Source organism: Suncus etruscus, chromosome 7 (assembly GCF_024139225.1).
Source record: "Suncus etruscus isolate mSunEtr1 chromosome 7, mSunEtr1.pri.cur, whole genome shotgun sequence".
Lineage (NCBI taxonomy): Eukaryota > Metazoa > Chordata > Mammalia > Eulipotyphla > Soricidae > Suncus > Suncus etruscus.
This window is the reverse complement of record NC_064854.1, coordinates 118,162,080-118,283,975: the sequence shown is the minus strand read 5'-3', so window position 1 is coordinate 118,283,975 and position 121,896 is coordinate 118,162,080. Positions and strand designations below refer to the sequence as shown.

At 43.4% G+C, this 121,896-nt stretch overlaps 5 protein-coding genes and 1 non-coding gene across 6 annotated transcripts in view; 1 reads left to right on the top strand and 5 right to left on the bottom strand.

Moving 5' to 3' along the window:
- Positions 1-6,068: 6,068 nt before the first annotated feature.
- TMEM42 (transmembrane protein 42) lies at positions 6,069-12,712 on the bottom strand. The gene is made up of 5 exons (XM_049777679.1): positions 12,703-12,712; positions 11,128-11,264; positions 10,820-11,032; positions 6,916-7,062; positions 6,069-6,650 (listed from the first exon to the last, which is right to left on the bottom strand). The coding sequence occupies exons 1-5, from the start codon at positions 12,710-12,712 to the stop codon at positions 6,510-6,512; spliced, it is 648 nt and encodes a 215-aa protein (XP_049633636.1). The 3' UTR covers positions 6,069-6,509.
- Positions 12,713-16,458: 3,746 nt separating this feature from the next.
- KIF15 (kinesin family member 15) lies at positions 16,459-71,293 on the bottom strand. The gene is made up of 35 exons (XM_049777316.1): positions 71,275-71,293; positions 69,191-69,233; positions 67,525-67,702; positions 66,923-66,999; positions 63,701-63,738; positions 62,107-62,204; positions 60,711-60,890; positions 58,279-58,488; positions 55,183-55,308; positions 54,900-55,022; positions 52,873-52,996; positions 51,435-51,511; positions 51,037-51,246; positions 50,528-50,705; positions 48,054-48,204; positions 46,619-46,760; positions 44,253-44,450; positions 42,033-42,140; positions 41,483-41,588; positions 36,851-37,016; positions 35,025-35,175; positions 34,706-34,791; positions 31,378-31,447; positions 30,037-30,123; positions 29,843-29,947; positions 28,440-28,562; positions 26,992-27,138; positions 26,098-26,199; positions 25,662-25,826; positions 22,037-22,146; positions 19,934-20,003; positions 19,273-19,310; positions 17,433-17,598; positions 16,807-16,938; positions 16,459-16,521 (listed from the first exon to the last, which is right to left on the bottom strand). Exons 1-35 carry the CDS (start codon positions 71,291-71,293, stop codon positions 16,459-16,461), a joined length of 4,167 nt encoding a protein of 1,388 aa, XP_049633273.1.
- LOC126014628 (small nucleolar RNA SNORA36 family) lies at positions 38,721-38,853 on the bottom strand. The gene has a single exon (XR_007497639.1). It is a non-coding gene; the product is annotated as a small nucleolar RNA SNORA36 family (small nucleolar RNA).
- A 248-nt stretch (positions 71,294-71,541) lies between the features above and the next one.
- On the top strand, positions 71,542-76,544 carry KIAA1143 (KIAA1143 ortholog). Its single transcript, XM_049777422.1, has 3 exons — positions 71,542-71,656; positions 74,256-74,400; positions 76,067-76,544. Exons 1-3 carry the CDS (start codon positions 71,549-71,551, stop codon positions 76,279-76,281), a joined length of 468 nt encoding a protein of 155 aa, XP_049633379.1. The 5' UTR covers positions 71,542-71,548; the 3' UTR covers positions 76,282-76,544.
- A 5,814-nt stretch (positions 76,545-82,358) lies between these two features.
- On the bottom strand, positions 82,359-83,416 carry LOC126014390 (zinc finger protein 501-like). The gene is given in 3 exon segments (XM_049777678.1): positions 82,359-82,679; positions 82,682-83,311; positions 83,399-83,416. Coding segments are annotated over 3 exon segments (852 nt in total). The 3' UTR covers positions 82,359-82,475.
- Positions 83,417-105,798: 22,382 nt separating this feature from the next.
- ZNF197 (zinc finger protein 197) overlaps positions 105,799-121,896 on the bottom strand; it is a 37,052-nt gene continuing 20,954 nt past the window's right edge. Inside the window, exons 6-7 of the mRNA XM_049777357.1 lie at positions 120,564-121,896; positions 105,799-106,842 (exon numbers count right to left, since the gene is read on the bottom strand). The exon at positions 120,564-121,896 is cut by the window's right edge and continues 643 nt beyond it. Coding sequence (XP_049633314.1) covers positions 105,958-106,842; positions 120,564-121,896 — 2,218 coding nt within the window. The 3' untranslated portion in view covers positions 105,799-105,957. The remainder of the gene's footprint in view (positions 106,843-120,563) is intronic.

Below are 121,896 nucleotides of genomic sequence, written 5' to 3'. Positions count from 1 at the left end.
TGCACCTGTTTGGGCCCAGGTACAACTGCCCTGCCCTGACAGGTTGTGATAGAAATGGTCTTAGGGGGGTTAGGGGGACTTGTTTTCAGTAGCTTGAACTCTGACCATCCCCACCTCCACCAAGAAGTTTAAACTTACTCTGGACTCACTAGAAATCCTGCTCCCTGCCTCTCTGAAAGGATGGGGATGGCCAAGGCAGGCAGTCACACGTGTACAAAAATTCACATAGAGGCCAGAGTGGTGGCACATGTAATAGGGTGTTTGCCTTTCATGCGCTAACCTAGGACAGACGACAGTTCGATCCCCTGGCGTCCCATATGGTCCCCCAAGCCAGGAGCGATTGCTGAGCGCATAACCAGAAGTAACCCCTGAACGTCACCAGGTGTGACCCAAAAAGCAAAAAGAAAAAAAAAATCACATAAAACACACCAAGGCCTACACCAGGAAGATGCTTATAGATACACACATATATATGAGGCTGGAGAGATAGCATGGCCGTAGGACGTCTTGCACGCAGCTGATTCAAACAGATGGTAATTTGAATCCTGGCATCCAGTATGGTCCCCCATACCTGCCAGGAGCAACTTCTGAGCACAAAGCCAGGAGTAACCCCCAAGCGCCACTGGGTGTGACCCCAAAACAAAACCCATATATTTACACACACATCTCATTCTCATTCCTCCAGGAGCAGCCTGGACCCCTGAACCCAGGGTTGTCTGAGACCATGACTGAGGCCTGATTCTGGGTTCTCAGAGTTCTTAAACCCTGTTCAGTGACTGCAGAAGCTGCTCCGTCCACAGTGTCCATCAGGAGAGCTCACACCCCCACATGCTACATTTCTTGGGTCTTGGTCCACGTGAGAGAAGGAGCTTAGCACCGAAGCTCAGCCCTAAGTGCAAACTATTTTGGGCCCCTTATCTATTCCAAGAAGAGAATGATTCATTGCAGGGTCCCCATCACCCCAGTTTATGGAGGGAAGCTCAGTGTTTGTAGAAGCAACCTGGACACTCGGGGAGGCAGAAGGGCTGGGCAGTAGAGCTGGACCTGGCTCACACCCACATCAGGACCCTTCCCTGAGGGGCTGTGACTGTCAGGGAAATACCCTATCTCCCCTGGTTGCCCCTTGGCTCAGGGTCAAGGGCCACATTCACAAAACCCTTGTCAGTGCCCTGCTCAGGAAAGGCAGACAGAAGGTTACTGGCTTCGACAGCACCAGGAAAGCACAATCGGAAGCTCAGGCTGGAGGCCTTTGTGTCCTTGGTCCATACCAGCCTGAGTTTATGAATGATAGTGTAAGAGCTGGTCAGTGTGGAGGTGCAGAGTTCACAGTTTGACCAGTGGGATTTCTGACCACAACACCCCACTAGGGACCCCACGCAGGAAAAAGCAGGAGTTCCCAAGGTGATTTGAGTAAGATAAGGGGGTCCTGGTGTCCATTTCCTGACTAGGTTTGATGTCAGAGGTGTGAAGGAAGCAACAAGAGTTGTGAATGAAGCAACATGGTCCAGAGAAATGTCTGCACAGTGGAAGGAGTGAATGCAGTAGTGCCGCCCACGGTTCTGTCTTCTCTGTGGCTGGTAGGATCATTCTGCCCCTCAACAGTTCCTGTTCTTCGAGGGGCCAAACTGTCCCATTGGTGGGGGGTAATAACCATCCACCCTCACCCTGGAGGCCTCACATGGGTGGTCTAGAGGCTCTCTGTGGCCCTGCCCACAGCACAGCAGTCCTCAGCATCACCCTCAACTCCGCCTTGATGTCATACCAGAAGGTGCCTTCAGGGGCAGAATAAACCACAGCCCCTTTCTCTGAATAAATGATTCTCCCTCAGTGACTCAAGAACTCCCATTTCAGCGAAAGTTGCAAGACTGGACCCTGGACAATATCCTTCACAGCACCTCCAGGAAAACCTCTTTATCCCATTTCCAGTATCTGGGTTGGGGGTATCACTGATTGGATCTCTTCTGGTCATTTCCATTTCTCCAACAGCACCACCTCAGCATTGAAATAAAGTGACTCCATCTCTGGGGGAGAGGACCAACTGGCTCTTCCTGTCTCCCAGGCTGTTCTAGCACCGAATACTTCAGGAAGCTTGGTCAGTAGGCTAGGGGCCCAACGATGGCTGGGCAGTGTGAAGCACAGGCTTTCAAGGGAGGCCTGGATCCAACCCTGGACCTCAGGACTCTGAAGCACTTCCAGGTGTGTTCCCCAAAGAAAAAGTGAATTAGGGACTAGAGAGAGGTTCTTTTTTTTTTTTTTTTTTTTTCCAGTTTTTGGGCCACACCCAAAAACACACACTCAGGGGTTACTCCTGGCTGTCTGCTCAGAAATAGCTCCTGGCAGGCACGGGGGACCATATGGGACACCGGGATTCGAACCAACCACCTTTGGTCCTGGATCGGCTGCTTGCAAGGCAAACACCGCTGTGCTATCTCTCCGGGCCCTAGAGAGAGGTTCAATTTCTGACACTTCATGATCCTTGAACACCTCCAGGAGTGAATCTTAAGCACCACCCTGTGTGGAGCCATCTACACCCCTCACCTCAAAGTGTCTCAAGAGACCGATCACACAGCTATCTGGAACAATTTGATCATTCAGACAAGTTACCAGGGACAGACCTGGAACAGCTTGTGTTAAGAGGATGGCTCCCAGATAGGCACAAGGTGGCGCTGTGCACACATTCTTGTTTGTAGTACACTAGGGTATATATATGTGTGTGTTCATCTGTCCCCATCCTTCCATCCAATCCAGGCTGATGTTTCTAACTATGAAAGAATCATCCCTGAATGCCCGTGTGCCCTGGCCTAGAGGGCCTGGCAGACTGTAACTTGGATCAGCCTCCAGTGCGTTCTCTCTTACTCAGCTGGTTCTTGCCTCTCCCCTCCTGAGTTATCAGACCAAATCATTTCATCAGCTGAGAGATCACCCCCTAGTAGGAAGTGCTGGTTCACAGCAAGAACCCTCGACAATGGGGCCGGAGCGGTGGTGCAAGCGGTAAGGCATCTGCCTTGCGCACTCTAACCTAGGATGGACTGCCTTTGATCCCGTTGTCCCATATGGTCCCCGAGCCGGAGCCGGAGCCGGAGCCGAAGCCGGAGTGATTTATGAGTGCATAGCCAGGAATAACCCCTGAGCTTCACCAGATGTGGCCCCCCCCAAAAAAAAAAATAAAAAACAACCCTCGACAATGTTCTCTCTACATCAGAAATGAGCTTGATGGGATATTTCCTGGGTCCACTTTTCAGTGAGCTGCATTTGATTTCCAATTTGGTACTGCCACCAAATGGAACTATCCTGGAAAAAAAAAATCAAAGACAAATATGCTGTCCCCAATGGTGCTGTGGGGAGGTGAGCTGAGTTGAGGGCCAGGAGACCCAGCTCAGCTTCCTTGGCAGTTTCCACACACTGGAAAGCTAAGCAGAGCCCTGAGAAGCACAGTGGTGGTGGTGGGTGGTGGAAACTTTTGACATAGGCAGATGACTGGTTCCAGACTCAGGGAGGCACTGGGGTGTTGGTTGGGCGGCACGGCCAATTTGGGGGCCCTGCTGAGCAACATGACAGCAGCATTGCATCTAAACTTGAAGGTGCTGCTTCAATGAACAAACTCAGGTTCTGATCTTGTCAGAGCCAAGAGCTGAAGACCACACAGTCTCTTCTGGCTTCTGAAGAATTAGAAGGTTCTGAGGCACTCAATCACTAGACCTACTACCATGATGCACCCATGAGTCGGGGAACATGGCACTGCCTACACCCATTTTCACATCTCCTTACCCAGAACTGCTGGCTCTGATTCTGCCTCTCACCAACTTTCACAGGTTATGTGCATGCACACAACCCTAGTCTGAAGAAATAGTGACCTGCTGGGTTTCCCTAGGGTTACTCAGACACCAAGTAAGAAAGAGCACTGGTGATCTTTCAGGACAAATCAGTAGAGTTCAGTCCTTTGATGGCCATATCAACATGTCAAAATCAGTAAATTCACTATAGTCCATCGAAGAATCAAGAAATACAAGGGGAGGGGCTGGAGCAAAGCTACAGCAGGTAAGGCTCTTGCTAGTCAATCAGTTGACCCAGTTTCATGTCTCAATCCACGTATCCCTGAGCACCATCAAGAGTGAGCCCTGGGGCCGGAGAGATAGCATGGAGGTAAGGTGTTTGCCTTTCATGCAGAAGGTCATCGGTTCGAATCCCGGCGTCCCATATGGTCCCCCGTGCCTGCCAGGAGCAAGTTCTGAGCATGGAGCCAGGAATAACCCCTGAGCACTGCCGGGTGTGACCCAAAAACCACAAAAAAAAAAAAAAAAAAAAAGAGTGAGCCCTGGGGCCAGAGCAATGGCGCAGTGGTAGGGTGTTTGCCTTGCATGCGGCTGACCCAGGATGGACCACAGTACAATTCTCCCATGTCCCATATGGTCCCCCAAGCCAGGAGCAATTTCTGAGTGCAGAGCCAGGAATAACCCGACTGGCACAAAAACAAGAGTGAGCCCTGATTGCAGAGCCAGGGAAAGACCCTGGGCACCAGGGGTGGGGCACAATCACCGATCAGGGTAGGATCAGTAACATAATAATCCCATGGAAATGTTTACATACACAACACCTAGCAGCACATAGAAATTACTCAAAGTAACTCCTGGCTCTAGTATTGAAATCATTCCTGGCAGGCTCGGGGGACCATGTGGGATAACAGGGAACAAACCCAGGTCTGTCCCGGGTTAGCTACATTCAAGGCAACAACCTACCATTGTGCTATCACTCTGGCCCTCAGCTGCTTGTATCTTATCAGTGCAATAGGGCCCACAGGACAATGAGAGCTATATCAGTGTTGAGGGATTGGGAAGATGTTACCAAGGGCAAGGTGTTTGTCTTGCAAAGTCAAGTTTGGATTCAATCCCCAGCACCCCATATATTCCCTCAAGCACCATCAGAAATGATCCCTAAGGACAAAGCCAGAAGTAACCCCTGAGCATAGTCAGGTGAGCCCCCTTCTTACCCCCCCAAAAAAAATGTGTCAAGAGGCAAGAAGCACAACCATTTTCTGGTCTTTAAAATGAAAATAAAAAGGCCAGGGAGGTAGTTCAATGGGCTGGAGTCCATGGAGTGCATACAGGAGGTCCAAGTTTGATTCTAGTACCACCTGGAGTGACTTACGAGCACCTGGCTGGGAGTAGCTTTTAAGCATAACCAGATGCCTCCTTACCCATCCTTGAGGCCAGGGATTGAGTAGGTGAGTCAGGACGTTTGCTTTGCATTCACCTGGCCTGGCTTCCAATTTCAGCACCATATGGTTTCCCGAGCTCTGGGTGATTCTGGAGGCCCTCCATACCGAAGGTGAGAGCAGATGTCACTGACTTGCCAGTCTATTTGGTAGAGTGCTACCCAGAGTGGCCTCTAGACTTTCTGAGCAAACCCTGCAGGTCATAACATGAGCAAAACAAAAGATGCAAATAACAGTATCTCCTCTCTTGTTAAGAGTGTCTAAGGTGGGGCCGGAGAGATAGCATGGAGGTAAGGCGTTTACCTTTCATGCAGAAGGTCATTGGTTCAAATCCCGGCGTCCCATATGGTCCCCCGTGCCTGCCAAGAGCGATTTCTGAGCATGGAGCCAGGAAAAACCCCTGAGCACTGCCGGGTGTGACCCAAAAACCAAAAAAAAAAAAAAAAAAAAAGAGTGTCTAAGGCACCAAAGTGGGAACCCAACTATCATCACAGCTTTGCCCTGGCTCTGGGGGACAGTCAGTCCAACCCAGATTTCATCCTGGGGGGACTTGGAGGGAGAGTCAGGGTCCACCAGGGAGAGGGCAGAACGGAATCCCAGGCAAAGGTGGGAGGCAGAACTGGGGAGAGGAGCCTGCTAGGGCTGACACAGCATACTGGGGTGTGGAGATGGATGAAAGAGGTGAAGGTGATCAAGGGCCAGCTCCAAGCAGCAGCTATGAAGCAGACATGCTGGAGGGTGGCCTAGGCATGACCCTACTCTTGGAGTGGACAGCCACTGGTCGGTACCTTGTGAGAGCTGAGAGAAGCCATCAGGGGGACCAGAAAAGAAAAGAACTAGGATTCCACATCTGGCATTTTAAAATTACAAAAAGGCTTTTATTCGTTCAGTTTTCCTGTCTTGGTCTCAGCATGCAGCACAAACTGTGCGTGTGAGACCACATCAGCGGTCAGGGAGCCCATCTCCAACCACCAGACTGGCCTTTGTCAGGCAACAGTTCGTAGATTACTGGGTGTCCTCAAGCACCACACAGAAAACAAATCGCACCAACTCCTGGGACCGCCCAGAATCCATCCAGCCTGAGAGCAGGAGAATCCGAAGTCCCATCCAGATCTTTCAGGAAGGTTCCTGCAGGGATGTGGAAGCTGACATGGGTGACGCTTTCCTCAAAGCAGCAGCGAGGTCCACACTTGGGGATGCCTGCATCTCCCTCTGCTGATGTCTGAAGGCTGCACCTCCATGAAACCCACTGCAGTTAGCATTGGGGTTCTTTCCATCAGTCTACCAGTTGCCTGGGTTACTTCCTCTTGTGTTGAGAAGCCTCAAGGCTGGGTGGTAGAGTCCGGTGGATAAGGACGAGTCCGCAGAGAATGAGGAAGACTCCTCCCCACCACTGAACCTCCTGACACTCTCCATACAAAACATAGCCCAGGAGAGCCTGTGGGACAGAACCAGCTGTGAGGTTGGGAGATGGCTGGGGTGCAACCTCAACCCCAGCGCAAACTCCCCTTCTAGGGAGTCCAGAAGTCCCAGATGTGAAGCCTAGCTGCCAACAGCAGCAAGTCGATCTATTCACTGCAGAAACATGGATGGTCCCTTCCTCACTGCCAAACAAGCTAGGGTGGTATGCGCCATTCCCGGAGCCCAGTTGGCTCCTGCCCTTCTGGAACCCAGGCCTGGGACAAAGCTCTCAGGCTACTCACCGAGCTGAGGGTGTTAGAAAAGGTCACTGTGACAGAAGCCACCGCCGAAGACATGGAGAAAGTAAGGCCGCGGTTGAAGAACGTCCACATCAGTGTGTTGGTGAGCCCCATCATGACGATGGCCAAGATGGAGAAGGCCAGGCTCATCTGAGGGAGGAATCATCACTGCAACTCTGTCTGGCCCAGAAGCACACCTCAGACCCCTACCAGCCCAAGACCCTTCCACAGGCTTCCCTCTGATAAAGGACTGTGCCACACCACAGCAGCACAGCAAGGCTTAGGGGAGAGAATGCAGGGATGCCTGGCTCTGCCATTGAGCTGGCATGGACCAAAGTGGATTAGACTGAAGTGGATTGTTACTCCCTAGCCAGATGCTGAAGCCTTATCACTTTTGGGTGTTCCACCCCACCCCCACCCCCGTGGCAGGAACCAACGGTCTTGGGTCTGTGGTTTGGGCACATCAGGGTAGAGCTCTCTGCCACCAGCAGGCCTGAACCAACTATATCTTCCTTCATGTGTGTGTGTGTGTGTGTGTGTGGTTTATTTTGGGGGTCACACCTGGGTGTGTGTGTGTGTGGTTTTTTGGGGGGTCACACCTGGCGGCACTCAGGGTTACTCTGGCTCTGTGCTCAGAAATGGCTCCTGGCAGGCAAGGGGGACTATACGGGATGCTGGGATTCAAACCACCTTCCATCCTTGATCAGCTGCATGCAAGGCAAACGGCCTAATGCTATGCTATCTCTCAGTTCCCTATCACTTCCTTCCTGACAGAAAACAGCCTCCTTGGGCAAGTGGCAATGAGCATTCTTGAGCTTCTGCTTGAAGCAGACTCAGAGGATGGGATATACTCAGCTGTGATTCAGGAGGAAATGCAGTGCCAGGGATGGATACCCAGCCTCCTATATGCACGGCATGTGTTCCAGCCAGTGCTGTGCTGTGTTCTAAGTTATTTTTCATTTATTCCTTAGGTTCTTTGTACAGATCCAGCAGCCCAGGCTTGGGGCCAGAGCAATAGCACAGCAGGTAGAGCATTTGCCTTGCACGTGGCTGATTTTGGTTTGATCTCCGGTATCCGATATGGTCCCCTGAGCACCACCAGGAATGACCCTCAAGTGCAGAGCCAGGAGTAACCTGTGAGCACTGTTTGGTGTGGCAAAAAAAAAAAAAAAAAGCAACAACCCAGGCACTAAGAAACTTTACTAGCCAAAGCTGACACTATGACACTATTGGAATCCAGACAGTAGAATCCAGACTTGGGACCGAACTCTGTCCTACTCGCCAGCTGAAGTTATTTGCTGGTGCCCCAGACACTGTTTGATCAAATGCATTTTGCCTTTTTTTTTTTTTTTTTGTGGTTTTTGGGTCACACTCGGCAGTGCTCAGGGGTTATTCCTGGCTCCAGGCTCAGAAATTGCTCCTGGCAGGCACGGGGGACCATATGAGACGCCAGGATTCGAACCAATGACCTCCTGCATGAAAGGCAAACGCCTTACCTCCATACTATCTCTCCGGCCCCTGCCTTCTTTTTGAAAGGTGAGAGACTTGAGAGAAGAGTTCCCCCACCCCCGGTGGTGGGAGGGAGAAAGAAGGGGAAGAGAAAAGTTAATCCAAAGTGTTCTCAGGAGGGCCAGAATCTTCACCTGCAATTCTCAGCCAACTGGGCCTGTGGTTCAATGCAATGACCTCAGGATGTGGTACTGCTTAGGTCTGAGGTATCAGGGACTACCCAGTCCATTACTGGGGTGTCAGAAGTCTTCAGGGATATCTCCAGTGGTGCTTAAGGTACCATGTGGTAAAAGGGATAGAACCAGGACCTGTCACATGCAAAGCCTTAACTCCTATACTACCTTCCAGGCCCAGAAGAGAGGGACCCACCTGCTGGTGCTCAGGGTTTGCTCCTTTCTCTGTACTCGGGGATCAATTCTGGTGGGGCCTGGGGGATCGATCATATGGTGCCAGGCATCAAACCCAAGACTGCTGTGTGCAAGGCAAGCATTCTTCTTGCTGTACTATCACTCCAGCCCAAGAAATCAACTTTTTGGTTTGTTTTGTGGCCACACCCAACAACACTCAGGGATTACTCCTGGCTGTGCTCAGAAATCGTTCCTGGCAGGCTTGGAGGACCATTTGAGATGCTGGGGATCGAACCCGGGGCAGTCCTGGGTCGGCTGTGTGTAAGGCAAACATCCTACTGCTGTGATATCATTCTGGCCCCAGAAATCATCTTTAAAAGTCTCTTACATCAGAACCAGAGAGATAGTACAATGGACCTGTGGTACATACAATTGTCTTACATGGGTCAACCTGGTTTTGAGTCCTGACATTCCAGTTCCCCTGAGCATCGCCAGAAGTGATTCCTGAGTTCAGAGCAAGGAGTAAACCCTGAGCAATGCTGGGTCCCAAAATAACAATAACAAGTCTCCTACACAAAGTATGCGCAGGATCCTCTTATTTGGTTTTCAATTAGAAATCTGTCCTAGTAATGGGTAAAGACACTTGCCTTGCACATGGCTGACCCGGGTTCAATCTTAGATAGCAGATAGGATTCCTTGAGTACCGCCAGGGGTGGCCCACATACAAAAACAGCAATTTGCTTGAGAGAGCTGTTCAGGGCAGGGCAGGGCAGGTGACTGGTGTGGGGATAGGAAAGGGCACCTTTCTAAACGTGAAACTCTTTTTTTTTTTTTTTTGTGGTTTTTGGGTCACACCCGGCAGTGCTCAGGGGTTATTTCTGGCTCCAGGCTCAGAAATTGCTCCTGGCAGGCACAGGGGACCATATGGGGCGCCGGGATTTGAACTGATGACCTCCTGCATGAAAGGCAAACGCCTTACCTCCATGCTATCTCTCCGGCCCCTAAACGTGAAACTCTTAAACCTGTAAATGTTTACCCAGCGGCCAGTTCTATAAGGTCTTGAGGAAGAGCCTTCTTCCTAAAATTTACACAAGACCATCATTGCACCAGTGGCTGCCTTTGTATGGAGTTATGCAAGCCTCTAACTAGAACATGCTAGAAAACTCAGTCATTCATCAGTCAAGGACCTCCAGCATAGCAGCATTCGCTGAAGAGGCTGAAGGAAGATTATTTAAACAATCAGGCTGCCCGGGTCAGGATTCAATCCTGACTTGCACATACAAGCAAATCTTTTCAGCATGTAGAAAGGAGCCCACTACTCAGGATCAAAATGACAAAGGGGTAGGGGGGGATGCTGAAGAGACAGCACTGCGGTAGGGCATTTGCCCTACGGTCAACCAGGGAAGTACCCGGTTTGATTTCCGCAGTCCCAAAAGGTCCCCCAGCCTGCCAGGAGCGACTTTTTGAATGCAGAGCCAGGAGTAACCCCTGAGGAGCGTCGCTGGATGTGGCCCCCAAACCAATCAATCAATCAAGTTAAAAAAAAAAAAGTGACAAAAGGAGCATGCCCAACCAGATCTGAGAATACAGCTAATTCCCCAGGCATAGAGAGGAGGTTGAAAACTTTATTGGGTGGTGGGGGAAGAGGACCCACACACGGGGTTTGCTCAGTCAGGGTTCACTCCTGGCTTTGCATTAAGGAATGAATTACTCTTGGTACGCTTGGGGGGACGGTATGGGATGCTCAGGATGGAAGTCAGGCTGGCCGTGTGCAAGTGACTTCGAGTCAAAAAGTGGAGAGACACGAAAGGCTTGAGAGAGGGAGCATGAGTGGCTGGAGTGAGTGAGTGAGTGAGTGAGCGAATGAGAGCCCAATCGGGGCCTAGAATTTGGGGGTGCTGGGCAAGGGATCAACAAAGGATTCCACCGCTTAGGTCTCTGACCGCCTCCACCAGACCCGCCGCAGAGGCCAGAGCGCACCCGGACCCTCGGCGCCTCCTCGCCTGCGAGCCCGAGGCAGCCCCGGCCCCTCGCCCCGCCCGAAGCCCCACCTCGCGGCTGAAGGCCAGCTTGGCCGAGGCGGCGGCCAGGGCCCCGAAGGCGCCGGCGCACAGGCAGTTGAGCACGCCCCAGAAGCGGCGCCGCATCGCGCCGACCTGCAGAGGTGTGCGGGGAAGTCGTGGCGGGCTTCGGGATGGCGGCTGCTTCGCCGTTTGCACCAGCGTGGAGCCGGACGCCCGCCGTGTCCGCCATTCGCGGGCGGAATACAGTCACGTGACCCTGGACCCACGTGATCGTGGTGTCGCTCGGTGTGACGTCACGCGACCCAGGCGGCCAATCGGGAGGCGCGAGAAGGTACCTGGGGCTGAGGCTTGGTCCGGAAGTTCGGGAGTTGCGGAAGTGAAGGTCGCGTCTGATTTACGTCACGGCTTTGGGTCTGGCTGTTTTTAAGGCGGTGGCGCGCGCTTTCCGTTCTTGACCGCTTGGTGGCGCTGGCTCACCCCCACTCGGCAACCCTTAAAAATGACGCTTCCGGGGCCGGGCGGTGGCGCTGGAGGTAAGGTGCCTGCCTTGCCTGCGCTAGCCTAGGACAGACTGCGGTTCGATCCCCCGGCGTCCCATATGGTCCCCCAAGAAGCCAGGAGCAACTTCTGAGCGCATAGCCAGGAGTAACCCCTGAACCTCACAGGGTGTGGCCCAAAAAAAAAAAACCAAAAAAAAAAAAAAATGACGCTTCCGGACCGGAGCGGTGGCACAGGCGGTAGGCGTTTGCCTTGCACGCAGCCGATCCAGAACTGGTGGATGGTGGTTCGAATCCCAGCGCCCCATATGGTCCCCCAAGCAAGGACCGATTTCTGGGTGTGGTCAAAAAAACAAAACAATATCAAAGGCAATTCTGATCTTTAAAAAAAAAGGCAAAACAAAACAAAAAACCCAAAAATGCCTTTCCCAGGCTCCACTTACTGTCACTGCATCAAAACCTAAAATGACTATAAAGTCGATACAGCTGCACCTTCATAGAAAAAAATGACTCGATCAGAGGCACCTCTAGATTCGCAGAAAGGGGATCTGGTTAGGCCACTCAGAAAAACCACAAAGCCTCTTTATTTTATTTTTTTATTTAAACATATTAAAAGTTTTTATTTATTAATAATTTATTGATTTATTTTTTTGGATTTTGGGCCACACCTGATGACGCTCAGGGGTATTTAAACATATTAAAAGTTTTTATTTATTAATAATTTATTGATTTATTTTTTTGGATTTTGGGCCACACCCGATGATGCTCAGGGGTTACTCCTGGCTCTGCACTCTGAAACCACTCCTGGCTTGGGGACCATATGGGATGCTGGGGATTGAACTGTGATCTGGCCTAAGTTAGCGAGAGCAAGGCAGACGCCCTACTGCTGCACTATTGCTCTGGATAATTTTAATTTTTGTTACATAAATCTTGGTTACAAGATTGTTCAGATTGGGGCCAGAGAAATAGTACAGTGGCAGGGCATTTGCCTTGAACCCAGAACAGACCTGGGTTCGATTTCCAGCATCCATATGGTTCTCCGATCCTGCCAAGCGCATTTCTTTCTTTTTTTTTTTTTTTTTGGTTTTTGGGCCACACCCGGCGATGCTCAGGGGTTACTCCTGGCTGTCTGCTCAGAAATAGCTCCTGGCAGGCACGGGGGACCATATGGGACACCGGGATTCGAACCAACCACCTTCGGTCCTGGATCAGCTGCTTGCAAGGCAAACGCCGCTGTGCTATCTCTCCGGGCCCGCCAGGCGCATTTCTGAGCAGAACTAGGAGTAACCCCTGAGCACAATCAGATGTTGCCCTAAAACCAAAATCAAACAAACAAAATGATTGTTCATCGTAAGTTTTTTTCCACAGATAAAATTGTTCATGATTTATCATGCAATGTACAACCATTTTTACCAGAGCGCATTTCCGCCACTAAAGTCCCTTTCTCTTTCTCTGAAGCCCTCTTCCCTCTCACCCACCCTCCCCACCTGCTTCTAGGGCAGGCATTTTACTCCCCCACCCCATCTTCTTTATTGGCACTGGTTTTGCGGAGAAATATGAGAAGAAAATAGATAGCCCCGTGAACCAGAGCACACGAGGATGACCAGAGTTCAATCCATATGGTCCCCTGCGCTCTACAAACTGTATGTGAACACAGCCCACCCACCCCCAGGTTCATTAACTATAAATTATAAAATCATTCCACTTAAGTTTTCTTATTTTACCATTTACAGTTGTGCAACTATCACCACAAAGTGGATTTAAAAGATTTAAAACACTTCCTCCCACTCCCTCTGAAATTATTCTCATCTTCACCCTATCCCCAATGATTATTTGCTTAGTCATGCCAAAATTTCTTAATGATCAATAGTAACTGAACATTTCTACATATGAAGAAATATTACTTAACAATAAACATGAAGGGCCCGGAGAGATAGCACAGCGGTGTTAGCCTTGCAAGCAGCCGATCCATGACCAAAGGTGGTTGGTTCAAATCCCAGTGTCCCATATGGTCCCCCGTGCCTGCCAGGAGCTACCCCTGAGCACTGCCGGGTGTGGCCCAAAAACCAAAAAAACAAACAAAAAATAAATATGAAAAAAATGAGACAAACACAAGACTGCAGCAGTTGTTTGATAAAAATACCATGTTCTTACCATGAGACACAACCGTTGACAGGGTTGCTGAATGAAATATAACACATGCATGCAGTGGAACGTCAATCATTCACCCCTAAAAAGGCTGACACTGAAGTTCGTGTGTGTGTGTGTGTGTGTGTGTGTGTGTGTGTGTGTGTGTGTGGTATTGGGGTCACACCCTGTGACGCTTAGGGGTTACAACTGGCTATGCGCTCAGAAATCGCTCTTGGCTTAGGGGACTATATGGGACGCTGGGGGACGGAACCGCGGTCTGGTCTGTCCTAGGCTAGCTCAGCAAAGCCTTACACCCTGTGCCACTGTTCCGGCCTGGTTATTTTTTAATTGAATCAGTGTGAAATAGTTACAAAGTTCTTGATGGCTGGTTTCAGTCAGACAATGCTCCTTTCAGCACCCCTTTCTTGTACATGATTATTTTTTTCAACTATCAATTATAGAGGTCCCTTTATGTTGATGTAATGGCAGTTGAATCTGCACATGCTTTCTTGTCATGCTGGATATACAAGGAAAAATAAAAGGAAACGAAATATTTGGGCAGCTGGGAGGGGGGCTAAATAGTGACCAAAACAACAGCCTGCTGGCTCACAGGAAGGGGGACCAGAGATAAAGCATCAGAGATGCAGCCTGCTTTGTATACTATTTCTCTTTCATTCTTTTTTTTTTTTTTTTTTTTTTTTTTGTGGTTTTTGGGTCACACCCGGCAGTGCTCAGGGGTTATTCCTGGCTCCAGGCTCAGAAATTGCTCCTGGCAGGCACGGGGGACCATATGGGATGCCGGGATTCGAACCGATGACCTCCTGCATGAAAGGTAAATGCCTTACCTCCATGCTATCTCTCCGGCCCCTTCTCTTTCATTCTTGAACCCAGGCCTCTGGCCACCTCTGGCCAGTTTACTTTCCCCTTTTTCTCTCCCTCTCTGAAACCGCTGGTGGCAGCAGAAGGCCTCAGACTCGAGAAATAAAAGATACTTGGTTTCTCTCCCTCTTAGTCCCTCGCACCCAGCGGTTGTTACAGGTTGGTGTCCCTTGTTCCCACCCAGAAGCCGGGCCCTACAGACCCTAGTGAGCCTTGCAGCCTTGGGCCCCTGCAGCAGCTGCGCAGCAGGACTTGCAGCTTACCACAGTAGCGGAGAACTGCTTGATAGTGAGTCTACATTATCTTAACTACACTTCCCCTACTTTGCTGGCCCTCATTTGTACCGTCATTGATTATCATCATACTATGTTTAAAATACTATTTTTGGGATGCCAAAGTGATAGCGCAGCAGTAGGGCATTTGCTTTGCATGCAGCTGACCCAGGACATAGTTTGATCCCTGGTGTCCCATATGGTCCCCCAAACCAGGAGCGATTTCTGAGCGCATAGCCAGGAGTAATCCCTTAGTGTCATGAGGTGTGACCCAAAAAACAAAAACAAAATTTTTTTCTTACCTGAAAGAGATCACCATTTTATTTTTATTTTTGGGGCCACACCTGGCTCCAAACTCATGCTTGGTGGGCATGAGACCATGCGGTGCCCAGGAATCAAACACAGGCATGCTACAAGCAAGGTAAGCATCCTACCTCCTATATATTAGTAATATACAGTGATGGCTAACCTTTTTGAGCCCGCATGCCCAAACTGCCGCACAAAACCAAAGAAATTTCCTCAAAAGTACCAGTATGTCAATTAAACCTTAATAACAAGATTTTAGTATCTAAAAACTATGCAGCACAAGCCACATCCACATATTTTAATTGCAGATCTTCCCGCATGCCAACTGCAAGGCCTTCACGTGCCACCACTGGCACACGTGCCATAGGTTCGCCATTACGGAGCCTTTATTTTTTATCTATCTCTCTGGCCCCTTATCTATGAAACTTTTTAACTAGGTGCCAGAGCAATAGTTTAGTCGGTTGGGTGTTTGCCTTACATATGGCTGACCCGGGTTCAATCCTTGGTGTCCCATATGGTCCCCAGAACCTGTCAATGGTAATTCCTGAGTGCAGAACCAGTAGTAATCCCTGACCACCACTGGGTATGCCCTTCCCGCCAAAAATTTAACTGCACTTCCACCTATGATTTCTATTGTCTTATTATCCTACTGTGGTTTTGCTTATTTTTTAAATATCCTACAAATGAACACAATCATTCTATTATCTGCCCCTCTCCCTCTGGCTCATTTCACTAGTATGATACTAGTGAATAGAAATTTGTCGAAGCAAATTTGACAATTTCATTTTTCCTAACAGCTGCATAGCATTCCCTTATGTAGTTGTTTCTTTATTCACTTGTCAGTTATGAGACACTTGAATTTCCAGATTCTGGCTATTATAAATAGTGCTTTCATGAACATAAGGATGCAGATGCCTTTTGTGCATTTTAGTTTTAAACCCCTAAGGTATATTCCCAGGAAAGGGGGTTTTACTTTCCTTTGTTACTGACGCCCAGCGCTCGGCTTGCTGTAGCTACTCGTTAAATAGATAATAAATGAATGGACAATGAACAATTAAGTCACTTTATTATTCAAAAAAATGTTTTGCTTACATTTAGAAAAATAGCTATATTTACAAACAAAAATGCTCATATGAATACTTGGATGTAGAAATACAAAAATATGCTATATTAATAACTCTGTTTACCTTAGAGGATACAATAAATGAATTAGGTATTAACTTCACTGCAAGTTCTGGAGTCAAGTATTGTTAGAGCTTGTAAGCTAAAGTTCAAAGGCAATCAAAATGCTATCTAAGGAGAAAATGATATGACCGACATCCACTATCAAGTTTAGCTACAAGATTTTCCTTCAAAAGGCAAAAAGTTTTCCCTGATATTTACAGCTTCAACCTTAAAACAGGCTGCCACAGGGGTGCAGGCACAGGGGTACGGGGTGCAGGACATACATCAGGAGTGCTTCAGCCCTGCCCTTAAGTGACCATAACCCTCAGTTCAGTTGAGTGCACAAGAAGGTTTTCCTTTGCCCAGAGGGAAACAAACTCTCCAAATAAGCTGATACATAGGTAGCTGAAAAGGATCCTTATGACTCATTTCTTTTCTTTTCTTTTAAAATTACATTTTCAGCACGCAACTTTTCTGTCTCCTAATAAGTGATAAAAAAAAAGGAAGAGAAAGAAAAATTAATTCTCTAACTCTTAACAGGAAGTTGTTATTGGCAATCATGTAGTTTATCATTCAAATCCATAGAAGCTCTCAATTTCTAAACTATGGAACATTAAACAAGAATCTGAGATGCATGTCAGGTTGAGTCAAGTTTGGAATAACAATGACAACCTTTAATAAACTCAGTTAAGTTCCTTGATTACAGCAATGCTTCAATGACAAATTAAATTTTAAACGTTTCATTTGAAAACTTGGTAGGGTCTACCTCAGTCAATTTGATATTTTCCTTCTTCAGCCGGACCACATACTGTATCTTCTGGTGTAGGTTTTGGTGACCAACCAACTTGCCATTTTCCTCAGCAAGAAATTCCACTTGCTTCCTTAACATTTCCAGCTCCTGCAGATAAATCAGCCCAGGGAAGAGGAAATAAGCCACTCTTTTTTTTTTGTTTTGTTTTTTGGGCCACACCCGGTGACGCTCAGGGGTTACTCCTGGCTATGCGCTCAGAAGTTGCTCCTGGCTTGGGGGACCATATGGGACACCGGGGGATCGAACCGCGGTCCGTTCAATGCTAGCGCAGGCAAGGCAGGCACCTAAGGCAGGCACCTTACCTCTTGCGCCACCGCCCGGCCCCGAAATAAGCCACTCTTAATATTTCATTTAAATTAATATATTTTGCTTTCCAAGAGTACAAAAGGCAAGAAATAGAGTCTGACTCTCAACCTTCATGATTACACATCTTGGTATGCTAGAACTATGATCTAAAAACCCCAGTCACAAGGGTCTTAAATTGTCTGGTTCTATTAACTCAAGTAGCCCGAGTACCTACCTGGGCAAAACCAACAAATGGGCTAAACAACAACAATAATAAAAACAACAAACAAAAGCACCTGGAATGTTCTCTCCTTTTCTTCATACAGTTCTTCCAACTTGGATCTTAATTGTTCCTTTTCCTGGAATGCTTTAGATTCTAAACTTCTCGTTCGTTCAACTTCCTCACTCATTCTAAGACAGTCCATCTCTTTGTTCTGCAGGGCACTCTGGACTTCTTCTAGGCTAAAAGAATAAACATACATACCTGGCTTTACAGGAATCCTGAGGAGCATAACTATAAATTATACTCTGACATTTTCCCACCAGAATTGTGACCTGAAAATGTCTTCTGGAGGAAAGGGGTTAAGACAGAGAAAGGACCACTATGACAACTGAGAGTGGAAAGTGTGCACTCTGGACAAGAGTAGGGTGCTGAAAGGAGGTAAAGTGATACACCCTTTCAGTATAGTATTGTAAACCTCATGCATAAAAAGGAAAAAAGTAAAGTGTCTGTCAGAGGCAGGCTGGGAGGCAGGCAGAAAGTGGAAACTGGTGAAGAGATTGGTGCTGGAACACTGGAAGACTAAAACTCAATCATGAGCAACTCTATAATTTTTTTAAGTGTTTGGGTCACACCTAGCATCACTCAAGAGTTACTCTCATGGGGACCCCATGAGATGTCAGGAATGGAACCTTGTCAAATGTATACAAGTCCAATCCACTGTACTATTGCTCCACTCCAGCCCCAGCTTTGTAACTTTGTATCTCATGGTGATTCAATAATTTCACAAAAAAGGGAATGAAAAAAACTACTTGTTCTATTTAAAAGTTAAAGAAATTGGGTCCGGAGAGATAGCACAGCGGCGTTTGCCTTGCAAGCAGCCAATCCAGGACCAAAGGTGGTTGGTTCGAATCCCGGTGTCCCATATGGTCCCCCGTGCCTGCCAGGAACTATTTCTGAGCAGACAGCCAGGAGTAACCCCTGAGCACCGCTGGGTGTGGCCCAAAAACAAAAAAAACAAAAAAAAACAAAAAAAAAAGTTAAAGAAATTAATGAATGAAGAATAAAATGGGAGGGGGAGGGGCGCGCGGAGAGATAGCACAGCAGTAGGGCGTTTGCCTTGCCTGCAGTTGACCCAAAGGGACCTGATTCAATTCCCAGAATCCCATATAGGCCTCCAGTCTGCCAAGGGCAATTTCTGAGTGTAGAGACAGGAGTAACCCCTGAGTGTCACTAGGTGTGGACTAAGAACCAATCAATCACTTGTTTAAAAAAAAAAAGGGGGGGGGGCCGGGTAGGTGGCGCTGGAGGTAAGGTGTCTGCCTTGCAAGCGCTAGCCAAGGAAGGACCACGGTTCGATCCCCTGGTGTCCCATATGGTCCCCCCAAGCCAGGGGCGATTTCTGAGCACATAGCCAGGAGTAACCCCTGAGCATCAAACGGGTGTGGCCCAAAAAACCAAAAAACCAAAAAAAAAAAAAAAAAAAAAAAGGAATAAAATGGTAAAACTCGAAGAGTACCTTCTGCTATTGACTGCATAGGAAAATAAGATCATGACTACTTTATTACACATGTAATACTTAGGAAAATTATTTTGTAACATGTATTATATGCACATAGAATTACAGGAGGGATCGGAGCAATAGCACAGCAGTAGGGCGTTTGCCTTGCATGCAGCTGACCCAGGACAGACCTGGGTTGGATCCCTGGCATCCCGTTATTTTCCCCCGAGCCAGGAGCAATTTCTGAATGCATCGCCAGAAGTAACTCCTGAGCATCACTGGGTGTGGCCCAAAACAAAACAAAACAAAACAAAATTAGGGAAGAAAAGGTATTTACTATGTGGCTATAACCGTCCTTAGAAGAAGTTTGAAAAAAAGATTAACAAGAACCTCAATTACAAAACAGGGTACTTACTTTGCTTTCACTTTCAGCATTTCTTCAATTAATTTATTCTATAACAAAACAATATTAAAAAAGATTTGGATTTTGTCCTTAACATTCGTTTTCAAAAAGACTGAAAATAACTACTCTTCATGACAAGAAAACCAATTGAACCAACATTGTTTTCCACAGTCCTGGGTGATGGACAGACACACACACAACACCCCATCCCACCTACAGATACACACACACTCTCACACACACACGGACACACACACACAACACCCCATCCCACCTACAGATACACACACACTCTCACACACACACACACACACACGGACACACGGACACACACAACACTCCATCCACCTCCAGACATAACATAAACAACTTCAAGTCTTTCCACACTTGCTTCCAAATGCACAGCTCTGTAGAGACACTGAGAACAGACTGATCATCAGTTACCAACATCACCATCCATCTACTCTGTATACACACACACCACCTACTACATATAGGTATACAGACATAGATATATGTATACATACGGACACATACACAGATGGCATTAATACTAAAAATGAATTCCTAAGTGACTCCCAAAATGTATAGCCATAAATAAATGCTAAATATAAACATTCTCAGATATATATTTCAAATAATTATTTTTAAAAATAATATTAAAAAATAATACTTTAGCAAGTTTTTCTTTAATAACTTCTTGTTCATTCTTCAGCTGTTGACAATCTGGATGATTCTGTTTGCTGCATAGATTAGGAAGGAAAGATGGAGATGCAGTGTCAAGTATATTCAAGAATCATGGTCATACCTATTATATGCACGTATACCATAAAAAATAGCTAACTCGGGGCCGAAGCGGTGGCACAAGTGGTAGTGCTTTTGCCTTGAACGTGTTAACCTAGGACAGACCACGCTTCGATCCCCTGGCGTCCCATATGGTCCCTAAACCAGAAGCAATTTCTGAACACATAACCAGGAGTAACCCCTGAGCATCACAGTAACTCGAGTGGCCCAAAAACCAAAGGAAAAAAAATAGCTAACTCATTAGGTCAAATTGGCAGCTGAAAAATGAGACTGACATATAAGGATAAAATAAAATATGTCTAGATTTCAGGAGACAAAAGTGAGATCAACAAAGCAGGAAACTTTGCTCCGCAAATCAGGGGAATAGATCTGGTTGAAAATAAAATAAATGAAACGTAATCAAGTGGTGGGTTAGACATGGAGCTGGAGTGATAACATAGTGGTCAGGGTATTTGCCTTGCACGCAGCTGACCCGAATTCCAGGCATCCAATATGGTCCCCCGAGCGTGCCAGGAGTGATTTCTTGTGTAGAGACAGGAGTAAACCCTGAGTGCCACCGAGTGAGGCCCTCCCCTCAAAATAAAACAAAACGGGCTGGCGAGGTGGCGCTAGAGGTAAGGTGTCTGCCTTGCAAGCGCTAGCCAAGGAAGGACCGAGGTTCAATCCCCCGGCGTCCCATATGGTCCCCCCAAGCCAGGGGCAATTTCTGAGCGCTTAGCCAGGAGTAACCCGAGCATCAAATGGGTGTGGCCCGAAAAACCAAAAAATAATAATAAATAAATAAAACAAAACAAAGATGTGGAAACATTAGGAGCAGCAGCACCTCCTCAAATACTGACTTCCTGAGTTGCTCCAATTGCACACTACTACAGGACTCAACTCCAATCCCTCAGATGGAAAATGAAGCATAGCTCTGAGACCCACATATTCTGGGGACTAGAGCGATAGTGCAGCATGTAGGGTGTATGCCTTGCATGCAGCTGACCTGAGTTCTATCTCTGGCCCTTGTAGGGTCCCCCAAACTCACCGGGAGTGATCCCTGTGTGCAGAGTCAGAAATAGACCCCGAAAACTGAACAATGTGAACCCAAAACAAAATAAAAAAAACCACGAAGACTCAAATTTTAGCACCACACTTATGACTGCCTTCTGAGTGACACCTTGCTGACAACCACTATCAGCAGTACAGATTTTCAGTCTGTAAAGTACCCGAGAAGATGCCATTCTCTGCACTATATTCTTTTTGCTTTGGGGCCACACTGGCAGCACACAGAATACTGCTGGCCATCTTGGGGGACCACATGGGATGCTGGAGATCGAATCTGGGCCTAATCTGACATGGCTAACAAATAAACTACCTGCTGTGCTTCTGCTGGCCCCCTTCACTCAATTCTAAAGAAAAGGAGACACTAACCATTCAAAAATATCTACGTACGGTCATAAGACTTTTGAATGTCTTTTGAGTGACTTTTGGGTGTGGTTGTCCTTTACACTAGAAAATTGCCTTCATTGAACCACACACAATAATGGAGATAAATATTCCCCAGAAAACTCCTGATCGCTAGTCCAAGAATGGTAGGAAACCACCCCTTTTGTTTTTCTGTGATAGCCAAAGGTGCTCAGAAGACTATATGGGGTGCAATGGATGAAACCTGGTTTGGCCATGTGCAAGACGAGCACCCCAACCACTCTACTATCTCCTGAGCCTCAAATCTCCCCTTTTCTGTAAGCGCTCATAAGCCTGGCCACATTGACATGCCTGCTGCCCCATTTTCTTTCTCCTGGAAACAGAAGTGGACACTGGCTCATCTCCATAGGTGTCAGCTACCACAATAGGCAAGTCCTGACTGACTGCTTCATTTTCCCATTCTGGAAAAATCAATGTACTCATCAGATCAAGTTCAAAGCCACTTCCTGGGAAAGTAGGAAACACAATTCATATAGACCAGACCCTAATTCCACCTCATTCTCACCTGTCGTCCTTTTGTTTTTTAATATCATCCAGCTGACCCTGCAGAAGCCAGTTCATCTCTCTGAATTGTTCAGCTTCCAGGCGTATGTTTTCCATTTCACACAACTGCTCCTAATAAGACATCAAACCACATCTTGTCAGAAAATGACATTTAGTTCCCCAAGAAGATGGACGAGGAAGGTATTTCTTGACTAATTTTTCCCTGGCACAAGACACTATACTGGGTGTCACTGGATAGACTATGGTGGCCACGATGTAGCTCCATGATACAGCATATGCCTTGTGTAAGTGCCTGCATTTGGTCCCCACTGCTACCAAAAAAAACAAAGTCTGTGATAAGTTCTTAAGGACCTGAAACTGGTTTAATTGTATTCCCAGTCTATAAAGTATCACTATCATAAAATATTCAGTATTATATAATTTCTCTCATGTGGGAAATGACACAAATCTTCTACTTCTTGGGGCCATAGAGATAGCACAGCAGTAGGGCGTTTGCTTTGCATGCAGCCAATCTGGACAGATGGTGGTTCGAATCTTGGCATCCCATATAGCCCCCAAGCCTGCTAGGAGCAATTTCTGAGTGCAGAGCCAGGAGTAACCCCTGAGCACCGGCTGGGTATGATCCAGATACAAAAAAAAAAGGCAAAAAAAAAAAAAAAAAAAAAAAAAAACTTCTTAAAAAAAATTGGTGTGGTGATGTTTGCAATCATACTCAGCCATGCTCAAGGCTTACTCCTCGCAGGGATCAAATACAGGTTGGCCACCAGGTAAGGCATGTACCCTACCCACTTTACTTTCTCAGTAAAAACTAAAAATACCCTACATACTACAGCCCATTTTTCCAAAATACTTAACTGAACTTGAAAAATAAAGTGTAAGAGTTTACAGAAGAAATCCTATCAAACATGAATTTTTTTTTGAAGGGGGGGTGGGCCACATCTGTAGTGCTTGGGGTTAGTCCTGGCTCTGCACTCAGAAATCATTCCTGGCAGCTTGGTGGACCATATGGGATGCTGGGTTGAACCCAGGTCGGCCGTATGCAAAGCAAATGCCCTACATGCTATACTAACACTTTGGCCCTAAATGAAAACAAATGGCCCTAAATGAAAACTTTGGCCCTAAATGAAAACAAAAAACAAGGGGCCGGAGAGATAGCACAGCAGTAGGACATTTGCCTTGCATGCGGCCAACACTGGAGAAACCCGGTTCAATTCCCAGCTTTCCATATGGTCCTCCAGCCTGCTAGGAGTGATTTCTGAGTACAGAGTCAGAGGCAACCCCTGAATGCTGCTGGATCAATCAATCAAAAAAAAAAAACTTAATTTAATCCCCCCCCCATTTAAATCTTGTCCATTATTTGCTTTCTTTTTATCTGACTCAATTTATCCTAAATACTAAATGTAGGCTGGTCTGGGTAATAGCAACATTCCAAAGATAGCAGAATACTGAAGCTTTAGTGAAGAGGCGAGGAACATGACCAAGGAAATGGTAAAGGGTAAGGGTGCCAACCCCAGTTCAACTCCTGGCCCCACATGTTCTTCGACTGAAACATCTATGTCCGCCTCTTGGGAGGGGCCCCCATTCGAAGCACCCTCACCCCAAATGACCAGGCATTATTATTCTTTTGTTTTTTCTTTTTTCTTTTTCTTTTTTTTTTTTGGTTTTTGGGCCACACCCGGTGGCGCTCAGGGGTTACTCCTGGCTATAGCGCTCAGAAGTCGCTCCTGGCTTGGGGGGACCATATGGGACACCAGGGGATCGAACCGGCGGTCCGTTCCTAGGCTAGCGCAGGCAAGGCAGGCACCTTACCTCTAGTGCCACCGCCCGGCCCCCAGGCGTTATTTTCAACATAAGTAAAGCTTGATAATACAAAGATCTTCAGATCTGCTGTCACTTGGCTTCAATGAGTTAATTATATTCCTGAACAAATACTCTTCTCAGACCAATGACTGTAGAGGAAGGAGTGCACTCATCCTTGAGGTATCCATCAAAGCTCCCTGCCACACCTCACCCCACCACCCATCCAAGCACCCTTCCACTGATCTCCCTCATAATATGAGTTTATCCCAACAATTTCCCCTACACTACCCTCCCAAGATCATGTTTGAGAAGGTTGTCTTTGTCTGTTCTTTTGGCAGGGAGTTATCTCAAGTAATATCTCGGGTCACTCTACCCAACTGGGCTGGCAGCTACAGCCAGCAGTGCTCAGGGGACCAAATGTATTTCCAGGAATGGAACCAGGGTTGCTTAATACATGGCTATGTATGGCAAGCATTTTATGCCCTGTACTATCTCTGGCTAATTGAGAAGTATTTTTTTTTTTTTTTGGTTTTTGGGCCACACCTGGCGTTGCTCAGGGGGTTACTCCTGGCTGTCTGCTCAGAAATAGCTCCTGGCAGGCATGGGGGACAATATGAGACACCGGGATTTGAACCAACCACCTTTGGTCCTGGATCGACTGCTTGCAAGGCAAACGCCACTGTGCTATCTCTCTGGGCCCGTAGAGAAGTATTTTTAATCATCAGACACAATCAAATCTTATACATATAAAGAATGCCCACAAATAAATTTTTTTGTTTTGTTTTTGGGCCACACCTGGTGGCGCTCAGGGGTTACTCCTAGCTCTGTGCTCAGAAATGGCTCCTTGCGGGGCCAGAGAGATAGCATGGAGGTAACGGGTTTGCCTTTCATGCAACAGGTCATTGGTTCGAGTCCCTGTATCCCATATGGTCCCCCGAATCTGCCAGGAGTGATTTCTGAGCATAGAGCCAGGAGTAACCCCTGAGCAACGCCGGGTGTGGCCCAAAAACCAAAAACAAAAAAAAGAAATGGCTCCTTGCAGGCTCAGGGAATCATATGGGATGCCAGGAATCGAACCCGGATCCGTCCTGGGTCGGCCACGTTCAAGGCAAATGCCCTACCGCTGTGCTATCACTCTGGCTCCCACAAATCTATTTTTTTTTAAATCTAATAGAAAAATGGATGAAGTCTCTAATTCATAGAAATTTTAAGAAGCCAAAATTTGTCTTTATTCCTAACAGTAAAATACAAACTTAAAACTACAATGACCAAACAGGCTTTAGCTATTAAACTGACAGGATTGTTGGCTAGCACTGTGAGGTTAAAGAAATAGGCTGAGCCCTCTGCTGATGAAGCAGAAGTTGGTAGTATCTGCACGATCAGCTCAGTGTATAAAAAACATACTGGATAGGGAGAGAACCTTCACACACCAGGTTCCATATGCATTGAAATGCTCAGGAGACGATGGTTGGCATGGACTAAAGGGAAGTTCTGGGTCAACAGATGAAGGGGATCAAAAAAATTAAGAGGAAAACTATATTCTCTGACTCATCCTGCCTTTGGGGCGCTGTGCTTTTTCCATCTTGTATTCTCAGTAACTGTGCTTATGAAAGATAGTAACTATTCAGAAATGTAAGTTTAGGGGCAGGAAGGTAGTTCCCAGGATAGGTGGGTATGCTTCCTGGTGGAGGTCCCAGGTGTGATTCCCCCGCTCTGCATTGTTGGGATGTTCACCGAATTGTCCAGTCTGCACCACTAGGCTGAGTCTTATCTAGAGTGGCCACTACCACTGTCCCTCCCCCCATTTTATTTATCAGAAAAATTACCTTGATTCTGAGGATTTCAGCATTTTTTACTTCTCTCTCTTCATTTAGTTTTGTTACAAGGTGCTGCAAAGAAATCTTAGAAGCTCTCCCATCTTCTATCTCTTGTTCTTGTGTTTCGAGCAGTTTTGCCAAATGTGTTTGAAAATGAGGTGGTGTTTTAGGACTCTGAAATAAAAATGGAATCTCCTCCAAGTATCCATTAAGTCATGTTATATATTTTACTTTAAATATTTATGCTAAACACGTAGAAAATACTCAAGCTACATAATTTATTATTCTAGTTTTTGACCAAGTAAAATAGAGGGATGATACTTTTATCAAGTAAACAGCAGATATTCAAGAAAAGCCTTTTTTCTGTAGGCTTTCTTTAGCAGTTTCAAAAGTTTATCACTTTCTTTCTCTGAAATGCGTTTAAAAAAAAAAAAGTGTAAAGTACCTGGGGATATTCAGAAGCAGATTCCATGACATGTCCTAGTTGCCTCATTTTGAAGTTATATTCATTTCTTTTCTGTTTCACCTCCTCGTCTTTTTGGCTTAGCTGGAAAAATTGAAAAAATATGGATGCAAGTTAAAAAAAGGTATGCAATCACACTTAGTTGCAGGAAATTCACTCACCCACCCACCCACCCATAGACAGCATAGAAAATATATTATATCTCCAAAGACAATAGGAGGGGGAAGTACTGTTATGACAGAGAAGGAACCACCAAGACAAAATAATTGGAAACACTCACTCTGAACAAAAATTGGGTGCTGGAAGGAGGTAATGTGGTATGCATGATACCCTTTCAGTAACAGTTTTGGGGCAAGGGAGAGAGAAGAAAAGAGAGAGGTAGGGGGAGAAGAGGGGGGAGGATATTGGTCATAGAGGCAGCTAAAGTTGGGGGAACGGGAAGAAAAATGGGGACAATGGTGGAGAGAAATGAACACTGGTGAAGGAATGGGTGTTAGAATATTGAATGACTGAAATTCAATCAACACCTTTTTTGGGGGGGAGGTCACACCTGGAGGTACTCAGGGGTTACTCCTGGCTCTGCACTCAGGAGTCACTGCTGGCACATTTAGGGGACCATAAAGGATGCTGGGGTTTAAAACTGAACTAGCCACATGCAGGGCAGGTGCCTTACTCACTGTAATATATCTGGGAACCATGCTATTTTTTAAAAGAATAAGCTATAATGTGGAGGGAGAAAATAAAAAAAAAAAGAATAAGCTATAACAACTGGAGTTGCCTTTCATGTCCATATAACTTAGATATAAAGTAAAAAAGAAAATATTTAAAAACTGTATACATCTCATTCCTCCCCACTCCCACTTCCCTGAACCTCACCTCTTGCCGAAGTTCCTGGATCAGCGTCTCCTTCTTGGTCAGCTCCTCCTGAGCCACCTGCATTAGTGCTGAGTGGTTTTTGGAGGCCTCCGTGAGCAGGTTCAGTTGTTCGGTGGCATGAGCCAAGTCTTCACAGAGCATATCCCTCTGATGGGTGACAACATCCACAAAATTATCCAAGTAAGCTTTTCTAATAAGTATTTGCAAACATTATTAGAATATTGAAACATTAAAAACAATGTCTGCAAGCAATTATTTGAAATAAAACACTTTTTCAAAAGGTTATTTGTGTGTGTGTGTGTGGAGGGGAGGGTAAATATATCTAGTGGTACTCAGGGAACCATACATAGTGCCACGGATTCAATAAAGTTTAGCTGTGTGCAAAGTAAGTACTTTTTATGGTTTGGGGTCATATGCACCAGCTGGCTCAGGGTCAGTCACCTGGGCTAGTCACATGAAAGGCAATCACCTACCCACTGTCCTATCACTCTGGCAGGCAAGGCAAGTACTTTAACACCTGTACTGTATTTCCAGCTCCCTGGAAGATTATTTATTTAGTCTTTTGAGCCACACCTGGCAGTACTCAGGGTACGATATGGAATGGAATGTTGGTGATCAAACCCAGGTCAGTGCATGCAAGGTAAGTGCCTTACTCACTGTATATGCCACTAGAAAAACCTTATTTCTTTTTTCTTTTTTTTTTTTTTTTGGTTTTTGGGTCACACCCGTCTTTGCTCAGGGGTTCCTCCTGGCTCTTCGCTCAGAAATCGTCCCTGACAAGCACGAGGGACCATATGGGATGTCGGGATTCGAACCACCATCATTCTGCATTGAAGGCAAATGCCTTACCTCCATGCTATCTCTCCAACCTGAAAAACCTTATTTCTAATACAACTGCAGAGCACTGTATATAGTGGGTCACCATTAAAAATAAAGGCAATCTAAGAATATATGTTGATAATAGCTCTAGAGGATTCACAAAAAGAAATGTATGTGGCTTTGAATAATTTCACAGTACTGATCAACTTAAACTTAAAACCTGTTATTTCTGGGAGGGCCTGTTCTGAATTGATTAAATGACTGTATGTTTACTCAAAACAAAACAACCCTGCTTTAACTAAAACACAAGAGGCAAACCTTGAGGATACACGATGACCAGCCCCACCTCACTCCAGGCTGCCAAAACTACATCCAAGTCAATTCACTTTCTACTGCTCCCCTTTCGGAAAGAGGATGACTCATAGGAACTTACTATGCTGCAGCACAAAATAAAAAATTCAATAAACTATAACAATGTTTTTTAGTATCTCTTATTCTCTAACTACTCTCAGGAAAATGATGTTGATCATCTTCTTTTAAAAATCCTGTATTTCCTCATCAATAACTTTCATATACACTTAGACATACTGACAATTTATAAAGTAAAGCTAGAGTCAGGATGCTGTTACCTCTATATCCTCAGAGAATATTCTCAGTCTTAGGGTTTCTTTCAAGTCCAGGATCTCCGCATCCTGTCTGTTAGCCAATTCTTTGCTCTCTTCTTTGTCAGTCAAAGCCAAGTTGTATTTATACTAAAGAGAATAAAGTCATGATACAGAAGATATTTGGCTTCATGAGTTCATAGAAAGAAATGAGTTTAAAAACCATTGCTGAATGTCTAGATGGGAAAAGGATTTGGAAAGTCCCATAAGTAGCAGTGAAAACCACCTGTATTTATTTGTTTGCTTGTTTGTTTTGGCCACACCCATTGGTGCCCAGGGTAGACCAACTGATTTTGAAAACTTTATTGGCAGGTAAGTCTTCAAAATACATATGGGGTGCAGCAAGCTGAGGCCAGAAACCTTCACTTTGTCAGAGACCCAAGGGAAGATGGAAGTGTTAACATTTAACTATCTGCTTAAATGAGTAATTTAGGAAACTGCTGCTTTCTATATAGCTATCTTTGAAATTACCAATATAAAATGCTGTATTTTATACTGAAGCCATTAGTATAACACCAGATAAACTTAGATGCCAAAGGCAGAAACCGTTCTGTTTTAGCTTGTTTGAAGCAACCATTCCCACAGGTCATGCAGATTATACAGCCCCTGAGCCAGTAAAATCTGGAAATGCAGCAGCTAGGGTTTCCTCTGAAGATGCACCAAAGGCTGGCAGACTCTCAAAGTTCCATGGACACAGAAAGCTGTTGAGTTTATATTAATTTTTCTTGTTTGATTTTTTTTAAAGGTTTTTGGGCTATACTTTTTTTTTTTTTTTTTTTTTTTTAGGATTCTGGGCCACACCCGGCGTTGCTCAGGGGTTACTCCTGGCTGTCTGCTCAGAAATAGCACCTGGCAGGCACGGGGGACCATATGGGACACCGGGATTCAAACCAACCACCTTTGGTCCTGGATCGGCTGCTTGCAAGGCAAACGCCGCTGTGCTATCTCTCCGGGCCCGTTTTTGATTTTTGGTTTTTGGGCCACACCCGGCAGTGCTCAGAGGTTACTCCTGGCTGTCTGCTCAGAAATAGCTCCTGGCAGGCACAGGGGACCATATGGGACACCGGGATTCGAACCAACCACCTTTAGTCCTGGATCGGCTGCTTGCAAGGCAAACGCTGCTGTGCTATCTCTCTGGGCCCTTTGGGCTATACTTAGTAGTGTTCAGGGCTTACTCCTGGCAGGGTTCAGGGTACTGGTGCCAGTGATCAAATTCCGGTCAGGCACGTGCAAGGCAAGCACCCAAAAGCAAGAGCTCTAACCCGCTGTACTAGCTCTCCAGCCCTGCTAACTTCAAACCTTCTGACCACAGAATTCTGCGACACATGCCTTGTACTCAAATTGAGTGTCCTGTTGGCAGCAGCACTTACATTGATGTCCTTCAGTTCTTCTTTCAGGGTATCGATAGTTTCTGCTTTCTCACAGACTGATGTTCTCAGCTCCTGAATCTGTCTCATGAGGTCAGCTAAAACTTCCTGATGGGTAAAGAAAACTATTATTATTATTATTATTCCCAATGATTTTTAGGCCAGGGCCAAGGGAAATGACTTTCGCCTCTACTTACCTTGTCAGCATCTCTAGACTTCTCAAGAGAACTGATTACTTTTTCTGCAGCACACAAGCTCTCCTCCAGTTTCTGCACTTTAGCCATCTATGGAAAATTATTTTCCAAAAAGTAAGTTCATCACAAAATTAAACACAAATGCATGCTGTTTTGTTTTAGGGTCACACCTGGTTGCACTCAGGGGTTACTCCTAGCTCTGTGGTAAGGAATCCCTACTGGCAATCTCAGGGAACCATGTGGGATGTTGGGGATTGAACCCGGGTCAGCTGTGTGCAAGGTAAAGCCTCATCCACTGAGCTATCGTTCCAGTGCATATATGCACGCTTTTTAAAGAAGAAACTAGTAACTGCTCTTGAAATTACTCATTACATACTAAGAATGATACTTAATAAATGACAGGCTGGGTTAAAAGGTAAGAGATGATGGGTCCTCTAATATGAGGACCAACAAATTATGGTTATAGATATCTGGCAGTCAGGAAAGCAAAAATAAAAAAAAAAAAAACAATAAACCAACTGGAAATTCACCTTTGCATTACTTCTAGCCTTGAAAGCTAGAAGAATTATTTTCTGCCCCACCCTCTCCCTGAACTCAGATGAATTTTTTTGTTTTGAGGGCCACATCTGTGATGCTCAGGGGTTACTCCTGCTCTGTGCTCAGAAATCACTCCTGGCAGGTTTAGGGGACCATATGGGTTGCTATGGATCTAACCAGTGTCAGCTTTGTGCAAGGCAAATGTCCTCTTTCGCTGTGTTATCACTCTGGCCCCCCAGGTGAGTTTTTTTAACTTTATTATTGATTAATTTATTTATTTTGGTTTTTGAGTCACACCCGGTAGTGCTCAGGAGTTACTCCTGGCTCTACGCTCAGAAATCGCCCCCAGCAGGCTCGGGGCACCATCTGGTATGCCAGGATTCGAACCACCATCCTTCTGCATGCCAGGCAAAGACCCTACCACTGTGCTATCTCTCCAGCCCCAGAACTTGATTGATTGATTGACTGATTGGTTTTCAGGTCAAACCCAGTGGCACTCAGGGGCTATTCCTAGCTGTGTGTTCAGAAATCACCCCTAGCAGGCTGGGAGACCATATGGGATGACGGGAATCAATGGGGCACTGGGCTATTCCTAGCTGTGTGTTCAGAAATCACCCCTAGCAGGCTGGGAGACCATATGGGATGACGGGAATCAAACTGGGTCCCTCCAGGTTTGGCGGCATGCAAGGAAAACGCCCTACCTCTGTGCTATCTGTCTGGTCCCTTCAGATGAATTTTTATAATAAACCCGGTCAGTCATCAAAAAAAGAAAAACCCACCTTCGATTTTAGATATAGCATACAGTACCTGCTGTTCACACTTGGTCATTTCTTTCTGTTTCTCTTGACGTACCATTTCAAGAACTTCTAAAATTTCTCTGTAAGAGAAGAATTAAATTTTACTCCTGATTTAATTCACGGAATCAAGTCAATTTGTACAGAGCAGATTCAGTGCTATGCAATTAAATTTTATATGGCACACATTAGACATCATGTTCTAGGAGGGATCAGAAAAAAAAAAACAATTTCTTTTTGCAGCCACACCTGGCTCTATGCTCAGAAATCACTCCTGGCAGGCTGGGGGGGACCATATGGGGATTCAAACCACCATCCATCCTGGGTTGGCTGCGTGCAAGGCAAATCCCCTAACCGCTGTACTATCTCTCCAGCCCCGGAATCAGAAATTTTTTTTGTTTTTGTTTTTGGGCCACACCCGGCAGTGCTCAGGGATTACTCCTGGCTGTCTGCTCAGAAATAGCTCCTGGCAGGCACAGGGGACCATATGGGACACCGGGATTCGAACCAACCACCTTTGGTCCTGGATCGGCTGCTTGCAAGGCAAACACTGCTGTGCTATCTCTCCGTGGAATCAGAAAATTTTAATCTACATGCTCAATAACAATTTAAGAAAGCCTTTTATGCCACTAGAATTTCTTTAGAGAACTTAGAACTCCCTAACATAACATATGATATTGCACACAGAATTTGCTTACTAGGTATATCTTCGCTATAATCAAAAAGTCTTTATTATTTTGCTCACTCTTCTCCATTTATCCTGGTATTTACAAAAATCAATGTCTGATATATAGCTTAACATTAAATCCCACCCCCAACACAAAACAGTCCCTACCTTCATCTAGAAGTCATTACAAATCCCTTTTTGGTTTATACCCAGTGGCACTCAGAGGTTACTGAGGCTCTGTGCTCAGAAATCACCCCTGGCGGGCTTAGGGGACCATATGGGATGCCAGGAATCGAACCTGAATTCATCCCAAGTTGGCTGTGTACAAGCCCTACTGCTGTACTATCACTCCGGCCCCACAAATCATCTTTTCTTATAGATTTTTATAGATCAATTTATTTATAGACAGTCCTGAGTCCTGATCACTCGTTACCATTACTCATTTTAAAAGTCTCATAGGAGGGGCCGGAAAGATAGCATGGAAGTAGGGCATTTGCCTTGCATGCAGAAGGGCGGTGGTTCAAATCCTGGCATCCCATATGGTCCCCCGAGCCTGCCAGGAGCAATTTCTGAGCACAGAGCCAGGAGTAACCCCTGAGCACTGCCGGGTATAACTCAAAAACCAAAAACAAACAAACAAAAAGTCTCATAGGAAAAATGCTAAACAAAAAAAAATTTTTTTTGCCACACCTAGTTTTACTCAAGAGTTAATCTAGTTTTGCACTGAGAAATTCATTCCTCAAGGGTTTGGTGACCATGAAGGATGGCATGGATCAAACCTGGGTCAGCCCAGGTACAAAACATGTGCCCTACCCATTGTACTATCACTCTGGCCCCAAATAATATTTTTAGAACTTTAATTTGGGGGCCTGGAGAGATAGCACAGCGGCGTTTGCCTTGCAAGCAGCCGATCCAGGACCAAAGGTGGTTGGTTTGAATCCCAGTGTCCCATATGGTCCCCCGTGCCTGCCAGGAGCTATTTCTGAGCAGACAGCCAGGAGTAACCCCTGAACAATGCCGGGTGTGGCACAAAAACCAAAAAACAAAAAACAAACAAGAACTTTAATTTGTACATAACTACTGACATAAAGAAACTAATATTCAGAGGCTGGAGCAATAGCACCAAGAATAGGGAGCTTGCCTTGCACAAAGTTGACACTGGTTCGATCCCCGGCAACCCATATGATCCCCCAAGCCTATCAGGAATAGCATATGAGCACTTGTTGGGTGTGGCCTCCAAACAAAAACAAAACAAGAAAAAAAGAATCTGGTATTTGGGATGTTTTGAGAAAACTATAGGAAATAGAAAACAAAACAGAACTCCCAAACACAAAATTCCAAAAATCAAACCAAGCAGCAGCCAACATATTGTTGTAGTGATATTAATCAACTAATAGACTCCACATCACTAATCATCAGGAAGATGCAAATAAAAACAACAATGAGGTACCGTTTCACAACACAGAGAATAGTACACTTCACAAAGAACAAGAACAATCAGTGCTGGCAGGGATGTGGAAAGGAACTCTTATTCACAGCTGGTGGGAATGCTATCTAGTCTAGTCTTTATAGAAAACAATATTGAAATTCCTCAAAAAACTGGAAATCGGCTCCCATATGATCCAGCTGTACGACTTCTAGGAATATACCCTAGGAATAGAAAAATGCAATACAAAAATCCCTTCCTCACAACTATATATCATTGCAGCGCTATTTACAATAGCCAGACTCGGGGAAAACAGCCAAGATGCCCTTCAACAGATGAATGGCTAAAGAAATTGTGGTATGGGCCCGGAGAGATAGCACAACGGCGTTTGCCTTGCAAGCAGCCGATCCAGGACCTAAGGTGGTTGATTGGAATCCCAGTGTCCAATATGGTCCCCGTGCCTGCCAGTAGCTATTTCTGAGCAGACAGCCAGGAATAACTCCTGAGCACCGCTGGGTGTGGCCCAAAAAAAGAAAGAAATTGGGGTATATATACAAAATGGAATATTATGCAGCCGTCAGGAGAGATGAGGTCATAAAAATTTCCTATATATGGGTGTACATGGAATCTATCATGATGAGTAAAATAAATCAGAGGGAGAGAGACACAGAATAGTCTCACTCGTCTATGGATTTTTTTTGGGGGGGGGGGGCACCCGGTAATGCTCAGGGGTTACTCCTGGCTATGTGCTCAGAACTTGCTCCTGGCTTGGGGGACCATATGGGACACCAAGGGATGGAACAGCGGTCCGTCCTAGGCTAGTGCTTGCAAGGCAAATGCCTTACACTCTGTTTCACCACTTTGGCCCCAGCATCTATGGGTTTTAAGAAAAATTAAAGATACTATGTAATAAGGCCCAGAGATAGTAAGTTAAGAGCTGGAAGGGCTGGCAGGACCAGGTCACAATTTGAAGCTCTCTACAGAGAGGTGAATGCTGTTAGGGAAATAACTACACTCTATAACTAGCATGACAATGTTAAAGAATGAAAGAAGTAGAATGCCTGTCTCTAATACAGGCAGGGGCGGGGCAAGAAGGGGGCAATGGTGGTGGGAATGTTGCACTGGTGAAGGGGGGGGCTATTCTGTTTATGACTGAAACCCAACTACAAACATGCGTGTAATCATGGTGCTTAAATATTTTATAAAAACTTTTAAATCAATTAATAGAAAAAAAAACATAGCACTTACTTAGAATTGTTTTCTTTATCTTCTTCAAATTGTAGTAGTAATTTGTTATTGCGTTCTTTTTCTGCCTCAAAAAGTTCCACCAGATTCTAAAAACAAGTTAAATTTTAGGTGAATATTACCCACAATATAGTCAACAAACAAGGAGGTATCTTCTACGTGGCAGGCACAGAAAGCTTTCGCTGACAATCGACAGTCACATATCCAGGACAAATTCACTATATTTCTTTATAAGTGGTAGGGCTTAAACCCAGGGCCTCAGAAATACAAGACTACAACAAAACTGATCTATATCCCAGACCCAGTAACCCTCTTCACTTACATTCAGGTCAGATTTTAGACTTTCGTTTTCATTTTTGCAGTTTTGGAGGGTTTTTGACAGTTGGTCAATTTCAAACTTCATAACTTCTTGTAAGTTCTCATAGGAATCCTGCAGGCAGGCTTTGCTCTCAAGAAGCTTTTCATTTTCAAATCTTAGGATTTAGGAAAACAGTTTTTGTAATAGTGATTACATATATTAAATTTAATTCTGCTAGTCAGTTCATTTGAATTGGTTTCCCTCTATTCCCAACTTACTAGAAACTTAACTAGGTGAAGTGCTTAAACATGTAAACCCTCAGGACCACCTTGCAGTGGAAGATGAGGTGGGCATCAGAATTGGAAGCTATAAGCTTCTCATTCTCTTGCCCATGATAGTCTCAAAACTCAGTAGCAGCTTAGAAATGAGACTTATTAAGAGGGTGCAACACTATCATGCTAGGGATTGACCACTAATCTTTGTTTTAGTAATGTTTTCTATTTGCCTTTTCATTTGGGGTCACTCAATAATGCTCAGGGGCTGCCTCCAGCTCTGATCTTGTGAAACCATGTGGTATGAGGGCTCAAAGTCAGGCCTCCTATATGCAGAGCATGTGCCCAGTACATTGAGCTATCTTGTCTAGCTCCAATATAGTACTGTTAAAACCTCAACTATAGGAGCCGGAGAGATAGCATGGAGGTAAAGCATTTGCCTTGCATGCAGAAGGTCGGTGGTTCAAATCCTGACATCCCATATGGTCCCCTGAGCCTGCCAGGAGCGATTTCTGAGCATAGAGCCAGGAGTAATCCCTGAGCGCTGCTGGGTGTGACCAAAAATAAAAACAAAACAACAAAAACTCTAGCCATTCATTACATATCCTGTCCTCTGTAGGAGATTGTTTTTTGTTTTTTTTTTTTTGGGGTCACACCAGTGGCGCTCAGGAGTTAACTCCTGGCTCTGTGCTCAGAAACAGCCCCTGGCAGGTACAGGGTACCAAATGGGATGCTGGGATGCATACTACCATAAATCCTGGATCAGCTGCACACAAGGCAAATGCCCTACTGCTGTGCTATCTCTCCACTCCTGGTTTTTGTTTTTTTTTTAATTTGGTTTTTGGACCACATCCAGCAGTGCTCAGGGGTTCCTCCTGGCTCTGCACTCAGAAATTATTCCTGGCAGGTTCAAGGGACTATATGGGATGCTGGGAATCGAACCAGATCTGTACTGGGTCAGCCGCTTGCAAGGCAAATGCCCTACATCTGTGCTATCACTCCAGCCCCAAGGAAGCTGTTTTAATATAGTAAATGAGAGATGATCTAAACAAGAGAAAAATCCTCTCGCATAGACAGTACTATCATTACACAAGGCCATGCCTGAGCATCCAAGAGCTCAGCCAAGAATGCATCGTCAGTCAACTGATCTCTGAACCATCCATGAAAGAGGTGGCAGCAGATTGTGTAAGAAGGTTTTAAGACATAGATCTATTTCAAAGTAGAGCAGCTGGAGAAAGCATAAGATGGTATCAATCAGCAGCAATAGCTAGACTTACGGACATAGATGGTAAGAAGAGAATAACATATTTCAGGATACCAATGATCTACTGAACAGAGTGGAAGAGACAAAAGGAGAATATTGGGACAAGGGGAAGGAGAGTGGGAGAAAGTGCACTTGACACAGTGCTTGAGACTCAGTCTGTCAGTGGAATAAAATTCAGCCCTTGATAGTTCCAGTATTGTGAGCCAAGAAACAACCCTTTTGTTTCAGCCAGGTTTATAGAACTTACATTTCAAGAAGTTCTGAATTAGAAACCAATCAGCCACAAATCTGAGCCCACCGTAAAACAACTCTACCTGACATTATCTAGTTGAAGCTGAACCTGCATGTGTCTCTCAGAGAGGCTGTTGAGTTCCTTCTCCTGACTGTCTTGGAATGAGCTATATTCCAGTTTCAAAGAAGAGAGTTCCTTATCTGCAGAATGAAGGACGATTCGGAGATCTTGCACTTCACTTTTCAAAACTATAAAATAAAATAAAATAAAAAGTATAAATTCTCAATAGCTGTTTTCCCCTTACAAAGTTAATTAAGTTAAGATCATTTTAGGTCCAGAGAGATAGTACAGTGGTAGGACATTTGCCTTGCATGCAGCCGACCCAGGACAGACCCAGATTTGATTCCCGACATCCCAAATGGCCCCCCAAGTCTGCCAGGAGCAATTTCTGAGCACAGAGCCAGAAGAAACCTTTGAGCACCGTCGGGTGTGGCCCAAAAGGTTTCTTGCATATTTCTACCCAAAATTTGAAACGCCCATCTCTGACTTGTGAGCCACTTGACTTTTCTATACTTCAATGTAATACATCAAAACTCCAATATAATAAAAATGGCCCAGCTTCTCTAGCAAGCTCCAAAAAAATAAATAAAAAAATGGCCACTGATAGAACTTCTAAGTAGATTGCAACACCTCAAAAATTTGTTTGTTTTTGGGCCACACCTGGTGGTGCTCAGGGATTACTTCTGGTTCTATGTTCAGAAATTATGCTTGGCACGCTTGGGGGACGATATGGGAGGCTGAGAGATTGAACGCGGTCAGTCACATGCACGGAAAAAAGCCTAACCACTGTGCTGTCGGCCCAGCCCCAAATACCTCAAAATTTTAAAGTAGTGCCAAGCCAGCAGTATCACAGGAAATTAATTCGAAAGTTACAAAGTCATCTACCAGCTGAGAGCCTAAACAGTAACACATTAGGCTCAGCTAGCACCAACCACAGCCCAGCAAATCTTTAGGCAGTGACCACGGGGAAATAGAACAATCATATCAAATTGACTTGTGTGGATCTAAGTTTTAATATTTTCATTTGCCTTTTGATTGCAGCAAGCAATATGAAGTAAATTTGAGCCCGCAGAGAAAGGTTATGGTGGTGGGTGGAAAACTGGGGACACTGGTGGATTGAACTTGGGCCAGCCACTCCAGCACCTGGGTATTGAACATTTAATGCCTAATGACTGCAAAATGAGCAACTTGGTAAACCACAGTATTATAACATAAGTTAGGAAAAAGTAATCTCAATATAAGAGGGGAAGAAAAGCTGGAGAGGTAATATAGAGGCTAGAGTGCTTGACTTCCATATAGTGGACCCCAGTTCAAATCCCTAAATCCTATATAATACCAGAACCCCTTCAGCAGTGATCCCTGGAACAAGCCCTGAGAACTGTCAAATGTGGACCCCTCCCCCCCCCCAAAAAAAAAACAGAGGAAAGTTTAAAAGATTTGACTTATTTTTACTTATTTAGGTTTTGGGGCCACACCTGGAGGTGCTCAGGACTATGAATCCTCACTCTGCACTGAAGAATCACCCCTGGATATCGAAGGGAACCATATGGGATACGGGGGTGGGGAGGCAGGGGTAGGGTGGAAGGAGACTGAACCCAGGTTGGCATTATGCATGGCAAATGCTCTACCCACTGTACTATTTCTCCAGCCCTAATGTGACCTAATGTTGCATACTAAAAAAACCCTTAAGATTACTAGAACACTAGAACTTTCCTATATGAATTACCAGAGATGGAACCTGGACATCACACATGCAAAGTAAGACATCAGGCAATTTCTCCAGTTCAATGAGTTAAAACAGTCTTCTAAGGAAATGTCAAGATACATGAAAGTCAAGCACTTTATCCATGGTACTGTCTCTCAGACCCCAGCAACTTTTTTCTTTTTCCTGTTTTTGTAGGCTGGGAGGAAAATGAATAGAGAAAGAATTCTACCCAATCATCTCACCCAGACTTTGCCTTAATCTCCCAAAGTTTAATTACCAGAACAGGGAAGCAACCCTGAACTAGGCTCAACACTTTGGTTCTCAGTAACTTTTTAGATGAAAAATCTGGAACAGCTGGGTTGTTCTGTTTGGTTTATCTTTTTTTTTTAATTTATTTAAACATCTTGATTACATAAATGATCGTGATTAGGTTTCAGTCATGTAAAGAACACCCCCTTCACCAGTGCAACATTCCCACCACCAATGTCCCAAATCTCCCTCCATCCCACCCACCCCCCACCTGTACTCCAGACAGGCTTTCCAGTTCCCTCATTCACATGATTATGGTAGTTCTCAGTGTAGTTATTTCTTTTTTTTTTTTTTTTTTTTTTTTTTTTTGTGGTTTTTGGGTCACACCCGGCAGTGCTCAGGGGTTACTCCTGGCTCATGCTCAGAAATTGCTCCTGGCAGGCACGGGGGACCATATGGGACACCGGGATTCGAACCGATGACCTTCTGCATGAAAGGCAAACGCCTTACCTCCATGCTATCTCTCCGGCCCCAGTGTAGTTATTTCTATAGTTGCACTCACCACTCTTTGTGGTGAGCTTTATGAAGTGAGCTGGAAGTTCCAGCCCTCCTCTCATTGTCTCTGAGGATTGTTGCAAAAATGACTTTTATTTTTCTTAAAACCCATAGATGAGTGAGACTATTCTGCATCTCTCTCTCTCTCCCTCTGACTTATTTCACTCAGCATGATAGATTCCATGTACAACCATGTATAGGAAAAGTTCATGACTTCATCTCTCCTGACAGCTGCATAATATTCCACTGTGTATATGTACCACAGTTTCTTTAGCCATTCGTCTGTTGAAGGGCATCTTGGTTGTTTCCAGAGCCTGGCTATTGTGAACAGTGCTGCAATAAATATAGGTGTGAGGAAGGGGTTTTTGTATTGTATTCTTATGTTCTTAGGGTATATCCCTAGGAGTGGAATAGCTGGGTCGAATGGGAGCTCAATTTCCAGATTTTGGAGGAATCTCCATATCGCTTTCCATAGAGGTTGGATTAGACGGCATTCCCACCAGCAGTGGATAAGAGTTCCTTTCTCGCCACATCCCCGCCAGCACTGATTGTTCTCATTCTTTGTGATGTGTGCCAATCTCTGTAGTGTGAGGTGGTATCTCATCGTTTTGATTTGCATCTCCCTGATGATTAGTGATGAGGAGCATTTTTTCACGTGCCTTTTGGCCATTTGTATTTCTTTTTTATCAAAGCGTCTGTTCATTTCTTCTCCCCATTTTTTGATGGGATTAGATGTTTTTTTCTTGTAAATTCTGTCAGTGCCCTGTATATTTTGGATATTAGCCCCTTATCTGATGAGTGTTGGGTGAATAGTTTCTCCCACTCTTGTATCCTGGGCACTATTTCTTTTGAGGTACAGAAGCTTCTCAGTTTAATGTATTCCCATCTGTTGATATCTGTTTCCAATTGTTTGGAAAGTGCAGTATCCTCCTTGAAGATGCCTTTAGTCTCAATGTCATGAAGTATTTTACCAACGTGTTATTCTATATACCTTATGGTATCAGGTCTGATATCAAGGTCTTTAATCCATTTGGATTTTACCTTCGTACATGATGTTAACTGGGGGTCTATGTTCGTTTTTTTGCAAGTGGCTAACCAGTTCTACCAGCACCACTTGTTGAAGAGATTTTCCCTGCTCCACTTAGGATTTCTTGCTCCTCTGTCAAAAGCCTCAAGCCTATTCCACTAATCTGAGGGTCTGTCTTTATTCCAATACCATGCTGTTTTGATAACCATTGCTTTGTAGTACAGTTTAAAGTTGGGGAAAGTAATGCCTCCCATTTTCCTTTTCCCTAGGAGTGCTTTAGCTATTCGAGGGTGTTTATTGTTCCAGGTGAACTTCATAAGTGTTTGATCCACTTCTTTGAAGAATGTCATGGGTATTTTTAAGGGGATCGCATTAAATCTGTATAATGCTTTGGGGAGTATTGCCATTTTAATGATGTTAATCCTGACAATCCATGAGCAGGGTATGTGTTTCCATTTCTGTGTGTCCTCTCTTATTTCTTGGAGCAGGGCTTTATAGTTTTTTTGTATAGGTCTTTCACATCTTTGGTCAAGTTGACGCCAAGATATTTGAGTTGGTTTGTTTTATCTTATTTTGATTTTGCTTTATTACAAATTACTAGAAATACTTTGAAAGAGGAAAAATATTGGAAATGAAACTCCATTTATTGAACAAAAAAGTATTCAAAACACTTCATTATCAAAGTAGTAGTGATATGTTAAACACATATTTGCATCTTTCTGTAACCAGCCCCAGAGAAAATTCATTTTGTATATCATCATAATCATAGACAAGTAACTTAAAAGTGTAATCCCTCTAATTAAAAAAATAAACCTCAGGGCTGGCGAGGTGGCACTAGAAGTAAGGTGTCTGCCTTGCAAGTGCTAGCCAAGGAAGGACCGCGGTTCCATCCCCCGGTGGCCCATATTGTCCCCCCAAGCCAGGGGCAATTTCTGAGCGCTTAGCCAGGAGTAACCCCTGAGCATCAAATGGGTGTGGCCAAAAAAAAAATAAAAAAAAAATAAACCTAAACAAATTACTGACCAAAAAAAACCTATGAAGAACTCTGAGTTCTGTTAGTAAAAACACCGACTTACAAATTCATTAATATTATGAGGTTCTCAGTTGTTCACACTTACGGTTATTCTTGGTTTGAGTATCTTGAAGCTCCTTTTCAAGAAGATTCAATTGTGAAGAATGTTCTTGCTGTTGTCTGGTCCACTCAGCTCTTTCTGATGAGAAAAGCTTTGGGGAGAAAATAGTCTTACTGGAAAAATAATGCTGGCATCCTGAGATACACTACAAAACATTGCTTGTTTGTGATTTAAAAATAAAATCTAAGGGGCCAGAGCAGTAGTATAACAGGTGGGGAGCTTGCCTTGCACATATCTAACCCAGTTTTGATCTCTGGAGCCCATCTGGTCCCCCAATCTATACTTGAAGTGATCCCTGAGCAGAGAGCCACGAGTAAACCCAGAGTACTGTTTGGTGTGGTCCATAAAACAATAAATAAAATAAAATCTAGTTTGAAGGACCAAGTGGAAGGAGGCTGACTGCCTCCACAGCTATGACAAAGAAAGGAAAAGGATTATTATGGGCACCAGATTGACTCTTTGCATGACAAGCACCCCACCTGCTATACGATCAAGTTTGCTCCTTATGTTTTCTGATACCATGATCTCAACTCACCTCCTCCATTTGTGAAGAATGATGTTCCAATTTGTCAATATGCTGCTGAAGCTTTAGGTTTTTATGCTCTTCTTCATCCAATTTAATTTGAAGGTTATTCATTTGTTCCTGGAACGCAAAAACAACAACTGTCAAAATTCTTTTAATGAAATTCTTAAAAACTCCACCTGCATATAAAAAAGGAAATTAAAAGATCTCCTATGAACAAAGGTAGTATAGGTCAGACAGCCAGACAGATAGTACAGCAGGTAAAGTGTTTATCTTATATTTGGCCGACCTCAACATCCCATATAGTTCCCAGAGCCTGCCAGAAGTGATTTTCTGAGCGCAGAGCCAGGAATAACTACACAGCACCACTAGGTCCCCCCAAGCCAGGAGCGATTTCTGAGTGTATAGCCAGTAGTAACCCCTAATTGTTACCAGGTGTGGCCCAAAAACCAACCAAACAAACAAAAATTAAAAATTAAAATAAAAGATAGTATGGTACTAATATCCAAAGCAATAAAGGTAAGGGCAAGGAGAACCAGTGCATGGCAGGAAATTTGCCACAAACAGTGGGGAGTGCAATTATGGAAGAGCAGGGACCACTATAACAACGACAGTTGGAAATAATCACACTGGACAACAAATGGGTGCTGAAAGAAGATAAATGATATGCATAATGCTCCTACAGTAACAATATTGCAAAGCATAGTCTCTAAAAGAAAAAAAAAAGAAGAGAGAATAGGTCTGTCACAAAGGCAGAGAGAGGAAAGGCAAGAGGAAAACTGGGGACACTAGTGGTAAGAAAGGTGTAGGGTGTTGTACATTCTATGACTGAAACTCAATCATGAACAACTGAGACTGTATCACAAGGTGACTCAACTAACTAGTTGAATAATAATAATTATAGTTAGTTGAATCACCTTGCGATATATATATTGGTTTTTAGGTCACACCCGGCAGCACTCAGGGGTTAATCCTAGCTATGCGCTCAGAAATCGCTCCTGACAGGCGCAGGGGATCATAAGAGATGCCGGGATTCGAACCATCATCTATCCTGGATCAGCTGCATGCAAGGCAAATGCCCTACCGCTTGTGCTCTCTCTCCAGAATAAATTTATTTATTTTTATTTATTTATTTATTTTAAATTTTTTGGCCACACCCAGTGATGCTCAGAAATTACTCCTGGCTATGCATTCAGAAATCGCTCCTGGCTTGGGGGCAACTATATGGGACACTGGCGAATGAACCAAGATCTGTCCTGGGCCAGCCGCAAGCAAGGCAAATGCCCTACCACTGTGCTATCACTCCGGCCCTATATAATTTTTTTAAACTAAAAGGTTTTGGGATGGTTTGAGCCAACTTTTACTGTGCAATAGGAAAATTAGTTTAATAAATTGCTAGAATCAAGTTAATACATTTTTGGGACACACTGTCCTGTGATCATATAGGGTACCAGGAATTGAACCTGGGTCCACCATGTGCAAGGCAAGCACTCTAATGGCTATACTATTTGCTCTAGTCCCAAAATAATTTTTTTTTTTTTTTTTTGGTTTTTGGGCCACACCCGGTAACGCTCAGGGGTTACTCTGGCTATGCGCTCAGAAGTCGCTCCTGGCTTGGGGGACCATATGGGACACCGGGGGATCGAACCGCGGTCCGTCCAAGGCTAGCGCAGGCAAGGCAGGCACCTTACCTCTTGCGCCACCTCCCGGCCCCATTCCCAAAATAATTTTAACATTATTTCCAAAAGCTGTCTAATATTTTATCAGGTAATTCTATTTTTTTAATTGCTCTAGGTTTTCTACTCCTCCTATTATTTGGACTGCTCTCAGCATTACACAGGCCTGGCTGTGCTCAACAGCCAAAGGGAGACCTTTGGTGGTACCCTGTGAGGCTGGAAATCAAACCTAGAGCCTCACAATCTAGTACTTGATCCACTTCTTTGGCTTTTATTTGACTTTCTTTAGCAACATTAACACTATGTCAGATAAATCAGTTCTTGAACATGAAGCTAGCAACAAACTGACCATTTTATATTCAAGAGAGTTAAAGCCTTCAGAGATGAGACATGATAATGGCTGCAAAGTGAATCAGAGGCATGAGCTAATCCAAGCCAGGTAACCTTTGTGTACATATAAACCTCTAATACTAGACAAGTTTGAAAGTGAAAAATCATAGTAAATATAAGCAAAATCTTAAACAGTGATACAATGAGTTTCTTAAATAAATATTACCTGCACCATTCTAAGTTCTTCAGAAAGGGCCTCCAAAGCTTGTTCATTCATCTCAGGTGGAACGGGCTCATTTAAAATGTCATTTTCTAATCTGCTAGAATTATCAGCATCCTTAGAGCCAAAGCTTCCTATTTCAGGGCTTGACTCAGGGAATGGTCGAGACCGAACCTGATAAGCTTTTGTAGGTGTAGTTATGATCTGCAGTAACAAAAGATCATAGAAAATATTAACATGCAAGAAAACCAAATAGTGGATCGGAGAGAGTACTGTGGGTTGGGTGCTTGCCTTGCACACAACCAACCCAGGTTCAATCCCTGGCATCCCATATGGTTCTGATTACTGACAGAAGTAATTCCTAAGTGCAGAACAGGAGTGACCCAGGAGTATCTTGGATGTGGCCACCACCATCCACACAATAAAAAGGATAGTATGCCATTTTGTAAATAGGAAATTCTAGAGATGGGGCAGGAGAGATTTCACAGCGGTAGAACACTTGCTTGGCACACAGCCAACCCAGGACGGATGGTAGTTTGAATCCCAGCATCCCATATGGCATCCCATGCCTGCTAAATGCAGAGCCAGGAATAACCCCTGAATGCTCAGTGACCCCCCCCCAAAAAAAAAACCCAAAATAAAACAAAAAGAAAATTCTAGAGAAAGGTAAAGGTTCAGTGACTGAGCACCTGCTTGCATGTGAGAGGTTTTGACCTCTGGCAATACATACACAGGAACTTATTTATAAATTCCATGAAAAATGAATAGATATATTAAGTATCAGAGTTTGGGGAGTCAGAGCAGTAACACAGTGGGTGTTATTTGCCTAGCATGTGGCCCACCCAGCTTCGACTCCTAGCACCTTATATGGTTCCCTGTACACTGCCAGGAGTCATTCCTGTGTGAAGAGTCAGGAGAAACACATGAGTCCTGCCACTGTGGCCCTATAAAAAAAACTAAATAGGGGCCGGAGAGATAGCATGGAGGTAAGGCGTTTGCCTTTCATGCAGGAGGTCATCGATTAGAATCCCAGCGTCCCATATGGTCCCCCGTGCCTGCCAGGAGCAATTTCTGAGCCTGGAGCCAGGAATAACCCCTTAGCACTGCCGGGTGTGACCCAAAAACCACACACACACACACACACACACACACACACACACACACACACACACAACTAAATACCTCACTGCGAAAGATAGAAAATCATAAAAACAGCAAAAGAAAAATCTGATTATCTTGAGATTTGTGAATCTTTAAATATACATAAAAATTAGAAAGATAAGGAGCCACAGGATAGCATGGAGGTAAGGCGTTTGTCTTGCATGCAAAAGGACGGTGGTTCGAATCTCGACATCCCATGTGGTCGCCCGAGCCTGCCTGGGGCGATTTCTGAGCATAGAGCCAGGAGTAGCTCCTGAGCAATGCTGGATGTGACCCCAAAACCAAAAACAAAAACAAAAACAAAAGATAAAAATGTCACTGAACTTGACTTGTTCAAAATCTTAAAACTTCTAAAGAATCACAAACATATGGCAAGACAAGCAGCAAGCTGACAGAATATAACTGTGTACTTTTAAAGCTACACAGGGGGCCAGAGCCATAGTACAACAGTTATGGCACTTGGCTTGCACACAAGTGACTTGGGCTTGATCCCCAGCCACTCTATAGTCTTCTGAGCCCCACCAGGAGTGATCCTTGAGGACAAAGTCAGGAGGAAGCTCACTTGGAGCCACTGCATACCTGGGAAAGACTGGATACCATACACTTCCTGCCCCGGCAGGAACAAAGACCAGGAGAGGAGACTCAAAAAATAAATAAAAAATGAATCCTCCCATTTTACTTCACTGTTTGTCTCTCCTGAAATTTCTTTTGGGTAATATCTAGGAGTAACTTCCCTTTTCCTGCAAAGAGCAATTCCTTGATACAGCCTGAATCTCCCAGGTGCAGGGATTAAGTCCTGTGCAGGGTATAGAACAAAAGGAAAGAGGACTTCAGGTGTGGCTTGGTGGCTGCCTAGTGGAGCTGGCGAGACTTGGTATCCATGCCAGGCAGGGGGCTCATGGCAGATTTTATCAGTTCTAGCTCTACCCAGCTGCCCCTAGAATGGCAGAGGTAGAGAAAGAGAAAGTGGTAGATTCCCTTCTCAGGCTGCCACCAGAAACAGTGGAGGGCCAAGCAGGAGTGTAGCAGCGCTTTCTATACAGGCACCACCTCCCTACCTCCAATGCCTTTCATCAACCTTAGATAAGGCAGCCTGGGGCTAATGTTCTGCAGGAGTCTATCTGCACTGGGAAATAAATCATCTACTTTCTCTCTAGTACTACAAAACGAAACAGCACTAATGGAAGATGGAAATTGCTTCAGATTCTTACCTTGATGGTCTCAGCATGGATTTTGTTCAGCTGGGAAACTTCTTGCCGTTTACAGACTTTCGTTGCTTCCAAAAGATGTTCAAGATTAAGGTTGGCTTTCTGCAAAGACTGACGTTCTGACTCTAATTCTAGTTGTTTTTTCCTAATAGACATGATCAAGTTGATTATTTCAAATAATGAGTAGCGCTCTATATTTTGGAGTACTTTACAGTTATAAGCTCTCACATTACTTTCCAGTTATCATTTAAAACCAGAGCCCCTAATTATATTCTCTGAAGTGCTTTCCATTTTCTAGTTGCATAAAATACAGTTTAGAGACTGAAAGCTAACAATTCAAGAAACTCAACTCAATTCAAAACCCCACGTAGGCCACAACTACAGAGATAAAAGATAAATCATTGCTCTTGTTTTCTGATGTCAAAGATCAGGCCTCAGATGTGCAAAGCATGAACTCTATCACTGGTCTACAAGCCCAATCCTTCTTGAGGGAATGTTCAAGTGGTGGAGCACATGTCTTGCATGTGAGAAGTCTTGGGTTTGTTCACCAGTACCATAAATCCCTTAAACGTCAAAGCCCCATCCAAGATCCACAGCACTTTTGAAATATGATCCCTAACGTTACTTCTTTATACTTTAGAACAGAATTATTCTTTTTTTTTTTTTTTTTTTGGTTTTTGGGCCACACCCAGCCGTGCTCAGGGGTCACTCCTGGCTGTCTGCTCAGAAATAGCTCCTGGCAGGCACGGGGGACCATATGGGACACCGGGATTCGAACCAACAACCTTAGGTCCTGGATCAACTGCTTGCAAGGCAAACACCTCTGTGCTATCTCTCCGGGCCCAGAACAGAATTATTCTTAGCGATAAGTGTAATGTATCCGGGGCCGGGAAGGTGGCGCTAGAGGTAAGGTGTCTGCCTTGCAAGCGCTACGCTACCGTAGGACGGACCGCGGTTCGATCCCCCGGCGTCCCATATGGTCCCCCCAAGCCAGGGGCGATTTCTGAGCGCATAGCCAGGAGTAACCCCTGAGCGTCAAATGGGTGTGGCCCAAAAAAAAAAAAAGGTGTAATGTATCTATCTTTTCCAAAAAGATCATTATGCAGTAATTTTTAAAAAAACTCACTCACAATCCATGTTAATTATGATACAGATAAGTTCAACATAAACTCGTCTTAATTAAGTATATCACTTAAACTACTGAGTGCAGAGCCACGAGTAATCCCTGAGCACCGCCACCGGAAATGGCCCAAAAACAAAAACAACAAAAAAGTTAAGAGCAAGCATTTGTTATCTGCTATCAGAGTAAAACCTAATTTTAGACTTAATTATTATTAAATTGTTAAAATGAATATCAAAACATTCAATTATTTTACATAATATATTAAAACATAAAAATAGATTACAACATACTCATGTTAAGTATGAGCATGTTTACCTAGATAATTCTTTGAATTCTTCATATTCTTGCTTTAAATTATTCAGCTCTTTCTGATTTTGCACAAGCAGTGCTTTTAACTTCTCAGTGTGTGCTGATGAACTTGATTCTCTTGATTCCTTTAGAGGTTTAGGAGAGAATCCTTGCTGACCTGATAAGAAATAGATCTTTAGAAGACAAAAATGAACAGAAACACACACACACACACACACACACATACTCTCTCTCTCTCTCACACTCACACACATATACACACTGAATAGAAACTGAGAACTGATTTGAAGTATTAAGTTGACTATGGTGGGGAGATGGGGGTAAATAGGATGTGGGGGGTTCTGGTACACAGCAGAGGGAAGCAGAACCTCTAGGGGACAGTGTGATGCTAGAATGCTTATGTATAAAAACCTTAGAACTGAGGCAGGAGAGAATACAGTGATAGGACCCTGGTGCAAGGCAAGCACCCTCCAACTATGCTATTGCTGTTTCCTCACAAGGATTTAAGTAACAGAAAAATCTAATCTTAACTTTGCATCTAAAATCTTAGTGTCAAACACTAAATTGTTTTTCTTATTAAGTCATAAATAGAAAAAAAAGATAGTGACATGTATTTGATTCAAAGCTGTGGAGATGGCTCAATGGGCTAGAGCACATGCTATGAAGCATGATAAAACATCAAGTTCAATCCCCAACACATGATCATCCCCCAAACCCAGCATCTAGGATGTGCCCCCCCCAAACAAAACAAATTAAAAAAAAAAACCTCCAAATCAGAGATAAACACAGGCTTCCTTATGAGTACAAAATAAGATTAGACACTTTCCTTGGGACATAGTAAAATGTACATATTGTATGAGACCCTGGATTCAATCACCCCTCCTTTCCTAAAAGAGAAAAAAAAGAAAGAAAGAGAACCAAAGTATTCCTTTTTTTCTTTGGTTTTTCGAGTCACACCCATTTGATGCTCAGGGGTTACTCCTGGCTAAGTGCTCAGAAATTGCCCCTGGCTTGGGGGGACCATATGGGACGCCAGGGGATCGAACCGTGGTCCTTCCTTGGCTAGCGCTTGCAAGGCAGGCACCTTACCTCTAGCGCCACCTTGCCGGCCCCACCAAAGTATTCTTAATGTCACTCTAAAAAGAATACCTGAGACAGGCCATGAAAATATTCATCTAAAGAAGCAAAAGCAGACTGTTACAAAACCACAGAGCATGAACTACAAGTCAGGACTTGAGTTCAATTCAGTACTAAATAAATTGTATACAGAGCACAGAAGTACAATGACAGAAATAAGATACAAGGAATAAATGGGGCTGGAACAATAGTTTAGCAAGTAGAAAAATAGCTAATCTGGGTCAATAACTGTCATCCTCTAAGGGCCACTGAACCTGTTAGGAGCGATCCCTGAGCATTGCTGAGTATGCTCCTCCCCCACCAAAGATACAATTTTGTGTATATACCAAATATACCAAACACAGGCAAGTAAGATTATCAATGATGACACATCGGACCTACACATCATGTTAGATAAATCATGAATCCTATCGCAATCTCTTTCATACACTACAGACCATAATCAGGTAAGTAAACATTTCAACTCTACCTTTAGACTGTGGTTTTCAAGCATTGATCTCCAATAGTGAAAACAAAAAAAGGGGGGGGGGGGGCCCTGAGTGGTAGCACAACTCGTAAGGCACCTAGCACAGACCGTGGTTCAATTCCTGGACGTCCCATATGGTCTCCCAAGCCAGGAGCAATTTTTTTGCTTGTTTGCTGTTTTTTTTTTTTTGGGGGGGGGTCACACCCGGCAGTGCTCAGGGGTTACTCCTGGCTCTATGCTCAGAAATCCCCCCTAGCAGGCACAGGGGACCATATGAGATGCCAGGATTCAAACCACCGTCCTTCGGCATGAAAGGCAAAACGCCTTACCTCCATGCTATCTCTCCGGCCCCGCCGGGAGCGATTTCTGAATGTATGGCCAGGAATAATCCCTGAGTGTCACTGGGTGTGGCCCCTCACCCCAAAAAAAAGTGGGGGGAAAAAGTCCGTGTTGTAAGAATTAAGATAATGGGGCCGGAGAGATAGCATGGAGGTAAGGCATTTGCCTTTCATGCAGGAGGTCATCGGTTTGAATCCCGGCGTCCCATATGGTGCCCCGTGCCTGCCAGGAGCAATTTCTGAGCATGGAGCCAGGAATAACCCCTGAGCACTGCCGGGTGTGACCCAAAAACTACACACACACACACAAAAAAAAAAAAAAACAAGAATTAAGATAATGAATCAGTCCACAAAACAGGGAAATATACTAGGAATTTCCTTGCTCTAACAACTGATTCTTGAAAGAAAAAAAAAAAAAGCTATATAAAAATTAGCATACCAGGTCTAAAAAACTAAAACACTATACTTGCAACATAAAATAAATGCACTATATTATTATATTGGACTCCTGCCCTTTTAGATATATAATAATTTCTTACTTTTTTCATTTTTCTCTTTCTCGGACATTTCAGCAAAAGCTTTTTCTAGTATTGCAATGGTCTGGGCATCTATTTCTTCAGCTCTTTTCACGTGGTCTAATAACCTTAACTTTCTGTTCTCCTCCCTGAGGGAATGGTTTTCCATTGCATATTTTGCAATTCTGGGGTGGTGCTCTATCTGCAACAGAAAAGGAAGACTTACATATTTATTTACATTTCTAGACATCTTCTGAATCAACAATAAAGGCAACAAATAAGAAACTTCATGCATGCTCTCTGCAACTGCTGGTGGTAGCCTGTTGCAAACTCTAAAGAAATTGTCACCTCACATCTGGGTGCACACTCCTGCAATTCTCACTTATGCCCAGAAGAAGGAAAAACCAAGTGTGCGTACTGAGGCAGACTCTGCAACAGCAATGTTTATGTTGCATTCTGAGAGAATGTAGAGGATACCCCATATGCACCATGAATCCCCCACCCAAGAAATATTGCAAAAGGTGTGTACTCACTTGTTCTCTCAGAGTCTTAATTTCACCCCTTAATTCTGATAGCAAGCAATCCTGCTCCTCAGGCAGAAAACTGCCCCGGGATTCTTTGTGAAGCCTCTCTAGGCGCGTTATATGGTCCTCTCGGAATTTCACAATCATTTTATTAGACTGAATAAATTTTTCTTTTTTGAGGGCTAGGTCTTCTAATTGGGTAACTTTTTCTACCAGAGCCTGAAAAAAATAATTTGATTACACATAAAACATATTTTTTAGCACCAACAAGCAATACACAATTTCCTATTTAATCTCAGTGGTAAATCAGATTTATCTGTCTTCTTTCATTTTACGTACTGGTGTCACTGATTTCACTCAGGAAGTCATCATAGAGCCAAAGTAGCTTGAAACTCTCAGTTTCCTACCTTTTTTTCTTGTTCTGATTTCTTAAAGAATAGCATCGCCTCATGGAAAAACTTGATGTAATTGGTCTCGTCTTTATCTGTAATTGATCCAGTAGAAAGAAAGGGAAGAAACAGCTTACATTTTAAATATTGAAACAGAAGAGGCTTTAAAAAACCTTTGACTGATCTCAATTAACCTAAATGAATCAAGACAGACCATGAATTTAAAATAACCTATACTACTTATTAGAATACTGACTTATTTCTAAATTAAAAAAATGTCTTAGGGCCAGAGCAATAGCACAGCGGTAAGGCATTTGCCTTGCACACGGCCAACACATGACAGACCCCAGTTCAAATTCCGGCATTCCATATGATCCCCCAAGCCTGCTAGGAGCGACCTTTGAGCACAGAGCCAGGAATAACCCCTGAGCACCAGAAAAAAAAAAAGAAAAGAAAAAAGAAAAAGAAATCTGGCTTAACCTATTTAGTAAACATATAGATTTATATTGTAAAATATATCCCCACATTGCAAAATCACTCCCACACATGTTGTTTTCACACCCAGGAGGACAGGTCTGATGCAAGTAGGGTATCTGCAAAGAATTAATAAACCAAGCCAGTCAGGAAAGTATCACAGAATCAAGTCTGCTTGTTACCCTGTGGAATCTTAGAGAGCACCAAGTGAAATTCTCTTTATTCTCCAAGAAAAAAAATCCACCAAGGTGGGGCAGGGTAGAGTGATCCAGGTGGGCTTTTACAGATCAAAGAAAGAGTTTAAGGAAAAAAGGAAGATGGAGGAATGCCTTTATTCTGAGTTAAGAGCTAGGTGTCATCCTACAATATATGACATATAATCACAGAGGTAAGTCTCAAATTGATTAGCAACTCTTTTCAGTTGTTTTTTTTTTTGGGGGGGGAGAGGTGGGGACCACACGTGGCAGTGCTGAGGACCTACTACTGGCTCTGCTCAGGGATCACTGCTGGAAGGCTGAGGTTGTAGGTGTGTGGGTGTTCATACACACACCATATAGAATTCAGGAGTTGAATCTGTTCAGCCACGTGAAAGGTATAAACCCTCCCAGCTATAGACTATCTCTCCATTTCCTTGTTACATCATATATATGAATACATTACTCTGTTATTATTTCTAGTCTCCCACTTCCCGCCACAGAACTCAGAATCTAAAATATTCAGAATCTAAACATCTATATAAGAAAAATAATTTTAATGTACTATGACATGGTGAAGGGATTTGTGTTAAGACACTGTATTCCTCAAACCCAATCATGAATAACTTTGTAATTTCCCAGTGACTAAATAAAAATAAAACGCACTACATGCCTATACAGGTGAAACAGACTGGTGGAAATTTGAAGGCAGTCTTTTCATTCAAAGGTTCTCACACTAACCTTCTGGTTCTTTCTCAAGATAAAGGCAATTAATTGTGTTCACTGACCTCTAATCTGAAGGTTTTCTGATACTATCTGCCCTGACATAAGCTGGAGCATTTGTTCTTTGAGCCTCTTCACTTCAGCTTGCAGCTGGCTCACATTTCCTTCGGTGTCTTCATTTACCACAGCCTATGAATGAAATTTGCTTTAAACATTAATTATTGAGATATACATTCAGGTGTTTATATTTACTTCAACTTAAGAATGAATAATAGACATACATGTCCTACACATCATCAACAATCCAAAATGGTCGTCAGGGTCCCCGTGTGGAGAGGAGGTGCCTCCAACTACCACACTTCCTGCCCTTCTCTCAGCTCTGCTGACTAACCCTGGCCCTGTCCAGTGAATGCCCCTTTGTATTTGGGGATGCCCATCTACCATTTCTTTCCTCCTGAGAAGTCCTGTCACGTGCTTCCAGGAAGAATAAACACCTCTCTCTTCAGTCTTGGCTACTTGTGCAGGGCTGACTCAGGTTCCATCAATTGTACAGAAACCATCCTATCCACAGTGTTCCAGTATTCTTTTCCTAATAGAGGCCCTAAATGAAGGAACTGGTTTTACCACTTCGTTTAGTATCGCATTAAATGTTACTCTAATAATGTCTCTCTTTTGGAAACTTTTCTTGAAGCTGGAACAATAGCACAGGGGTAGGGCATTTGCCTTGCATGTGGCTGACCTGGAATAGATCCTCAGAATCCCATATGGTACCCTGAGTCTGCCAGGAGTAATTTCTGAGTGCTGAGCCAGGAATACCACCCCCCAAGAGCTGATGGGTATGACCCAAAAAACAAAAGCAAAAAAAAAAAAAATAATAATAATAATAATAATAATAATAATAAAAAGTTTCTTTTCTTCCTTAAACCCTTTTTTGTTTCTTTTGTTTTTGGGTCACACCTAGCAGGCTCAGGGACCATATGGAATGCCGGGATTAAAAACACCGTTCTTCTGCATGCAAGACAAACACCTAACCTCCATGCTATCTCTCCGGCCCCTTAAACTTACTTTTATTTAAATAATATTAATTTACAAGCTTATGTTTTAGGTTTCTTTAAAAAACATCTTATTTATTTGGGCCACATCTGGCAGCATTCAGGGTTATTCTTGGCTCTGCATTCAGAAATCACTCCTAACAGAGTTGGTGAACCATATAGGATGCTAGGATCAAACTTGAGTTGGCAGCGTGCAAGGCAAACACCCTACCTACTGTGCTATCATTCCAGCCACTATAAGTTTACAGTATACCCTAAGAAATCTTTTTTTTTTTTTCTTTTTTTTGGTTTTTGGGTCACACCCAGCAGTGCTCAGGGGTTACTCCTGGCTGTCTGCTCAGAAATAGCTACTGGCAGGCACGGGGGACCATATGGGACACCGGGATTCGAACCAACCACCTTTTGGTCCTGGATCGGCTGCTTGCAAGGCAAACACCGCTGTGCTATCTCTCCGGGCCCAAGAAATCTTTTTATTGTCTGAGGTGATCTGTTTGAGAAAACAATAGGATATATGTGTAGGGGGAAGGCACCGCTTGGCAGAACTTAGGGGTATTTCGAGATCTGCTTCGGAAAGAGCATGGGGTACGGAGATTGAACCCACATGTCCTACATGCAGAGCATGATGAGCTAAATCTCTGGCCCTATGGTGCTTTCTTTCTATAAAAACAGGTCATTAGGTAAGACAGCCCATACCAGATAATCCAATAATCTTGAAATATAAACATCTGTCCCTTTAAAGGTTTCTGACAATGGCATACATTAATATCAAGAAAGCTTCTTACATAAAGTGGGGAAATCATGGAGCTGGGTGGTCAAGTTAGAAGACAGTATTTGTAAATATTATCAAGGCATATACTTAACCTACACCTCATATTATATCAGTGATACAGAAGACTAGAAAAGATGGAAATTAAAATCTCATTTAAAGCTAAGCTTTCAGAGAAATAAAAGCTACTGTTAATATTAGGACCATCACAGGAGTGATAGGATAAGTTTAAATGCTTTTATAATTTACTTAATGAAGCGTACTTTGTTTTTACCTTATTTTTAATCAGCTTGGCTCTTTGAGCAAAATTAAGCGTCGATAGGGTTTCTCCAAAACATCTGGATCCTGGATGAACATTTGCAATTATTGCTGTTTTGGCATTACCTCCAAGGGAATCCTGTTTAACGACATGTTTGATAGATTTTTTTTCAGGTGAGAAAGCAAATTATTTTAGCAAAAAAAAAATTTTTTTTTTTCTTGCCAGTGTAGCTGAGAGAATGCCCGACTACCAATCATAACCAAAAATTACATCCCAGGAATCCAAGACATCAACTTACCCGAAGTAAGAAGGTAAGTTTGGAGTCTCGGTAGCAAATATGTCTCTGCTTTCCATTACCCACGTCAACAAGTGCTGTGATCACCTGGCCCAGGCAGCTCAATGATCTGTTTATGTTACCTGCTTCCTAAGAGGTTTGGGGCAAAAGAACACAATTTAGCTACACCGCTATTCTTGTTGATATTTAAGTTTGGTAGTAATCTGAGTGGAAAAGCAAGTGAGGGGCAACATGAGTTAGGATAAGAAACATTTCTCCAAAAACTCAACTTGTACTATCTGTTCCATAACCTTTTACGAGTCGGTACACATTGCAATTTTAGTATGAAAGATAAGGACAAAGATGTAAGAGAAAATCATATGCCAACATCATCTCATAATTTCAACAGTTTAAGACTAAACAGTTCAAACAGTGATAATAGAGGGTAAGGTGCTTTACTTGCAAATGGCCAACTGGGGTTTGATCCCACAAGCCCTGACAGGAATAAATGCTGAATACAGAACCAGAAGTAACCCTTAGCACTTCAGGGTTTGCCCTCAAAATAAAAAGAGCACAAAACAATTTTTCTCCTTTTTTTATTTATCTATCTAGTTTTGTCGTTTTCATTGTTTTGATGTGGTTATTGAAGTTGTCTCCATTTATATTTATATATTTATTTTCTTCCTTTCTTTTCTTTCTTTATGTGCTCTGCCATGTTTTTATTTCAAGATCATGGCTTTTATGTGGTGCTTACCTTTATTGTCAGAGTGCTCACTGGATATTTTATTTGACACTTCTTTTTGTACTGTTGGGGTGATTCACCTTTCTCCCCTTCGTCTCTCAAACCAATGATGAGAGCCTCTAGAAGGACTCTGCCCATTTTCGGCATATTTGATTTTTACCCCAGTTTATTACTTTTCTTCAAACAAAACCATGTAACTTTATCTATCTAGTCCCGCCTCCCAGTTACAGGAGGAAATAAAGGCGCTACCAAGACCAAACAGGTGTAAGACCACTAAGTAGCAAGTTAGGCACAGAGGAGACCACGTATTCTTGCAGCCCCGGGGGTGAGGGAGGAAGATATGGGAGGTAGGATGGGAATGGAGGTGTAGGGAGAACAATTCGGTGATGGGAATCCCCCTGATATTAAGTTAACATATACCTAAAATATTACTGTCAACAATATGTAAGCCACTATGATCAAAATAAAAATTATATTAAAAAATAAAAAAATAAAACACGTAGAGGTAGAGAATAAAACTTGAAAAGAGAAGGCGGAGCAATAGACAGTAGGTAGGGAGTTTGCCTTGCATGTGGCCGAGTTGGTTTCGATCCCTTGCATACCATACGAAGTCCTCCAGGAGTAACCAGGAATAAATTCTTTATTTTTCCCGGTTTTGGCGCTTCATTGCGGCGCTCAGGGATTACATTTGGCTCTGTGCTCAGAAATCGATCCTGGCAGCCTCAGGGGACCATATGGGATGCTGGGAATTGAACCAAGATCCATCCTGGGTTGGCTCTGTATAAGGCAAATGCCCTACCAATGTGCTCCAGCACCCAGGAATAATTTCTGAGCTTAGAGGCAGGAGTAACCTAAGTACTACCAAGTGTGGGCTGCAAACAAACAAAAACCGCAAAAAACTAGAAAAGAATGTGTATGGGGGTGGGAGTCCATGTCGAGCAGAGTAACACATTTATAAATTTCGTTTTCCTCTTGCTTCCCTTGTGTTAGTGGAGCCAGGAATCAAACCCAGAGCTGTAAGAGAGTCGCTTTACTGCAAAACGATAATCCTGACCCTCTTGCCTAATATAATCGTCTTTAGTGGGGGCTCATACCCAGTGTCGTTCAGCAGATACTTCTGGCTCTGTGCTCAGAAATCATTCCTAGCAGGCTCAGGGGTCCATATGGGATGCCAGGGATCAAACCCAGGTCCATCTACTTTGGCCCAATATAATAGTCTTAAAACAGTAGCTTGCAGGGAGGTAGGGAGAGAATAGGTGAATATGTTACATTGGATCTTTACTGTATATAACATATTTCATTATGTGGGTCTGCAGTAATGGAAGTCTAGAGAAGCAGTGTCACCAAAATAGCTACTTTGTGGGGCGATAGCACAGAAGTAAGGCATTTTGCCTTGCAGGCGGCCAATACAGAACAGACCCTGGTTCAAATCTTGGCATCCCATATGGTCCCCAAAGCATGCCAGGAGTGACTTCTGAGCGCAGAGCCAGGAGTAACCCCTGAATGCTGACGGGTGTGACCCAAAAAATACACAAACAAATAAATAGCTACTTTGTAATAAGAGCACTGGCTATGGAACTGGATGACTTCAGTCCAAACCTTAGCTCTACTCTTAGCCATGTGTCCCCCATGACAATGATTTCAGTATCTTTAACTTCAAAGTAAGCTGTAAAGCATTATCTACAACACAGATTTGGAAGATCAAATGATTTCAACTTAGAAACTATTTAGAAAAGGCTCAAGTACAGATCTTTCAAAGACCAAAACAGCTTGAAAATGCCTGAGAGCTCAAGAGGCTGACTCTGACTCTTCGCTTCAATGCACACTTCTCTGGGGGCAATATTACTTCTCTGTGACCTTTACAGCACTTAGATTGGTACTGACACCTAGTAAGAATTCCTACTCATGAGTTAGAGCAGTAACACAGGAAATAGTGTATTTGCCTCGTAGAGGGCTGACCCAGGTTCAATCCCTGGCACCCCAAATGGCCTCCCAAGCACTGCTAGGAGTGACTCCTGAGTACAGAGCGAGGAATAATAAACTGAGCATCACCGGGTGTGGCCCTAAAACAAAATAAACAAAAACAAAACAAAAAATTCACTGTCACATGAACACCATGAATTCCCCCCCCCTTTATAGTCACAAAAAAGAACACCCCCCTTCACCAGTGTAACATTCCTATCACCAATGCCCTCCATCTCCCTCCTCCCTATCTCTTGCCTGTATTTGAGAAAGGCATTCACCCAATACCTATCAAATATGGGGCTAATATCTAAGATATCCAAGAACTTAACAAGAAAAAAACCAGTTAACCCCATCAAAATATGGAAAGAAGAAATGAAAAGACAAAGCATGCCATGAAATGAATTCTTTCTTACCTTCAACCTCACCCCTTCTGCATGAGTATCTTTTTGCCTCTCAGACCCTGCTAAATCCACCAGATTGAGTAGAGATGTCCGTATATTCACAATCCCACTGCTTTTCTCCATGGACTCTATCATGATTGTAAAGACCGCATGAGACCTAGAGGATTCTCTATTCATGGATGTTGAGGCCACACGTCTATTTCTCCATCCTCCAGATAGCACCTAGGAAAAGGGGAAATTAATTACCATAACTTTCGTGTGATACACAATGGCCAAATAACACGAGAAGGAAATCTGTAAAGAGTGAAAGAGTTGGAAGAATGAACATTGTGTATTCAAGCTATTTTCATTTTCCTTTCAGTTTTATTTTCTCTCCTGATTACAGAAGAACAAATAAAAATATGAAAGTTGGAGCCGGAGTGGTGGTGCTAGAGGTGTCGTCTGCCTTGAAATCGCTAGCCTAGGACAGACCTCGGTTCAATCCCCAGCATCCCAGATGGTCCCCCAAGTCAGGAGCAATTTCTGAGCACATGGCCAGGAGTAACCTCTGAGCATTAACAGGTGTGACCCAAAAACAAACAAAAAAAGAAAATCAGAAAGCATAGAACCTAGAACTGGTTGTACCTTTGTCTACTTGGGTTAACAGCATAAACTATACAACCCGCAGAACCTTTCTTTACTGAGATAACAAGAAGATAAATTTCAAAACTCAAGTTCAAAGATCTGCATCTTTTTTATGTAAATATCCCCCTGCACCACCTAAACCTTAAGACTCATCTTGTGTACTGTAGCATGGAAACATAGGTGCGTGCCCAATAGGGGAGAACATTCAAACTGAAACCTGCACATTCATCACTTATGAATCTTAATCTTACTACAAATCAGGTATTTCTGAGAATATGAGTTAGGACCCAGGACTTTGCATTACTAAAGCCTCCATGTGACTATAATAGCCTGAGAACCAAACTTTTGAATAGCAGATATATGTATAGGAAAATAGGCTTGGGAAATGGTTTAAAAGGAGAGATCATGGTGTTTTTCAGACGGAGGAGTACTGGGGGCCATACCTTCAGGGAATAATTCAATGCCAGGAACTAAACTTGGGAGCTCCATGTCAGATAAATCTAGCTCTTTGAGTCAGATCTCCAGTTCAATTGCAACATCAAGCAAATTAACAATAAAAATTAAAGAAAGAATAAATTACCGTGGATTCAAGTTTACCAAAAAAGAATTTTTTAACTTCTTTTGATAACCATAAAATGTTAGTGACCTAAATAAATGAAGACAGCGATGAACACAAAACAACAGTACAGCAGGTAGCAAGCCTGCTTTGCATGTGCTGACCCAGGTTCTCCAACAGCCCATGTTGATGTTTCACCCATCAAGAGTGAGCCTTGAACGGAGTCAGGAATAGGTCCCCAAGCCTCACCAAAGTAAAACAAGCAAGCAAACACACAAAAAAATAGACACACCACTTTTCTGTATGGACACAACACTATTAAGAAGGCAATAACTGTTGATCACTGTGATGCATTTCCAATATATCCCAAAACAATTTTCATATTTGTCTACACCCAGCAGTGCTCAGGACTTAATCCTGGCTCTGTGTTCAAGGATCACTCCTGGGAGACCATATAAGCCAGGGGTGGCGAACAAGTTCGACACAAAGAGCCAACATTTTAAACTGTGAGAGTCAGAGAGCCACACCACGCAGTGACCTGCCAAAACAGACAAGCACTCACACAAAAGCATAAAATTTTAACAATAATATATTAAACACATATTGCATTTTGCCATTTTGAGTGAGGGTAAAAATCCTGCAGTGATGGTGAAGGTGTGCTGCGTCCTCCACACTAAGAGCTAACGGCAAGATGTGATCCAATATGTGCCACATGGGTCTCCCGCTTGTTTCCGAGGCCTGGGGGCGGGACTATGCGCTCGGAGACCTCTCCTCAGAGGCCCCTCCTCAGAAGCAGCAGAACAAAATCCAAACTCGGCAAAGAGCCACAATGTACAAGATAATGATAAGAGGCAAAGAGCCACATTCATTTTGGCCGGGAGCCCCATGCGGCTCGAGAGCTGTGTGTTCGTTACCCCTGATATAAGGTACCTAGGATCAAACCTGTGTCAGTTACAAGTAAAGCAAATTAGAGAAGTGTCAAAAGCTTGCCAGGATGTGCCAAGATGTTTCAGGTACTCTACCCTTGTTTCCCATTCCTGTACATACCCCTCCTTGATTCAATGAGGTGAGAGTGTGGCCTCATCTCCTCTTTGTGTTAGAAAAGTATGTGTGCTGAGACAGCTTGGGGCTCTCAGTATCTCTTTGGCCCGAGGGTCCCCAGCACTGAGATCTAATACACTCTCTTCTTTAACTGTCCATTTCTGGTGGGTCTGGCCTAACACTGGCAAAGGATCAAATAGCTTAAATACTTAAGTCAAGGTACCTGATAGGCTTCAGCAGCAGAGGTTACCACCTGCTCCACGGCACCAACAACAAAGACTCCCTTCTTGATATGTTCTCTGAGGTATAGTCCAGCTGATGCAGAGTCCAGAAGATCATAGATTTGTTCATTGTAGATTTCAATAAAAGAACACTTGCAAAGGAAACTCTTTACAGCCCCAGCCTACAAAAAAGGAAGTCATCTTTAAATGAATGATTTTTCATAATTTATTATCTTTAATAAACACTCATATCTCATTTGCTCTACAAGATGCAAATGTTATCATACATTACCCTTTATGTAAAACATCTAAACGTCAGTTTAAAAATCTAAAGATAGGGGCCTGGAGAGATAGCGCAGCGGCGTTTGCCTTGCAAGCAGCCGATCCAGGACCAAAGGTGGTTGGTTCGAATCCCGGTGTCCCATATGGTCCCCCGTGCCTGCCAGGAGCTATTTCTGAGCAGACAGCCAGGAGTAACCCCTGAGCATCGCCGGTGTGGCCCAAAAACCAAAAAAAAAAAAAAAAAATCTAAAGATAGGGGTTAGAGTAATAGCTCAGCAGGTAGTGTGTTAGTTTGCCTTGCATGTGGCTGACCAAGGTTCGATCCCTGGCATCCAAGCCAGCCAGGAGTGATTTTTGAGCATAGACCCAGGAGTAACCCCTGAATACCTCCAGATATGTCTCCTTACCCCTCAAGAAATCCAAAGATAAGGGCCAACTGATAAGACACTTGCATTACATACAACTCAAAAGGTTTCAATCTCCAACATTCCATATGGTCCCTTGAGCCAAATCAGGAGCAATTCCCAAGTGCAGAGCCAGGAGTAACCACTGAGCTTTGCTGGGTATGGCCCAAAATCTGAAAATTAATTTCAAAGTAAATTTTAAAAAAATCAACCTAATTCCAATACACCTTTGGTGGTGAGGGGCTGGGGAGATAATGAACCACAGCTAATGATGATCTGGGCTCAATCCAGGCTTTGTGCTCAGAAATCACTCCTGGAGGGGTCTTGGGAACCACATATGATGCCAGGGATTGGTCGCATGGAAAACAGGTACCTGAATATCTTACTTAAATTACTCTTCAGCCCAATATTAGTACATTTAAAGTAACATCAATCTGATCCCAGGAACACAAGTGGTTTGCAGAAGTATTCCAGAGTCAAACAGAAAGATAAGTAGTTCAGATGGGAAACACTATTTTTGATTACCTTATCTATTGAGGCAACCTCATAAAGCTATACTTGAAGGAATTGCTATAGTCTTTGAAAGAGTGAATATAGTTTTAAGTTTTCGGTTAGGTTTTAGTTTTATTTTTTTTGTTGTTTGTTTGTGGGCCACACCCAGTGATCCTCAGCCGATCTGTCTAGAACATTTTACTTTTACAGTAACTTTTACCTTTTCTTTTTCACGGTCAATCAGGGAGAATAAATATTCAAAGCTTCGTGGAATTACTCCTCTTAGGTTATGAGAAAAATGATCAGATTCAGGTGGTCCTAAAAGAATGGTATACAGAATTAGATATGCTCAATTCTTTTATTATTACAGGAATACTTCAAACTCAGTTTTGGTCTGCGAAAGATCATACAACAGAATTTGCTAAAAAACATGAGAACGGGACTGGAGCAATAAGAGTACTGCAGGTAGGAAATTTGTCTCACATACAGCTGACCTGGGTCTGATCCCTGGTATCCCATGTTCCCCAGAGCCCACTAGGAGAGATTCTCTGTGCACTGGGCCAAGGTAAGATCTTAACACAGCTGTGTGTAGGACCAAAACAAAAAATTAAAAAAAAAAAAAAGAGAGAGAGAGCAGCCACAATTGACCAATTTTAAGTTACTTATAAGTGAAAAAACAATCTAAGGTACTAGAGTGATAGTGCAATAGGTACGGTGTTTGCCTTGTACACAACTGACCCAAGTTTGAACCCTAGCATCCCATATGGCCCCCAAAACCACTAGGAGTAATTCCTGAGTGCAGAGTCTGGAGTAACCCTAGAGTAATGCTGGGTGTAAGCCCCCTCAAATAATCTTGGGGAGCCTGAGCACTAGTACAACAAATATATCATTTTCCTTGTGGAAACACCTGACCTGGGTTTGATACCTGTGCAGAGAACCAGGAATAAGCCCTGAGCACCACTGAGTTAGCCCCAAATCTATGCCCCAGAAAAAAATAACCAATCTTCGTACAAACTTGAATCCCTTCCTACTGCTAGGCATCAAATTTAGCATAAGGACAAATAATTGCATTTAATTTCTTTTTTTGTTGTTGGTTTTTTTTTGGCCACACCATGTGATGCTCAGGGGTTACTCCTAGCTATGCACTCGGAAAATGCTCCTGGCTTGGGGGGCCATATGGGACACAGGGGGATCGAACCGTGGTCCATCCTAGGTCAGAGCAAGCAAGGCAAACACCCTACTACTTGTGCTACCGCTCTGCCCCCCCTCACATTTAACTTCTTATATATTATATTTGACTCCACAGGCTAAACTGTACACACTGGCTGTGGAGTCAAATGTTAAATCAGACATCAACTATAAACAGGCTTAATAAAGTTAACAATTACTCCAGAAAGTAAACCTACTACTGTTTACACCACAAGTCTAATAAATTTAATATTGTGAGAAAAACCAGGCATAAGAGAATATACAGTAACTGTTAATTCATAGAAGTTCAAAAACAAAGTCAATAATGACAGAGTGGGTGGGTAGCTACTGATTAAGAATGCTGGTTTGTGATGTGTTCATTGAAGGTTTATAAATATCTCAGATTTAACTCAAGTCAAAAACTATTTTACTACACAACTACTTTGCGCCAAGCATGGAGTTGGGAGACAACTGCAGATATGGGTTTTCTAATCACATTTACAATTACATTCTCACATAAAATTAGATAAAATGCCTCATTTTACAAGGTCAAAAGCCTTTTCCCCAAAAGTAGTGTTTACTATCATTACAGAAAAAATAGTTTAAGCCAGCAAATGTTTACTCACCCATCATAGTAAATGTTTTCCCTGAGCCAGTCTGCCCACTGTAAAAAAAAAAAAAACATTTTTCTATTACTTCTACACATAAAGTTTAGAAAACTATCATCTAATATCAACATGCATAATCTCCTACTATATAAACTTCTGTACAAACAGCTTGTTTTCTGTTTAAAAATTAGAAACAGCAATATAAAGCTCAGTGGTGGAAAACAAATCCTGTTTGTGAAACCTGAGGAATAAGTTTGATCCCCAGCAGTGCAAAATAATAATAATAATAATAATAATAATAATAATAATAAGGGCCGAAGGAATGGCACAGCATGTAAGGTGTTTTTGCCTTGCATGCAGCTGACGTGGGTTCAATTCCTGTATTCCCATATGGTCTCTTGAGGCTGCCAGGAGTAATTTCTGAGCACAGAGCCAGGAGTAACTGCAGAGTGCTGCAGAATGTGGCCTCCAAACAAAAAAAGGGCTGTAGTGGATGTTTTGCACACAGGAGATGCTGGATTCAGTACATTCCACCACCACCCCCAATATCATTCAAGTTTGGTGAGGAAAGAGAGAGTATAGTGGGGTAGAACACATATTCTTGCACACTGCCAACGTTGGCTCAATCCCCAACATACCATATGGTTCCCTAACCACAGAAACTAGAGTAAGCTATGAGCACAGTGAGGTGTGGCCTAAGATTATAACAACAACAACAACAACAACACAGAGCTGGAGAAATGGTACAGCAGTTAAGGTATTTGCCTTGTTTGCAGATGTCTCAGATTTGGCTCCCAGCACAGCATATGGAACCCATTAAAAGTATGTAACAAAGGAGGGGACTGGAGCAATACTTCAGTGAATAGGGCGTTTGCTTTTGCACACTACCCCTGACACTCCATATGGTCCCCTGGGGACCACCTGGAATGATTCCTGAGCACAGAGCCAGGAGTAAGCCCTGAGCCCAGTTGGTTTTGGCCCCAAAATAAACAAAACAAAAAATAAGAAAAAAAAAATCACATAACTATATGGAAAGTGATACGACTTTAGAAAATGAAGATTTCACCAGAAAACTGTAAGGCATGATCAAAGAAAGAAACATATAAAATCCTGTATTTTATTTGGTAGATTTGTTTCACAGAATACAGGTAAATAATGTTGAAATGTTTTTATAAGGGGTTGAATAGAGTCAATGAATGACAGAAGGTAAGAAGTCAATTTCTCTTTGTCAGCATGAAGATATACACGGAGGAGGGAGGGGCTAAAAAGCAGCTCAGAAGGTAAAGCACATCTTGTATGTGAGGCCTTGGGTTGGAGTCCTAGCACTACCACAAAAAAATGAAAGGTTAGAATAAATTGTATGGGGCCCGGAGAGATAGCACAGTGGCGTTTGCCTTGCAAGCAGCCGATCCAGGACCAAAGGTGGATGGTTCGAATCCCGGTGTCCCATATGGTTCCCCGTGCCTGCCAGGAGCTATTTCTGAGCAGACAGCCAGGAGTAACCCCTGAGCACCGCCGGGTGTGGCCCAAAAACCAAAAAAACAAAACAAACAAACAAACAAACAAAATAATAAATTGTATGAAGTTTAAATACTTCAATCATACTCAAAGACCTTATGTATGAATTCATGTTTACTTAGCATAACATATACACAAAAATGACATAAAAACTATGTTAAAAAATACATAGGGACCAAAGAGATAGCATAGCAGTAGGGCGTTTGCCTTGCACCCAGCCAACATGGGTTCAAAGCCTGGCATCCCATATGGTCCCCCAAGCCTGATAAGAGCAATTTCTGAGTACAGAGACAGGAGTAACCCGAGCGCTGCCAGGTGTGAACCCCCAAAATATATATACTAAGTCATGTTTGTCAACATGATTTATTTTTTTATTACCTAGTTGTCTGCTGAAATAAAGGTGACAACACTCCAGAAGCAACAAGCATATAGTGTCCTGATCTTAATTTCTAAATGCTATTTTCCAATAAAAAGAATGAGAATTGAGAGTATTTGGGGGGCCAGCGAGGTGGCGCTAGAGGAAAGGTGTCTGCCTTGCAAGCGCTAGCCAAGCAAGGACTGCGGTTCAATCCCCAGGCGTCCCATATAGTCCCCCCAAGCCAGGGGCAATTTCTGAGCCCTTAGCCAGGATTAACCCGAGCATAAAACGGTGTGGCCCGGAAAAAAAAAAAAAAAAGGAGTATTTGGGAATATTATTCATTCTAGACCTAAAATAGAGAAAATGCAACATGAGCCAAAAAGGCCTTCTGTACCATCATAAAGGGAAGTGCTCAAACTGTAAGATTTAATATGTAAAAAGGACATAGAAACCAACTTTGATGGGGCCAGAGATGGCACAGTAGTAGGGCGTTTGCCTTGCATGTGGCTGATCCGAGAGAGACCTGGCTAGATTCCTGACATCCCATATGGTCCCTCAGCCTGCCAGGGGCAATTTCTGAGTGTAGAGCCAGGAGCAGCCCCTGAATGTCGCTGGATGTGGCCCCAAAACCAATCAATCAATCAATAAATAAATGAGTTTTAAAAAAAAGAAACCAACTTCGAAAAGTTCCCAATGACCAAGGTAAATCAATATGAGCATATAAGACAATATAGCCCAAAGTGTAAAGTACTAATGTTAAGTCCATGCCAGAGATGGAGGAGTAGAGACAAATCTTTCTTGCATTATTCCAAATAATATCAGTATATATTCTCCAAGAAGCAAAATTCAACCACTTGCTAACCAGAGAAGAGATAGGAAAAAAAAAAATCAGAATCCATGCTGTTGGTTTGATGAGAATGGGGTACAAAACAAGAAATATGGGTGATCTCTGCAGAGTCGAAAGTAAATAATTTTTCTCTTAAGTTTTCAGAAAGGGGGGCCGGAGGTGGCGCTGGAGGTAAGGTGCCTGCCTTGCCTGCGCTAGCCTAGGACGGACCGCGGTTCGATCCCCCGGCGTCCCATATGGTCCCCCAAGAAGCCAGGAGCAACTTCTGAGCGCATAGCCAGGAGTAACCCCTGAGCGTCACAGGGTGTGGCCCAAAAACCAAAAAAAAAAAAAAAAAAAAGTTTTCAGAAAGGAGCACAGCCCTGCTGATGCAGATTTTTGCTCAGTGTCACATGCAACTCAAAAACTGTAGTAAGTGTGCTGTTTCAAATCACCTCGTCTATTTATTAAATCAGTCATAAAGGAAGAGAAACACCTACAACTACTTCCTTGTATAAGAAAACAGAAAACAACTTACTAGGCAAAGATGGTGCCATTGTAACCACTCATGCAGGACTCCACAATGCCTTTGGCCACAGTTGAAAACACAGACTCCTACAAAAGCACCAAACATATTAACAAGTCACAAAAATTAATTACTGCTTCATAAATTCTACAATGTAGCAATAAGATCTGTGTGCTTGGCAACAAACATATTACTTCACATTAAAAAAAAAAACATTTCCCCTAAACCACTTCTACAATATAAAAAAATTTTTTTGGTTTTTCCGGCCACACCCGGTGACGCTCAGGGGTTACTCCTGGCTTTGGGTTCAGAAATCGCTCCTGACTTGGGAGGACCATATGGGATGCCACGGTCCATTCTAGGTCAATTCGTACAAGGCAAAGGCCCTACCAATGCACCACCACTCCAGCCCCAGGAACAACTTCTGAGTAAAGAGCCAGGAGAAACCTGAGCACCGCCGGGTGTGACCCAAAAACCAAAAAAAAAAATTAGGAAATGTTTGAGCTTCTTAACCGAATTGAAATCTCTACAAACAATATTTGTGGGGACTTACCTTTTAAATGAATCTACTTCTGCATCCCAAGTAGAAAATGCAAGTTTCTAAATGAACATACCTGAGTAGTGTTCATGTCTGCAACATGATCAAAGGTGAAGATCTTGGGCTCAGGGTTCGAGTGCAACCGTACAGTTGTAGAGGAGAGCATAGATAAGCATAAATTTTGCTCTCCATCAGTCGAACCCTCTTCAAGCGGACGAATCCGTACAAAAACCTTGATGGCATCTCCTTCATTACTAAAATTAAAATAAAAAGCTGTAATTAAATTCACTGGAGAACATTTTCAGGCTTCTTTTTTTTTTTTTGGTTTGTTTTTAATTTGGGTGTGGGGACTTTAGGCCATAGAACAGCAGTATTCAGAATCACCCCAGGTAAAGTCCCAGGGACCATATTGGTATAGGGGATTGAATGTGTGTTCTGATGCATGCAAAGCAAGCACCCTACCCCCTATACTACCTCTCCTGCTTTCATGTCTTTATATTTTCTCTCTAACAAAGCCCAAGATCTACCTATTAACATTTACCTCTTTCATAGTTTTTTGTGTTTATTTGGGTAACGCTGGGGTTAAACCTGGACCTCACACCTGCAAGGCAAGTGCTACAACTCTCACTCCCAGCTCCAAAATTTACCTCTTAAATCAGGGGTCTCAAACTCAATTTACCTGGGGGCCACAGGAGGCAAAGTTGGAGTGAGGCAGGGCCGCATAAGGGATTTCGCTTACCGAATATTCGCAATAAAATGTCGCATTAGTAAGAAAAAAAATCGCAAAAAATCGCATTAAACATTTGCATACCCCGAACGGAACTGCTTGGGGTATGCGAATGTTTAATGTGATTTTTATTGCGATCATTCGGTAAGCGAATAATTGTGAATACTGTGATATTTGAAGGCCGGCCTCGGGCCACAAAATGTTGTACGGAGGGCCCGGAGAGATAGCACAGCAGCTTTTGCCTTGCAAGCAGCCGATCCAGGACCAAAGGTGGTTGGTACGAATCCCGGTGTCCCATATGGTCCCCCGTGCCTGCCAGGAGCTATTTCTGAGCAGACAGCCAGGAGTAACCCCTGAGCACCGCCGGGTGTGACCCCCCCAAAAAAAAAAGTTGTACGGAGGGCCGCAAATGGCCCACAGGCCACAAGTTTGAGACCCCTGTCTTAAATGAATCTCATATTCCCCAGCTTATATTGATTTGCTTCAGATAAGTCATCTGAATCCCACTTGATGGGAGGATTTTGATCCTTGGACTTAAGACTCTTATCACGGGTGACTTTCCTCTTAATAATAAATTACCCCCCCCCCCCAAAAAAAAGGGGTCAGAGCGGTGGCACAGGCAGTAGAGTGTTTGCCTTGCACGCACTAACCTAGGACGGACCGAGATTTGACCCACCCCCCCACCCCCCCCACCCCACCCCCGCGTCCCATATGGTCCCCCAAGCCAGAGGCAATTTCAGAGCACATAGGCAGGAGTAATCCTGAGTGTCACTGGGTGTGGCCCAAAAACAAACAAACAAAATTAATATATCCCAAGACGAAGTATATTACTGATTCCATCTTTTAGTCAGGAATGAAGGATGACAATGGGAGGGTGATGTGCGAGAATGATGTGAATCCTGCCTCCAGATGTCCAGGTAGCCAAGAACCAAGGTTTAGTACAAGTACCACTCGTTAATGATAGGTTTAGACACACTGCTGTTCTGATCCACTGTGTTAACATGTTTTTACTTACCTTGCTTGGTTAGACTGGCAACTTGCCGCACTGCGTAATTCAGCTAGAGAATTAAAAAAAAAAAAAAAAAAGACAAGCATTGAAGATGCTTAAGAGTGCAACCTATAAATATAAACCCCATGCCCATGTAACCTTTTTCCCATTTTTCAATACTCCTCTTCACCTCCTCGGCTCTAAGCTCTGAACAGCTGAGCACTCTAGGATCCAAGCCTAGGTTTGTTTCTTTTCCATCCTTACATGCTCCATGGGAGTACCATCCCTTTGCATGGTTTTAAATGCTTTTATTACTTGACAAAACCAAATTGAGACAGTGGCCCTCCCTGGTTCTCCTGAGCCAACCCCAGACTTTTAATATGATCTTTCCAAATGAGATGTCCCCAGCGCACCTCTAAAACTGCAAACCTGCTTCTCCATTTCAGTTAAAGACAGCATCACCATTCCAGAACTCTCTGCAAGACAGACTCACAAGGTGACTTTGGGAAGCTGTCACCCATGTCCTGGGGCCTGAAACTAGTTAACTCTTTAAAAATTTAATATTTAGGGGTCGGAGCAATAGCACAGCGGTAGGGCATTTGCCTTGCATAGGGCTGACCCAGGACGGACTTTGGTTCAATCCCCAGCATCCCATATGGTCACCCAAGTCAATAGCAATTTCTGAGCGCATAACCAGGAGTAACTCCTCAGTATCACCGGGTGTGGCCCCAAACAAACAAAATTAATATTTGATTAAATATTAAAGGGGCCCGAGCAATAGCACAGTAGTAGGGCTTTTGCCTTGCATATGGCCAATCCTGGACAGACCTGGGTTCAATGCCTGGCAACCGCAATGGTTCCCCGAGCCTGCCAGGAATGATTTCTGAGCAGAGTCAGAAGCAAACCCTGAGCGCCACTGGTTCTGGGCCCCCCAAGAATTTAATTAAAAAGTAAATTTTAACACATATTTTAACACATATTTTTAAATGAAGAAAAATTTGAACATTCCACTTCCACTTTAGGTCTTTGGGCAAACAGCCATGAAGAAATATCTTACTATAGGACATTTCCAGAAGAGGATTCCCAATGCAGCTGCACAGCCCAGGGGTTTAAGCCTTAGGACACAGGATTATCCCCTCCCCTTTGTTCCCACCTGAGGGCTTTTTCGCAGGCAGTGAAGACTCAATCAAACTGAATCAAACCTGAAGTCACAAGTGAGAAATTATGTTTTTGATGGGGTGGGGGAGGATTGGGCCACGCCTATGATGCCAGGGGGACCTTATGGAATGCTGGAGAGTAAATCCAGGTTTACAAAACAAATTCTAAACCGGGTGAGGGGGGGGGGGGTTGGGGAATCCGAGGGAGGATAATCAGGGCCCCTAACCCTCCAATTCCAAAGCCAAGCAAACCCAACCCACTGGAGCTCCCAAGGGGGCGTGTTCCAAGCTGAGAAAAATGACGAATTACACCCCCAGATGACTCTGTCTTTGCTTTATTATTATTTTTATTATTTTGGGGTTGGGGGGGGCAAGTCAGTAATGCTCAGGAGAATTAACTCCTGGTGGGCTCAGGCAGGATGCTTAGAGGATGCAAGGCCAAATCCCTACCTACCCTTTGTGCCATCGGTCCAGCCCCAGTCAATGTCTTTTGCTTGAAGCCCAAATTTGGGGGCAAAAAGTGCAATGTTTCTAAAAGCACATTTCATGTGGCCCCATCGTGGGCCTGCCTATGTGAGTGCAAATATCGCCCTGGAAGCTGGAGCTGGAGGGATCCATCTCCACTGTCAATGGAAGGAGAGCAGAATGCAAAATGGTAAGAGACGGCATGGAGGTAGGGCCAAAGTTTGCCTTGCATGCAGAAGGACAGTGGTTCGAATCCCGGCATCCCATAGGGTCCCCTGAGCCGGCCAGGAACAATTTCTGAGCGTAGAGCCAGAAATAGCCCCTGAGATAGCCACCGGCCTAAAGGATGGAACCATCGAGAGGGAACAGAACGGAGGCCTAGAGGGGAACCTCCGGACCCCAGACCCAAGAGCCAGCGAACGAGAGTGGCGAGAGGCGGCCAGAGCGCCCCTGCGGCCTACCTAGGCGCGCAGTCGGAGCTCTACTTACTTTTGCAGCCCGGCGCCATGGCTCCCGCCAAACCCCCCGACACCTTCGTCTTCGGCTCCGGCGGAGCCGAACACCCCGCAACCCCGAACTCTCGGGACGCCCCAAATCCCGCCGGCGCAAGATGGCGGCGGATTCGAATTGAATTTGGCGCTCGCTCGGAACGTTGACGCCAGGGCGACGGAAGCCGTCGCGTTTGCCCGGGAGTGGGCGTGGTTTCGTCTACGTCATCAATCGTCGCCCTTGACGTCATCCACGGGCGACTCCCGGAGCCGCCATGAGCAAGAGGAACCAAGTGTCTTATGTGCGGCCGGCCGAGCCGACTTTCCTGGCTCGCTTCAAAGAACGGGTCGGCTACAGGGAAGGGCCCACCGTGGAAACGAAGGTGAGCCTGGGTCAGTTCGGCCCCCTAGGTCAGTTCTGCCTTCTGTCTGAATCTAAAGGCCTAGGACAGATGATGGGCCCCATCCATTCTTTTGCTCCCCTGCCCATTTTGCAGGTAGGTAAGTTCTTGCTTGGAGCTCCCAAGCTGGTCGGCTTCCAACAACTACTACAGCTCTTGGACCCCGAAAATTCTGTTTAGGACTGAAACCCCATTACAAGCTTGTTTGTAATCATGGTGCTTAAATGAAGATATATATATATATTAAAAATAAATAAGAAAATGAGTCGACTCAGGTAAAGAGCCTAGGCCTTGGTGGATGGTTAAGACCACTCTCCTGTTTGTTGTCTTCTGCTTTATATATATATAGATATAGATATATAGATATATAAATTTATAAATATATTTATGTATTATTTAAATATTTAATATTGTATTTATTATATTTATATATAAATCTTTATTTAAGCACCATGATTACTAGCATGTTTGTAGTTGGGTTTCAATCATAAACAGAATACTCCCCCCAAACCAGTGCAACATGCACCACCACCAATGCTTTCTCCCCTTCCTTCTTCCCCCACCCCTGCCTGTATTTGAGACAGGTATTCTACTTCTCTCATTCTTTCACATTGCCATGCTAGTTGTTGGTGTAGTTATTTCCCTAAATGCATTAGCTACTCTTTGTGTTGAGCTTCACATTCCTTCCGGCCCCACCAGCCCTTTCAGAGGTCTCAAGCTCAATTTACCTGCGGGCCACAGGAGGCAAAGTCGGGGTGATCCTTGAATGCTAAGTCAGGAGTAAGCCTTGAACATTGGGGGGTGTGACCCAAACAACTAAAACAAAACAAAAAAAGATTCCTCTAGTGCAGGGCCACAAAATGTTGTACGGGCTACGAGTTTGAGAACTCTATTGTGTCTGGGCCTTATTACAGTAATGTCTTTAGTTTTTCTTAAAAGCGTTAGATGAGTAAGACTATTTTGTGTCTTATCTCTCTCTCCCTCTGACTTATTTCGCTCAGTGGAATAGATTCCATGTCCATCCATGTATAGGAAAATTTCATGACTTCATCTCTCCTGACGGCTGCATAATATTCCATTGTGTGTATGTACCACAGTTTCTTTAGCCATTCATTTGTTGAAGGGTATCTTGGTTGTTTCCAGAGTCTGGCTATTATAAGTAGCGCTGCAATGAATATAGGTGTGAGGAAGAGATTTCTGTATTATATTTTTGTGTTCCTAAGGTATATCCTGAGAAGTGGGATAGCTGGATCATATGGGAGCTCAATTTCCAGTTTTTTGAGCAATCCGTAGCTTAGTAGATTGGTGGTAACATAATTTTGCATTTGCAACTATATACCTCAATATATGGTACCATTTGGTGCCAGTTGGTAGATGAATAGGTATTCTGGTTCAATGATTGCTTGTCATCAGGTAAGTCTTCACAGAACAGGGATAGTCACTCAACTTGAACATAGATTAATAGGCAGAGCTGAAGAAACAGTCTCAGTAAAGATGTGGAAATGGTGAATTATAGACTCTGTAGAGGTGACTAAAGAACTATTGGAAGTGTAAGACAAGCAAGCACCTTACCCCCTCTGCTACATCTGAGGTTGCTACTATTTGTCAGACTCATATGTACAAAACTGAAGCACAGAGCACGACTCAAAGGATCTATCCAGGTGACAGAAACACTGATGACTCTGTGTTAAGGACTTGTAGGAAAAGTCAGTCTAGAACAGCAGTCTTTAATCATTGGCCAGAGTCAGTCCTGACAGGTGTAGAAAAGTGAAAAACCACTGATCTAGGGCTCGATTGGACGTCCAGGAGGTAGGGCGCTTGCACATGGCTGACCTATGTTGATTTCAGTCATCCCATATGGTCCCCCAAGTCTGATAGGAGTCGCTCCGGAGTGCAGAACCAGAGTAAGCCTTGAGCACTGCTGGGTGTGGCCAAAAAACAAAACCAAAAGAAAACTCTGTTCTGCCTTGGTTTTAACTGTTGTATAGGACAGGTGCCAATCCACAAGTTTAGAAACGTTGAATAACACTGATCTAGAAGGAAGTCTAGTTGGCTAAGGGCAGTGGGAACTTGTTCAGATGGGTGAAACCAAGAAGCTAGAAGTAAAGAAGTTCATGGATCTGCAATTGTCAAGACTGCTTTCAGTCCAGAAGCCCTTAGAGTCACAGGACACAGCTGCAGTTCCAGGCCAATGCCAGATCTTTCAGACCGTTGCTATGTAGGTGAAGAAACAAGGAAGACAATGTAAAACAGGAAATAACAAGTTTATTTGCTGCTGCTGGCTGTGGTCTGGGCATACTCCTGACTTTGTAATTAAGGTTCGCTGCTGGAAGGGTTCAGGGAAGCATATGGTGTGTCTAGGATTGAACCCAGGTCAGCCTTATTTAAGGCAAATGCATTACCAGCTTTACTGTTGTTTCAGCCCAGGAACAAGTATTTTAATAATAGGTAAAATACATTTTGGTATGCACATTTTTCAACCCAGCCCCCAAAAGAGCATTTTAGTAATTAATCTCTCATAGAGGCAATGGTTATATTTGTTTGAAGACCAACAAACACATTGTATTGTGTTTTCCCCTAGAGAATCCAACCTCACCTCCCAGATGATGATGGTGATCAAAGTGACAAAGAAGATGAACAACCCCAAGTGGTGGTTTTAAAAAAGGGAGATTTATCAGCTGAAGAAGTCATGAAAATTAAAGCAGAAATAAAGGCTGCCAATGCAGGTATGTTCGACCTGATCCATTTTAGGGCTAGAAAGATAGTATAGCAGGTAAGATGCTTTCCTTACACACAGCAGACCCAGGTTCGATCCCTGGCATCTCTATACAACACCAGAAGTAATTCCTCTTAAGTTCATAACCAGACATCAATCTTAGCATAGCCAGTGTGACGCAAGATCCACACCCCATCCCTCCCAAATAATAAGGTAACCTGTTTTGTGGTACTTTTGAAGGTCTAGTCCTAGATTCATGCTCTTTAATAATTAACCAGGTGTGTGACTTTGATCGTATCATTTTTTATCCCTCAGCCTCTTTTTTTTCCCCTATCCTTCAGCTTCTTAATTTGGTCCTTAAATCTACTTAATTGAGGTTATTATGAAAATTAAGCAAACTTAATTTTAAAAACAGGTGGTTATGTTTACAAACTAGTCAGCAGAAGTTAATATTTAATGTTTAATATGCTATTGTGTACACATTTTATTTTGCTAAATATCTGTTGCTAAATATTTGGTTTAGAAAGAAATGCTAGGGGCCAGAGAGATAGCATGGAGGTAAGGCGTTTGTCTTTCATGCAGAAGGTCATCGGTTCGAATCCCGGAGTCCCATATGGTCCCCTGTGCCTGCCAGGAGCAATTTCTGAGCATGGAGCCAGGAATAACCCCTGAGCACTGCCGGGTGTGACCCAAAAACCACAAAAAAAAAAAAAAAGAAAGAAAAGAAAGAAATGCTAAAATTCCAGTTACGTGTACGTGTGTGTGTGGGGGGGGGGGCCATCCGTCCTTTAGTGTTTGTTTCATTTTGGGGCTATATATGTTGGTCCTGTGTGTGTGTGTGTGTGTGTGTATATGTTGGTCCTGTGTGTGTGTGTGTGTGTGTATATGTTGGTCCTGTGTGTGTGTGTGTGTGTGTGTGTGTGTGTGTGTGTGTGTGTGTGTGTGTGTGTGGCCCCATCCGTCCTTTAGTGTTTGTTTCATTTTGGGGCTATATATGTTGGTCCTGAGGGCTTACTCCTAGTTCTATGCCTTGAGATCACTTCTGGCAGTGCTTGGGAGAACATGGTGCCAGGGATCGAACCTAGGCCAACTATGGAAAAAACTCCCTACCTAGTATACTATTTCTGGTCCCATTTTTCAACATACTTTTCAAAAACACAACCTAGGGTTTATAAATATAAATACAATATAGTATAGAATTAAGGCACTTGTCTTTCATGTATCTAACCCCATTTCAGATAATTAGGACAAGATATCCTGATTGCCAGGAATCAATCCTGATCGCAGAACCAGGAATAACCCCTGAGCTCCACTGGATATGGCCATGACCCCCTTTCCCCAAAACACATATACACATCTTTATTATATAGTCTCCACCACACACACACAGCTGCCTTCTTTATGTGGTTTCCTTACCCAAGAATGGTCCCTCAACCCCCTAAATACATACACAAGGCCTCCAAAACATACACATACACACTCAGTTGGGCTTGTGAGTATTCCTTAATGCTTCACTCAGTACATTTTTCTTGGTGACTAGATTCCTTTGGAGAAAGCCAAGCAATTGAATATAAGGACATCCTTGGCTATGAGATTATTTTCTTACCATTGGACACTTTGATAAAGGCAAAATAATGAGGAGAAAAGAAAGTTATTTAAGTCTGTTTTTGCTGCAGATGAAGAACCAGTTTCAGCTGATGGGAGAATCATGTATCGAAAGCCAGCCAAGCGTTCCTCAGAAGAAAAGTATTCCGGTTTAACAGCAAGCTCAAAAAAGAAAAAGACTCAGGAAGAGGAAGTCAAAAAGCAGGACTCTGAGAAAAAGAACTCACAAAAACAAATCAAAAATAGTAGTCTTCTTTCTTTTGGCAATGAAGATGAAAATGAGTAGAATTAAATTTGGACTTAAATCCTCTAAGAATATATGGGTACCCCCTATTGTAAAGAGAAGGCATTACAGAAAATTTAGGGAGAAAATAAAAAAAAAAAATAGGAAAAAGTTATCCACAGTATCCCCTTAACCTGAAACAACAATGTAAATATTAAGTACTAATTTTTTTGTTTTTGTTTGGTTGCTGCACCTGATGGTGCTCAGGCCTTACTCCCGGATCTGTGCCAAGAGATCAACTCTGGCAAGGCTTGGAGTTTTTATGTTTTTTAGGCCATGCCATTGGTGTTCAGAGTTTATTGCTGGATCTGTGCTCAGAAATTAACTTCTAACAAGCTCAAGTAGGGGTTGTGGGGACCATATGGGTTGCCAGGGATCTAACCATAAGTGGCCACATCCAAGGCAAGAACCCTCCCCACTGTGCTATCGCTTAGATCCCTGAGCAACAGGAACAGTTCGTGTGATATGACAAATGGCTTTTTAATTAGGGAAAAACTTGACTAATACAGCACATGAGAAACAGCATGAATATAAAGAACAAGTGAAGATAAGTAAACAGTTTAATTTTGAAATAGAATCTGACACAAGTGATCATGACAGAAGTAAGTATTTTAATATGTAATATATTAACTGTCATTGGTAATAAAAGTTAACTTTTTCAGGTTACTGTCCTCATTTTGCTGTTAAGTATTTACAGAATTTTTCTATACAAATAAAGATACATTTATCAATAAGGACCTTTCTCTTGTCTGGAGTACAGAGCTGAAACCTAGGAATGCTGAAATCATTTTTAGGCCTAAAGTTGAGGAAGGCAGCCATTTACCCTGAGTGTTTATGATGATTTCTTTAGAACAAATTCTTAGAACCAAAATTACTGGTAAAAATATTTGAATATTGGGGCTGGAGAGAGCACAGCTGTAGGGCATTTGCCGACAGTGGTTTGAATCTCAGCATCCCATATGGTCCCCCAAGCCTGCCAGGAGCATTCCTGAGAGCAGAGCCAGGAGTAACCCCTGAGCACTACTGGGTATGACTCAAAAAACAAAGAAGTATTTGAATATTTATTTTAAACAATGATACTTATTTTTTGTTTTTGTTTTTTCTTGGTGGGGGGGGTCACACCGGCAGCACTCAGGGGTTACTCCTGGCTCTGTGCTCAGACATCGCCCCTGGCAGGCACGGGGAACTAGATGAGATGCCGGGATTCGAACCACCGTCCTTCTGGATGTAAGACAAACGCCCTTACCTCCATGCTATCTCTCCGGCCCCTAATGATACTTTTTTTTTTTTTTCTGGTCCACATCTGGCAGTGGTCATGGGTTACTCCTGACTTTGTGCTCAGAAATTACTCCTGACAGGCTTGGGGGACCACATGGGATGACAGGGATCTTGTGTGCAAGGCAAACACCCTATCCATTGTGCTGTAGCTCCAGCACCAAATGATGTTTACTTTGAAAGTGGCTTTATAGAGTCACACATAAGAGTATTGATTTGCTATCTATAAGAGTGCATTTCACCTCACCTGTGGTAACAGTGCCAGCCTTGAACATCATTTTTATCAGTTTGCTATATTGAAAATGCAAGTTTAGGGCCTGGAGAGATAGAACAGTGGCGTTTGCCTTGCAAGCAGCCGATCCAGGACCAAAGGTGGTTGGTTCGAATCCTGGTGTCCCGTATGGTCCCCCGTGCCTGCCAGGAGCTATTTATGAGCAGACAGCCAGGAGTGACCCCTGAGCAAAGCCGGGTGTGGCCCAAAAACCAAAAAAAAAAAAAAAAAAAAAATGCAAGTTTAATCAGCTTATTGGCATTTTCTTTGATTTACTAGGGAGGCTAAACTTTCCAATGTAAAGCTATTTTGCAATTTTTTTCTGGAGTTAACTTGGTGTTCATCTTCTATATGTCTGAATATTCCTTATTTGTAAATTAATGGTGTCATTATTTTCAACCTTTGTATCCAGTAAAGAATCACTTATTCTTCATTTTCTTTCTTTCTTGTGTTTTTGAGGGAAGCACACCTGGTGACGCTCAGGGGTTACTCCTGGCTATTCACTGGGAAATTGCTGCTGGCTTGGGGGACCATTTGGGACACTAGGGGATAGAATTGCGGTCCGTCCTAGGCTAGCACAGGCAAGGCAGATGCCTTACTGTTTGCACCACCGCTCTGGCCCCTCTTCTTCATTTTCATGGTGATTTTGATGTGTTCTATTAGTCAATATTTTCTCTACCCTTCATTATTTCAGTTTTTTGTTTGGGGATTTGGGCTGCATTTGGCAGTGCTCAGGGCTAAACTCCTGGCTCTGAGCTCAGGAGTTACTCCTGGAAGTGTTCAGAAACTATGGAATGCCAGGGATTAAACCCCAGGTAAACTGTGTGCTAGGAAAATACCCTTCTCTTAGTACTGTAGCTCTTGCCTCAGTTTAATTATAATTATCACAAATTTTTTTATCAGTAATAGAAAATGTCTTCTAGGTTGTTGTTTTTTTTGTTTTGTTTTTTTGTTTTTTTGTTTTTTTTGGGGGGGGGGGGTCACACCCAGCAGTGCTCAGGGGTTATTTCTGGCTCCAGGCTCAGAAATTGCTCCTGGCAGGCACAGGGGACCATATGGGGTGCCGGGATTCGAACCGATGACCTCCTGCATGAAAGGCAAACACCTTACCTCCATGCTATCTCTCCAGCCCCTTTTTTGTTGTTGTTGTTGTTGGTTTTTTTTTTTTGGTTTTTGGGCCACACCCATTTGACGCTCAGGGGTTACTCCTGGCTATGCGCTCAGAAATCGCTCCTGGCTTGGGGGGACCATATGGGACACCGGGGTATCAAACTGCGGTCTGTCCTACGCTAGCGCTTGCAAGGCAGATACCTTACCTCTAGTGCCACCTTCCCGGCCCCGTCTTCTAGTGTTTTTTTAATTACAATTTAGTTGCCATGTTTACAACAGTGCTAATGTTTACTAAGCTTTTTTGTTTTGTTTTTGGGTCACACCTCGCAATGTTTGGATAAACTGTGTTTGCACTCAGGAATTATTACTGGTGTTGTTCTGGGCACCAAATGGGGGTCTGATATGTATGAGTCAAATGCCTTGCCTGCAGTGCTATCACTCCAGCCCCAACACTTTAGGTTTAATGTACAAAATTAAAAACTGTACCTTCACCAAAATTGCTGTAAAATTTAATTTAGTATCTAGAGGTGGGAGGTGGGAGTGTTGATAAGAAGAACCAAGAGAGAGAACACAGTAAGGCCTTGCATGTGACTGAATTCAATCCCTGATACCAAATGGTCTCCTGAACACCAGGAATGATCCCTGAACAATAAGCCTGAGCAGTAGATGTGACCCCGCAAACAAATTGTATTTGTAAACATACAAACATTATTTTTCCACTCTCATATTATAAATGTACTTTAATGAATAAACATTTTAATTTTAAAAGTTTTCATAATGACATGATTTCACACTTCAATGAAGTTTCAGTAATTTAACCATGTGTCTAAACCCAGTATCTGATTGACAATACTGACATTACCAGTTTGACTACCGTATTTTCCGGTGTATAAGACGACTTTTGAAACAAAAAAAATATCAACCGAAAATCGGGGTCGTCTTATACACCGAGTATATCCCGAAAAATGTTTCAATATGCCGCTAAACGCAAATTGTCTGAATATTGCCACAAAACAAATTTTCCAACTCGATCCTGCACCAATCACTGCAAGGCTGCTCGGACCGCCTATCTAACTCAGCCAATCCAAGCAGGCTTTTGATGAATGCAAATTAGACAATGTTCTGTACCGAATCTACACTGTCAAAAGCCTGCTCAGATTGGCCAAGTCAGAGAGGAAGTCTATTACAATATAACCTTTGAACCTTTGCTTGTTGTAATTGGCTCACTGCGGTACATGAGCACAGGAACACATGCAGCACAGGAACGTTCTGTCTGATACAGCAAATATAGGCCTAAACCTATGTTTTAACTGCAAAATTAGGGAGTCATCTTATACGCCAGCAAATAGGGTAAGTTAAACATTTCATTTTTCCTTAACCCTAAAATATGGAAAAGCTTCGTTAAAGAGCTCACTTGTATAATGTATTGAAAATATTAGGGTCCTGGAGCAATAATAGCACAACAGGTAGGGTGTTTGCCTTGCACGTTGTGGACCCAGGTTTGATCTCCTGCATCCTATAAGGTCACTAGAGCCTGCCAGGAGTAACCCCTGAGCACCACAGGTCGTGGGGCCCAGATAAGCAAAATATAGAGGGCTGGACCAAAATAGTATAGCAAGTAGGGTGTTTGTCTTGTACTCAGCCAACACAGGTTCAATCACTGGCACTCCATATGGTCCCTGAGCCTAGTAAGAGTGATCACTGAATGCAGAAGCTTTGAGCACCTCTAGTTTGGCTCAAAGCCCTATATATCTTGTTGTTTGTTTGTTTGTTTTTTGGGTTTGGGCCACACTGGTGACACTCAGGAGTGACTCCTGGCTATGCGTTCAGAAATCGCTCCTGGCTTGGAGGATCGAACCACGGTCCCTCCTAGGTTATCACATACAAGGCAAATGCCCTACCGCTTGCACCACCATTCCGGCCCCTCTTTTTTTTTTTTCGTTTGGTTTTTAGGCCACACCCGTTTGACGCTCAGGGGTTACTCCTGGCTATGCGCTCAGAAATCGCTCCTGGCTTGGGGGGACCATATGGGATGCCAGAGGATTGAACCGCGGTCGGTCCTACGCTAGCACTTGCAAGGCACACACCTCACCTCTAGCACCACCTCTCCGGCCCCTCCTATATATCTTTATACAGATTCATATGCACACACATATCGTCTGTAGATTATAATCTACATATATAATATATTACATATAATATATATATATATATATATATATAATCAAAACCACTCTTAAGAAAGAAGTACATTATGGGGCCAGACCAATAGCACAGTGGTAGGGTGTTTGCCATACATGCAGCCGATCCAGGACAAACAGTGGTTCAAATCCTGGCATCCTATATGGTTCCCCTAGCCAGGAGTAACTAATTCCTGAGCGTCACTGTGTGTGGCCCAAAAACCAAAAAATGAAAAAGTGTACATAATTTAGGAAAAACTAATGCTATAATTTTTGTTTGGTTTGGAGCCTCACCAGGTGACGCTCAGGGGTTGCTCCTGAGCTCCTGAGCTATGCGCTCAGAAATCACTCCTGGCTTGGGGGACCATATGGGATGCTGAGGGTCTAACTGAGGTCCGTCCTGGGTCAGCCTTGTGCAAGGCAAATGCCCTACTGCTGCGCTATCACTCCATCCCATATTTTTTTAAACTTTATTTATTGGTTGGTTGATCGTTTTGGGGGGGCCACACCCAGCAGCGCTCAGGAGTTACTCCTGGCTTTGCACCCAAAAATCACCCCTGGCAGGCTGAGGGCCCATATGGAATGCCAGGAATTGAACCAGGCCCTTCCAGGTCAGCCACATGCAAGGCAAACAACCTACCACTGTGTTTTCTCTCCAGCCCCTATAATTTGTTTTAAATAGACATATATAAACTTTTGGAACATTGCTTCAAAAGCCAGTTCCTGGAAGTTATTATCTATGACTTATTTTCAAGACAACTCCAGTTTAGTATCTTCATTATTTTTGTTGAAGTATAAAAATAGAGAAAATTGGGGCCGGAGAGATAGCATGGAGGTAAGGCGTTTGCCTTTCATGCAGGAGGTCATCAGTTCGAATCCCGGCGTCCCATATGGTCCCCCGTGCCTGCCAGGAGCAATTTCTGAGCATGGAGCCAGGAATAACCCCTGAGCAGTGCCGTGTGTGACCCAAAAACCAAAAAAAAAAAAAAAAAAAAAATAGAGAAAATTGATGGAAAGACCTCATACCATCCAGTAACAAAGCATCAAGCTCAGTTTTTTACTTCTGAAGTTTCTTTTCTTTGGGGGGGGGGAGCTAAAGAGGTAGAGAGCATACCCAGTGTACAAGGCTTATTCCTGTCTTTGTGCATAAGGCTGACTTCATATATGATGACCATATTTGGTGTAAGGGATCAAGCCAGGGTCAGCCACTTCAGGCAAGTGTCTTACCCCATACTAGCTCTTAAACACCTTAAGTATTGTTTTCTCAACTTTGGGACATGTTAACTTTTGCCCAACATAGATTCATCCTGGCTGAACATTGAATTTTAAAGTCCTAAGACTTGGGGGAGAAATAGCACTGGTTATATCTTATACCGTCTTCTAGAATGACGTTTTTGATGCCGAAGAAGTGCTGAACTGTGTCTAAAGGATTTCCCACATTCCACACAATCATAAGGTTTTTCTCCAGTAGGAATCCTGTAATGTTCACTAAGGTGCGCATGCTTGCAAAATGTCTTTTCACACTCACTACATTTGTAAAGTTTCTCCCCGGTGTAAGTTCTTTTCTTTCATGATCAACAAGGGAAGAGTTCTGAGTGAAGGCTTTGCCACATTCAGTACAAGTGTAGGGCTTCTCTCCAGAGTGTATTCTCCGATGCTGTGCAAGACGTGCACTCTGATTAAAGGTTTTCCCACATTCATTACACTTATAAGGTTTATCTCCAGAGTGACTTCACTGATGACGAGTTAGGCATATGCTTTGGCTGAAGGCCTTCCCACATTCTGTGCATTTGTATGGCTTCTCTCCAGTATGAATTTGCAAGTGTTTAATTAGGGATGGGTTCTGACAAAAAGCTTTGCCACATTCTTTGCCCTTAAAAGTTTTCTCTCCAGTGTAAATTCTCAGGTACTGGACAAGGACGGCTTTTGTCTGAAAAGCTTTCTCACAAACATTACAGTGATAAGGTTTCTCTCCTGTATGAATCCTCAGATGTTGAGTAAGATTTGACTGTTTACGAAAACCAGATCCACATTCACTGCATAGATAGGGTTTCTCCCCTGTGTGAATCTGATAGTGCTGGGTAAGAGATGATTTCTGAGTAAAGACTTTTCCACACTTACTGCACTTTGATAATGGTCTCTTCTGCATGCTGACTTCCTGATGTTTCCTTTGTAATGAAATCTCTCTGAACTCATGCTAAGTGAAGCATATTGAAGGGCTTGTTTCAAACAGGTTGAGCTGTAAAGGAAATTCTCACTCAAGTATATGATACTTATTGGGTACTTCCCCAAAGATTATCATTAGAGTAACACATCTTGTGGGAAAAAAATTGCGTGGATTTATGCATGTGCTTTCTTCTCATCATTTCTGCAATATTTCTTCTGATATTTGTTCACTACACACTTCCAAACTCAATGATCAGGTTCTCTAAGTCTCCAAACCTTCAAGTAATTTGAATACTTATTCTTACTCTTAAACATATTCTTACCTGAAAAAAAATTCACAAAGAAAAATAAATGTCATTCTGCACAAATTAAGGGTTAAATGCATTATGATTTTTTATCATATTCTCAATAATAAGGGATACAACAACCTGGGCTTTAAAAAAAAAAGACCACAGGAAAAAATGAGATTTTGTCATAGGCCTTACAATATTTATAAAAGTAATGTGATTGGGTCTGAAACTCAAATTCAAAGAATATAAAATCATTCAGTGGCATACTGCAGAACACTCTGACAGGGATAATAATTTACAAATTAAGTGTTGAGGATAGTTAGTGCTCACCTATGACCTACTTTCCCTGAAACCAGTTAAAAGTAATTTTGTTCCCTTAGATTGCCTGTAATATCCTTTCCCACACACACACACATCCAGCAGTACTCAGGTGATGGGAATGGTGCTGAAACACAATTAGACACATGTCTAAAACTTAATTACGAATAACATTGTAAATCATAATGCTTTAAATAATTAAAAAATAAAGAGTATTTGATTGCTGAAATGACAAAACAAAACAAGAGCTCTTGAAAGTTCACTGGTTTGTTCAAGTTCAATCTCCCTGACTTGGGTATCTCAGAGCTCTTGTAATTTTCTTCTTCCCCTCTGCTGAAGAGCTGATCCAAACATCCCTGCTCACCTAAAGAAAGAGGCACTAAGAAAGGCTCAATAGGTCTAATCAGATGCTTCACTTTATGTGCTCAGCAGCGTGCAATCTTAAAAGACACTGGCATATGCAGTTACAAGAACCCAGGACCAAGTCTTGAGTGAGTCTTTGATGTTATCTTTCTGCACCAAGATTGCTAACTACTGTCCACTCTAGGAAGCAGTAGCAGCTTCCTTTCAATCCTCCTCTCCCCAAGTTCCGACAAGGAATATGAACTCCTATACAAGGTCCAGGAACTCAACTCAGTTCATCCTTTCCCACCTCATTGAAACTATAGAAATGAGGGCCCGGAGAGATAGCACAGCGGTGTTTGCCTTGCAAGCAGCCGATACAGGACCAAAGGTGGTTGGTTCGAATCCCGGTGTCCCATATGGTCCCCCGTGCCTGCCAGGAGCTATTTCTGAGCAGACAGCCAGGAGTAATCCCTGAGCACTGCCGGGTGTGACCCAAAAACAAAAACAAAAAAAAAAAAAAAAAAAAGAAATGAGTAAGGAATGGTACTGGATCAATTCATTGTGCAACTAGCCACATGCATATCCCTAAAGACTTCTAAGTGATTTTACCTTAGGATTCTCAAGGTATTTTATAAACTGGCTTCAAACTTCCTAATGCACATTTTCATCTGCTAGAAAACTGATCTCTTTTTAAAAGAACCCAGTGATATAGCTCAGTACTACAGCAGGCATTTATGACATCCTGGATTTGATCCCTAGCACCAATACACTGAAAAAGAAAGTTGTCCGGAATTCTAAATGTCATAAACTCATCCTACGACCAGGGATGTGTCTTAATGGCAGAGCACTAGCATTACAGGCATGCACCACTCTTGGGTTTGGATACTTTGACAAGTTTTTTTGTTTGTTTGTTTGTTTTTGGGTCACACCGGCAGCGCTCAGGGGTTACTCCTGGCTCTATGCTCAGAAATCGCTCCTGGCAGGCTCGGGAGACTAATGGGATGCCAGGATTTGAACCACCGTCCTTCTGCATGCAAGACAAATGCCTTACCTCCATGCTATCTCTCCGCCCTGGATACTTTGACAGTTTTGCCCTTGTGTCTTGGACACATACACTCAAACTTTTGCCTTGTGTGAACATATGTGTCCAAGTCTATGTATCTTTCTCACTCAAAGTTTATACAATACTGTATGGAGTTCTGCTTCCTCATCCAGCAAACTACAGACTCATCCTCAAAGTGATTCCAACTGTGAAGGCATAGGCCATCACAAAACTGATGCACTGGGCTGGAGAGATAGCATGAAGGTAGGGCATTTGTCTTGCGTGCAGAAGGACGGTGGTTTAAATCCCGGCATTCCATATGGTCCCCTGAGCCTGCCAGGAGCGATTTCTGAATGTAGAGCTAGGAGTAACCTCTGAGTGCTGCCAGGGGTGACCCCCCCCAAAAAAAATCAAAAGACATCTAAATAAATTAAAGGACTAAATATTTTTAAAACTATAAAACATTCATAAATGGCTGATTTTATAAATGCAATTTTTCTCAAGTATATGCAAAAATGGCATAAAACATAAAGGATAAAAACTGGTAAATCTAGGGGCTGGAGTGGTGGTGCAAGTGGTAGGGCGTTTGACTTAGACGCGCTAACTTATGACAGACCACAGTTCCATGCCCCACCATCCCATTTGGTCCCCCAAGCCAATAGCAATTTCTGAGCACATACCCAGGAGTAGCCCCTGGTCCAAAAAACAAACAACTCCAATTTTTTTAATACTGTCTTTTTGTCTTTTGTTGTTTTGTTTTGGGGCCACACCCAGTGGCACTCAGGTTACTCTTGGCTCTACATTCAGAAATCACCCCTGACAGGCTCGGGGGACTATATGGGATGTTGGGAATCAAACGCATGTTGGCTGCATGCAAGGCAAATGCCCAACCACTATGCTACCGCTCTGGCCCCTTTCTAATACTGCCATCCCAGTACGTACACATCAATTTAGATGGCAATGTGTATCTGAAGCCGCCTAATATTCAGGAACAAAATAAGTAATAGACTGATCAACTCACAACAATAGTTATTAAACCTTCTGACAATAACTTAATGATTTCATTATAAGATACAATAATTTTCCAAATTTTCCTATTACTACACTCTTCATTTCTTTTTCTTCGTCTTCTAACTAAGTCCTATTAACCTGGAAACACATGTTTTGTTTTGTTTTGTTTTTTGGGTCACACCCGGCATTGCTCAGGGGTTACTCCTGGCTGTCTGCTCAGAAATAGCTCCTGGCAGGCACGGGGGACCATATGGGACACCGGGATTCGAACCAACCACCTTTGGTCCTGGATCGGTTGCTTGCAAGGCAAACGCCACTGTGCTATCTCTCCGGGCCCCTGGAAACACATGTATTATGATCAACTATTCAATTATGTAATACATGTCTTTAAACAAATATAAGGGCTAGAGCAATGGCATAACAGGCAGGACATTTGCCTTGTACATGGAGCTTACCCAGGTTCAATCTCCCCAAAAACTACAAAACTTAAATCTTGAAGAATATATGTTATTATTTTTGAGTTTGAGCCACACCTGGCAGTTCAGGGATTACTCCTGGCAGGCTTAGGAACCATATGGGATGCCAGGGATAAAACCTGGGTCAGCCTTGTGCAAGTCAAATGCCCTATCCACTTGTGCTATTGCTCTGTCCCTGAATATATTCAATTTCTAACTGTTATTATATCTATGTGATAGATTAAATTTGCATGAAAGCATCTATTTTTGTAATGTATTTTTGTAAAGTTTTCAGAGAAGCCAACAACCTCTGTAATCAGAGAAAGAAAAGGTAAAAAATATATATAATCATAAATGGGTACAGAAAATTTACAAGGTCACACTGTTACTTCAAATGTAAAATTGTAAATACTGGTGGGATTTATTAAGAAAATAGATTTTGGGGCCGGAGAGATAGCACAACGGTGTTTGCCTTGCAAGCAGCCGATCCAGGACCCAAGATCGTTGGTTCGAATCCCGGCTTCCCATATGGTCCCCCGTGCCTGCCAGGAGCTATTTCTGAGCAGATAGCCAGGAGTAACCCCTGAGCACCGCCGAGTGTGGCCCAAAAACCAAAAAAAAGAAAAAAAGAAAAAAAAAAGAAAATAGATTTTGAAACTATCTCAAAGAATAGGCATGAGAAAATACATTATAGTAAATAGAAGATTACAAAACACTGAAAACTATGAACAATTAGTAGGTATTTAAGAAACAGGGTTATTTTTCATCTTTCATACCCAGTTGTGCTTAGTGTTTACTCCAGGCTCTGCACTCAGGGATCACTCCTGGAAGTGTTCAGGGTACTATAAAGAGTGCAGGGGTGCAAATCCAGGTCAGGTGCATGAAAGGCATCTGTATTATCACTCTGGTCCAGGAACTATTTTAATACCTATATATAAAATATATTGGGGGCTGGTGAGGTGGCGCTAGAGGTAAGGTGTCTGCCTTGCAAGCGCTAGCAAGGCAGGACCTCGGTTCGATCCCCCAGTTCGATCCCATATGGTCCCCCCACGCCAGGGGCAATTTCTGAGCGCTTAGCCAGGAGTAACCCCTGAGCATCAAACGAGTGTGGCCGAAAAAAACCAACAAAAATAAACTTGGGGGGGGGGATATACAACACACATAAGAAACATACCAATTAATTACATATTGATTTCTACATCATCTAACAACTTTACTTTGTATACTTTCAATATACTCAACTTTTCTAAATATATTACTTTCATAGTCAGTAAATGTTCTTTAAAAAAATGGTAGCTCGGGCCCGGAGAGATAGCATGGAGGTAAGGCGTTTGCCTTTCATGCAGAAGGTCATCGGTTCGAATCCCGGTGTCCCATATGGTCCCCCGTGCCTGCCAGGAGCAATTTCTGAGCATGGAGCCAGGAATAACCCCTGAGCACTGCCGGGTGTGACCCAAAAACCACAAAAAAAAAAAAAAATGGTAGCTCTGAGGGTAATAAAATTAAGTATGTGCTTCCCTTGTAGACAGCTGACCCCTTGCATGCAGCCAACTGGGTTTCAAAACCTGACACCCCATAGATTCCCCTGAGCACCGTCAAGAGTGCCCTTTGAGGGTCCAGAGAATTAAATAGCACAGTAGGTAGGGCACTTGTCTTGCATGTGACAGACCTGGGTTGCATTCTGGGCATCCCATTTTGCCCTGAGCCCTACAGGAGTGATTCTTGAGTGCAGGATCAAGACTAACCCCTGTGCATTAAACTGGTTTGGCCCAAACCTGCAACCTCCTACCAGCCCCAAAAAAGTGATGCCTGAGCACAGAGCCAGGAGAAACCCCTGAGCACTGATGGGTATGATGCAAAATCAAGAAAATACAGAAAAAGAAAAACAGGTGATGTTGCAAGCTTGGTTCATGTGCCACGCACCATGTTTTGAATCTTGGCCCACCGCAGCTCCTTTTCCCTCCCTGGTGCCCCTCTTGCTCAACGAGCAATCCGGGAGTGGCCAACTGCTGGTAGGACTGGAGCTCCAGACCAGAGGGATACCCAAGGGTCTCAAGACACGGATTTCAAGCGCCGGAAGTGCAGTGGCGCAGGCGAAAACACGTCATCGTAGGCCCGCCTCTTCCTTGCTCCTCCCTCCATGGTTAACTGTAGGAAAATGGCGTCCAGTAGGGCGTGTGGAAGGGAATCTGGGCTGGTTTTTTTTTTTTTTTCTTTCACTTTAGCAGTCGAATTACTGACGAAGGAAATTCTGTGCCTTGCTAATAGCTCAGACATTCCTGGACCTCGTTAGGCCTGCCAAGAGTGCTGGATCAGCAAGACCACTTCCCAAGGGGACTAAGTTCTTTTCATCCTGTTTAAGCACTTGATTTGGGACATTGGAGATGGGAATGTTGCACTGGTGAAGGAGGGTGTTCTTTACATGACTGAAACCCAACCACAATCATGTTTGTAATCAAGGTGTTTAAATAAAGATATTAATTAAAAAAAGAAAAACCCTGTGCTCCTTGTCAATAATAATAATAATAAATATTATTATTACTATTCTCTCTTTTCAGGCCAGAGGGGTAAAGTTGTACCACACCTACGGTAGCAGTGCTAAGGATTGACACCTGATTCAACACTCAGGGATCATTCCTGACAGCTCAGTGACCATTGGAAGTGCCAGGGACTATTCTGAATTACTAGTTGGCCATGTGTAAGGGAAAGGCGGGTATATACAGTCCTCTTTCATGTGGTCGTGATGTCCTGGATTTCCAGGTCAGCCTTTAGGGTTTGAGGTTTTTTTGTTGTTGTTTTTAAGGTTTTGTGATTTTTTGGTGGTGGTGGGCATACTCATTCAGGGGTTACTCTTGCTGGGGATCAGGGGAGCAATGTGGTGTCTGGGAGAAAACGTGGCAAGAGTTCTACTTGCTGTGCTATCTCTCCAGTCCCCGATATTGTTCATGGTCTCTTGTGTACATAATTCCAATATTAAACCATCACTAGCATACCCCCCATATAGTTCTGTTTATCCGTTTTCTCGTGTTAGCTTTGGACCTTTGTTATTACCTTGCTGTGTATATTCATGTTATACATATGAGAGATCATTTTGTATCCCTTTTCAATAATTTCATTCAGCATGCTAAGTTTTATCTCCATTCATGTTAGACAAATTGCATAACTGTATAATTTTCTTAGGATTGCACTCTTATAGAATTTAATTCTTTGTTAGAGCTGCATAGTATTTCGTTGTGTATATTTATCACAACTTCCTGATCTGTTTATCTGTAGTTGGGCATTTGGATTATTTCTGTATTTGGGCTATTGTAAGAAGCACGGTAATGAACAAAGATGTGTGTATATTCTTTCAAATTAATGTTTTTGTATTTTGGTGGTAAATGCCATTTTCTGTAGGAAATGAATTTTTAAAGTTCCCTTTAAAACTTTTATCTAGCTGGAGCTGAAGTGGTAGAACAGTGATAGGGCGATTGTATTGCACGTGGCTGACTTTGGTTAGAACCCTGGCATCCCATATGGTCCCTTGAGCCTGCCAGGAGTGATTTCTTTTGGGGGGGCTTTACACCCAGCAGCGCTCAGGGGTTACTCCTGGCTCTGCACTCAGAAATCACTCCTAGAAGGCACGAGGGGACTATATGGGCCTATATGGGATTCTAACCACTGTCCCTTCTGGATCAGCTGCATGCAAGGCAAATGCCCTACCGCTGTGCTATCTACCCAGCCCCCAGAAGTGATATCTGAGTGCAGAGCCAGGAGTAACCCCTGAGTGCTGCCAGGTGTGGTCCAATTCCCCCTAAAAATAAAAAATGTAAAACTTCATCTGGTATATATTGGTACAAATTGTATTCATCTTTGTGGTGCTTCCTCACCTGTGCCACAATCTCCAGGTCTTTTTTTTTTTGGGGGGGGGGTTGGATCACACTGGCAGCTCTCAGAGGTTACTCCTGGTTCTGTGCTCAGAAATCGCTCCTGGCAGGCACGGGGACCACATGGGATGCTTGGTTTGAACCACCATTGGTCCTGGATCAGCTGCTTGCGAGGCAAATGCCCTACTGCTGTGCTATTGCTATCTTTCTGGCCCCTCCACATCTTTTACTTTGTTTTTGTTTTGTTTTGTTTTGTTTTTAAGTGGCAAGATTTTGCTTTTGCCTTAAGGTTGTCCATAGGAATTAACAGGTCTTTTCATTTTGCAGAGCTTTTAAAGTAAGGATCAGCATTGGCTTATGCTAATGTGTGAAAAGTATCTAAGGAAGGTGAGCTTTAATAAACAAATGTGTATTTCTGTGAGTTGAGTCGGATGTGTATAGTTTGTTTTTTTATATTTTTAGGGAGTTGTGTTTTTGAACCACACCCGGTGACGCTCAGAGGTTACTCCTGGCTATGCTCAGAAATTGCTTCCAGCTTCGGGGACCATATGGAATGCTGGGAGGATCAAACCTGTTGTCCACCCCACGTTAGCACATGCAAGGCAAGCGCCCTACCGCTTGCGCCACCGCTCTGGCCCCTGTTTTTTTTTTTTATTTAATAAAGAAAGTATGTTTAAAAAAAAAAAAGAATGTTTGGTTGTCACAAATATAATTGTTTTTTTTGGGGGGGGGATTTTGGGCCACACCCGATGGTGCTCAAGGGTTACTCCTGGCTGTCTGCTCAGAAATAGCTCCTGGCAGGGACGGGGGACCATATGGGACACCAGGATTCGAACCAACCACCTTTGGTCCTGGATCGGCTGCTTGCAAGGCAAACGCCGCTGTGCTATCTCTCCGGGCCCTATAATTGGTATTTTTAAAGCAAAAATTAAAATCTACTTGTTCTTGAAAAGGTGCAAATATAAAATAAAATCAGGGTAGGGGTTATAAATATAAAAAATTTTTATCAACAGGTTCATAATTTTGGATTTGGAATTTCATTGTTTTAATAGTGACAAAAATGACATGGCATTAAGAAAGTTTTGGAAGATGATGTCAATTTTATTTTAAGATTAGAATCTCATGTTTCAGGGCCTGGAGAGATAGCATGGAGGTAAGGTGTTTGCCTTGCGTTCAGAAGGTCGGTGGTTCAAATCCCGGCATCCCCAATGGTTCCCCCAGCCCGCCAGGAGCGATTTCTGAGCGTAGAGCCAGGAGTAACCCCTGAGTGCTGCCGAGTGTGACCAAAAAACAAAACAAAAAAAAGAATCTCATGTTTCTGTATTTTATTGTTTTCCATGAAAACTTGCTTGTTTTGAAGATAAGTTGCAAGACAGTTGCCTGCATGGGACTAACCTGGGTCTCTTGAGTAGAGATAGAGGAGTAAGTATTGAGAACAGTCACGTGGGGCTGGAGAGATAGCATGGAGGTAGGCATTTGCCTTTCATGCAGAAGGTCATTGGTTCAAATCCTGGCATCCCGTATAGTCCCCTGAGTCTGCCAGGAGCGATTCCTGAACGTGGAGCCATGAGTAACCCCTGAGCACTGCCAGGTGTGACAAAAAAAAAACAAAAAAAAAAAACCACAACAACAGTCATGAGTGTCCCCAAGCCATAAAAAGACACACACACACACACACACACACACACACACATATATATATATATATATTTATATATTTATATATATTTTTTTTCAGGCTCAGGGGACCATATGGGATGCTGGGATTTGAACCACCTTCTGTCCTGGGTTGGCTGCATGCAAGGCAAACGCCCTACCGCTGTGCTATCTCTCCAGCCTGAAATATATATATTTTAAGAGGTGTTGCTTATGGTATGTGGCATAGTCCAACTTTAAACATCATTGTCAGAATGGAGAATAGGGAAATAGTACAGCAGGTAGAGCACTTGCCTTGCATGTAGCAGACCTAGGTTTGACCCTCTGTGTGGTTCCCAGAGAACAGCTGGGTATGGTCCAAAAACAAAAGAAAATTATTAGCAAATAGTCAAGACAAATAATTTTGAGTGGTTTTCCTAGATTCTTGATTGGCATATATTAGGACAAAGTTGTGCTTCTCAGTTGTTATTCTAGAAAATACTATGTTTGAAGTGGCAGAATAATTGGCCTTTAGGAATAGTCTGCATAACAACTATAAGCAAGGTTATTTTTTGTTTTGTTTTTTTGTTTGTTTGTTTGTTTGTTTGTTTTGGGTCACACCAAGCAGTGCTCAGGGGTTACTCCTGGCTCCATGCTCAGAAATCGCTCCTGGCAGGCTTGGGGGACCACATGGGATGCCGGGATTCGAACCAAAGACCTTCTGCATGAAAGGCAAACACCTTACCTCCATGCTATCTCTCTGGCCCTGCAAGGATATTTTTTGAAGGGGTTGGAGAATGTGGATCAATGGTGGAGAGCCTGTCATGCAAGCATGACACTCGAGCTCAAGCTTATTATAAACCTGTGCCAGTATGTGTTACACCCCACTCAGGAAGGGCACACACAGAAGTGTTTTTTAGCCTTCTTAGGTGTAGTGCACTCCTGAAAAAGAATTATTTGCCAAAAAGGCCCGCTTAGAGTAGTCAAATCAGTTGACCCTTTGCGTGGATTGTTTGGCTATAATTCTAAACGTGGCTGTGACTATCTCTCTCTTTATTTTTGACCATTATTAGAAATCAGGCCTCAGTATTTCTAATAAAGGAGGACAGTGCAAAAGCCCACCAAAAGTCTCCTGTTGAGCTCTCTTGTGATCTGTCTCTCTCCCCCCATCTCCTTAAAGGTATCTGGTTTCTTTTTACCTGTTTCTTCATATGCTAATTCTAGCTCTGATCTCATTGGTTTATCCCCTTTTCCTTTCTCCCTGGCTACACCCAAAAATCCGTCTATATATAGGCCCAATTTAAGGAATAAAGCCTCTCTCTGGCCTCTCCCTCTTGTTTTCACCATGTAATTCTGTGTGGTTTCATTTATTTCATATTTCATAATTCATATTCACCCGATTTGTGCTACCGCTTGATTCCCAGTGGGAAAAAGAACCCACTAAGTTTTGCTTAGGCACTTTTATCTTATCAGGATAAAAGGTCCGCAGCAAGTATGATCTACACACAATCCTGAAAAAAAATACCAAGAAAGGAAGAGAGAGGACTTGTGGACTAGTATTTGCCTTGCATGCAGCCACCCCAGGCTCAATCCCCCATACCTTAAATGGTTCATTGATTACTACCAGTGAATGCAGAGCCAGAAGTTACCCTGAGCATTGACCAGATGTGGCCCAAAAACCAAAACAAACAACAAAAAAAGGGTGGGATCTGTGAATGATACCAAGACCACAAGAAAAGGAGATGCTGGGCCCGGAGAGATAGCACAGCAGCGTTTGCCTTGCAAGCAGCTGATCCAGGACCAAAGGTGTTTGGTTCAAATCCCGGTGTCCCATATGGTCCCCCATGCCTGCCAGGAGCTATTTCTGAGCAGACAGCCAGGAGTAACCCCTGAGCACCACCGGGTGTGGCCCAAAAACCAAAAAAAAAAAAAAAAAAAAAAAAGAAAAGAAAAAAGAAAAGGAGATGCTGTGTTACAGGGATAGTATAGCAGGAAGGGTCCTTACCCATAGCAGTTAACCTGGTACTTCTTATGGTCTTCCTAACCCCACTATGAGTGTCTCCTGAGCATAGATCTAGGAGCAAGGACTGTGTGCCTGGCCACACAACCACCAGCCCTCAACTCCTTCCACACACTTAAAACAAAAACCAGGCATGGCAAATAGGGGACACTGCCTCAGAAGCCTCATAAGGATCCTGGAATGTCAAGAATTCCTGAAGAAAGATGAGCCAAGCGTGATCAGACCCACTGTGCCCAGGACTCAGGCCAGTCCTCATCCCGTGAGGAGGCGACCAAACTAATGCAGACAGACCTCTTCACCCTAAACATGTTCTACCACTTGGGACCTGAAATTGATATGGAATAACACAATCTATTTTTCTGGGCTCTGGAAGTCTGGACTGCACTTTGCTTCTGTCCCTCAGTTTGCTTCTGCACCTCAGTTCTCTTATATTAAACTGTCTGGGTTATGGGGCCAGAGAATACAGCAGATAGGGCACTTTTGCCTTGCAAGTGGTTGACCTGGGTTGGACCCCCTGTACCCCATGTGATCCACTGAGCCCACTAGGAGTGATCCCCGAGTGCAGATGCAGGAGTAACCCCTGAATATAACTGGGTGTGCCCCTTTCCCTCCAAAAATTAAACAAAGCAAACACAACCTAAACACCTCCCAAAATCAAAAAAACAAACAAAAACAAAAACCTGTGGGCTAGTCTGCAGTCATTAGTCCCTAGTAATAAAATGCCTTTCCTGACCTTTCCTAGTGGTTCTATTCTTCATCTGAGAAGAGGATTTTCTGCTTCAAAAATATGACCTGGTGGGCCCGGAGAGATAGCACAGCGGTGTTTGCCTTGCAAGCAGCCAATCCTAAAGTAGTTGGTTCAAATCCCGGTGTCCCATATGGTCCCCCGTGCCTGCCAGGAGCTATTTCTGAGCAGACAGCCAGGAGTAACCCCTGAGCATCACCGGGTGTGACCCAAAAACCAATATATATATATATATATATATATATATATATATATATATATATATATATATATATATATATATATATATATATATGACCTGGTATGTCCCAGCTATCAAGTGCTCTGCTTATTACTCTCCAATTGTGTACTAACTGGAGTGGCAAAGGTTGGGTGAGACTTTCCACGTGGAAATCTGAGGATCAGGGAGTGACCCCCACCCCACCCCACCCCGACCTGAAGAACTCTAAAGAATTGCATTTCCAGGTATGAATTACACCCCCCAAATCTCAAGCTGACTCCTTTAAATCCTTCTTTTATATCTAACCTGTACCTCCCTCCCCTTAGATTTCTGATTTTGGAGCAGGGATCATTCCTGGCTGGATTCGGGGAGCCTTATGGGATGCTGGGGATCAAATGCTGGTTAGGTGAGTGCAAGGCAAGCAGCGCAGCATACTTTATACTGTGCTGGGCCTAAGCAGCGAGGGAGGCTGAACCCAGGGCAGTTCATCCTAAAATGCCCCCTTCGCTGGAGTGAGATTCAGTTCAAGTCCGCTTAGTGCTGCCCCCCTAACTAGGAGGAGGCACACACTCGGTGTCTCGGAGGAAAACCCCTATCACACGGGTGAGGACCGCTCCTTCCCCATCGCCTCTTCTGTTAGAACCCTTCTCGGTGCATCACTGCAACCTAGGCACTGCAGCCTGCCGCCTTGTGCCACCCAGGCTGTGGGCGCTCCTGTTCCCTCCCCGCATTCCAGCCGCCAGCACAGTCATAGGTCATAGCTCAGCTAGCTCAGCCCATGGGTGGAGGAGGCCTGCTCATTTCATCTCCCCGAAGAGTACATCTGACCCATCTGACTTCCTGCAGTCATGTCACAACCCCAGAACCTCTCTTTGGCCTCTGACCAAAGCAGCCTGTGTGGTCTCCAGAATCCCATTCATCTGACCAGCCCTACCTCCAAGCTCAGACTTGATGACATACGACCAACAATGGGCATCTATATCCTGTGTTCTTTCACTTGGAATTAAAACTATTGTTGACTGGGCACTTTATTCACTAGATCCTGTTCTGCTGCTCCCCATTATTCATTCCTCAATCGAGAATGTCTTTTTTTTTTTTTCATTTCTGAGACATAAATATATATTTTAATTAACTTTCTTATTACAATCAGAACCACTGCAGATTGTACAGGAACATTGAACCAGTATTAATATTGATGCATTTTTTTCCCTCCTAGTCTTTTCTATTCATGTGCATTTTATTTTTTATTTTTTTTTTGGGGGGGGGGGACTACACCTGGCTGTATTCAGGGATTATTTCCTGGCTCTACACTCAGGAATCCTCATGGAGGGCTCAGAGTACCATATATGGTGACAGGGATCAAACCCAGGTCAAGCAAATACAAGGCAAGAGCTTTGGCCCCTGCCTAGGCATTTTAGAAAACTGAGCTCTATTCTCACCATGAGTTATTTTACATCTTTCATAAAATCTGAAAATTTCACACCCCTAAATAGTCTCTAAGTTATTTCTGGTGCCTTCATCATTTTCCATCATACTGTAATTTAATGATTCCTCTATTGTTAGTCACTTGGGCTGTGTCCATTCCTTTATAAAATGTCCAGTAGTATATAAATGTCAAAGTACTCATTTTTAACACTGTTCTAAAAGTGGCACTACTGTATCAAACAACAGTTTTTGAAAAGTGGTTTATTTCCCCTAAAATTTAAACTGGTTTACAGGGTATAAATGACAATGAATGGGATAAATAAAATAAGCTTCTTGTAGAAAGTGGGTGAATTGGAGTCTCTTCCAGCATAAGGTTCGGCAGGCCTCTGCCATGCCAACGGCCTTCTTAACCAGGCCTAGGGGGGGTGTGGGACTTGGGTGACCCCCAGCACCCCTCTACTGCCTTGCTCCAGATCTCCAGGGCTTCCCCTGGGCCACATGCCTGGGCAATCCAGCGAAGTGGGTCCCTTGGAAGAGCTTGAAGGTGTTACCCTAGGCTTAACTTGTGGGTGCTGAGAGCTGCTTGGTTGCACTAAAGCAGTCACTGGTAATTTCTTACCAGTCTATATGTTTAAAACAATATACATTAATAGTACTCCCTATCCTTGAATTATGTTTTTGTGTATGCAGAATGTCCATTTTGTTATATGCCCTTTCGCACACCCCTACAAAAGCTCATTTTTTCTTTAACTCTCTCACCCCCTACCATCATTACTCCACATTTACCCTTTTTACCTTCAGTACTGCAGAATCCTTCACAGACCAAAGTGGTGCACTGGAGTTAACACTGCTCCATATATTTCAAAAGGCATAAAATGGATACGTATGTCTTTTCAACATTTTATGTGTATTTTCTTTAACAGCTATAGCTCTTGCTGAATATTTTCTTATACAGTGAAGATTTTCTCCATTTTTTATCTTTTCTTCTCTTTGTGAACTGTTCAATAGGGAATTTGGTGAAAGAGTCCCTCAGTTTAATGCTTATGTTTGAACCAAGTCATGGGTATTGTTGGACGTGTTTTTATGCCCCATATCACCGATAATGCCACGTGGCTTTATTTCTTGTTTGCAGAGGCACATTAAAATGGGAAAATACTATACATACAAATAAGTTCTTATCTAATAGAGATAGGAACACACAAATCTTGTAGTGCAATGGGACCTTACGCCCTGAACATTGACATAATGACCTGGCACAGGCCTCAGAAGAATGGGTATTCTCCATTCACCCCTGATCTAGAGAAGCCATCTATGAAACATCCAAGGTTGTCTATAACATCACCTGGAAGCAATCCTCTACCAGGGAAGACCCTACCACTGCGCTGACATCAACCTACTCAAGAGACTTCCCTTAATACTGAGAAGACTTAACAACAATAACGACCTGCTTACTGGACAGGTCTTTCTGCATTGCCCTTTAATTGTGAGGTGAAACTAGAGGATGCTCCACACCAGCCTGACTTTAATGTAGGATATGCATATTCCAGGATCTTTAATATAGAAACCTGATGCCAACAATAGAAACTGTGTGAAAAATAAAACTGTATTGGCACTACAATGACTTGGATTGAACAAACTAGTTTGCCTGGAGCCTAGAGTTGGTCTTATGCCAGGAAACTTCAGGGGTAGGGTCTCCTTGTATTTAGGCCAAGGCTTTTCCTTTCCATGCCCCCATATTTTGGTGGGCCTATGCAAATATTTGCCACCCTAACACCATTTTTACTGTGCTCCTTTGACTCTAAACCTTAAAAAAAAAATCACTTAAACTTTTGATGTTAACTTAAACTAATATGCATGTGCATGAAAATGTAAAAAAAAAATAACTATGCCTTCTGCCTTCAATGTTTAAGGAGTCACATAAATTTCATGGCTTTAGATTGCTTTGTGTACTGCTAAGAAATGTTATAATGTACTACAATCTGGGGACTTGTGAACAAAGTAATTGTACATGAGTTCTGTTTTATTTTTTTTTTTTGTTTGTTTTGTTTTGTTTTATTTTTCTTAAGGTTCTTCGACTGTAAGTTCAAAATTTAGGTGTCAGCAAGGGGATTTCTTCTGAGAACTCTGTTTATGGGTGATTGTCTTTCCACTGTAACTTTACCTTGTTCTCTTTCTTTGCATCATTGTTCTTATGATTAAAAATTAAAATAAAAAAAAGAAAGTGGATGAATTGGTAACTGAGAAAGTTTGTTGGAATGAGTAAGTAAACATCTTGGAGCACTTGCTCAGTGTAATAAAACAATGGTAAGTTTCCACTGAACCCACAACAGTGGAACTCAAAAGCCAGGCACAAGTAAAGTTGGAAAGAAGTGGGATCAGAGTCTTCCTTTTACTGAGCAAACCCTGCTCCTATACAGAGTCTCGACTGAATTCTGAATACACAGGTATACTGCCATCAGTAAAAACACATTTGAAAGAAAGTTCTTTTTTTTTTTTTTTTTGGTTTTTTGGGCCACACCCATTTGACGCTCAGGGGTTACTCCTGGCTAAGCGCTCAGAAATTGCCCCTGGCTTGGGGGGGACCATATGGGACGCCGGGGGATTGAACCGTGGTCCTTCCGTGGCTAGCGCTTGCAAGGCAGACACCTTATCTCTAGCGCCACCTCACCGGCCCCTAAAAGAAAGTCCTAATTAGTGAAAAATAGAGAAAACAGAGGCACAAAGGAATGAAATAATACAGCTGATGCGACTTAAGAAAACCTTCTAATTAGAATACAATGATCTGAGACATAACTTCCAAATGAGATATATTATGCTATAACAAACAAAAAACAAAACCAATAAAAGGTTCTTTGAAATTACAAGAATTCCAGCCAAAATAATAATATTTTAGAGTCCAGGCTATGATACAGTGTCAGATGTGGCCTCGCAGGTGTGAGACTGAGTTGGATCCCAGAGTCACAGTGAGGTATGAGAGTGCAATACCAAGTACACTAAACCAAGGTTGTGTGAGCAGTCGGAAGTACATGGCTTTTCATCATGGCAACAAGGGAAGGCTTGGGAAAAAAAAAATCCTTCAACTAGGAAGGCTGAAAAATAAGGTCCGGTACTCACTCTCCTAGAAGTATTCCAGAACAATGGGAATAACGGGGAAAGCAGAGGATCAATTCAGAAGGGCCAATATTTGACAGGATTCCAGAAAATCAAGGAAAAAATATGGGAAGACGGTATCATATAAATAATAAGAAAAATTTCTAAGAGTACCTGAGTCACTAGTTTGAAAAATTCCACTGAGTAATTTAGGACACTGGAATACATCGAAGACAGAGATTTTAAAAGCTCAGTATCAGGGGTGTAGCTATGTGGTAGGTGCATACCTTGCATGTATGAATCCCTGGGTTTGATCCATGGCACTACAGCAAAAAATAATAACTCCTTGGCATGGAGGAGAAAAAGTCACGAGAATGTCATATTATTTGATTGTCAAAAGCAGGGAACATGAGAGCATATTAACAAAGACAGATATTATAAACCTACAACTCTGAGATTTTTCAGTATAAAATTTTAGAGCCCTGCCCTGTGGGAAGGTAGGGCTTGCTGTCTCAATATATAAGCACTCAATCTCTCTGAATTTCATAACCTCTTTCTTGACAAATGACCTGAAAATGCACAGAAGTGAAGTGAGGAAGTAAAGTCAGCAAGATGAAGACACAAAACTCAGGAAACAGTAAAGCCCAGTGGGAAAGGGATGTAAACTAGAGGGAAGGGCTGTACAAAGGGAAAGGGGGGACTGAACAGATTATCTAACTGGATGGAGAATTTAAAAATAATTGAAAGGCGGGGACTGGAGAGATAGCATGGAGGTAGGGTGTTTGCCTTGCATGCAGAAGGATGGTGGTTCAAACCCTAGCATCCCATATGGTCCCCAAGCCTGCCAGGAGTGATTTCTGAGTGTAGAGCCAGGAGTAACCCCTGTGTGCTGACAGGTGTAACCCTCAAACACCAAAAAAAAAAAAAAAAATGAAGGGGCTAGAGAAATAGCACCTTCAACCAGCAGGTAAAGTACTTGCCTTGCATGCAACCAATATGGGTTCGATCCCCAGCACCCCAGGAGTGATCTCTGAGCACAGAGCCCTATCTACTATACTATCTCTCTGGCCCAGAAGGGTAATCTTAGGCCAAATAGATAGGGGCTGGATGAGGATGGAGGTGGCATTCAGACACTGAAGACGGTATAAACAAAGGCATGAAAGAGCAGCTAGGTCAAAGATGCTAAGGAAACAAGAGTTGAAGTCAGATTTTATGAGCTCAGACTGCTCTGTAGCCAGGATTTAGCACCATATCTTCCTATGCAAAGAGTGTGTAGCAAAATTTTTGTTTGGAGTCACACTTGGCTGTACTCAGGAATTATTCCTGGTGCTACTCAGGGATCACTTCTGGAAAGGCTCAGAGGACATGGGATGCCAGGATTAAATCAGGGCCATATGCAAGTCAAGCAATTTAACCCTCTCTCTTCAATCCCTGTAATATTTTTATAATGAAGAGAAAACTATATAGCCATCATAATGTTTCCAGAGTAATCTGATGGAATAAATAATGCCTGGAGGGAGAAATCCAAAGTAAGTCCTATATAAAAGGACACATCTGGTCAACAACTTGAAATATCCGTGCAGGCAGCATTTAGAAGTCACTGGGCTGAGAATGGAACTCAGTGATGGAAGTTATCTTGTACAGGTGAGGCCCCAGGGTAGAAAGGGAAAAAAATAGTTGGAGATGAAGCACATTCCCAAATGAAACTGTGGGCCACAGTTTCATGTATTAGATCCATGTATTGGCCAGAGTGAGCCTGTATCTCCAAATGAACACAAAAAAGAAGGTTTCAGTAGTTTTCAAAACACTGTTCTCCTGCAATGTTGGGTCAGTGATTTGAACATGGAGGTCTTATGGCCAATTGCAAGTTAATTATTTTGGGGCAGAAGGGTGTGTTTCCAGGAATCTTCAGGGGACTATGTAGTGCCAAGGACTGAACCCAGCTCTTCTGCAAGTAAAGGATATTCTCTCTTTCTGGCTGGCAACTCATTAGCCTTTCTGATACATTGGAGTGTTGAGCCAGGAAATCACAAAAGATGAATATTCAAATATAATGACATGTGACACAAAGTTCAATGAGTTTAATCGTCTTCATAGTCCTAAATCCCAGCTGGTATCCTTCAGGAAAGTACATTTTTGGTCAAGGTCACAGATCTATCCCAGACCTTCAAATCTGTTCACCTCTCTTCTGAGTGTCCTGATCAGACAGAGGAAAATGAAAAGAAAAAAAAAAAAAGCAAAACACGCCCAAACAACCCAATTTGTTTTAATTGTTAGCAGAGACAAATAACTATTGTCTTTAGGTCTTTTCATACCCAGAGCTGAATTAGCATTAAAGTCAGTGGAAAAAAAAAAAAAGAAGAAAAAGCGGGGAGCAGAGCGGTGGCACAAGCTGTCAGGCATTTTGCCTTGCCTGCGCTAGCATAGGACGGACCGTGGTTTGATCCCTGGCATTCCATATGGTCCCCCAAGCCAGGAGTGATTCCTAAGCGTATAGCCAGGAGTAACTCCTGAGCATCACTGGGTGTGACCCCCCCCCCAAAAAAAAGGTCAGTGAGGGTCTGCATATTTGTGGGGGGGGCTCTCAGAAATTACTCCTGGCTGGTTCAAAGTTAACCATATAGGATGCCAGGGATTGAATCCAGGTCCGCTGCATGGAAGAGAAACAGCCTACCCACTGCACTATCACTCTGGCCCTGTTTTTTATACTTTTGATGTTTTCTTTCAAATTGTACCAGTTTCTCATATTTGAGTCTATGTGACTTAGTGATCCCTAGGAAAAGCAGCTCTGAAAGCTGATGAGAGAATGAAGCCCAAGAGAACTGAGTTAGGAAGGAATTAGCTTCTGTTTAGGCAGTTCATCTACCTCCCAAATTACGCATGACCTTGATGTCAAAGGGCTCCTATAGGGCTGGAGCACAGCAGGTAGGGAGCTTACCTTGCATATGGATGACCCAAGTTTGATCCCCAAGCCCAGCAATAGTGATCCCTTAACACAGATCAGGAATAAGTCCTAAGCATTGATGGCTATGACTCCAAAACAAAAAGTGCTCCCTAAGTTTTGAAACACCATGCTAATACTTAGTCTCGTAGCAACAGGACCAAACAAAGCCAGAGCATGCTCCTAAGTGCTGTGCCATTCTTGCCTACTAACTTTGGTGTTTCTGATCAGTGCTCAGGCACACTGAGAGTGGGAATGAGGAGAGACCCAGAAGTAAGGAAACTTAAGTCTTCCGTGTGCTGTCTGCTCATCACACTGCCCAAGTTGTACCCCCTCTTCTCCCCTCAACTCTCTCACCTGAAAAATGAGACCTCACACCTGTTTATCAGGCTCTTCTGATCTGGGAAGGTTGATAAGCAGCTAGACAGAGCAGTAAGAACTTGGATTTAAAGACAAATCCCACTTCTCAAGCCTTGCACTTGATCATGGCACTCAGTGCAAAGGGACAAATAAAGTCACCAAGATACAATGAGGTCTGAAGGTGCCTGGAAGAGTAATAAGTGTTGGGCATCAAGATTCTATATATGGGGCCCAGAGAGAGAGCACAGCGGCGTTTGCCTTGCAAGCAGCCGATCCAGGACCAAAGGTGGTTGGTTCGAATCCCAGTGTCCCATATGGTCCCCCGTGCCTGCCAGGAGCTATTTCTGAGCAGACAGCCAGGAGTAACCCCTGAGCAATGCTGGGTGTGACCCCCCCCCCAAAAAAAAAGATTCTATATATGAAAGTACATGAAGAATAAAATTCTACATAAATACAAGACAATAATGTCACATAATCTAACCCTTGCATAGTTTCACAAATCTTTTCTCTTGGGGGAGGGGGGCATCCTTGGCAATGCTCAGTGGTTACTCATGGCTCTACACTCACGAATCTCTCCTGGCATTGCTCAGGTGACCACATGAGATATCAGGGATCAAACCCAGGTTGACCACAGGTGAGTTAAATATTCTATCTGCTGTACTATTGTCCTTTACAAATAATCTTGCTAGGAATAAAGACTCGGTGGCAAAAAGGTATCGTACTTTAGTCCAGTGCTTCTCAAATAGTGGGGTGTGCCCCCCGGGGGGGGGCACGAGGCTCCATAAAGGGGGCTGTGTTTGACCTCGGCAAACATTGTCATAACAAGCTAAGTCCCGTATTTATGCCTCTGTGTGTCTCTGGAGCTGAGAGTTGCTGTGTCCTGCTTCAAACCCCGCTTCGAAAAGCTATGCATTGCAAAACGTGCTCATTGTAGCCATTTATCCAGACATCACCTCTGATTAAAAAATCAGCTCAAATTATTTTATATATTTTTGTTTTGCAGGTTAAAGTTTTTTTTTTTAAATAAAGATACAATTTACAGTCGCGTGGGGTTGTGAAAAATGTTTTCTTCTTCCTAGGGGGGCATGACAGAAAATAATTGAGAAGCACTGCTTTAGTCCAATTCTTTGTCCTTCTAAAAGTTTTCATATTCCAACATATGTGCCCTCTCCAAGAATATATGATGGCCTCAGGAATCCTACTCTGCTTCCTCCCTCTACCTGTTAGTCTTCTCATAATTGGAAGAGTTCCACTGCTTATTCTAAAGTCCATCTAGAAAGTGAGGATGAACCCCCCCCAGCAGAATGGGCATGGCTTTAGGCAAGTTTCAGCCTCCCACTCGCCTATGGGGAAGGGATGCTTCTAGAACCCCACACAATGGAACACAAAGGGAAGCAGGGTTAAGTTTGGGGAGGTGTTGATAATGGTAACTGAGCAGAATTTGTGGTCTCGCCAGTTCCCATAACTTACTGTCTCCATCAGTCTTTAAGTACAGATTAAGGAATGGTCTCGAGATATTTGTCAAAGAACCTTACATCACCAAGAATTAGTAGGTATAGAGGTATAAAAACAAAACAAAACAAAACAAAAAGCAGTAATAAAATAGCTGCTTTCAGGCTGCAGTGCATGCCAGACATATACAGGGCCCTACATTCAAACCCAGCACTTGATGTTCTCCCAGGCCCTACTGGGTATAGCCCTGGAGGCTTCTAACAACATCGGGTAGGTTCACAACAAAATAATAATAAAAAAGCAGCCACTGTTTCTACCTTTGTCCATTTTAGAAGCAGGACAGTTATTTGGCTCTCAATTGTTTCTAGGAAATCAAAAGCTTCTATATCTTGAGAGATGAACAGCTGATGAACTGCTGCCTCAAATGGTTTCCTAATGAGCCATTACTGTATTCTGGAATACTAGAGCACAAGGTTCAAAACCCTAAATGCTTGCTTTTACTGGTTACCACTTAATCCGAAATACTAGATTCAAGACTCTAGAATTCCACCAGACAGACCTGGACTAGAAACCTGCCTAGAGCCTGAAAGAGTGTATTAGTTTGTGTGGGGGGAGGGCACCCCCAGCAATGCTCTGGGATTACTCCTGGTTCTGTACTCCTAATGGTGCTTAGGTGACCAGATGGGATGCCAGAGATGGAATCTGGGTCTCCCTCATGCACTACCCACTGTACCATCAGTCCAGCCCCTATACTGGAGTGTTCAAACAAAACCATGTAAACAACTTTTACTTAATTTTAACAAAACCTACATGTGGTATATGTATATTTTTTTAATTTCTTAGCTTTGTCTGACCCATGACTAAATAAGCCACATTCTACTTCATACATGAGGCCCACTTACGGTAGAGTTATAAATAAAGTCTTGGCTTTGGGTATCGTTTTCTTTAAGGGAGCCTCGGAAAGGCTTGCTTTGTGTTTTGTGCAGTAGTCCTAGAAACATTCTTTGTTTTTGTTTAGTTTTGGGGCCACAACTGGCGGCGCTCAGGTTCTGTGCTCAGAAATTACCCCTGGCAGGCTCAGGGGACCATATGGGATGCTAAGGATGGAACCTGGGCTGGCTGCCTGCAAGGCAAAAGCCCTACCCACTGTGCTATTGCTCCAGCCCCCTGGCAACTTACTTTTAAGGACACAGCAGACTTTGATTCTTGGTTTGTAATTTCTTTTAGACCACACTCAGCTCTGCTCAAGGATCACTCCTGGCAGGGCTTGAAGGGCTGAATTCGGTGCCTGGGATCAAATTTGGGTCAGCTGTGAGCCAGGCAAGCACCCTACCCATGCGCTATCTCTCCAGACAGCACGTTGCATGTCCACAAAGGAAGAAAACAGCAAAGAGGTGTGTACTGCGAGCAAGGAGAGGGGCTTGCCCAGTGCCAGGCAAGATGCCCATCTCCCCTTCTCCCCTTACTCCACGAGGTGGGTTCTGTGGTGGCGCATGAGATGGGAGTTGGAGATGAAAGCTGCCCCGCACTTCCCACATTCATAGGGCTTCTCCCCAGTGTGGGTCCGCTGGTGCACGGTGAGGCTGGACCTCTGCCTGAAGGCCTTGCCACACTGGCCGCAGGTATAGGGCTTCTCCCCGTTGTGGATGCGCTGGTGTATGAGCAGGTAGGAGCTGCAGGTGAAGGCCTTGCCGCACTCGTTGCACACGTAAGGCAGATCGCCGCTGTGGATCCTCTGGTGCACGATAAGGCAAGAGAGCTGGCTGAAGGCCTTCCCGCACTGGCTGCAGTCGTAAGGCTTCTCGGCCGTGTGGATCCTCTGGTGCACGATCAGGTGGGAGAAGCAACTGAAGGCCTTCCCGCAGTCCTTGCACTCGTAGGGTTTCTCCCCGGTGTGGCTGCGCTGGTGCACGATCAGGTTGGCGCTCTGGGTGAAGGCCTTGCCGCAGTGGCTGCAGGCGAAGGGCTTCTCCCCGGTGTGGATCCTCTGGTGGACGATGAGGTTGGAGCTGCGCGTGAAGGTCTTGCCACACTCGTGGCACTCGTAGCACTTCTCGGTGATGTGCACTTTCTGGTGGCGGGCCAGCTGCGAGCTGTAGCTGAAGGCTTTCTCGCAGTCGGGGCATTTGAAGGTCTTCTCCAGGGAGTGGATCTTCTGGTGGACGGTGAGGTTGGAGCTCTGGGTGAAGGCCTTGCCGCATTTGGCGCACACGTAGGGCTTCTGGCCCGTGTGGATGCGCTGGTGCACCACGAGGTTGGCGCTCTGGATGAAGGCCTTGCCACACTCGTGGCACTCGAAGGGCTTCTCCCCGGTGTGGATGCGTTGGTGCACCACCAAGTTGGCACTCTGACTGAAGCCCTTGCCACACACGCTGCAGGTGAAAGGTTTGGGCCCGGGCTGGCTTTTGGGATTTCGAACCGGTCCTGAACTCAGGCTGTCTCTTTCCCCAGGCTTCAGGCCTTTCTCTTCTTCCTCTCTCTGGAGGCTTTCAGGGGAATGACGGTCTTTCATGGTCATGGCTCTGAGCTCTTTCTTTTCCCTCTTTATTCTCCTCCTCTGGGTCAGCAAGCTCCCTGTGCCACAGTCTTCTCCGAACTCAAATTCCTGAGCGCCAAACTTCGGGATTCTTCCTGATATTCGGAAGGCTTTTTCTGTCTCGTCACATGTCTCCATTTTTGGAACCAGGAATTGGGGGTTATTGGTTTCAGTGCCTGAAACAACAAGAGGGAAATGCAATGATCAGCCTTTTTCTGGCCTAAAATAATGTCTTGGGCTGGAGATATAGAATAGGGTTTGAAGTGCCTGTTTAGAATGAGGCTGACTCTCTTTTGAGCAAGGCCATCACAGACTTCCCCAAGAGAGTCCCTGAGCATCACCAGATGTGGCCCAAATCCTCCTTATCTCAAAAAAAATCATCAGGGCCAGAGTGGTAGCACAGTGGTAGGGTGTTTGCCTTGCACGCAGCTGACCCAGGAATATTGCAGGTTCAATCCCTGGCATCCCCTATGGTCCCCGGAGTCAGGAGTGATTTCTGAGTACAGAGCCAGGAGTAACCCCTGAACACTGTTGGGTGTGCCCCACCCCCAAAAAAAAGAAACAAAAAAAAAAAAATCAAGTCTTAACAGATAGGATGTAACTAGCATTTGCAAAACAACTTCATCGAAATGTAGAATTTCTTCATATGTTACTTCCTCTCTGACATTTTTGTGCCAGGTCTGTGTTGTCCCTCGTACTTAGAGCAGACGCCTCCGATAAATGGTGTTTCTGGCATTTTCCATGCCCCTTCATTAGATATTGAACTGATGGGTGGTAGGGAAGCAATCTCCAAACTGCTATCCTCCTGGTTGCCAAAGGACTGATTTAATGAAGGACACCAAGCTCAAGCCTCCCCTGGGTCTCCAATACTTCAGTGGGATTTCCTGACAACCAGCCTATTAGTGAGAGACCTCTGGAGCAAGACCAAGGCAACCCAAGGCTTTGAGAATAAAAATGCTGGTACTGGGGGCTGGAGAGATAGCATGGAGGTAAAATGTTTGCCTTGCATGCAGAAGGTTGGAGGTTCGAATCTGGCATCCCATATGGTCCCCTAAGCCTGCCAGCAGTGACTTCTGAGCATAAAGCCAGGACTAACCCCTGAGTGCGGCTGGGTGTGACCCAAAAACACAAACGAACAAAAAAATGCTGGTACTGAAGAAAGAATGGGCATGGACAGACGGTGACACTGGATGCGAGACAGCAAAGTCTAACTCCCTTCCCTGTGTACTGGAGAAATAGTACAGTGGGCTGGATGTTTGCCTTTTATGTGACTATGCAGGGTTCAATCCCCAGCATCCCATATAGTCATCTATGTTGTTACCAGGAATGATCCCTGAGCACAGAAACAGGGATCATAGTAAGTTATAAGCATAGGTGGGTGTGGCCCAAAACAAAAGACAAGGCCAGGTATGTGACTTAGTGGGAGGATGTGCGAGGCCCTGGGTTTAATCTCTAATCCCCAACACAAAAATTATTTTTTAATGAATCAAATTTGAAATTTAATTTTTTGTTTTGTTTTTGAATCACACCCAGCAGCGCTCAGGGGTTACTCCTGGCTTTACGATCACAAATCACGCCTGGCAGACTTGGGGGACCATATGGGATGCTGGGATTCGAACCACCATCCTTCTGTATGCAAGGCAAACGCCTTACCTCTATGCTATCTCTCCGGCCCTGAAATTTAATTATTTTATATATTTCTATAAAAAATTTTTACAGGGACAGAGAGATGGCACATCGGTAGGGCGTTTGCCATGCACACAGCAGATTCAGGACAGACGGTAGTTTGAATTCCATTGTAACCCCTGAACATCACTGGGTGTGGCCCAAAACAAACAAACAAACAAACAAAAAAAGTAAGCACTGAGCACAGCCAGATGTGGCCCATAACCAAAATATAAATAAATTCAACATTAATATACAAGAAATGTAAATAAAACTCTCAGCTGTTAACAAATCAATACTAAATTAAAACTTCCAACGGGACGATAGAGATGAGAACTAGAAAAACCAGCCCATAACAAACTTATCACAAAGAGTGGCAAGTGCAGTTAGAGAAATAACTACACTAACAGCTACCATAACAATGATAGAGAGAGAAATACAATGCCTGTATTGAAGATAGGCAGAGGAGGAGTAAGGTAGGGGACAGGGGATAGGGGACAATGGTGGCAGTAAAGTTACACTGGTGAAGGGGGTGTGCATTTTATGGCTAAAACCCAATTATGAACATATTAGTAACCATGGTGCTTAAATAAAAATTTAATAAAATTTCCAAAGGATTTTAGGCATAATATGCAGTTTTATCACCACAAGCTTAATTTGTGTGGGAGCTAAGGAAGGGCAAGGCTGTGTCATATTTTCTTCTTAAAATTTTTTGTTTGTTTGTTTGTTTGTTTTTTGGGGGCCACACCCGGCTGTGCTCAGGGGTTACTCCTGGCTGTCTGCTCAGAAATAGCTCCTGGCAGGCACGGGGGATCATATGGAACACCGGGATTCGAACCAACCACCTTTGGTCCTGGATTGGCTGCTTGCAAGGCAAACGCCGCTGTGCTATCTCTCCGGGCCCACTTCTTAAAATTTTTAAGGCTGTGTCTTATTTATTCCTATATATCCTGTACTTACCATATGCCCAGCACACAGGAGACAGGGACCCAACAATCCTTGTACTGATTCAGTGTACTCTGTTAACAGCACAGCCTTGGCTAGGAACAGGGTCTTAAAGTAAGAGGCAGAATAAAAAAATGGATGGAGTGGCTGAAATTGGAATATGAATGATAAAGCAAGGTAACAGAAAAAAAGTAGTCAACACATAAATGCACCAGAGGGGGCTGGAGAGATAGCATAGTGGATAGGGCACTTGCCGTGCACAAAACTGACCCAGGTACACCATATGGCCCCCCAAACACTGCCAGGAAAAGTTCCTAAAAGCATAGCCAGGAATAAGCTCTGAGTACCAAAAGGTGTGTCTTAAAACCAAAATCCAGAAATGCTGGAGGCAGAAGTGATAGTACAGCCTTAAATGGGGCTAACCTAGATTAAAATTTACCCTGGCATCCCATTAACCATTGGGTATAGAGTCATGAGTAAAACCCCTGAGCACTGCTGGATATAGCCCAAACCAAAACCAAACCAAACCAAACAAACAAACAAACAAAAAAGCAGAACTGCACCCAAGAGAACAGAAGGCAGAGAGAGAAATAACAGATACTGAGAATTTAGGGTAAAAAAATTAAAAGCAAGAAAATAGAATTTGGAGATCACAGTCCTTACCTTTTAACAGTGGAGTGACCTGGTCCCACAAATGACTAAGGAATTGGCTAGGGAGGAAAATATTCAGGCATTATCCTACACTAGGCACATCCATAATTAGGATCAAAAAGAGTCTGGGCAGTCATGCAAGGATTGCGTCCCTAACACAAAACTCACATCTCTGGCACCTCTGAGCCCCAGCTGTTTCATTCTGTCCAGGCAAGCAGTGCTGCCTCTGCATAGAACACAATCCCCTTTGCTAAATCCCAGCTTCAAGAAAACCAGGAGATAAAATGGCCTTTGAAGCCTAATCTGAAACATTATTGGGATTATGGAATTTATTCTAGGTCTTCTAGAACTTGAACAAAGACTGATGAAAATGAAGCAACTCTAGCACAGTTCCTTAAAATCATCATGAGAGTTGAGGAGCTACCTGTTCCTGCAGGTTCAACAAACTCAAAGCAAGGGCTAGAGTGATAGTACAGAAGACAGGTGTTTTTACCTTGTATACAGATGTTTTGCCTTTGACCCCAGCATCACATATGGTCCCCTGAGCACACAAGGAGTAATCTCTGAGTGCAGAGCCAGGAATAAATCATGCCTGAACACTGAAATCTGTGATACCAAAACCAAATAATAATAATAACAAAATAAAACACAAAACATCTGAAGAATATCTGAATCTATACCTGTGAATAGATGAGACTTTATAACAATAAATGTGATTTAAGAATAAATTCAGGGGCCAGGGAGATGTGTGAAAGAGCTGGATCCTTGCATGTAGAAATACACAAATGAGCCCCACTACTGTAGGATTCTTAAAGGACCCCTAGGTGTGGTCCTGGTGTTCCTGCTGGTTTTCTTGGAGTCCCTGAAGCACTGTTTGGCTCTCCCAAAAAAAGATGAATTCAGGGCTCACCTATATTTGTCTAATATATTAAAATATCTTGTATAATAAGTCTTTTTCCATGGCAAAGACAATATTTGTCCCTGTTACTCCAATCAGCACTCCTGGACACTTTCAATATCTCAATACTTAGTCCCTGGGGCTCAGAGACCAAATCACTGGCCTGAAAAGGTTCTTGAGAACCCATTAGCTTCTGAATCAGTGAGTTGAATTGTACCTGGTGATGTGATGCTCTTTTGCGTGTCCAGTATCTCACTCTTAATCAGGGTCCCAGGAAACGAGCAGGTGCCAAATGGAGACACAGCAGGTACGTTCTGTGCAGCTTTCAGGATCACTGCCATGTCCCAAAATATGCTTGGGCCCTAGAGACAAGTCAGTACAGAGGGTTTGTGAGGGAACTGTCCATGTCAGTATAGGCTAGTGTGAGGAACTACTCTGATGACAAGGGGCGCATCATGAAAATAAAGAAAGGAATAGAATGTGGAATCTCTCCTTATCCATGAGATGAGGATTAAGGGCCATATCTGATAGTGAGAAAAGTTTACTCCTAGCTCTGTGCTCAGGCATTACTCCTGACTGCTTGTGGGGTCATATGTGGTTCCTGGGATTAAACAGGCTCAGCTTTATGCAAAGCCAAATACCTTACTAGCTGCTCTATCCCTCTAAACCCTGAATATTACAGAAAGGTTTGGGGAACCATGATCCACATTTGACTAGTGATGGTAATGGTTCATTAAAAATACATGCAGCTGACCTTGGCTTGATCACCAGAACTGAATTGTTTTAGGGATCGAAAGAATTCAGTATTTAGGGGCCGGGCGGTGGCGCTAGAGGTAAGGTGCCTGCCTTGCCTGCGCTAGCCTTGGATGGACCGCTGTTCGATCCCCCGGCGTCCCATATGGTCCCCCAAGCCAGGAGCGACTTCTGAGCACATAGCCAGGAGTAACCCCTGAGCGTCACCGGGTGTGGGCCCCCCCGCCCAAAAAAAAAAAAGAATTCAGTATTTAGCACAGAGCCAAGAATAGCCAAGAATAGGCCATATTGGGTATGGCCTGACACAGACACAGAGACACACACAGAGAAACACATTTTCAAATCACTAGGGACTTTGAGAAATGAAGACTCGTAGCTCATGTCCTAGACCTCAAGTCAGAATCTGCACTATAATAAGCTCCCCAGCCATTTCTGTGACTTTGAGAAAAGTGATCAAATCAATGGAAAAGTTTAAAATAACAGCTTTTTTGGTGGTGATGTGCAATAACATACTTTTTTTTTTTTTTTTTTTTTTGGTTTTTGGGCCACACCCAGCGGTGCTCAGGGATGACTCCTGGCTGTCTGCTCAGAAATAGCTCCTGGCAGGCACGGGGGACCATATGGGACACCGGGATTCGAACCAACCACCTTAGGTCCTGTATCGGCTGCTTGCAAGGCAAACACTGCTGTGCTATCTCTCCGGGCCCGCAATAACATACTATTAAACATAATTTAACACAACTGTTGTCATTTTACCTAAGCTATGATAAAGTATTTATTTGTAGTTTTATTTTTTGGGGGGGCCATACCTGGCTCTGCTCAGGGATCACAGCTGCCAGGACTGGGGGACCATATGGAAATGGAGATTAAACGAGGTCTACTGTGTGCAAGGCAAGTGCCCTATTATTTTATCTCTCCAGCACCTTTATTTTTTATTTTAAAAAATGTTGGGTGAGGGGCCAGAGCTATAGTACAGCAGGTAAGGTAGTTGCCTTGTATATAATTGACCTGGATTCAATCCCTGGCATCTCCTATGGTTCCCTGGGCCCACCAGGAGTTATTCCTAAGGTAGATCCAGGAGTAACCCTTGAGAAATACAGGGTGTGCCTCCCCACAAAAAGTAGGGGAGCTAGATAGTCTAGTGGATAGGGCATTTACTTTGCACATGGCCATCCTGGCACAGAACCAAATAAGACCTGAGCATTGCTGGGTGTGTCCACAAATAAAATAATAAGATAAATATACAGATGGTTAGATCTCAGCTCTAGCAACTCTGATTTAAGTGCAATGACACAGGACAGTGTTTCTTGACCTCTTTTTGTTTTGTTTTGCTTTTTTGGTTTTTGGGCCACACCCGGCGGTGCTCAGGGGCTATTTCTGGCTGTCTGCTCAGAAATAGCTCCTAGCAGGCACGGGGGACCATATGGGACACCGGGATTCAAACCAACCACCTTTGGTCCTGGATCGGCTGCTTGCAAGGCAAACGCCGCTGTGCTATCTCTCCGGGCCCTCTTGACCTCTTTTTAATAGTGAACCCTTCCAATCTTGTTTTCCTACCTGCCCCCCCCCATCTTCTACTGGTTGATACCCTAATTTCATACTACTGTTCCCCACTTACATGATTTTACCTATGGTCCCCTGAAGATATCATGGGGCCCAGCAGGAGCCATAATGTCATTAGTCAAGAAACAATGAGGTAGAGCATAGGTTCTACTATCTAGAAAAAGTTCACTGGGTAATGCTGTGCTAGAGTGTAATAACCATAATGTTTGTAAAAAGTACAAAATGTTCCTTCATTCCTAAGGAAGCTAAGAAACAATATTTTGGGTGAGGGCATCAGAGCAAGTCCTGCTGAAACATCCAAGGGTAGTCTGTCCTTCCTCCTTGTCCTCTTGTCACTTACCTTTCCCTCTGGATCTGCCATGTCAAGGTCTGCTTGAGTCCCCTCTCCAGAAGCCCAGACACTGATGGTCTCAGAGTGCATCTGCTGGCCAGGCACTTGCCCTGCGAAGTTCTCCTCTTCTTCTTCCTTTTTCACTGTCCCAGGACCCCACGAGGCTAGGGCCACGGTCTCCCTCAATTCTGCAGTCATCTCTCCTCAGCAAGGGATGCCTGTCTCTGAGGGTTGCCCCACAGAGGTCGAGCTCCATCTACTCCCTAAGTTCTGAAAGTCATTTCATGAATGAGCTGCTTCCCACGGTCAGGATAAGAGTTCTCTACTGAGAAGAAAAAAAAAATTAAAAGAAACATGCTTAGGCCTGAGAGTTTGTCTGGATGCCATAACCAATCCTAGATCCCTCTGGCCAATTCTACCAGTAGAATGGTCATGGCATCCTGGGCCCCCAGCCCAGGGCCTCTCATACAAAGGAGGGAGCACAACTATAACTATGTCACCTGTTCACAGGGGAATCACTCAACAAACAGCATTGTAGGATATTATTGATTTTTAATTATGAAACATAACTTTATGGTAACACAGGAGGGCAGAGACAGTAGGTAGACAAGACAGTTGCCTTGCAATGGTTACCTGGGTTTGGTCCCTGATGAGCAAAGTCAGGAGTAAGCTCTGAGCACTGCCAGGTTTGGCCCCCCACAAAGCAAAACAAAAAACAATCCTTAATACCAAAAAAAATTAACAATGCAGAAAATGCTTAAGAAAAATCACTTCTGGGGCCGGAAAGATAGCACAGTGGTAGGACGTTTGCCTTGCAAGCAGCCAATTTAGGACGAATGGTGGTTCGAATCCCGGCAACCTATATGGTATCCTGTGCCTGCCAGGAGCAATTTCTGAGTGCCGCCGGGTGTGACCCCCCCCCCAAAAAAGAAAGAAAAATCACTTCTAGGGGCTGGCATGACAGTACAACTGGTTTTTGCCTTGCACAAGACTGGCCTGGGTTTGATTCCCTAGCATCCTATATGGTCCTCTGAGTACCACCAGGAATAATTCATGAGCGCAGAGTCAGGAGGTCAGGAGTAACTCCTGACCTCAACTGGGTGTGGCCAAAAAACAAACAAACAAATAAAAAACAAAACAAAACAAAGAAAAGTCATCCTTAGTATAGCAGGTTGAGTGTTTGCCTAGATTCAATCTAGGACTTGGTATATGGTCCTCTGAGCCCCATCAGGAGTGATCCCTGAGTGTAGAGCTAGAAACAAGTCATGAGCACTGCAGGGTATACAAAGATAAATTTTAAAAAATTTAAATTTTTTAAATTTAAATTAAAAAAAAAATCACTCCTGACCCACTTCTAAAGAAATAACCACTTTAAATACCCAGAGATTTTTTTCTTTTAAAGGAAAAACTCTTGGGCCAGAGAGATAGCATGAAGGTAAGTCATTTGCCTTGCATGCAGAAGGATGGTGGTTCAAATCCTGGCATCCCATATGGTCCCCTGAGGTTGCCAGAAGTGATTGCTGAAAGCAGAGCCAGGAGTAACCCCTGAGTACTGCAAGGTGTGTTCCCCCTCCCCTCAAAAAAAAGAAAAGAAAGGAAAACCTCTCAACACTGACAATTACTGTTTTTAGTTAGGAGGATACAGATTTTCAGAATAAACACAATGGAATCTTTTTGTCTGTTTGTTTTGGAGCTACACATGGAGATGCTCAGGAGTTACTCCTGGCTCTGAGCTCAGGAATTACAACTGATTGGAGATCAGGGTTCCTGGAGATGGAACAGGGGTTGGTGATATGAAGATGACAGCCCTACCACCTCTACTATTGTTTTGCCACTAGAGTCTTTTAAAAAACTTATAGTACAACACAATTTTAATTCTATTGACACAGAACTACAATACAAAGAAACAAAAGAGCCTTTTTAAACAGATAGGGAGAGATTATATATAGGTAGAGAGATTGTTGAAACCTTGTTAAAATTATTTAACAAAATGTTCTTGTTTACAAATTTGAGAACTCATTCTGGCTTAACAATCTATGTCATAGCTATATTGAGATTTGTTTATCCCCAATTTGAGAATCACTGGTTTAGTAGGAGGAGTTTTATAGTTTCCAGTTTGTTATTTTAAGTATTTTTTGATAGTCTTTACTGAACTATTCCCCTAGAATGTGATTGACAGGTGGAGTACCAGTAGCATGGTTAAGGTATATGTAGTCAAAAGAAGCTTGATCCCCAGCACCGCACATGGTGCCCAGAGCCCTGCCAAGCATGATTCCTGAGCATAGCACCAGAAACTAGGCTTTTCTGGGTGTGGCCCCAAAACCCAAAACCAAAAGAAAACACCCTTAGCTTTCATGATTTATATACTTTCCAAGTAGCTTAGAAAGAATGACACCAAAAATCACACCACTACCAACTTAGCAATAAAGCCAGAGGTTAGTATTTTATTTTTCTGAGCATAATAATTTTATTTTGCTTGGCTAGGAAGTGATCAGAGAATTTCTACGCCCCTTTGTAAGGAAAAAAAAAGCTAAATCTTATCATATCTATCCTGCCATTAAAGTGATTTCCCCCCTATGCTAACTGACAACCTATTTGTAAAATTAATTCCTTTAATTTCTGCAACCAATATTTTTTCTGAGATTATTCTTGCACCTTAGAGAGCCCTTAACCTTGGGTATACACGCGATTGCCAAGAGTTTTCCCAGGGTTGGCACACTTCTGATCAGATGAGAACTGGCATCCCACTGCCCGGGCCATCACGGGTTCGAGACCCCTCCAGCACTCATCTGTCTTTGCATCCCCAATCCCCTCCAGCTGCACACAACAAGCACCCTTGTTCCCAGGGGGAGCCTCACCCCTGGAGAGGTTCATGTCTGACCTTCCCCCTGGGCAGGTCCCAGAAGCGCAGGGGAGCAGCCCTGATGGTAGTTGACAGACACAGAAGCGGGAGACCAAAGGACCGGGGCCTAGAGGCGCGAGAACAATGACAGGACAGGAAGTGGCTCAGGATGGGCTTCCGGCTCTCCATCCAAGGCTCCAAGCCGGCCTCTCTAGGAATCTTGGAGGTTCTTTCTTCTCTATGGATGTCCCTAGGGACCAGCAGTAGGAGCCAAAATATTCTTAAGAGGATACGGGAGAGGCGTGACCCAGGAGCTGGAGCATTTCAGGGATGCGAACATTTAAGCTACAAAGCATAAATCTGTAGCAAGTACTGTTCAGTCGGCCTCAAATTTTGTTTGGGGGCCATACCCAATATTCAGGGGGTTAGTCCTGGCTGACTCAGGGGATGTCAGGGATGGAGCCTGGGTCAGCCATGTGCAAGGCAAATGTCCTATCCAAGCACTAGTCGCTCCAATCCGGCCTCAATATATCTTACCTTGAAAAGTATCACATGATAACAGAAAAGCTGAAAGAGTTAAGATAATGAAAACCTATCTTCTCCACCTATACTCCACAATCTGTACATACATAATCTCAAGGTGCTTCCTTCCATTTTAACTTGGGGAAACTTTGTTTTAGGGTTAATATGGTTTGCCACACAACGCAGTGCTCACTCCCAGCAGTGCTCAGGGGACTGTGGTTCTGAGCATCAAACTCGAGGCTTCCTGAATGCTGTACCTGCATTCAAACCATTTATTTTTCCAGCAGTTTTTTTTTTTCTCATTTCTTTTGTTTTTGTTGTTGCTCAGCACTTACTTCTGACTCTATTCAGGACTCTCTCCTGTAGGGTTTTGGTCAAGTGACTTACCTGTTCTCTCTGGCTCACTTTAACTCTCTTTCTGAATCTGTTGCTATTATATATAAAAGAAAATTTTGTGTCCATATTCTGCAGTGCTCAGGGGACCACATGTAGTGCAGATTGGTTGCCCAGGTCTAAGGCAAGCACCTACATTATTGTACTATCTCTCCAGACTTATTTTATGAGAACATTTTGAGGCACACCCAGCAGTGCTCTTGGCTCTGTGCTCAGCGACCACACTTGGTGGTGCATAGGAAACTAAATTGTGGTGCCAGGGATCAAACCCAGGCTAGCTGCATGCAAGGCAAATGCCCTAACCTTTGTACTATAGACCTGGCCCTATTTTTAAATTAAAAAATATAAATACAATTAAAATGTAGAATAAAATAAAATCAACTTGTGAAAGTTTTGGTAAATAAAAAATAGAGATACAAACCCTGTGAATTGATTCCAAATATTTTCTTCCAGTATGGAAAGTATGTTCATGCTCCTAAAGCCTGTTGCAATTATTTTAATTTTGATGAAGCCCCATTTGTTTTCCCTTTTATGGAAGCATGTCTTTTTTTTTGGGGGGGGGGTCTTCTGAGCAGTGTTTAGACTTCAGGATCCCTCCCTAGAAATTCTCAGCTAATTGGGCTGGTGTTTCAACACAGTAAAATGCTCTGGGCTCTGAGACCATGTGGTCATGCCAGGGATAAAACTGAAGTTAGAAATATGCAAGTCATGTTTTAATCCTGTACTTAGTCACCACTTGGACCATTCCCTCTCCACACTTGAATATTTCTAGTGGATGAGGCCACCAGTGATGGAAGCCATGTCTTGAATCCAAGACCTTCCTGTGAAAGATATGTAAAGCATGCTTCTTATAGAAGTACAAATATTCTGCACCTAGTTCTAGTTTGTTCAGCTTATGCATATTCAAGCAGTGTGTATTGAAATGATTGACCTTCCTCTACTAGTAGCTTCTGCAGCTGTCAAAATTTAATTCAACATTTGTATGAATCTATTTCTGGATCTCAGTATCTTATAGGTCTTCAGTGTCTTACAAAGCACCACTCTTCTATTTTATGAATATTTCATTATGGAAATCTTTATGCAGAAAAAAAAAGAACAATTCCCAGTACCACTTAGCTCTTAGTTATCTATCCACTTTTATCATTATATTTTTAAAGAAAGCATTCATCTTCTTATATAATATTCCATTCTTTTTTGTATTTGTTCCTCATGGTGTTATTCATCTTGTTCATTTACCTTTTACACTCCTGTAACCTGATATTATATCTCAAAGTACTGATAAACTCAGGTTCTACTTTTGGCTTCTTGCATCAAATTAGGAGGTACATTATAAAGGTCATCTTAGTGAAGTTACATTTTATTATATAGTTTCGAAATACCAACTTTCTCCCATTCAAGAACATCTTCCACCCTGTAATTAATATATATTACTTGAGGTGATCTTTCTACAGGTTGAATATAAAGCACCTCATATTTACTTCCTTATAACTTGATCAGGCATATTTTTTTTCTCTATAATAGATGAGGAAATGAAGGCTCCAGGAAATGAGGATATTTGTTCAAAGAAAGTGAGACGCTGATTCATACCTATCTTAAGATTTAAACAGGGGACCCCTGCCAGTAAATCAAACACACCTTCCCTTCCTACCTTTTTATTTTTGTTTTACTTTTGGGCCACACCCGGCAATGCTCAGTGGTTACTCCTGGCTCTGTGCTCAGAAATCGCTCTTGGCAGGCTTGGGGGGACCAAATGGGATGACGGATCAAAACCGCGTCCGTCCATCCTGAATCAGCCAGGTGCAAGGCACAAACATCCTACCACTGTGTTACCACTCCAGCTCCCACACCTTTCTTTCTAATGAGATATTAGTCTTCAAGGAACAATGGGGTGGCACTAATAACATTTATTTATTTATTTGTTTTTTCGGCCATACCTGTTTGATGCTCAGGGGCTACTCCTGGCTAAGCGCTCAGAAATTGCCCCTGGCTTGGGGGGACCATATGGGACCATATGGGACACTGGGGGATCACTAATAACATTTATTATATATAATGAACACACCACCTCAATACTAGAAGTATTAAAAAAAAAACCTTCCTATCAACCCTCCTATCCTATTTATGGACCAGTTGCAGAATTAAAGTTTCAATATTATAAAGTAAAATCAACTCAGAATACAGGATGGTCCCCCGAGCCTGCCAGGAGCAAACCCTGAGCACTAGCGGGTGTGACCCAAAAAACAAACTCCCCCCCCCCAAAAAAAAAGGAAAAGAAAAAAAAGAAGTGAAAGGCATGTGATCCAATAATTTGGCTTTCCCCTTGGCCTGATGACATGTGCTGTTACTAAAGATTCTCTGTTGCAGTGATATTATTTTAAAATATACAATATACACATTTCCAAGTATATGGTCTACTTTATAATACAAAGATATTTCTGCTGCTCTTTACACCTATTATTATATTTTTTAGACTTAACCCAGTTTTCAATGCCCTCAATTTAGTATTGTCTAAGGCTCTTTTCCAGATTCAATAAATAATGTGGAATGGTGTATCCTTTACCTAGAATTTGATTTATTTTTAGTCTTCAAAGTTTAAGTTAATTTTCTTTCACATGCAAATTGTTTTTTCTATAAAAAGGTTAATTATGATCTTTGTCTTAGAACCATTTATTTAACAGTTATTTAAGTATACAGGAGATTCTTATTCAATTTTACATGTGACATTAGATTTCTGAATCTCTAGCTTGGAGTCATTCTGGAACCAAGAGAATTCTTCCACAGTATGGACGTTTTGTTGACAGTGAAGGTTTGAGGTCTGAGAATACTTTACTGCGATCATTACACCCAAATGGCTTTTCCCCTGTGTGAATTCTCTGGTGCCCAACTAAATTCCTTTTACAAGTAAAAGATTTTCGACACTTCTCACATTCATATGGTTTTTCCCCAGTGTGCTTCCTCTGGTGTATGACAAGACTTTTTTTCTGACTGAAGTTTTTCCCACACTCATTACATTTATAAGGTTTCTCTCCAGTGTGGATTCTTTGATGTGCCATAAGGTTTCTACTAGAGGTAAGGACCTTTCCACAAATTTGGCATTCGTAAGTTTTTTCCCGACTGTGAATTCTTTGATGTTCAATGAGGTATCTATTGTAAGTGAAGGCTTTCCCACACTCATTACAAACATAGGGCTTCTCGCCAGTGTGGGTTCTCTGATGGGCTATCAGGTATGAGCGGTAGCTGAAGACTTTACCACAGTCACTACATCTGTAGGATTTTTCCTGTGTATGAATCCTCTGATGTCCAATGAGGCTTTTCCTCAGAATGAAGCACTTGCCACACTCATTACATTCGTAGGGTTTCTCACCACTGTGGATCCTCTTATGTTCAAGAAGATTCCTATTAGAACTAAAAGCTTTTCCACACTCACCACACTCAAAAGGTTTCTCCCTGGTGTGGATTCTCCGATGGACAAGGAGGCATGAATTGTAACTAAAAGCCTTCCCACAGTACTCACATTTGTAGGCTTTCTCTTGTGTATGGAGTTTCTGATGGACCACGAAACTTTTGCTCATGATAAAGCTTTTTCCACACTCTCGACATTCATAGGGCTTCTCTCCATTGTGAAGTCTCTCATGATCAATGAGGCCTCTATTAGAACCAAAGACCTTGCCACAGTCTTTACACTGATAGAGATTTTCTCCAGTGTGGAACCGTTGATGTAAAATGAGGCTCTTTTTCAGAACAAACACTTTCCCACAATCATTACATTCATAGGGCTTCTCTCCATTGTGGAGTCTCTGATGGTCAAAAAGATAAGCACTCTGAGTGAAAGCCTTCCCACATTCAGTGCATTTATACGGCTTCTCTTTGCTGTGCATCCTCTTGTGATCAACCAGGTTTGTCTTAGAATTAAAGATCTTCCCACATTTTTTGCAACTAAAGCTCTTCTTTTCTGTGTGGACTCTCTGGTGTAAAAGGAGACTTTTGCTCCTGATGAAAACTTTCCCACACTCTTTACATTTGTATGGGTTCTCTGCACTGTGGAGATGCTGATGGTCAACAAGGTAAGTGGTCTGAGCAAAGGTTTTTCCACATTCGTCACACTTATAAGGCTTCTCCCCAGAGTGGATCCTCTGATGGAGAATGAGGCTCTTCTTCAGAACGAAAGCTTTCTGACACGTGTTACATTTATAAGGTTCCTCCCCTTTGTGAAGCCTCTGGTGGTCAATGAGGTAAGCATTCTGAGAAAACACTTTTCCACACTCATTGCATTTATAAGGTCTCTCCCCAGAATGGCGCCGG

Coding starts and splice junctions, on each gene's coding strand:
- KIF15 (XM_049777316.1), bottom strand. Junction 63,739..66,922: donor AATGGCACCATCTTTGCCTA/GTAAGTTGTTTT, acceptor TTTTTTTTACAG/TGGGCAGACTGGCTCAGGGA. Junction 19,311..19,933: donor TTAAAGAAAAACTTGCTAAA/GTATTATTTTTT, acceptor GTTTTGTTATAG/AATAAATTAATTGAAGAAAT.
- TMEM42 (XM_049777679.1), bottom strand. Junction 7,063..10,819: donor AGCTGGCCTTCAGCCGCGAG/GTGGGGCTTCGG, acceptor TTCCTCCCTCAG/ATGAGCCTGGCCTTCTCCAT. Junction 6,651..6,915: donor TTTCTAACACCCTCAGCTCG/GTGAGTAGCCTG, acceptor TCTGTCCCACAG/GCTCTCCTGGGCTATGTTTT.
- KIAA1143 (XM_049777422.1), top strand. CDS start 71,549: ATGAGCAAGAGGAACCAAGTGTCTTATGTGCGGCCGGCCGAGCCGACT. Junction 71,657..74,255: donor GGCCCACCGTGGAAACGAAG/GTGAGCCTGGGT, acceptor GTTTTCCCCTAG/AGAATCCAACCTCACCTCCC. Junction 74,401..76,066: donor AATAAAGGCTGCCAATGCAG/GTATGTTCGACC, acceptor TTTTTGCTGCAG/ATGAAGAACCAGTTTCAGCT.